A 140998-nucleotide genomic window follows, 5' to 3' on the forward strand; every position below is an offset into this window, starting at 1 on the left:
TATCTAACAATTTCAGATCTTCAATCTGTTTAATTCATAATGCATATATAGAGTAGCAAGTTCATCAGCTCTGTAAGATTCAATTTGGCTAGTTTTAGCTTAAGCAGATAATGTACATATCGATATTTTATCAGGCTATATCTTTCTTGCTTTCATTATGTTTTTATAGGTAGATTGTTTAATAAAGGCAAAGAGCTGCAAATCACATTAAGGCAAATACCGTAAAGCCTCGTCTACAAGCATATGTGGTGTTTTGATGAAAGCTAAATGAATAAGAAACAGCCGTAAATATGACAATACAAGATTGGTCATGCAGAGATACTTGAATGTATACACTGGTATCGGTAATTAATTTTATTTGCACATACTCCCTAACATTTGAATTCTGTCAATGGATGGCGCCTGTATTAATTTAGCTTTCATCAAAAGAATTCTATATGCTTGTAGACGAGGTGTTACGGTATACTGCCATATATGTTTATTGGGGTGTTGCCTCAGTTGATCCAGGGACTGCCACTTCTTATCACTGACGGGACTATAATATTGCAATGACGACTCTTTTCCCTTCCATCCATGCACCCGGACATGCTTATCAACTGCTCTGTGCCAGAACTTGGGTAAGTGCAATTGCTGCCCTGTGAACATTTGGTAATTTACACACAGTTTATGTACTCATCTACACATGGCAGCTATTGCACTTACCCTCGTCTGGCACTGAACAGTCGTTATGCCAATATTTAATTAATTACAATTTTGTTTCATATAATAATAGTTGCACATCTGATAAAATGAAAGAAACACGGACATTTTACAGAATAATGAAAATATATGCAATACTAGTTGGCTACGTACGGACATGGTTTGTTAGAAGTTGTTAGCAACTTCAAGAAACTGCTGATCATAAGGAGAACCGACCCTTCTATCATTTGTTAAGGTAAGTAAAGCGTACCCCCCCCCCTCCCCGGAATCGTAACATATTCTCCAAGTTATAAGAAATACCGAGGTATATTGTCCAAAAGATCATCAAAATAACTTCCCACGGTTGGTCGGTTAGACCTATTTACTATACTCGACAATGTGTGTGTGAAGTGTTACTAACCATCTTGTGGAGATCAGCCTAGGCGTATTCGTTTCTGGAAGTTTCATGAAGTCAAAATTCCATCTGATGATTGGTTAAAAATGATGTCATCGACTACAGTAATCAAAATCAATACAGTAAACACATGAGGTGCTCGGCAGAACAAAATATTTCAAAAAGGTTTGATACGAAAAGATACAAATGACCCATGTATGCGGAACGTGCAGGTAAGCATACTAGTATATAGAGGCGGATCACAGGGGCGTAAAGTGGTTTTCCCTCATTTCTTTCCGTTTCCTTTGTTTTTGCCCACTTTTTTTTGGGGGGGGGGGGGGCATTTGCTTGCAATAAGGTTGTATGCCGGCTATGCCCAGGCTATACGTGTCCAAATATATAAGTAAAGCAATCGGCAGCGAGAAAATAAGCAATGTCATGCATTTGTACTTAACACCAAAAAACTCCATCTGTAAAAAGTTTTATCATTGCTTATTTGAAAAAAAGAGAGTCAATTTCAATTATTGCAATGTTTCAACTACAATGTTTGACTACAGGTCCCCTATGCTTTGTCTAAATATGTATATATAAAATCGTGTCATTATTCATCTTTGCCTCTCCTTCCTCATGTTTGTGAACCTGAATCTTCCCGATTGTCTGCAAATTATTGAAGTTACAACTTGAATTTTCGGCTTGAATTATGGCGCTGGAAATATACATAGTAATACTGATTGTTCTCGGTGCTGCACCTAACTTATATGCTTCGGGACTGGGTAAGTTGAAATTTTTTTTTGTCTTGACGTGACTCAACCCCTGGAGAAGGGGTCAGCTTAGGGGAGGGGTGTACTTTTGAGAAGACACGGTTTGGCTTATTTAACAGTATAGTTATTTGATGATGATGATGCTGTTGCTGCTCCTGCTGCTGATGATGTCGTTGCCGATGTTATGATGATGATGATGATGATGATATCTACTATGATAGGCATAACAATAATGTTTACAATTAGCAGTTAATTCGCCGCAGAAGTATTGATGTAACAGTATTAATTACCATAATGATGGGTCACTACTATAAGCGGGCTGCACTCATCACCTGCCATGTCTGTGTACAACTAATAGATTTAATACAATGCCGCTCTTTTCAAAGACACTAATACCAGTTCAATACCACTAATTCTCTACATTTCAGTTTCAATAAGTAATTTCAAGCACGATTTTCTCACACATGGATCTCTCACAATGAAAAAAAATTATCATTTAAGAATAGAAGGTTTTAATCCCAAATGATGAAAATTGTATGATGATCTGAGACTTTTTTGTTTGTTTCAAACCACTGAAAGTGTACTAGACCATATTACAGTGCGACATCCTTTTTGGGACTAGATAGGATCACACCAGCTAGGTGGGGAAATCGATGTGCAGCGGATGAATTTGGAGGAATTTCATAATTTCAAATAATATCACTTCTGCATGTTACTCTGAAATTAATATTTTTGTTTATACGGCTTGGCATTTTTCAGCGATATTTAAGCACGTTTTTCAGATGCCTTGCAAGAAAATAGTCCCTCTATTTTCGAGCACTGCTCAGCTCTAATTAGCGGTATTTAACCTACATATGCGAGTGAAAGGATAATATTGTTTTTTATAATCTGTCGTGCGATTCAAAGGTGCAGCGTACGTCTAGTGCAGGGCAGTATACATCCAAAAATTGTCTTGACCCATTGCTATTAATTAATACTATACTATTACATTACGTCTAAAGCGAATTGTGGATTATAATATCAAATTTATAAAGGAACTAATAATGGTTTTATTGATACTGTAAAAAAGGTAGAATTTATGTTTTCCATTGCATATAGTATATAGCATAAAACCAAACAAGCGATGTTACTCTGGTACTTTAAAATTTAAAATGAAAATAATTTTCATATGGGTTTCCTGAATTGATCAATAATCCATGTAGGGATTCAATCATGTTTCACCGTTGTTCATCACCGATTAACAACGATGTGTCCGCGTCGTCTGAGTGGTTTACTTCGCGAGGGCAGTTTTAGCTGCCCGAGCGAAGTAAACCACGCAGACGGACCGGACGCAAGCTAAAGATGTCTAATTCACACTGATTCTTTCATTCGGAATGTCCATTTGTCATTGCCACTCAACCTTACAAGAAGATCGCGGTATTCCTCGGTTGATATCGGCAAGAAAACTAAAGAATAAAGCAGTAATATTTAGCTGCTACCGCCAACTACTAACATAAGAGAGTTCATGTTTACGCATACGTTCCAGGCACGACGAATTTTACGCGCTCATGCGTAACGCGTACGCGTAACCGTGCGTTCGCGTATACGCTATTGGACTGTGGATTCATCACGGATTAACAACTGTTGGCTCCTGTACAAAGGTATAGGAAGAGTTGTTGAAATAACTTTCAACAACTCTTCCTATACTTTTGTACAGGAGCCAACCGTTGTTAATCCGTGATGAATCCACACTTTTGCAGTAAGCGCATACGCGAACGCCAGCGCACATCCGCGTTACGCGTGAGCGAGTAAAATTCGTCATGTCTGGAATCTGTGTGCGTATCACGCTTACAAGTTGAATTCAGTATTTTGGAAGTATCGGATAAAGATGGCCGTTTTATTCAGTTTTATTGCTGATATCAATATTCTATCATGTTTCACCGTTGTTCATCACCGATTAACAACGATACGTCCGCGTCGTCTGAGTGGTTTACTTCGTGAGGGCAGCTTTAGCGAAGTAAACCACGCAAACAGTTAAATATTAGTTTCTCCTGTTATCAAATCCAAACTTTTGAATGCTATTAGCTTTGTAGTTTCGCTTTACTCTGTGTGCCCAAGATAATGATTATTTACTGATAAAAATCCTTTAAAAGGAATGGGGCGCCCAATGTGAGCTTGGTCGTGATGTGGTGAATTCCATGGTTGTTAGACTTGGTATTAGAATGATTTTTTTCTAGAATAGAGGGAAGATGATTAAATGCAAAAGATATGTGTTTGAGTAGGGAAGGTGTATGACAGGACCGTTTTGGATTGAATTAAATTGTATTGAAATGAATGGTATGAAGCTTCCGTGTCAATTTGTGATCATGTGGGGTGGGGGAGTTTTGTATTTATTGTAGTGAGGATATTGCATTGGATATTGAATATTGTTGAATTTCGTTAAGCAGGGGTAAGACTGTTATGATTGATAGTATAGAAGACAAGAATAATTAGTTTGCTTTTACAAAGTACCTTTCATTTCATTCATTTAAACAGATGTATTATTGCACTGACAATGTTTATTAAAAAATACATTTATTCTAAGCAACCCAAAATTATTAACATATCCCAATCCGCAAAACGAAACCATGAAAACACACCAAGCGCCTGTTTCCCCTCCCCTCGCTGGCACCAACAGCCAAAGCTGCACAGCGCCATCGGTTTATCTGGTGTTTTTATGAGTCCATTAATTTTGTATTTTAAACAAAGGATAACGGGCCTATGCGCACAAGATTTCATCCGTGCATACTAGTAAACAAGAATGAAATAAAAACCAAGCAAGTTGTGTTTTTATTTCTAAGCTGGGCATACTTTTAAGCAAAACAGTTGCGAAGTAAATCTAGCAAAACCGAAATTAGAAGCTTTTTGCAAAGTCAAGCCAAATAAGGGGTCCGCCGTAGCGGGCCCCCAAACAATGCACAGGAAAATAAATGGGTCCACAGATATTGGAACGTATGGGTCCGATTTACTGAAGTACAGCTGATATTGAAAATATAATATTATTTATATTAAAATTGACTTGCTTGATACCAAATAATTACTATTCACTAAAAATATAATCTCACTTCGTCCCAATACACAGCATCATGTGAAACCGAGTCTTCTCTCCCAGATGGTTACATTATCTCACCCGGATACCCGGATCGTTATCCGGATAACATCGACTGGTGTGTAAACCTAACAGCTCCGTCAGGGTTGCAAGTCAGATTAACATTTCATGATTTTTATTTACAAATATCCGGGTTGTGTGTCAGTGATTCGTTGGTTTTGTATGATGCGCCCAGAGATGATTCAGAATATTATATCGGGACATTCTGCGGGAATTACATATCATCTCAAATGCAATCTACAAGTGGCAACCTATTCTTACGCTTCACGACAAACAGTGATGGTATTGTCGACTATGGTTTCAATGCAAGCTTCGAATTCATTAATGGTAAGTGACTATAAAAATGATTAATAGATTTTTTACACATTTAAAAAAGTTTCGTATAATTGTACACAAGCCTCAATTGTAATTGTTGCATAATATTTTACAATACGCCAAGAGGGCGGCCATTTTCTACAAATGCAGTTGTCAGTTGAAACAAAATAACCAACTATGAGGTTGATAATTCATTTAATTTTTTACACTGCCGGATAATGAATTATTCAAATAGTTTGTTGGCGCTAGAAGCTGTTGTAATTTTCAAGAATATCGGACTTACGGTGTCTTTGTGTACCTTACGCCACATCATCCGTCATTATGTGAAACGGAAGATTTTTTTTTTCGGCTCGTTTGCCCGTTAGTTTGTGAAACGGACTTAGATATTGTATTCTTACGGAATTGTTAACATAGGTCAATTTATTATTAATTAAGTTATTAATTGAATAATTAAGTATAGTTGAGCATTCTTATTTGGTGTACTTGACGAACTTGATGTTTAAAACCGTTGGAACAAATTTCATGAAAATTACCAAAATCACCTTACGCCACTTTGTGTTACGACCGACGATATTGAAGGATTTTTTTGTTATTTCCACAATCTCTCATGATAATCTTTTTATTATGTTCAACACTGACAACAGAAAGTAACATCCCAATAGAATGTGGAATCCAGACTGTCAACTTAGATCCTGAACAACAAATCGTCGGTGGCAAAGAAGCCCAAGAAGGCGAGTGGCCGTGGCAGGCAGCACATCTTGTCTACGATACCACGTTAGAAGATTGGTATTTTAATTGTGGCGCGTCTTCGCTTAGTCCTGATTGGATTATAACTGCTGCTCATTGCATGTAAGGAATAAAGATACATAGTTATAATCACATTAAATACAAAATATAATAGACTTCGACTATGATTCTACTGTTTTTATAGTCTATTATAGTCGAAATATTTATACTAAATCTAAAATGATAATGCTCTTCAAACACGCCATTCTACTCAGTTTAAAATCCATGTTTATACTTACTATGAAAAAACGATTTCCCGTTCTTTGTCAGATCTACCATCAGCGAACCTTTCATTTACAAGTATTTACTGGGTACAAACAATCTACTTGAAATGTCAGGACATGAACAATACGCAGAAGTTGAAAGTGTATACATCCATCCAAACTATTTACAGTCTGAAGATGATTGGGACCTTGCTCTCATGAAGCTGACGCACCCTGTTCTCATAACGGACTATGTAAGAACGGTTTGTATCCCTGGTGCTGATATGAGTTCTTTATTCGATGCTGGAACATTATGCACAATTTCAGGATGGGGAGCCATTTCTGAAGGAGGTATTTATAATCCTTGTAAACTTGAATTTTCAAACACTAACGTAAGCGAACAAAAACATCACCTACAATGGTAGTCAAAAGTGTTGGGACACTTTCAATGTAACTTGTTAGACCCCCTCTCATTTTCCCCAATACAAACAATGTTAAATCATGTAATGTTGCTTAAGTGCGCATAGCAGTGCCCCGGAGCAGTGGCCAACATTTAGCGTTTTCTATTGAAGTAAAAGGCCGGCTTTTATCCGGTTTGGGGGTTATAAATTACCAGTAGAAAATGCCGTCCTCCAGTATTTGGCCGCGAATGCCGGCTAAGTTTTCTCCGCTATTTCGCCGGCATTTATCCTCCAAAAACTAGGATTTTTCCGGATGAGAGAAGAGCCGGCTTTCGTCAATAGAAAACCACATTCCGGTTCGCCACAGTAGAGTATCGAAGCTTTCACTGGTTTAATTGCCTTGTGGGGGGGGGGGGTGGATGACAACCGGCAAATATGCAAATGATATCAGCGGCATCGGGTATTTTACCCGGTATTTAGCGCAGTAGAAAATCACGTTGAGCAGGAATATTCCGGTTTAATCTCTAAGCCGGAATGATTCTTTATTATACCGTATGTTTAATAGAAAAACGCTGAATGACTGGTGGGGAAAGGGGAGGTTTGTGAGGTTAGGAAAGGGTTTAGGCTTTACACGCTAATATACACATTGTTCAATTATATATTGGAAGTGTCTTTTGGTTTTGTTTGCTACATTAGGTCCTACTAGTGATGACTTGTTGGAAGTAGAAGTACCCATCGTAGATAAAGAAACATGCAGTGAGATATATGACCCAGAACCAATCACAGACAATATGTTGTGTGCAGGATTTCCTGAAGGCGGTAAGGACTCATGTCAGGTAGGTGTATATACATAGGTGATATGTATACCACGATTAGAAACCTCGCCTAAGATGATATCACGTCAGAACTTTGGTATTGTTTGAAATTATAGGTGATCTAATTGTTTGCTCTACGATCATAATGTTTCTACCTGTGGTTATGTCAACGTATATAGACGAATCCAGCGAGCCAAGTGATGGTCAGCATTCATTCGACCATACTGGGTTCCATTCGCACCAAACTGGTGTTGTGACTATAAATGGTTGGATATATATATATCTGCCAAGGCTGCTGCATCATTTCATATTTCAGGTGGGATGGGACCCAGCAATGTCTGCCATTAAGGTGTAGGAATCAGTGTGTAAAATCAGTGTCCGAGACGGACTACTTTGTCGTCCTAGCCAGCCCGTCCGACGGACGCCATGAAATCTTGCCACTACTAGTAGTGGCGTACCGACCGCCGAAATACGAGGACAAAATTTACCAAGTAGGGATGTTTATCTTCCGTTTGGCCTTTATTGGCTGCAATTATCCTTAGTTCGTCTCATTTCAGCGGTGAAATCATTTTGGTAGCGGGTCAGCTGGAAGATTTTGAAATTTTGCCCACCTTGAAGATTTTGTCCACTATTGTAACTAGACACTAAAGGTCCGTTCATACTACCACCGCATTTGCGATGCGTTGGTTGGCGATGCCGATATATCGATTACTTTTTGCCGCAACTCAACGCAACTCGTCGCATTTCCAAGTTAAAATGTATTCAACTTTATTGCGATATCGCAATGCAGTAGTTTGCAGTACGATGCAGTGCGGCAATGCACCGCATCGCAAAGCAACGCATCGCAAATGCGGTGGTAGTATGAACGGACCTTAAGACCTTGAGGACCGATACATTAAAAACAAAGTTACACATCAAATATACGGACGGGTTATTTTCAAGCCAGACAGGTTACTTTGATGAGCAGCTTGTCGTACGAACTAGTCGCTTTTTTGCCGAATTTTACACATTATTCTGGTAGGAATGCAGGAAATCGGATTCGTCTATACAAATCTAGTGTACAGTCCCGGTATTGGTAGATAATTTCCCCGGGGGGGGTGGGGTCACTCCCATTGTGGCCTGTACACCATCCGCGATAATCAACTTTTGAAAAGCACCCTAAACAAGGATTTAACCCTTGGCTAAAACGATACCCTAAACAGGGATTTTATTTCTTGCATCAAATTTCATACCCTAAATTTCATTTCCGCGTATTAGCCATTGCAATTTTGCTACCCTTTTTCTGTTTTTTCATGTTTTTGATACCCTAAACACGATACGCGCGTATCGTGCCTACCCACGAAAAAACTACCCTTTTACGCGTTTTCATCATCGCGGATGGTGTACAGGCCACAATTGGACTGACCCCCCCCCGGGCAATTTTCACACACGCTATTACATTGTTGGCAGCAACAGTGTGTGTTGCATTTTAAGCAAACAAAGGCGGAAATAAAATAAATAAATAAGAAAGTAGTAGATCTTAGTAGGCTAGCCCAGACAGTTTGGGTTTTTCGGACATCGTTATTCCAACATTGTGTATTATTTGCAACATAGGGTGATAGTGGCGGTCCAATGGTATCACTGGTTAATAACACGTGGTATTTACCAGGCGTTGTCAGCTGGGGATATGGTTGTGCGAGACCAAATATTCCTGGAGTTTATACAAGAGTTACAGCATTTGAAGACTGGATCAAACCAGTATTTGAAGGCGGTTACCCGGAAGGTAAGATAAAATCTTTTTTCATTAAAAGTTTATCATTTAAAAAAGCTTCCTCAAGAAAATGAGGTGCAATCAATAAGGATGAGGGCAAATACAAAACAAAAACAAAACAAAACAAAAAACAAAAAAACCCACCCTCCAAAAAATACCCAAAGAGAAATATATAATAAATACCTAGTACTCTCTCCCCTATCTCTCTCCAGACATTGCCAGATGAGCTTAAATGGTGCTCAAATAGGCACTGCTGTGGTTCTCGCGAGATGTCACCCTATCTCTTGGCATGAATATGTGGCAGCTGACATAGTTAAATAATCATTTTGTGACCACAGATGGAAACTTCAGAACCTTTCTGTATCTGATGGTGCTCATCAATATCAGATATGATCAAATTTTGTCATAGTCCTTTTGTCTTGCCAGGACAGTCGGAGAAGTCTTTGGTGACAAAATTACTCTCTATATTATATTCACATCGCTCTGGAAACATCATCTGTATTCTGGCATCGGTGTATTATGCCTTCTTGGATGTAACTTTCATTTCCTCCAATCTTTCTCAGTGCATCACATATTTCCTTATGCTCTGAGTCAAATGCCTTTTGGTAGTCCATGAATCCAAGACATAAATCGAGCATTGATCATTGGATTTTTAATCGGTTGATTTGATGCTTGTAGGTGATCTGTGTACGCTCTGAGAAGTCGTCTACAGCACTAAATTTCGAAAGCATCGATGTGCTTGCTATTTTTAGTTAAAACTTAGGACTCAAATATTAGGGTAGGAAGCGGCAATTTAAGCTCTTTGAAATTGTCTGTGACGAAAATGAGGACGGCAAAGAGTAAAGTGTCGTTAAAATGACAAAAATAGAAAAATTGACAAATGGGGACGAAACTTTGGCTTTGCTCCCTTACACTAAAAAGCTACACTTCTGCCATATTATGGGCAGTGTTAATTTCTATAGCCAACCACTGTTTAATTTCAGTGGTGCTATCGCTTCTGTTCCCATCGATCTCAACCTGCTTTTTTGATCTGTTACACTTCCTGGTGATATCATTATCACTCTTGCTTTTACGATGGCAATTATCTTCTTTGCATTCAGAAAAAGATCCTTCTTCACGGTTTGTTACTTGACAAGCTGTCCTTACAGTTCAACCATATCTCTACTTACGCAGACGACGGTGGTGTCGTCGATGCATCGGAGATTAGTAGTTTTGACTTCAACGAAACCTATTCCTCCCCCCTCCAATCCTTCTACGAACCCAGTTTCATAATATCTTCAGAGTGGACATTAAAGATACACGGTGACAGTATGCCACTCTAGCGAAGTCATTTCCATACCCTGAACCAGTCAGATACTTACATAAAATGTAAAAGACAAAATCAAGCCTCAGTACAGTAGTTGATTTAAAACAAGTCACAAGACTTACTATTTGCAGAGCTGTGGTAGCTTGCGACCTGCATCTACAGGTCTTCTTTAGCCACTGAAGAGATTATTCCACTTGACTTGCCTCTTGACTACCAGATATTGATTGGTTTTGGTCAAGTGACAAAATCTTGTTGTAAACAACTGGAAGATCATGGCGCCCCCGGTCTCTGTTGAGGTCGCTGCCAGTTCTCCTTATTTGGATCGCTTCTCTGATCCCTCTCCTGAACCAGTCTTCTTCACGGTCGAGAATGCGTACGCCATCCCAGTCGATGCTATGGTGATCCTTAGTGATGTGCTCACCAACTGGGGACTGATCTGGTAGAGGTCTGCATAAAGGGCATGGTCTAAATATTAATTGGGGGGGGGGCGGAAGATGGTGTAAAATAATTGTTTGCCAGAAAATGTGCTTTCCATTAGTTTACATTATGGCGATCATAATGTAGTGAATTAGCCTAAAATGGCGGATATAAGGAGACTGAATTTGATCTTTGTTGGGGTAAAATTTCGGAATTTGAGCAACATTATTCTGATATTATCAAATTTAGTGAGGTTTGAGGCGATTTTACTGAACCTAAACACCAATAAGTGTTCGTTAGAACTGAAATGCACCTGTCATTTACCGGTTTTGAAAGTGGGAGGAGCTTTAAAAATATGGCTCTTAAAAGTGGTACGCACTCAGAAAATTTGAATGGTCCCCTGGGGCCAGATGTTATAAACTTTCTGTACACAAAGAAACAGTGTGAGTTCATTGGACAACCAGGAATCCGTACAGTTGTTTTGTATCGTAAGTTTATAACATTTGCATTCAAACTTTTTGAGTACGTACAGCTTTTAAGAGCCCTATTTTTAAGCTCCTCTCCTTGGTACGCTGTAAGTGTATTTCAGCTGTGATGAATGCAAGTTGCTGACGAAGTTTAAGAAATGTCACCTCAAACTCCTCTAAATTTGATAATAACAGAATAATGTTGCATAAAGTTCAAAATTGTGTCTCCCACAAAGCTCAAATTCAGACTCCCTAAATCCGCCATTTTAGGCAAATTTTCTACATCATGAGCATCATAATGTAAACGTATGGAAAGCACACTTTCTATCAAACAATTATTTTACACCATCTCCCGACACACCCCAATTAATATTTATCCCGTGCGGTCTATGCAGACTCCGTCCAGACCAGTCTTGGAATTTTGCGAAAAATATTCCATATTAAATGTCAAGTCTGTACGTGTTCTTAATGGTCTGGCACTTTCCCCTACATATGATGAAGAACAGTCTAAACATTTGAGGCCATAGACGGCCCCCGATTTGTCCAGCTTGTCGGTCTTGTCTTTGGGAGCTACAAGAAGGGAACGTATAGTGTTCTGGGGCTTAACATGGGTTACAATGGCATGGGATCTTAATACACGCCTCAGACTTTCCGAAACACCGGAAATCAAGCCTGTGTTTCGAAAACATTTATTATTATTATTATTAATAATAATAATATGTTTGACTGAACATATTAAGTTTTTTATCATCTAAAAATGATGAGAATTTAAGAAGTTGACGAAGACAAAACATAGAGAGAGATAATCACCTTATTAACAATGTATGTAAAGTGCAGTGTCTTATTCCTTTACAGAGTATGTTTGCAGTTACGAAGAATTTAAATGTTTGAATGGATGGTGCACTGATTACGAATTAAAGTGTAACTCGTACCTTGATGGATGTTCTGATGGCTCAGACGAGCTATACTGTGGTAATGAATTGTACTATTGTATCTTGTTTAATGCAGTAGTTCCCAAACTGTGGATCGCGGTCCTTTTGGGGTCGAGGCCTCTTCCAAAAAGGGGTCGTGAGACTTCCAGGAAAAAAAATCAAAAAAATACTCTCCGTGCATTAAAGTGCAGGGTACCATCGTATTGGTAATTTCATTTTTACCCATTTTAGCATTAAAATTGCAAATTGTCGCGTTAAAGTCATTCTAGCAAGCGGTCAGCGGGATAATGACTTGGAAATTGTTCCCCCCCCCCTTTGGAAATAATGTGCCCGGTACACCGCTGATAAGGTTACGAAATTAACAGCATTTGTATTATGCTGTGGATCGCACCAAATTTTCTTATGAAATTTGGTCACAGGAACAAAGGTTTTGGAAGCCCTGTGTTATTGGTTAATAAACTGACATTATTATTCGAGCTTCGTGCCACATTTTTTTTACAAAGTGCTTTTTGGTCTCAATTTCGTCTGTTCGAAAGAATTATTGCATTACTATGGGGAGCTCTGAAGGAACTCTATAAAATTTAAATTACTTATGTGCGAATAGAATATACATCATTATACTTATGGGTGGTTTTGTGCGCATCCATTTATTTCATGTAGCTTCCTCAATCAAAGATTTTAAACAAATGAATATGTCATACAAATGACATATGTCATGCTAGCCCACTAGCCTTCTTCAAAGCTTCGTCTCTAGACGAATTTTGAGAAAACGACCAGTACGGACTTTGCTTTATTAATGAATCTTCTGCTTTTTTAGTTACCCTTTGCGCTGGCAAAATATTTTCATGCTACCAATATTTGTCATTTGCCTACAGACGATATCCTGGCAGTATTTGATCCGTTTCCGTACGTTCGGCTAACACCATCCTCGGTGAATGTCTCGGTACAAGTAGAAGATGAAAATGAATGCGCTACGCTGTGTTTGACGCAGGAGGATGTGACTTGTTTAGCATTTGATTTTCAGTTTGGGGCGCAGACGATGTGTTATTTGGCGGGAAACGATTTTCAACTTGAATCAACGGATGATGTAAATGTCGTAAACTTTCAAATAGAAAAAATGCCTCGTAAGTATTAAGATCATTTAGATGTCATTCCTTTTTAAAGAGTAAGTCAGAGTGAAGGGTTTTTGAATTAAATGCATGGACTACCGTGTGCAAGAATTTTCAAAAGTACAATTTTTCCTTCGTTTTAAACATCGAGATTATTTCAACTTTGACCCCTTTTATAGCACCAGGAAGCACATTAACATCACCGTCTGGAAGATTCGCGACTCCGAAATGGTTGTCAGCGTTTTCTCCTGAATCTATCGCTGAAAGCTTCTACTGGATTATTGGTAGCGAACACACTAATCGAGTTTCTGTAGGATTTCTTACCATTCATAAGAGCGAGGAACCATGTTCACCTAATGCTACTAATGAAGTAGTAGTACGGGCTGGAACGGAGCTAACGTCACCGGTTCGATTCCAACGTTGTCTGAATGACCTCAATCCTGACGACCCAGTGGTTGTTGAGAACTCTTTGGTGAGAGTGGATTTCAATACAATAGACCCAAATAAGTATGGCTTTATTGCAGAATATACATTTGGTAAGCATGATACCCCTTTTCTCTCCCTGAGCTCTTGAAAGCGGGAGGTGGGGATGGGGTTGGAGGTAAACCGCTATCTTGGCGCTAATTCGTCAGCACTATCTAGTAATAGAAACTTCTGTTAATACCTTGATTAGTAGATAACGGTATTTTTATTTCAGCAAGGTCAGATTTTTTACAAACAAATAAATAGAGAAGATTCGAGTGACTTCTTATGAGACCAACAATCAGAAGACCATTAAATGACTCGGGGCTGAGTTGCTTTCACCCAAAATCCGAGTCACCGCTCTTACAATAATGCAGAGAAAAAGTTAACTCCTGTCGCACCACCGTTGCACAAGAGTGCTAAATCGATTGCCGGTGACCCATCATCTCAATCTCTTGATTGTTCTCATCTCACCGTGAAACAAAAAAATGTAATCATATTAGGAGCTTTCTGAATAAATATATCGTGGCTATTAATGGTGTAATGTTATAAATTCAAAGAGTTCAAGATGTTCATTACATATAAGCAGTGGCATAGCTTTCCGAGACCGCCGGCAATTGACAAATGTACCGACGGAGTAAAAGTACGATTTTTGTTGTTGTTGTTGTTGTTGTTGTTGTTGTTGTTGTTGTTGTTGTAAAAGTCAACATTTTTGGAAAGTCTCCTACAAATCAAATTTAACCCGTTCCAAAAAATGGGAAGAAACTTGGTTTTCTGATGTCAAAAATGCTTACTTTTAGAGATTTTGTAGTGAATGTACACCAAAACTATCATTTTATGTGACTTTGTGATCAAAGCTACAAACGTCTGACCAGCATCAGAAATTTCTTTCACTGGCATGTGACGAAATTACAGACAATTTAATTCGCACCTGACATCAAACCTTTTTCTATTTTAAACACCCATTATTTCAGAATCTGCGTGGACTTGTAACCAAGAACTGACAGGACAGGGAACAATAAACTCTCCAAATTATCCCGACGACTACCCTAGTAATGTTGAATGCCAATACCGTATCAAAGCGCCAACCGATATGAGTGTACAACTTGAAATACAAGATTTGGAAATCCAACCAAGTTTGGAATCATTCTCTTCGCATTACTTTGATGATAAGTCATATTATGACTTCCCTGGGTGTCCATTCGATTATTTGAGTGTTTACGACGGGCCGGAAGCTGATGAAAGTCAGTTCATCGACGTGTTCTGTGGATCTTTGGACGATGTCCCTGAGCCGATACGAAGTTCGGGGAGATATCTCTATCTCGAGTTCAAATCCGATGAGCTTTATAATTATAGAGGTTTCCAAGCTTCGTTTACGTTTGTTGGTGATACCAAACCAGGTGAATGTGAAGTGATAAATTTTTCTGCATATCAAATTAATATAAAGTATTTATTATTATTTATTTAAGCTTATTTAAGACTAAAATCGATGACATGGCAATTTCAGTACAAAGCATAGAAGAATAAACACAAATTAAAGGTAGAGTAAGGCTTGACAAAATAGATGGGTCGGTGTTCATTACGGGAAGGGGTATGAACGTTTGGACAGTATGTATTAGCTTGTATTGTGGGACATTAGAGCACATCAATTGCATTCTGAATACGAAGAATGTCCTTCTGATATCAAATAATTTTGATTTTTTGAAATTCTCAATGTAATACACAGTTTATGGCAAATCATTAAAAATTGATATTTTTGATATTTAACAGAACTTGAAGTAAACTTTATAAATCTGATGATTTATACTTAAAGTGTATGTAGGTGGGATGAAAAGCCGACGATCAATTGAAAATTTCGTATTGAAGATATGGATTTTTTTCAAAAAAAAAAAAAAAAAAAACACCCAAAAAATAGGTCTTTTGGGAAAAATCCATATCTTCAATATAAAAGGTCAAAATTTTCAATTGATCGTCGGCTTTTCCTCCCAGCTACATACACTTTAAGAATATATCATTAGATTTATAAAATTTATTTCGAGGACTGTTATATATCAAAAATTTGACAAATATAAAATTTTAATAATTTGTCATAAAATTTGTATTATATCGTGAATTTCAAAAATGAAAATTATTTGATATCAGAAAGACATGCTTCGTATTCAGAATGCAATTCGATACGTCTGAGGTGCTCTCATGTCCCACAAAAATACTGTCGAAACGCCATAAACGCTCATTCTAGATCCCTTAAACCATTCCTGGGTCGGGGTTATTATTAGGTTAGATATGTACATGTATTTCTTTCTTAGTCAACATAATGATTCGTCGTTTTTCCAATTTTTGAAGACCCACTGGAGAGCACCAAAGTAAAATATGAAATATTATTATCAAAGAATATAATCAATAATATATCTGTCTTTGTTCTCAACATAATACAAACTTATATTCATTCACTAATTAGAAGTAATTAATCTGCCAAAATATGCACAATTTGACAACCTATGCATTAATATATGATACGCCATGTATACTGATACGACAGTATGTCCAAACAATAAGAAACTGCACGGTGGCCTATGGCGACGTATCATGATACGACTATGATACGACTGTATGCCAAAACACAGAACGAAGATTTAGGGGGTTACATAAAAACCATGTCGTATCATACTAATTAGTGCCATATCATTAACTAATTACAGTCTCAAAAAGTCTAAAAACTTTGTGAATATATAGAGTTTCATTCATAGATTTTGAAACTCATTTTGCCCAAAAATCGTCATACGACAGTATGCCAAAACAGCGACGATATGATACGAGTTTTTACGAAAGTTTTAATAGTTAGTTGTGAAAGTCTAATAGCACTATATTTTTCACCATTTCAGAATATTTATTTTGGATTTACGTTGGAGCTGGTATCTTGGGTGGCGTTCTTGTGATCTGCATCATCATGGCATGTGTTCTGTGTAAGAAGCATCACACAAAAAGTTCAACTGGCTCTTTTGCTCCATCTAACAAGTAATTAACGTTATTTTGTTTCAATTAGCCTATAACTTTTATGACTTACCGTAAAAACTCGATAGTTAGCATATGTGCTTACTATCGAGCGCTTTTGAAAACCTGAAATTGTACCAAAGTCCGGCGCTTTACCAACTGGGGTTGAGACACACATTTGCAGGTTTACTTGTTCGTATATGATTATGTGTATTGATGATTTGCTCAAAACCCTTTACACTTTTTTGGATGGGGCTCTTCGTGTTTGCATGTTTTGAAACAAGGGCTCGATAGTAAGCACATATGCTAACTATCGAGTTTTTACGGTATAACAGTGCGTACATACTGAATTGGCATTTAAACGAGTCTCCTTATCTATTCTGACTTGCTTATGGTAAAACACTTTTAAATTTCGATTAAAATTGTACATGATCGTAACAGCTGGACGCGTGCGTCATATTAACAGTGATTAAACATAATACATCACTTTTTAAAATAAGTCGAAAAATATTTTACGAAATATAAAAATGTAAAAAGATATGTATAGCCCTATTTGTTTTACCTCTGTGGATCAATTTATAGCGTCACACACCATTGCGTTCAGTCACAATAGTTAACGTGTAAGAAAAGAGGCCGTTTTAAAAGTTGCACCTGAGTCCATAGCAGTCAGGTTTTCTTTAACAAACACATGAATAGACCTGGCCTACTGTATTGTTTGAGAGCTGACTCCTATGGACTCAGGTGCCACTATTAACACTGTTTAAAACGGTCTCTTTGTTACATAATGAACCATTGTGACTGAACGCAATGACGTGTGACGCTATAATTTGGTCCATATGTGTAAAACAAATAAGGTTACTTACTAACAATACCACTCACTCACATTTTTAATTCATGTCTGAATGAGGGTATATTCCCAGGGGTTTGGAAAACTTCGTCAATTACGCCAGTCCCTAAGGTTAAAAATGCCAAGACTCTGGATAAACTGAGGCCTATAAGTCTCACGAAGTTGTTTGGTAGAATTTTTGAAAAATACTTGGCTGACTGGACCTTAGAGGATTTTTCTCCGCATATTGACCCCAAACAATATGGCAATATAGTTCCTCCACGCATTATTTGATTGATCTTGTCGACACAGTCCTTAGAGGAGTTGATAAGCCAGGCCATTATGCGTCATTATGTGCAATCGTCTTTACTAAGGCCTTCGACCGACAGGATCAACCATAATGTAGCAATCACGAAATTGATTGATATTGGTGTTCGTAGATCTATAATACCGGTTATATGCAATTTTCTAACCAATCGTAAACAGACTGTTAGGATACAAGGCAAGTCGTCTACATCTCTCCACGTATGGGGCGGTGTTCCGCAAGGGACCAACTTTGGCCCCATAATTTTCTCTGCTGTGGCAAATGACTCTGCCATTGATGCCCCGCTGCGGTGGAAATATGTGGACGATTTAACCCTTGGGGAAATTGTTTGTGTGAAGTCCAAAGGCAGCTCCCAGTTGCAAAATGATCTTAACCAACTTGGGACTTGGTTCAATGAAAATGACATGGTTCCCAAGCCAGAGAAATGTCACATTATGCATGTTTGCTCTCTAAGAAATGAGCCCCAGTTTCCAGTTTTTACTATCAATGGCAAGAAGGTCGATACCACTAACAGTATGAAACTTCTGGGAGTCACAATTCAAAACAATCTCCAGTGGGATATCCAAGTTGGTCAAATGATTACAAAGGCTTCAAAGAGAATGTACATGCTCTATGTTCTTAAGCGATTCAGAGCTTCTGCTAGTGATCTGACCTCGGTCTACCAAATGTACGTGCGTCCGGTATTAGAATATGCCAGTCCTCTGTGGCACAGTAGTATCACTAAACACCAAGCTGACCAGATGGAACTTATCCAAAAGCGCGCCTGCCGTATAATACTCGGTAACCAGTACAACTCGTATTCAGAGGCTCTGTAGACGCTTGAGCTCTGTTCTCTTGTTGAAAGGCGGGAACATTTCCTTAGAGGTTTTGGCGAGAGCATTTTGAAATCAGAGCGTCACAACAGGATGCTCCCTGCTCCCAAAAGTAAAAGACACGGTAAAAATCTCAGGAATGCTCAACAACTTGACCCGCCTAGATGCAAGAGAACTCGCTACCAAAAATCAACAATTCCTGCAGTTGTGAATTTTTTAAATTCTTGAGTTGTTGTTTGTCAAAATGTTTTTTTGATGTATGCATTGTAAACCAGATGTCTCAGTTTTCTGACTGTATTTCTGGATTTTTATACCGTAATAAATAAAAAAAATTAAAAAAATATCTTTTTACACGTTTGCATTTCGTCGAATATTTTTCGAGTTATTTTAAAAAGTATTTAGGGGGGAACTTATAAGTTGTGGACCCTATACATCTCTGGCTCTGTGAGTGATTCTCATGTACGACGAAGAGAAATCAACGAGCCCAGCTCAGTGACTCGTGATGTAAGTGGCGAAAAACCTGTCATTGGGAAACTTCTGCGGACAGTCTGGTTGCATTGAGTGGAAATAATATAAACATATAAATGATTTATCCTCCTCCCCTTCTACGCGGCGACCAACCAATGGATAAACCGTCTTGTTGTCAAGACCGTTGATCAGCCAATCAGCGTGAATGTTTATCACCTCTGTGTTTTCGCTCGTGTACGCTAGGCGCACAGCACAGACCACGAAAGTAATAATTTAAAAAAAAACCACTTGAATTTGACATCAAATGTGGTGTTGTTTATTTAATATAGCAAGTACAGTGATGAAGTCCATATCAATTATGCGATGGAAGTTGAAGAAACCCCGAGTGAAGTCCATGTCAATCCTGAGATGAAAGATGAAGAAACACCGGAAGAAACCAATTCTGAGATGAAAGATGAAGAAACACCGGAAGAAACCAATAACGACCAGGAAGATGCAGACTTCGTGCCCGACTTCGTGATGCAATCTGAAATGCTATAGCCATGCGATTGGTTATTGTTGCAATAAGCTATTCCATTAAAAAAAAAAACACTATCCCTGTGGAAGATTTTGGAAATATCTTTCACAGGTGGAGTATGAATTTCAAATGGAATGAACACATTAGGCAGCTCTATTTGAAATTCACCCTCCCACTGTGGAAGATTCAGATTGAAAATTTCTCAGAAGGTGTATGAAATTCTAATGGAGCTGCCTAATGTGTTCATTCCATTTGAAATTCATACTCCCCCGTGGAAAATATTTCCAAAATCGTCCACAGGGGTAGTGTGGATTTTAAATGGAATAGCCTAATATTCAGTTTTAGTTACTCTACGTGACGAACATATTCTGACATTAGACGTTCAGTTGCCAACTGATCATAGGTGTTTTTGCCTTCATATTGGATCGGAGTTGCCATTTATTTGGATAAAAGGTTACCATGGTTACAGAATCAGTTCATACACGTTATTGTAATTTTTGTGTTAAAAGTATTCGCTAAATTGTCTCTAAAGACATAATATGTGATTTGCTCCAGAGCGCTCCCTCAATTTTTCAGGATTTTTGTATGATTGTAATGCCCAATGGTGTACTAAAATATGACGTGAAAGACTAAAAATCTGAAGCGCTTTAATTGTAGTAAAATTTAGGTTTTTATATTAAATCCGGTTTTATTCCGAGTTCACCGATTGAATGATTTCTAACACATCTTGTGCGTGTGAGCTCATGTGTACATGTATCATTGAATCAGTGACGTATAAACTGTGCGCAAATCATTATATCGCTTCCCGTCTTATACGAAAATAATTAAGTCAATTCAAGTTAGTGGGCCTTTTCAAGTTTTCAGTTTTGGTTTCTCTATTGTTCAGAAACTGAACTTTTAGCAATGCCTGAAAGCTGGATAAACCCATCGTGGTTGAAATGTTCTGAATAACCTATATAATAATAGTGCATTATTTAAAGACTTCTAATGTCTACTTTGATCAGCTGACTTGTAACCAGGAAGATTCGGCGTCAGATGATTACGTAAGACTCGAAAACTAAAACCGATAATACTTTCTGCAAGTTTTCGGTAAAGAAACAAAGCTATCAATAACAACTTTAGTCAAGCTTAGCTACGATAATGGGAAACCGGGGGGGGGGGCACTTAAGACAATGACCATACGGATATGTTCTCCGGAAAGTCCACTTTTTTGGATTTCACAGCTCCGAAAGACCCTTGATTTTGATCATTTTCAGCTCTTAAAGACCCTAAAATTGCCCATTCCTCACATTTCTGATTTTTTTAATGATAGTTTCAACCAGAAAACCGAGAAAGAAAATTGGATTTTGACTGTTTGCAGCTCCAAAGCACCCCCTTTTAATTGTTCGCAGCTCCAAAAAGACCCTCTTTACCGGTACGCCGTCAGTCCCAAAGACCCACCACCTTAAAATTACGGGGGAACATACCCTCCAAAAATTTATGACGTCCCCTCCTCCGGGAAACCACGGGACCAAAACCAAAAATCCAGAAACTTAAAAAGCCCCCTGTCGTCAAGTAACACAATCGTTGGTTGAAAAAGATACAGCAGGTTTTGTAAAAAAAAAATTCATTCACATTCAGTGAGTTTCACGTGCAGCTATTTTAGCGCCTTTGTAAATAAAATTCCGTTTTTGTATTCAGATAGCTTGTTCGTTATTAGTATGCTTGGGTTAGATTTGGAGTTACGAGTATAGGATAAGGTATTATATTCTTAGAGATACAGTTATTCCATTTTTCTACCTTACACAAATTGTTTGTCACCAAAATAATCTAATTGTTTTGGTATTTATAATTTCATTGCATTTGTATATAGAAACAGAACGTTTTTAAACCATATACATTTTTTCCATAATATTATAACCAACCATACAAGGGACACAGGTTGATAAGTCGACTTCTACGATTCTACGTTAACGCATCAGCTCGTCGATCATCAACCTAATTTCAATCTGATTTTAAAATGTGGTTAAAACTTGTGTCCATCTTTAAAGCTATATTATAACATTTCTGTAAAAATAGATTAGTATTTATTTTCCATAAAATGTTAGCTTTTACTGTCAGATATGTCCCCTTTGAGCCGAATAAGTGACGTAAAGCATAGAAAATTGGAATTTACTACTAGCGCCCATGCATCTTACTCCCGCGGTTGTAATCCCGTGTGCGTACTGTGCATACGTGTTCGACTAATTTTTCCATCGTAATAATAAAACGCCGGTTCCATCGTTTTATTCAAAATATCGGATTTTGACAAAACTACAGCACCTAAAGTCTTGATTTTTTAAGAGTATCTTTATTGACTAAAGTACATTACAATCGTGTAAAAACCAGAATTTAAATTTTTTTTGAGGGCGTTCTCCTCAGCAAATGTTATAATATGGCTTTAACCAAACACCGACCCTCTTTCAACCACATTCCAGCATCAAGTTGATATTGTGTCGAAATTTGGTCGATATCTTGTTGAAAAATGCGGACGCACATCGACATCGATACAACGACGATTGGACGTTGATTTGTTGTTGACGCAAACTTTCAAATCCGACGAACGTCATTTCAACCGTCGGTTCAACGTCAATTTAATGTTGATTTATCAACATGTGCTCACTAGGTATGCAATGTTATAAATAAGATGATTTAGATTTAATCCGGGTCTAATTTCAGAGGAGCTGATGATTGTTTTGAAATAAAATGATAGTGCACAGCAACGAAAGAAAAAAGTTGCTAAATGATTCTAAGGTGTCATCCATGTGAAATCTCGCTTTTGACTCTCGAACTCAAAATTCAAGAAACCTTTGGCGAGCAGATATGAATTAGAGGTTTTGAGTTTGCATCTGACGTATGATGCCTTTGCTGTTTTGCGTCACTTGTCTCACCACACCATGGTGTAATAGTGGGCATCTTGATGGGGAGCTGTTCGAGAAAAATTACAATTTAGTGAGTGCGGCGGGGATTCTGCTATAGTTCCACTCATTTTGAAGCGAAATGATTCTTGCGTATGTCAGTGGCAGCGGCATAACTCAAAACTTTAAGAAAATGTTGGATCGTCCGAAGATTTCTCGACATTTTGGCAGAGTCTGATATTTGAAAAAGTAAAACTGTTATTCATTTATAGTTCATTTATAAGCATATTTGATAGCTAATCTATATACAATCTATATGACTTTCGGGATTCCACTGTCACATCCGCATGAAGGCATATTTCAAAGAAGAAAAACACCTTCTGTAATATCCAAAATTATCCACCAACACTGCATGCGACACTTTCCACGTTATATTAACACTTTGATTGTTTTATTAGTAACTTGTTGGGAGTGTATTTACATAATGAAGCGGACGGAACAAAGTTCGAACCGTGATAGCAGATCCTGGTTTTTATTGCGATGCTGCATTCAATTCTCATTTTTTTCCATTAAGCCGCAAAACACGCGAAAATTAATTAAAAATGAGCATAACTATATAGTTATTTATATGTAATAGTAGAGCTAGAGAATAAGCTGGTGTAATAGTTAATATTGCAGGAGTTGAATCGTTGAAACTCTTCCTTTTTAATACGTGATATCAAAGAGACCGGCTGCTAAGGTGAGTGGTTATTTTTCGAATATTTATTTTAGGTGAATTTCTACATGTAGTTTTATTCTTATGAATCAGGCGAGCTGTCAGTTCCACAGAGATTGTGAATTTTTACCCTCCTACCGAAAGGAAATAACCCAACACATTTATTGATAAAAAAAAGTATTAAAAAAAGAACTAGTATGTTCTCATACTAATGCACACATACAACGGTGGTTTCTCAGCATGCTAGCGCACCAGTGATAAGGCACTGATATCACTACCGAACTTTAGCAGAACCAAAGAATAGTTTGCGCTATCTGCGAAGTTTAGTTACGATATTATGGGCAGAAATGTGTCAAAGATCAACTTACTTTTGGCTGGTGCCAATCTATTGATAGGTTATGATTGTCCAATTACAGTGATTTTGGTGTCTAATTATGTTTATGTTTTCTGACATTTTAAAAATAAAATGGCCTCCTTGATCTTTAAATTTCCCAAATGGCCGCCAAAAATAGAATTATTACTTCATCATACAGTTATTGTTAACTACATGTGTGCTCACAACACAGGGGCACTCACAAGAGGTAATTGACCCGTACTGGTAGCGCTGTGTTGTAGGCATAGGAGATGAACTAGTTATATATCAAAAAGTATAAAAGCTCTGATTTTAGTACTTGCTCTATGTTTCAATTACTTATTCTTTTCAAAATATCTGAATTTTTAACCCAGTACAAGCTTTAATAACGGGGGACCATACATTTGTATGAGAAACTTATCCAAACTCACGTGTTAATCCAATGCACATTTTGCTTCACCGGGCTGCCCTGACTTGGTCGCGTTTGGAAGAGGGGTGCCACGAAACCGTAAAAGGTACAAATTTAGTACTTTCTGTCAATCAAGTATGGTTTATTTTCTACATGGCAATCTTTATATTATTAACATAGTCCTTATAATAACGGGGGACCGCCTTGATGAGTAAATGATAGTAAACCAGTGAAAAATACCCCAAAACTTATTCAGTGGAGCTCCGCCCGTACATGTCAATTGCGTCATTATTGATTGGATTAGTCGACCGTAGCGGGTAATTCGATCGCTCATTGGATTAATATTATCACGTGGTAATAACTTTGCATTGGACAATCGATAACTATAATGGTTTAGTACTGCATATCTCGGTTTAATTTGACTAAGCGGGTTTATGGCTGGAAAGGTCACGGTGAATTTACCATGGATGTAACTGCACTATGTAAATAGGTCAATTATTCTATTTTTGGCCATCAGTATCTCAAGTTTGCAACTAACTTTTTCAAGAATTTTCAAAATAGCCGCCATGGACACTAAGATACAAAGATTTAAAAGATACAAAGATATAAAAGTATTTTGATTCAACGCAACTGTCATAATAAGTGGGGACAACTGCACCGCAGTCCTGCTTCCTGAGGATATTGTGTGAAAGGTGGAAATAGCACCAAGTTTGGAGAAAGCAGCGCAAGGAGTTAAGTTTAGAGAAAGCAGCGCAAGGAGATAACGGCAAGGAGAAAGCAACACCATTTTTGTGTGAGGATTTCATACACAAGGATATTTATAAACTCAAGTGTACACTGGCCTTCGCTGATTTTCGCAGGACAAGTGAATAAGGATACATTACATCAGTCGTCCAGAAAATTGCAAGAACTTTATGATCACCAAGAAGAAGAATGCTGGCTAAGTACTAAATAGTTAAAGAGTGATTATATTTGATTATTGTGTATGTGCATTTGTTGTCATATATTGTACCAATCATATTATAAACGTGCATTCAATTAAAGACTTAGGGTTTGTTAGCTTAATCAAACAATGTATTTGTGTTGTGCATTCGTGTGAGTTCGGGTAAAAGGTGATTTTGGCCTTGAGTCAAGTACGACTCGTAACAGCAGACAAAGACACAGTTGACAAACATTTGGGGAAGGGGGAATACACTTTATAGTTCAGTATGTGACTTTGTTGTCCATTTAAGATTGCCCCTCATATGAACAAAATTTAAAAAAAATGTCTTTAACATGCACGGCTTGCAAGCAACTTATAAGCACGGGGCGCTAATAAAAAAATTTACATCATGCAACCATGCACTAATGTTATTATTAATTTTCTGAAGACTGAATTCCAGAATATTTTAAGCGAACGGATAACAACGTTTGTACAGTATTTTTGTGCGGCATGAGAGCACATCAGACATTCTGAATACGAGGAATGTCCTTCTGACATTTCCCCCCAAAAGATCTAAAATTGGGAAAATACGAAATGTCAACATTTTCAAATGATGGTCGGTTTTTCCCTCCAGCTATACACTTTCAGTACATATCATTAGATTTATTAAGTTTACTTCGAGGACTGTTAAGTTAAATATGCAAATTATTAGAAAAATAGTTTTAATAATTTGCCATAAAATTTGTATTATATCGCGAATTTCAAAAATCAAAATCATTTGATATCAGAAGGACATTCCACATTATCCAGAATGTAATTTGATGTGTCTGATGTGCTCTCATGTCCCACAAAAATACTTTGCAAACGTTGCTATTCGCTCCCTTAAATTCTCAACAGAAAGTAGCGCTCCTGCAGAATGTGGCATTCAGACTGTCCCCTTAGATTCTGAACAACAAATCGTCGGTGGTAAAGAAGCTCAAATAGGAGAGTGGCCGTGGCAGGCAGAGCATCTTGTCTACGATCCTGCTCCAGTGTTTGGAAGGCATTGGGTGTTCAATTGTGGTGCGTCTTTGCTTACTCCAGAGTGGATTATAACGGCTGCTCATTGCATGTAAGAACGAAAGACTGTCATTATACTATAGTATTTCAGTATGGACCTCTTCACCAGTTGATTTTGTTCTATTTAAGGCCCGTGTCACAGGGGAAATTGTCCAAAGTTGTCACAAATTGCCAAAATATTATAAAGTTACTCAAAGTTTCACAAAGTTGCTTGAAACATTCTCAAGCAGAGCCAGAGCATAATTGCTATTAAGTTACTCAAGTTTAAATGACGCGTTTGGGGCTCGAGCAAACTGACATATGTGATGCGATCAAGCAAAATCAGTCGGAACTCGGAAATATTGATTTTGAGATATAGCCTAACAAAGGCAATAGTTTCTTTTGTTTCCTATTGTTTTGGAAACTCTTTAACTGCTCATATCTTTGGAACTGGTTGTTTAATTTCAATGGGGTTTTCTGCAAAAGGCAGCTTTGTAAATGCCGTTTACTATCCTATAAGAAACTGAAAATTTAATATTTCCGAGTTCCGACTGATTTTGCTTGATCGCATCACATATGAAAATTTTGATAGAGAAAAAAAATCACTGGATTATCCGTCCAGAGTCTAACGCTGCAATATCTGAGTTCACAGTCGATACTCGGGCAATCTCAACTTTTAGTCCCCATGATAACTCTCTCATTATGGCACACACTGTCAATCATACTTGTTTTATATCAATACAATTTAACCGCACTCACAAACCCTGTACGTACAAGACGCGCTCATGCACCTAGTACAGAAAGCGCCGCATAGTTGTGTACATTGTTATCAATTGTAATACCTCATGCCCGGAGGATTTAAACCATATCGAGACCTGGGTGACCAATCACAAGCCAGATCCATTTAAAGACGCATTACATCATGGCCAATTTTAGTAGGCCTGAAATCCGAGAATCTCATCCATAGACAACCGTGTTAAACTTGTTAACCGCAATCGAAAGTAAGTATACTCAAATGCAGCAAACCTTTGACGAGCGCGACTACCGTGATGTTGCAAATTCGGCGCTAACAACGCGTACGGCGCACAGTTCATTCATACATTTCCACTCAGCAACAACATATCGCCTTAGCAGCCAATCAGAGACAAGTGCGTGCAACGCAGTAAATACGCGATGTATCCTTACAATACGCGCTCGTCAAAGGTTTACTGCATTTTAGTATAGTCCACTTGGGAAGCCAACAAACAGAGGGAGTACGGTGACTAAAAATATCAGATGTGAAAATCTATCAATTGCGCACAAATTAATTAAATCAGAGTTTGAAGAGTGTGCATATAAACGGGCATATAAATGGGCAAGTGGACTACGGAGAAGTCTAGGCTCGAGCAAACTGACATATGAAAATTTTGAGAGAAAAATCAGGACTCAGCGGGGATTGAACCCCGGTCGCTGGGTTATCGGTCCAGAGTCTAACCACTGCACTACCTGGTTCACAGTCGGTACTCGGGCAATCTCAACTTAAGTCTCCATGATAACTCATTGTGTCTCAGCGGCCAATTATAAATTATGAAGAAGGAGGCGGCCTACTCAAAGTTTTATAAAGTTTCTTAACATTTCTTGAAATTGCCTGAAGTTGCTGAAAACACGCTCAAAAGTTTTCTAAATTACTCAAAATTGTGCCACCCTGCGTGCAACTACTTAAAGTTAGCGCAGGTTGTAACCAATGATGCCTCCTACAAGATGACCGGCATCCATGTTTGTAAGGATGTAGTCAGAAACCTCAACTAAGGTGGTGAGTGTGGAATGTTTGGGTCTGAAGCCAGATTGGTTTGAAAAAAGGAGGTTGTTTTCACTCAAGTAAGAATGATTAGTAAGTAAGTTGATTACGGATCAGTCTCTCAAAAATCTTAATGACATTAATCGATACTATCGCCGACGCAACTTAATTTTTCGTGTTTGGGGTTTATATAAACCACGACGCGTAACTTACTTTCCATGTACGATCGAAAAATTGTCTCAAAACTCGATAAAAAAGACATGTGTACATAGAGGTATATCTCGCAGAAGAAAGACTAAAAAGCGATCTTTTAAACGCCGACGAAATGAATCAGAAGCAAGAAATTGTAATGGACTGGTACTGAGCAGTCGTATTGTCAATGTCTAAAAGTATGGGATAATCAGTCACTCTCAGTCAGAGCTCTCGGAATCTAATCTGTACAACCTTTATACAGCTTTACACCACTGATGGTGGAGATTGGTTTCTCTGAAATATCTATGGATCAAAAGTTAGATCCCAATTAACCAGTTTTAAATTCTCATTGGGAAGTATTACATATCTGGGTCCATTCAATTTCCTGGCTTCTATCGAGATTATAATGCCGTGTTCTTATTGTTAGTTGTGAGTGCGTCTTAGCTACAACAACACTATGACAAATATATTAGGTGACTTCCTCATTTTGCTTCACCTTTACAGAATACGCTTGCAGCTACGAAGAATTCAAATGTTGGGATGGATGGTGCATTGATTACGAATTCAAGTGCAATTCGAACTTTGATGGGTGTTATGATGGCTCAGACGAGTTATACTGTGGTAAAGAATTGTTCTTAAATGTGCATAGATGTATTAGTACGTACATGTGTTTATCAGTTTTATATAATGAAGTTGTGATCTGGGCGCCGGTTGCTGTTGACCAAAGTCGGGAAAGTCAAACCTTGATGTTTTTCTTGCATTCAGCTTATAATTAGATAAACACACGCTATTATGTCTTTGTTTCTTGGGTATGTGGGTGTGTTGGGGTGTTGGGGGTGGGTGTGTCTGCTAGGAAAGACCTATTAGCCTATACCGTAACAGATCATTACCAAATATCATGCCACTTAAGGGGGTACGAAAGGCAAAATCAAGTTGCTCTGATTGAGATTAAAATAGACTTGTTGCAGAGAGATATGCAAAATAATCTTAATTCTAAAATTTGAGCCAAATCGGACAAACGGTTTTGAGATATTGCTGTTGAAAGATTCTTTGTATTCTATTGTTTTTGCCAATATATTGATGAAGTTAATGAGGAAAATTGGCAAAATGTGCTCATTAATATTAATTTTGCCAATATTTTCCCAATATTTTAATGAATAAACCTTCATACTACTTTTACCTTTAAAATTTTGACCTGAAATTTTGTTAATGTGTCTCTATGACCTAAACCTTTAACATGTGATTGTCCCGCTCATCTAATTTGCATATTTGCATAATTAATTAGCCTTTTGTATAATACTAATTAATTATGCAAATATGCAAATTAGATGGGCGGGAAAATCACATTTTAATGTTTTAGGCCATAGAAACACATTGGCAAAGTTTCATGTCAAAATCATATAAAATAAAATTAGTATGAAGGTTTATTCATAAGATATTGGTATAATATTGGCACACATGAATATTCATGAGCACATTTTGCCAATTTTCCTCATTAACTTCATCAATATATTGGCAAAAATGATAAAATACAAAGAAACTAAAAACATGTATATCTTGACAACCGTATGTCCGATTTCCTTCAAACAAAAACTATTTTGCTCAGTGTACTTAGCTTAACTTATTCAATATATTCAAATGGTTCTAAATTCAGTTTCTGTTTTCCAGAAACATCGTTTCGAACCACCTTAACATCGGGTACTTTATGCCTATATTAAATAATTAGCTGTCACAACTCTTAAAAAGTAATCGAAGTTACTCGTTTTATGTAAAATATACTCAGCCAGGACGCTTTAGGCCCTAATTATTTCTGGTAACACGAACTTCTATCAAATTCAACCAAAAGGTCTAATAAACACATATCGATTGAAAATATCAGGGCGAATCACCTATTTATTCACGGTGATTTTAGCAAACTAGTGCATGTATTCAATTACTTCCTTTTAATAGTTTTTGTTTTTCTTTAACATTCCGTTAGACGATATCCTGACTGTATTTGACCCGTTTCCGTATGTTCAGCTAACACCATCCTCGGTGACTGTCTCAGTAGAAGTATATGATGAATATGAATGCGCTACACTGTGTTTGACGCAAGAGGATTTTACTTGTTTAACTTTTGATGTTCAGTTTGGGGCGCAGACGATGTGTAATTTGGCGGGAAACAACTTTCAACTGGAATCAACAGACGACGTAAACGTTATAAATTTCCAGATAGAAAAGCTACCTTGTAAGTTTTACGTTTACCCAAATAGATCTGAAACAAATAGTCACATTTTCTCTTTCCCTTAAAATTATACTGAATCGGCCTAACCCTACATAATATAATAGAAAGAAAGAAAGAGAAAGAAGGAAAGAAAGAAAGAAAATATAAAATAAAAAGAATTAAAGAATACTGTGGGCTCACTGTTTATATTCCATATTTTGGTAACTCTATTTTCAGAAACGACATGTGACCGTTACCTGACAGAACCGGGAACAATAAGCTCTCCCAATTACCCTAACAACTACCCCGATGATGCTGAATGCCAATCCCATCTTACAGCACCAATTGGTTATATTGTGGAACTAGTCATTCAAGATATGGCAATCGAGTACGTAGACTGGGACTACTACTCAATCTCTTCGCATTATTTTGATTCGTACTCTTATTATGACTTCCCTGGATGTCCATTCGATTATTTGAGTGTTTACGACGGGCCTGAAGCTGATGAAAGCCGATTAATCGACGTGTTTTGCGGATCTATGGACGATGTCCCCGAGCCATTAATACGTTCTTCAGGACAACATATCTATCTCGAGTTCAAATCCGATTCGGCAGTCAACTATAGAGGATTTCAAGCTACTTTTACATTTTTTGAAGATACTAAGCATATTAAGCCTACCACCGGGAATCCGAACACCAGTCCGGATAAGAATCCCGACACGGAAGACAGAGGTATGGTAAAACCTGTATAAAAATTAAATAGGCGTAATTATAATAGTTGAAACGATGTTAAAGGCATTTTCTGATGAGCATGCTCAAACCGTTTGTATTTACCTAAATCATGATAGCCAAAAGGGGGCAAAGAAAAATATTGATAACTAGAGCGGTTCTCGGGTTGCGCGGTTTTCGGCATACGCGGTTGGTGTGTAAGGTTGTTGGGTGATGGTATGGTAGTGGTTGTGTTTAAATGTGAGTTTCTTTTCAGAACCCTGTATGGGCGAAGCCTGGATGGTGGATGGGGAGTGTGGGGTGATTAAAGAAGGAAATAATATGGAAATGTAATAGGCCGCACAGCTGTGTAATGTTTATGTTTTACAAGATGCCCAGAGCACGGGTTGGGATATGGGATATCCCTCGTGGTGTCGAGTTCACAACAGGTGTTGGTATTGCTTTACCAAAACAACCGAGCCGTGTGTTGGAAGTTTTTGTATGTATAGACAGTTTTCTAGCAATGTTGACTGTACCCACCAAGTTTCATGCCCATACGACAGATTTTAGTCATTTGACCTCAAATGACCCCTAAGTGACCTTGGATTACCCCCAAATGACCTTCCAAACATTTGACTCTTAATGTTGACTGTACTCACCAAAGTTCATGCTGTTATGTCAGTTTTTAGTAATTTGACATCAGATGACCCCTGGGTGACCTCAGATGACACCGAAATGACCTTCCAATAATTTGACTCTAAATGTTGACTATACCCACCAAGTTTCGTGCCCATACAACAGTTTTTAGTAATTTGACCTCAGATGCCCCTGGGTGACCTCGGATGATCCCGAAATGACCTTCCAAACATTTTACTCTAAGTGTTGACTATACCCACCAAGTTTCGTGCCCATATGACAGTTTTTAGTAATTTGGCCTCGGATGAACCCTGGGTGACCTTGGATGACCCCGAAATCTATTCAGCTCTGTAAGAACATCAACTTCAAATACAACTGACCAAGTTTAGGCGATACACCATGTTGTTAAAACCCATGTAGACCCAATAAGGGAACAAACCAAAAGATCGATGACGTCCTATAAACGTAACTAGTTTCATTTCTCAGCCGACCCCCTCCCTCCCTGCCAGAAACGTAATAATGAAATGTTGAAAATTTGGACATAATAATGACACATTCTTCAGACCGATGTTTTTGTACAAACGTAATCGAGTATTTTTACCCCCTCACCCCTAAACGAAACCGTTTATAGGACGTCATTTGGTTTGTTCCCTAATCATGCGCGTATTTTTTTGGGGGGGGGGGGCTTTGGTGGCGCCAGCCCCCGTGGGGTAAATGAAGGGGGCGGTCAAAATGAAGGGGCGGCGGAAGAAGAAAGGGCGGCAAAAACAGGGGCGGCAAAAAACGAAGGGGCGGCAAAAAGAAATAGTAAATAAAAAAGGGCGGAAAATTTTGATAAAGCATAAATTTTTTTGAAAAAATAATACTATACTTCAAAATGTGCTGCTTTTATTAAATATTTCGCCTTTTTGTCAAAATTCAAAAAGTATGTGATAGCTGATTTATTGCTCAACTGCACCAAGTATTTAGTTTTGTTTTAGTTGTGGCGTTAAAATACCCAAACAATTAAGTTTCTGACGATACAGTTCTTTCAGGGACACCCTGTATATAGCATGTTTGTACTACAGTTTCGATTTTATTGAAGGTCACTGGTAAACAAACACTTGATAGTCTGTGACTCGGGCCAGACTGTATGTGGCTATCACGATGTTTGTTCGGATCGCCCGACACAAATTGGCTGTGCAGGAGACCAGGTCTGTGCAAACAAATGAACGGTTTTATAGCGAGCGCGAGTGTTTCCAAAAAGCAACACAAAAGCAAACAAAAAATACACCCATTGCCCGCTATTTACCACACGAAATGAACGACTCTAATCATGTACCGCACGAAATGAACGACTCTAATCAGCTGCGGCAATTCCCCAATGGTGGATAGGCCTATACTATACACGTATTTCTATTCGTGCATTTGACGGACTTAGGTGTTTTCGTTTTTGTTAAATTTCTCCTCTCTTGAAGACATTTTATTATAGAAAATATATCTACTTCTTCATTCGCATACATACTATATACCCTGCAACTTTTAATCTACACAGTGGCTAGATAACCCGTTAAACGTGCGAACAAATATTGCAAAACAAAATTAAAGTATGGCTCTAGCCTATGGCTAACGCCCATACAAAAAGAAGAGTCCGCAAAAAGGACAAAGTACGTGGAGAGTATAATGGATAGTTTATAAAATTTAGCCGAATCTCTGCAGCTCTGCAAGGCAAAGGTACAAATTTTACATATGGTATAAAATGTTTGTTGTCTTTGGATATTGACAGTATTGTATTTCTGTCGTTACTTTGCTGTCACATCCCAAGATCCAATAACATTACAACAGATAAGAGTCAATGAACTGGGAACTCGATCATTGTGATGTAAAACAGCAGGTCCAATGAGATGCCTTGTTACATACTAAACAGATGGCAATTGTCTCTGCTACATATCCTGGTCTCAATGTACTTTCATGACTGTTAAACCAAGTGAACAAGGGACAGCATGTACCTCTTACCAGTATCTTTCTCACACATATAATTCACGCTACAACTTACAAGCAAGTTTTACAAACAGGATATGCTAAGAACTGGTACTGCGTGTTTTGATCAGTCTGGGCACATAGTTCCTGCGGAACAATAAAAAACGGAATGTAGCATAGTACAGATTAAGACTATAAACGCGTCCATTATCATTTTCAGTTGATCCTCTTTGGATTTACGTTGGAGTTGGCCTCTTAATCGGGCTTCTTGTGATCTGTGGCATCGGTGGTATTGGTTGTGTCGTGTGCAAAAAGCAAAATAAGAGCACTATTGGTCCCGGAGATGAGAACAATAAGTAATTATTCAAATGCCTACATTGTTTCATTTCTGAAATCTGAAATCAGTGCTAAAACTTATACTAAAATACATTGAATTTTCAGTCCTTTGAAAATAAACGTGATATATTTGAGTTTCTGATACACACGCCTACCCTCACTCATTCATTCATTCATTCAACTGTATTTAGTTTTCGTTCAGATTTGTTTCTTGTTTCTTGTTTTGTATTTTCCAATTCCATTGAATGTGCTTTGCAGCTTACGTAAGACCAGATCAACCCTTTTGTGTCTCCCTCCTATTCAGAATTACCTGGTCGAACACATAGTTTGTATATACGTAGACTATGCCATAGCCGAATTTTCATAAATAAAATATTTTATTATTAATTCTGATGAACGCATCCTGTTGTAACTCAAAATTATACTGATGTGTATTATAATTAATAGTAAATGGTCATAACGAGTTTATATAATAAGTGACAGTAAAAGTAAAGTTTTAAGTATACTTATGTTATTGAATGCAACATATCTTGCTTAATGGCTCACTTTAATACTGAACAATTCTGATTTTGGAATCTACCACATGATGCAGTCATGTCTACAGTAGAATTCATCTCGACCTTTGCAGGACTTAACCCCATTAAAAGCTATTAAACCAAGATAACACTCATTGAAACAGCTCAACTGATTAAATCGGATCTTCTCTGGTTGTGCACAAGTGTCTGTTTTCATGTGCGATATCGCAATAAAGCTGGTATTCATAGCTTCAGTTGGGTAACCGATTATAAAGGAAACGAAAGGAAACAATGGTATGTGTGGTTTTGTTCACGAAATGAGACAATGGCGTTCTTTTTGTAAACCAGCATTCTTGAAAATGAGCAACATAATGATTGTTGACTTAACACGGTTTGGAAATAATTTCTTCATATTTTTGGTGTTATCTGTCGTTTACATATCCTTCCTAAAACACAAAAGTGCGACCCTCTCCAAACATCTAAATTAGCTAAAAATTTAGGACATGTTACAAAACTATATTTTCTAGAACCTATTTAGAATAGTTAAAATGTAGCTTGTACCGTTTTTTTTGGCATCCTTCAGAAGTGAGCGGTCCGATACCAATATGTTTGGTCAAATCTCCATTCAATTAACACGGGGAGTTGGCTAGCTATGCCTTGCCCTCACTCATATTTTACAAAAGTGCGACTATTTCTGAACATCTAACGTAGCTGTAATTTTAGGTCATGTTAGAGAAATATATTTGCTAGAAGTTTGGAGAATAGCTAAAATATTTGCTGGTTATTTTTCACACAGTGATGTTAACTAGGCAAGTGCCCATTCTTACAACGTAAATCATTTGTAGGGGTCACGCGTCAATGGTGAGAGCACTGTGTATTGTGTATAGGAAAACGGACAGTAACTGCAGTATGAGTTTATTGATCGCGAAAGCACGAGTAACAAAACCCACTTGGGAAGCTAACAAACAGGGAATACGGTGGCTGAAAAGATCAGATGTGAAAATCTATCAATTGCACACAAATTAATACAAATCAGAGTTTTATGCTTAAATGTAATAGCCACAGTATGCAAAATGGGCAAGTGGATTACGGAGAAGTCTAGTATACATACTGCAGTTACTGTCCATTTTCCTATACATAATACACAGTACTCACACCATTGACGCGTGACCTCTACAAACAGTGTATGTTATAGGTATATAGGCATTGCCTAGTTAACGTCACTGTGTCAAAAATAACCGGCCAATATTTAAAGTACTCTCTGCAATTCTAGAAAATATCGTTTTTAACATGTCCTAAATTTTTAGCTAATTTAGGTGTTTGGAAATATTCGCACTTTGGTGTTTTAGGAAGGATATGTAAACGACAGATAACACCAAAAAATATGAAGAACCGTGTTAAGTCTACAACCATTATGTTTCTCATTTTCAAGAATGCTGTTAACAATATGCAGACTATTGTCTCATTTTGTAAACAAAGGCGCACACAGTATTGTTACCTAGCGTTTGCTTTATAATCGTTCACCCAACTGAAACTATAATACCAGCTCATTGCAAATCACACAGGTAAAACAGAAACATGTGTAGTGTGGATTTGACCAGAGAAGATCTGATTTAACATAGTTGAGCTGTTTTCAATGAGTGTTATCTTGGTTTAATAGCTTTAAATGGGGTTTAAGTCCTGCAAAGGTCGTGGTGAATTCTACTGTAGACATGACTTTCTATCGATTTACTAATCTAGTCAAGGATTTGTACGAGAACCACTCCAAATAATAACCCAGAGTTTTATTATTCATGGATGAAAACTTTAACATTAAGGAATCGGATAACGACGTTTGCACAGCATTTTTGTGGGACCTGAGAGCACATCAGACACATCAAATTGCATTCTAAATACGAGGAATGTCCTTCCGATATCAAATAATTTAGATTTTTTTTCTTGAAATTCGCGATATACCGTAATACAAATTGTATGGCAAATTATTAAAAATTAATATTTTGATATTTAACAGTCCTCGAAGTAAACCTTATAAATCCAATGATTTGTAAAAGTGTACGTAGCTGTGAGGAAAATACTCAAAAACTTAATGTCTTTTGGGGGGGAAAATGCAGAGGGGAAATTGTATATCTTCAATACGAAAGGTCACTTTTTTCAAACGAAAATGATTAGCAATCTCCAACATCGTCGTCATCATAATCATTAACCTATTGTTATTAATTTATTTTCATACAGATCATTCAGTGGTCATGTCAATCCTGGGATGGAACTCAACAATTACCAGTAATCACTGGAGGATACGGACTATCAAGTCATGATATATGCCTACTGTATATAGCCTTTAAACCAAATTTAACCGAAAGTGATCTATGCAATTCTTCTAAAACTCATCAGAGGAACGTTAAATGAACAATTTTCATTATGTATACTGAATAAAATCTATACTACGGACTGGTTCACGCCATTTTGTGTGTCAATGGGATTTACACACTTAACGTTTTGTGCAGCTCAAACATTTCAACAAATTTCTTTGCAATTTAGTCAATGTATATGAAATTGGTACTCACATATCTGAATTCTCAAATCATAGTCATCTTAACTAAGTAAGTTAAACTTAGATCGACGAGTAGGACCTTTTTTTCTTAGTTACTAGACCATGATGCAGTCATGTCTACAGTAGAATTCATCTCGACCTTTGCAGGACTTAAACCCCATTAAAAGCTATTAAACCAAGATAACACTCATTGAAACAGCTCAACTGATTAAATCGGATCTTCTCTGGTTGTGCACATGTGTCTGTTTTATATGTGCGGTATCGCTATGAGGTGCTATAATACAGCTTCAGTTGGGTAACTGATTATAAAGGAAACGCAAGGAAACAATGGTATGTGGACCTTTGTTCACGAAATGAGACAATGGCCTGCTTTTTGTTAACCAGCATTCTTGAAAATGAGCAACATAATGATTGTTGACTTAACACGGTTTGGAAATAATTTCTTCATATTTTTGGTGTTATCTGTCGTTTACATATCCTTCCTAAAACACAAAAGTGCGACTATTTTCAAACACCTAAATTAGCTAAAAATTTAGGACATGTTACAAAACTATATTTTCTAGAATTTCATAGAATAGTTTAAATGTAGCTTGTACCGTTTTTTTGTAGCATCCTTCAGAACGGAGCGGTCCGTTACCAATATAGCTCAATATTTTCGGTCAAATCTCCATTCAATTAACACGGGGAGTTGGCTAGCTATGAGCTAGCTATGCTTTGCCCTCACTCATATTCTACGAAAGTGCGACCCCTTCTGAACATCTAACCTAGCTGTAATTTTAGGTCATGTTAGAGAAATATATTTGCTAGAAGTTTGGAGAATAGTTTAAATATTGGCCGGTTATTTTTCACACAGTGATGTTAACTAGGCAAATGCAATACGGTATACTTCTAACATACACTATTTGTAAAGGTCGCGCGTCAATGGTGAGAGCACTGTGTATTGTGTATAGGAAAACGGACAGTAACTGCAGTATGCTATACTCAGCTCAGACCATGATCACTTTTGGCGCAAGAAAGACGAACCGCGAAAGTCCAGTTCAGGCGGGTGGTTAGTGGATTTTGAGTATAGTTGGTAACTGAGAAAAAACAGGTCCTACTCGTCGGACTAGTTAAACTTAAAAGGTTGGCTGTTAGACCCATATCCCTGTTTTCAGTATGGTTCAAGGGGTGTGATTCATTTGTAGGGGTCAAAGGCTTATTTGGATGGTTGAAACCCCTAAACTTAGCTGCAAAGACTACGCAGTGTGAGATTTCCAAACGGCATGCCAAAATTGCATTGTTTTCCTCCTCTAATCCTTGCCCACCCGTAACATATGGCAATATTTTGGGAACCTAATAGAATATTATCATGCAGGCAATAAAAAGAAAAATACAAAATGATGAAAAAAAAAATTCTTCACAAAATAATAAGAAACACAAGAAATGAAAAATGTCCAAAGTGATTAAAAAAATCTCATTTTTTTCTTCACAAAATAATAAGAAACATAAAAAATGAAAATAATGAAAAAAAAAACGTACCAAAAAGTGAGAAAAAGTGAGGATTTTTTGTTCTCATTTTTTATTTCCAATAAATCGTGCCTAAGCTGGGATTTTGGACTTGATTCAGGAACTATCCAGTATTTTATAATCAACAATGAAGAAGAATACTGCAAAACAAGTATTGTAAATTAGTGAATGACATTGTAAATCATTGAAATTCATTGATTGTATGCATTCATGTCTATATACAAGAAAATTGTCCAATCATAATTATTATACTATTCACTAAAATTCAAATTTTGTTAACTTATAAAATCGGCGTGTTTTGTTGTGCATTCTGAAGTGAAATTGGGTAAAAGGTGTTTTGGCCTTCCGTAACAACAATTTCAGAATATTCAAGATCTCTGGTTCTGTCATCATAATTTTAAAACATTTTGTCGATAATTAGACGAAAGTTCAAAATTTAAAAAAATGGAATCTAACGTATTTTGGCAAAGGTCGGAGGTCAAATATTTGACAAAGTAACATTTATAGTTCATTCATAAGCACATATTTAGTAATATATAAAATAAAACAAACGAAGACGGGAAACAGTTGTACATTAGCAGCAAATTTTCGGTACTGGGCGTACCTTCTTCAGGCTTTATTATAAAATAAAGCCTTTATTTTATAAAATAAAGCCTTTATTTATTATTTATTATAAAGCCTTTATTTATTATTTATTATTTGTTATTTATTATAAAATAAAGCTTTATTTTATAATAAAGCCTGAAGAAGGTACTCCCAGTACCGAAAATTTGCTGCTAATGTACAACTGTTTCCCGTCTTCGTTTGTTTTATTTTATGTTATATATTTCACGGGAGTGCGTCTTTAGAGATCCAGTTTAAGTATGTGTGTTTCGTCAACTTTCTGTCTACAATTTGGTAATATATCTATTCTAATGTATAATCTAAATCTAATATAAATATACGACTTTCAGGATGGTACAAGCACATCCGCACCACTATTCGTTAATGGTGAAAAATTATGGAGGCATTTTTAAAAGAAGGCGACGAAAAAAAAAAGTTCTACAGCTCAACTTACCGTACTTTTCCTGACCAGACAGTCCATGCCAAAATTGTTACTACACCATTACATTTCATCGAATCTCTTTTTGATGTCTGTCATTTTGAACATCACACTTGAAAGATGTATGCTATGTAGAAACTTTATTTTGCAATTTCATAATTTGCATATTATTAGCATATTTGCAAGAAAAAACATGAAAATCAATAAATAGCTATATTTTTCACAATTTCAATATTTTATTAAAAATTAAGCATGTAGGCCGTTTGTTATGACTTGATGAATGAAGCTGTCAAAAAATGATGTCAAAAAATCTGCTAAACAGATTTCCAATAAATTGTTCCATTTTCCATTTTCCATTTTGGGTTAAATACTCAATTTTCATGCGCGGGATATTTGAAACATAAAATGAAAACATGTCCATTGCACTTTTTCCTCGAGATATACTATAATATCAAGGTTACGGATATATTATAATCCTTCTTATCTTTACTGATCCATCAGATACCTATTGTTATGAATGATCAATGTAAAGGTTCAGAACTGGGCTACTAATGTTCTGTCAAGTATCTATAGTTATTTTCATGACTGTGTCAACTCGTCAACTCAAAAATCATGAAAGGTCGAATGTAGGAAAAGTATGATCAGTTGAGCTGTACGGACGGGCGGACCTTTCAAGTAGGGTCGGTCGATCGGGCGTTTTTATTTTATTTGTTGTTATTGTTTGTTTTGCTTTGTTTTGTTTTGTTTTTGTTTTGTTTTTTGTCTTTGTTTTCGTTTTGTTTTTCTGGAGGCTAAAATTACCCTAAAATTTCACAAAAATCTGAAACAAATCTGAAGATTTTTAGCAAACATATTTTCTAAAAATGTTCAGTCAAAATTAATCAATTTTGGCCCAAAACGGATGATTTTTATTTTGCAAAATTTAAAAAACCCGCAAATTCTAGGCTGGTCGGGCCCGTAGAACAGAGTTTTTTCGTCACCTTATCTCCAAAAACCAACACTCCATGCAACATCCTTTCCTTTTGTTATCACATTGCTTGTTTTATTAGTAATTTATTGGGAGTGTATGTACATTATGAAGCGGACGGACAAAGTTCGAACCATAGTCGTGATTTTGATTGTGAGAATAACTAGTTATTTACATGCACATGTATGCGTTAGTAGCATTGGAACATGTCCTGGTTTAATTTCTAATATTGCAGGAGTTGAATCGTTGAAACTCATTTTCCTTCAGTGATATCAAAGAGGCTCTATTTATCATTGTGTCTGTTCAATACTAACTAAGGTAAGTGGGTACTAGTATTTTTCTATACGTTCTCCGAATTATTATTGTTTACGAATTGGGGAAGATGTGCACAGTTTGGGCATTATTACCCTACTTTCGAAAGTTACTAAGGAAATGATCCAAAGCAATTGTTTTTTTAAATGACGCCCTAACTTTTGAATAATTAAAACATACTATCAAATTCAATGAATTTGACCAAAAAGGTTTCATGAAGGGACGGTACATTGGAGAAAACATAAGGTTACCGTTACGATTATGATATACTGAGTTGCATGACAAGCCAGGTATGCTACTCCAAACAGATTCTGAAAAGGCTTTTGATTCCGTTTCTCACAAATTCCTGTTTTTAAACCGTGGATTTTCTCAATGTTCGTGATTTTAGCATCCTCTTCTTTTCAACATTTCGGGTCCGGATTGAAAAATTGAATTGTTTAACACCTTGCTGTTTTGCAAAAGTTCAGCCTACAAATCATGTCCTTCCGGGGGCACTCAACTTTGAAGTGACGGTATGTGCCTGTCAATAGGCCCCTCTTTTGAAGTCGACTATACCCGTTACTGTTGTTAAGGGTAGACGATGATTGTTGGTCGAAGCAGCCAAAAAAATAGATTTTCATTATCTAAATCAATATATTATTGAACACCTTGATATTTTGCAAAAGTTCATTCTACAAACTATATACTTTGAAAACTTGCTTTATTTATTGTTGTTTATAATGAGTTATGTATACGTTTTACAAAAGTGTTATTGTTTTAGCCCTCTTTACAACATAACTCAAGAACCACAGGAACTACAAAAGTATATCTGTGATATTTGAATTCTTCTACACGCTATGAAATGATCAATGCAATTTTTGCCAAAGCTCACTACCATTCGCAACATGCTGTAAACTACCAAATCGCAACAGTTTAAAATAGTTGCTAACCTTAATGAGTTATGTGCGTTTTACAAAGGAGACTACTAGCGCAAAGTTTTGTTTAAAAAAAAAAAGGGGGGTCATTGGGTACAGACAAAATGAAAAAGAGGGTCATTGGGTATAATATGTTGAGGGGTATAAGGGTATAAGGGGGTATAAAATTTCAAAAGGAAAAGGGGTCATCACATAGAAAATTTTGGAAATAAATGGAGCAAAACTATATTTTTTGTTCCAAATTTACAATACAAAATAATTTGTTATTTTGTAGCCTTTTGATGATACAATTATAGGGAAAAAAGGGTTAATTGGGTAGCCGCACCTAAAAAAAGGGGCCATCGGGTGTGACTTTAAATAAAGGGGGTCATCAAGTATATTCGACTTCACAGAAGGGGGCCTGTTGACAGCACATACCGTCACTTCCAACGTTGAGTGCCCCAAGGCGTTCCAGTAATATACAATGGAGGCTGGCGACAGTTGAGCACAAATAGCCATGATATCATTTCCCTAGACAATATCGCCGCGGGAATTTTGAATATCGCGTGTTGAGAGACGACTAATTTTATTCGGGTTTTTATGGTCAATATGGGTTCGTTTTAAATAAAACCATGTGATTCGTTCTTGATAATAATTTCTCTAACACAAAGCATGATGTCGTAATTGCCAGAGACTTCCTTTAAAATGAGATGCAGACTCTATATCATGCCCGCGATTTTGCGATAAGTCGTTGTCTCAGGTTGCACTACATTTTAAGTTTCATCGCGCGATGCTGCGATGTTAAAAAGCATCGCAGCATCGCATCGCGCTGCGATGTCGAGTCTGACGGACGTTTTTAATGTACTCATGTATACAAATAATTGCTGTGAACACAATCCCTGTTGCCAGGAGCTGTATTCAATGGACATTATATACTCCAAGTATTCGTTCAATTCAATCTATTTTTTTCCCTTCTCATTATGAATGGCTGTTCTTCTGCACCATCTGTAAAATGAACAGAATTAACAACTTGGAAGATAGTTTACCAACTCCAGTTTGAGATGGCATTGGCAACATGGACAATAATAATCGTTCTTGCTGCTGCAATTAACTCTGGTGTTTACGGTAAATTACACATACGTTTATCTATCCAATTAGGCTTGTATATTTATTGTTAATCACTTTGTTATCCCACCGTTTGAAATTATAGTTAATATGAACATTAATCGCTTGCAATTCTTCTTAAAATAATGGTGTCGTCCGTGTTTATATATGAAACGATAGTTGCACGGCAGCGGAGGCTAAAACAATACATTTATTCTCTAAATGGAATTAAGTTGCATGGCAGCGGCTATAGCAATACCTTAAGTTTACACTCTAAATGGAACCCAGAACCATTTAAGGACGACACAATTGGAGCATAGTTGAAAATCATAAGATATCGTATCACAGCTTTATGTACAGGCTGCATATACTTGTGATTGTATACATTTACATAAATATAATTAAATTCAATGAATATCCATCATGTATTATGTAGCATACACTCGTATTCATTTACTTTTGTTTCCAAAACAGCATCATGTGAGACTGAATCTACTCTCCCAGATGGTAAGATTTTCTCGCCCGGATACCCGGATCGTTATCCGGATAACATTAATTGGTGCGTAAACCTAACAGCTCCGGCAGGGTTGCAAGTCAGATTAACATTTCATGATTTTGCTCTATCAGCATCCGGGTTGTGCGTGGGTGATTCGTTGACTTTGTATGATGGACCCGATATTGAATCAAATTATTATATCGGATCATTTTGTGGCGGTCATGTATCGTCTCAACTGCAATCGACAAGGGGGCACCTTTTCTTACATTTTACCTCCAACAATGATGGTATTACTAAGAAAGGTTTCAGCGCAATATTTGAATTTGTAGGTAAGTGCATAATAAAGACAAGACATAATTCAACAAACATTTTGGGGCAGGGCAAGTACCTAAGAACTAACGCTTCACTTCCATCCAAGTTGTCCATTTAAGATTGCCCTTCATGTGGCGAAAAGGGGACAAGAAGTATAGTAATATTGAGCAAAATCAAACAAACAAACAAACAAACACACAAACAAACAAACAAACCAACACGAACACAAACACCATCATCAACAAACCAGGACCCGGGACCAAGACGCAAACACCCCGACTTGTCTATAGATATCACTCAACCTACATGTATGTGACGGTGCAAATAACAGGTTATGATGTACGTGCTACTCAAAACTTAATGAGAATCTACATCAACAGCATATGTGGCAGGAACACCCAAAAAATCCGAATAGAGGAATAAATAAAGAAATCTTGCCATTTGCATCTTCCGTTTTAGCGCGAAAAACACCGCGGTTTGGGCCAAAGTATGTCATTGTTAAAATTATATAACTTTGCGCACACTGGCCAATCAACTACCTTCATTTTGGTATTTTATGGACCAGTGCGCGCAAATATCAAAATATACCCTAATTTGGGGCAAAAATAGTGTGAAATTGAAAAATGTTCGCCCGCAATTAATGTCCTCAAATATACCCCCCAAAAAAAAACAAAAAATATTAAAGGAAGTCTCCGGCAATCACAACATGCCTTATATGTAAGAAAATAATATTGAGCACGAATCACATGGTTTTATTTAAAAAAGTCCTATTTACCACAAAAACGAATAAAAACATCCCGTCGCTCAACATGCGATATTCAAAATTCCCGGGCGCCGAAATTGCCTGGTGCAATTACGTCCCAGTATACAATCACGGAATAGGCCTGGAAGCGGCACTAGACATTAGCATGAAGCCGCATTCATATGTAAATAGCGTATTGTTATTTAAATTTGCGCCCAGACGTATTGAGGGCGACAGTCATGTTATCCAGACAGAGAATGTCTTGATGCGCCAGGCATGTCAAATTGCTGAGTGAATGTGTATAAATCCCCTTTCTGTATAGGTAATAAGCTAGTACATTTCGTGTTCCAGTTTGTTATAACAAAAAAATAAGTATTATATTAAATATATTAAGTGTATAAACTTTGAAATTGACGTGAATTTGAAGTGCAGAGCTCCAAATCTAGCTAAATCGTGTAGTGTGAAATTATGCTGTGTGACCCCTCTGCGTGGTAGAATTATATTCATAAAACATTGAATTTAACATATAATATGGGCAGCCAACCACGATTTATCAGCATTTAAAAGATATATTAATTAACAAAGATAAATAATCAACAGTACAAATGACAATTTAACTAGTAAACAAGTCTGAAATCTTAAAATGTTGCCACGTGATTTCCCGAACACATGATATGTCTACCTGTGACCATTATTCAGATTTACCGAAGTATTTGGAGTATGGTGCACGGCTTGCAGGCAACTGTGTATTTCTTTACCTCCGTATAAAATCAATAATTCATGCTGGGAGCCAAGTAACATTCTGTCTGCTTAGTGCATATTGGTATTTTATTTTACTTGAGAGCATATAGAAATACATAAAGACGAATAAGGCGCCATGATGGAAAGCTATGGAAGGTCAGGTCGGGTATCAAAGGTTATTTTAACTTCAAATACTACTTGTGTTTCACACCTTGCCTCTGTCACGTATTTCCTTCATGTTATTGACCTCAAGTCCTAATTTTGACTTTGCTATTGCAAAATGTCATTTCATATCAAATTAGTAGACTTTCTTTGAAACAAACATATCACTGGTGCCTGATGGGAATATCCGTCCGCCATTTCATTAAACTGGATCGTTTTCGCCTGGTTTGCGCCCAGATGTATTGAGGGCGCGCTATACTCTCATTGAACAGGCAAAGTTCGCAAAACTAACAACGTTGTTATTTGCCAATAGCAATTAACATGATCCAAGGGGTCGAACATGAATTATTCATAACGGATCGATAACTGGCCTCACTTTCTAGCTAGTAAACCAGCGAAATTTTTCATAGGTTTTGCGTTGCTAATAGAACAACCGTGAATTTAGTGTCACCCCCTTGATACAATGAAGGCTGACGACAATTATTGAGTACAAATAACAATGACGTCATTGCCCCAGACAGTCGACACCCGGGAATTATGAATATATCGCGTGTTGAGAAACGGCTATTTAATAGTTTTTTATGGTCAATATGACTATGAGTTAGTTTTAAATAAATCATGTAATTCGTGCTTGATAATTATTTTTCTAACCTACATAATTATAAGGCATAATGTTGTGATTGCCGGAGACTTCCTTTAATGCTTCCATCGCCACTGGTCAACAGCTAGTAGCGGAAGCAGTGTCAGCACAACACTATCAATGTAAAAATATTATTTTCTTAAGACTAAATTCCAGAATATTTTCTACTCAACAGAAAGTAACGTTCCATCAGAATGTGGCATTCAGACTGTCCCATTAGATCCTGAGCAAGAAATCGTTGGTGGCAAAGAGGCCCAAGAAGGCGAGTGGCCATGGCAGGCATTACATGTTGTCTACGGTGCTGATTGGTTTTTCAATTGTGGCGCGTCTTTGCTTAGTCCAGGTTGGATTATAACGGCTGCCCATTGCATGTAAGAAATAAAGCAAGTAATTCGCCGTAGAACTTAGTAGTGATGTAACAGGATTAATTACCAAACGACCGGTCCACACTATTTTTCAATGTATTACTATATTATTGTTATTGCAGTATAATCATTCTGTATAAGATACGTTAAAGATTAAAAAAAAAGTCTTGCCCAACACTGAATCGTTTGTTTGGCCATTGTTATACGAGGCTCACTCAATCATTTTATTGAGGCAATACAAACGATCGAATTTGGTGTTGAAATGAGTAAAATTTTGAGTTTACACCCTTTCACTGTAATATTTCTCGGTCAAATGAAAAGCAATAATTTTTTCCATTTTTTCAGTAAATGTCAGGAAAAAAACTATAATGTTTGGTACTGTATATTTTTATCCAAACCCTGGTGTTAAACTTAGGTATAAAATTTAGGCTTCTAGTGTTAGATTTTCGATTTTCACAGGCTTCAACTTGCCCCATGATCTTTTTTTTGGGTCTACGTTTTTGCTTTTCAAAGTAACATAATTCGGTAATGAAAGATAATTCCCAACTTTCTAAAGCACATCATATAGGGCTATATATCATAGTTTTGTCAGAATTTCGGGTTTGATTGCACCAATTTTCAATTCCGACTACCAATTTTTCCAAAATCAACTCGCGAATGTACCCATGGATGGATGATTTTGCAAGCCACAATAGAAATATCGATTATTTCTGCATTATTAGAAAGTGAAAAAAGGTAAAATCAAAACTATAATATATAGACCCTTATAGAGGTAGGAAAAATCTTTCTTTAGCGAACTATATTAGTTTGAAACGATAAAAAGTTAAAAAAAAAAAAAGCTCACGGGCGAAGTTGAGGCCTATAAAAAAAAAAAATCTTTAAAAATAATTATATAATAGGTGAAAACAATTTTTGAATATTACCGCGCTGCATTGGTACGTTCACGCGGTACCTCTGCAAATTGAACGATATCATGCTTATCACTCGCACTTGTAGATTAGTATCTTTGAAAAGACCGGTATTGTATTCAATCTATGATTGCAGACATACACAGGTGATGAGTGCAACCTGCTTATAGTGCAGCGCGGTATATTCAAAATTGTTTTCACATAATTGCTATGGTAGTTATTCCGATTTATTACGTCACTTGGCCAGCGTATATTACTAGCCCATATATCATCATTTTGTTAGCCCTACATGATATAACAAGGGTTACCTCTCCTGTCACTCGTGTCGATTTTTACTTATGCGTTTACATTATGTATAGAAAGTGAATAAATTATTTTATGTTTTTACCTCTCTCCTCAGATATACTATAAGTGAACCTTACACTAACATGTATTTATTGGGTACAAACAATATGAATGTGGATCCATCCGAACTACCAGGACACCGTCAATACGTAGAAGTTGAACGTATATACATCCACCCAAATTATGATCCATCTGAGTCTGATTGGGATCTCGCTCTCATGAAACTTACCCATCCTGTCCTAATAACAGACTATGTCAGAACGGTTTGTATCCCCGACGCTTCTATGGATCCATTATTCGATGCTGGTACATTATGTACAATATCTGGATGGGGAGCCATTTCCGAAGGAGGTATAGCAACACTTATGGTAGAATCTGAACCACCAGCTACCACCGCCACCGTCACAACTGTAAATATCACCACCGCCGCCACCACCGCCGCCGCCACCACCATCACCAACCACCCATCCACCAATATCACTACCATCACCAGCCCTGGCCCACCAGCACTCACAAATACCACCACCACCTGCACCACCACCAACAACACAACCTCCTCCGCCGCCACCGCTACTCCACCCACCGTGACTTACTCATACACCTAATACCCGTGCAGCCCGGGCCGTGCAGTTTTGATGATGATAAGCTATAGGCCTACCTATTTATTGAACATGTTCATATGGCTTTTTAGTATAGACGAATCCAATGTCACACATTCCTACTCCTCAATGGCAGCCATAGCCGCGACGGGGACCCAGCTATCTCACCTAAAATGTAAGATGATGCGGCCTTGAAGGGTATTTTAAACTGCATTCTATCACCCGTGTTACACGTAGACAAAAGAATGATGACAGTTTACAACACAAAAGAATCTAACATCGAATTTTAAGCGGGTTTAATCCACCCAATTGGGCACTCACAACACCTGTTTGGTGCATGCGGGGAACCAAATATGGCCGACCAAATCCTGACCATGACTTGGCTCGTCTATATTGAGCCAATGCATCCGGAAAGCACACGCTTCATTCACGCAGATAAAACAATAGTATCTCTGGGACCAGATTTTTCCAGAAAATTACGGAACTATTTTAATAACTTCTAAATTGAAGGACTTGCAAAGACCTATAATGATGATTGAATATAAATTAATGAAGTTTTTGAGATGATACAAATTAAGGATTTTTAACGGGTTTGCTCATCCATAAGTACCAGACCTGAAACCTGTTTATCAGGGACAGTCTGTGAACTCTATCGTTAGAGCATTGGACTCGCTATCCGAAGATCTGGGGTTCAAGTCCCCGCACAGGCAGGTATGTCCGGATATTTACTCTGGCATATCCGCCTATGCACAATATTTTTCCATTGTAATTTTTTGTTCATTGGCTAGTGTGCGGTTATTTTTCACTTGTATATAGATTTATATTAAAACCAAGACATCTGACAAGAAAATCTGTGTAAAAAGACATATTTTGGCCCTTAATTTCAAAACTGGACATGACTCCAATTTTGTGTCACTTTAGATCCAAGTAAGGGATTAATATTGGAAAACATACATAAAATTAGTTCGGCAATTTTCTACGTATAATTTAAGGTGTCGACAGATTTAGGTTTGAATTAGCAAGTGGATTCTTCTAATTTTGTTTTGTATCTTGATGTAATTGACGTTTGTTCACTGCTACTAGGTCCCATTAGTTTGGACTTGTTGGAAGTAGAAATACCAATTGTAGATGCAGCAACTTGCAGTGATGTATACGATCCTGAGCCAATCACAGACAATATGTTGTGTGCAGGATTTCCCGAAGGTGGAAAGGACTCGTGTCAGGTAAGTGTGAGTTCGTCGATTGCAGGCTTAGCTCTTTTCCAATTCTGGCCTTAAAATATGTTATTTTCAAAATGTTCGTTTGTTATTCACATAGGGTGATAGTGGCGGTCCAATGGTATCACTGGTTAACGACACGTGGTATTTACCAGGTGTTGTCAGCTGGGGAGCTGGTTGTGCGAGACCAAATATTCCTGGAGTTTATGCAAGAGTTACAGCATTTGAGGACTGGATCAAGCCAGTATTTGAAGGTGGTAACCCTGAAGGTAAGTTTACCACGGTTTGTTAAAAAACGTATCATTGAAGTAGTAAAAGACGTGCAATCACAAAGACACTGGACACAAATCGGACATTATGTCCATTGCAGGCAGAAAAGACAAACTACTGCCAAGAGCAATGAGGGATCGAGGACATTCGGTCCTTTCGGTCTCAACTATATTTAGTTTCCACAGCAGCCAGTTTGGTTCCGCTCCCTTTACACAAACAGTCTGCCAATGATACTGAACGATTTTTTTATTGGCTAACACTTTTCCCATGATGTCATCCAGCACGACTTCCAAGAAGGATTTCAATTGGTTAATTAAATCGGCTGCTTGTACAATTTTAACGGACGTTAGCTTGCCTTTATAACTTCATGGCTACATGTATCGTGCAAATTTGCCCAGAAGACCACTCAGCCTGCTGTTTGAGCTTTGCTTTGCCAAGGGAGTTTCCCAAGTCAATGGAAGACTGCATCTGTCATCCCTATCCCCCCCTCTCTCTCTCTCTCTCTCTCTCTCTACTCTGCACCATCAGCAAGGTCATGGAGGCTGTCAAGTTCAGAACCAACATCAGAAGTACCTCCTTAAGCCAACTAATTTCAGATAGACAGTTTGGATTTAGACAACACCACAGCACAGCTGACATCCTCACCATTCTGACTCAAGAGTGGTCCAATTCCCTGGACAGATGCAACGAAGTGCGCTTGATTGTCCTGGATATTAAAGGAGCATTTGACAAGGTCTGGCATAGTGGCCTTTGCTCGAAACTCATGGGCAAAAGGAGTTTCCGGCAAGCTGCTCACCTGGATTAGAAGCTGACAGATCGTTCCATCAAAGTTATCTTATCTGGCCAGTCATTAAGTACTTCCTCCATCAATGCATCAGTTCCCCAGGGGTCAATATTGGGCCCACTTTTATTCTCTGTCTTCATTGATGACCTAGGTGATGAGTGTGAAAACCAGATATACCTCTACGCAGATGACTCCACCTTGTTATATGCGTGTTGTTATTTTTAGTTGTGAGTGCGTTTTAGTTGCAACAAAACTATGACAAATATTTTAGCTGACTACCTCATTTTGTTTCACCTTTCACAGAATACGCTTGCAGCTACGAAGAATTCAAATGTTTGAATGGATGGTGCGTTGATTACGAATTCAAGTGCAATTCGGATTTTGATGGGTGTTCTGATGGCTCAGACGAGTTATATTGTGGTAAAGAATTTTTCATAAAATTGATATGCATAAATGTGCATATATTATATACATTTATTAGTTATGCAGCCTGTTGCTGTTTGCTGATATTGTGTGAAAGCATCAAAAGTAGGCAAAGTCAAACTAATGATGTTTTCCTTGCATACATGGATGATACACACAAGCTTTGTTTCTTGGGTGTGTTGGGGTGGGTGTGTCTGCTCCTGTGAAAGTCCTGTCTGCTAGGAAATACCTAGAGTGTATGCAATAAACCAACCGGAACAGTGTAACAATTGAAATGACAGCCATGTTGGAGGACAGTTCTAAGATAGTTTAAGATGACAGAAGGACAGGTGTCTAGATCGATTCCACAACCATTCACACCTATAACCTGTTTATTGTACACGTATCATCATGCGAATTACCCCGTGTTACCTTATGGAGGACAGAAATTTATTTAAACGATGATGACTCTGTCATTGCATGAGTGACGTATTATTGAATACACTCAATTCAAATTAGACCGTACCAGATTACATGCCACTTAACCTCGAGTACTTAGACACCGCATTTGGCCCTCTATTGACGAAACCACAGTTAAAGAAGAATCTATTTTCACGCATTTTTTTCCTACACCTCAATGGCAGCCATAGCTGGGACCCCCTATGGTCTATTCCACCTAAAATGTGGAATGATGTGGCCTTGGCGGGGATATTAAACTGCATTTCATCACCCGTGTTACACGTAGGCAAAGGAATGCTGGAAGTTTACAACACAACACAATACAATTCAACATCGATTTTTAAGCGGGGTTAATCCACCCAATTGGGCAGTAACAACACCAGTTTGGTACAGACGGGTCCCAGTAATGGCCGACCAAAACCTGACCATGACTTGGCTCCTGAGATTCGTCTATACCAGTGCGGGAAATTTAATTTGTTCAACCAAATTCATTATAATGATCGTGTATTGAAAATCACTGTTGTGTACAATTCTGTATAGACGAATCCAAATTCACGCATTCCTACACCTGACTAGCAGCCTTTAGTTGGGTCCCCGTCGGCTACAATGCACCCAAAATGTGAAATGATTCGGTTGGCGGAAATTTTAAACTGCATTCCATCACCCATTTTACACCTTCCGCGAAAACACAGGTAGACAAAAGAAAGATCAAAGTTTACAAAAAAATACAGTTCCCTTCGGCAAAACACACAGCTTCTACATGGTCTATTCGCTGTTGAAGTGCCATAATAATCGGATTAACTACACGTGGTATCAATGCATTGAACCATATCATTCTGATCACTCGCACCTGTACGATAAGTATCTTTGAAAAAAGCGGTATTGTATTCAATCTATGATTGCAGACATACACAGGTGATGAGTGCAACCTGCTTGTACATGTAGTGCTTGTACCAGAATATCTTGATTATCGGGCTTCAGGAAACCACCGAAAATACAGGAAAAAAAACTAAATAAAAATGATCAATAATCTTCACTTCTCTGAATAAATGCTAACAATCATAAACTTATATGGCCGACCAAATCCTGACCATGACTTGGCTCGTTGGATTCGTCTAAAGCACACTAACAAGTAATTGACGGAACCCCCGACCTTGGGACACCGCAGTAATGGCCTAGTCGGATTGGTGTAAAATAGTTATGTAGCTCTTAAAACAGAAATAGAAGTTACTCGTTTTTATATGAAATATACTCGGCCAGGACGCTTTAGGTCCTACATATTTCTGGTAACCATGGTAACGTGAATTTCTATCAAATTCAACCAAAGGTCTATTGAAAATTCAGTTATTTTCTTTTAAGATTTTTTGTTTTTCTTTTAACTTTCCGTTAGACGATATTCTGACAGTATTTGACCCGTTCCCGTATGTTCAGCTAACACCATCCTCGGTGAATGTCTCAGTAGAAGTATATGATGAATATGAATGCGCTACACTGTGTTTGACGCAAGAGGATTTTACTTGTTTAACTTTTGATGTTCAGTTTGGGGCGCAGACGATGTGTAATTTGGCGGGAAACAACTTTCAACTGGAATCAACCGCCGACGTAAACGTTATAAATTTCCCGATAGAAAAGCTGCCTTGTAAGTTTTACGTTTGCCTATATAGGTCTATAATCGGAAACAAATAGTAACTTTTTTTTTTTTTTTTTTTTCTCTCTCTCTCTCTCTCACTCTTTTCTTGAACAAAAACACTCTCTAAGTCAAATTTTTAAATTAAGCTGAATAACTATTAGAATAATTTGAAGATGAACGTCAATTACTTTGATGAAAATTATGCTCCGCTTCAGGCTCAGCTCGGCGTGTCTTCATTACAATAACGAGATACGATGCCGCGGTTAAACTTGCTAATTATAAACGACCGAAATTAATTTCCACTTAAACTTATTTTTCTCTCTTTATATAGCTCCTGGTAGCACATTGACATTACCTTCTGGAAGATTCGCGACTCCAATTTGGCTACCACCGTTTCTTTTTAAAACTGCAGTTGAAAATTTCTATTGGATTATTGGTAACGAGCACTCAAGTCGTATTTGGATAGGATTCCTTGCAGTACACCAAAGTGACGGACCATGCACACCTGAAAATACTGACGAGGTTGTAGTACGGGCTGGAACCGAGCTAACGTCACCGGTTCGATTCCAAAGTTGTCTGAATGTACTCAGTCCTGTCGACTCAGTGGTTGTTAGTGACTCTGTGGTGAGTAGATTTCAACACAATGAACTCAAAGGAGTATGGTTTTATTGCAGAATATATAATTGGTGAGTGTACCTGTGCGAGATATTTTTGAGTTAGGTCCCGTGTTTTTTTTAACAGAAAAAGAGAACGAAAGAAAACATTATAATAATACATGTACTATAGGCTCACTTAATAGTATATATTGCATATTTTGGCAACTCTATTTTTCAGAAACAACATGTAACCACTACCTGACAGAACCGGGAACAATAAGCTCTCCCAATTACCCTGACAACTATCCCGATGATGCCGAATGCCAATACCGTCTTACAGCACCAACTGGTCTTAATGTTGAACTAGTCATTCAAGATATGGCAATCGAGTACGTAGATTGGGACTACTATTCAATCTCTTCGCATTTTTGGGATTCGTACTCTTATTATGACTTCCCCGGATGTCCTTTCGATTATTTGAGTGTTTACGACGGGCCTGAAGCTGATGAAAGTCGATTAATCGACGTGTTTTGTGGATCTATGGACGATGTCCCCGAGCCGGTAATACGTTCTTCAGGACAACATATCTATCTCGAGTTCAAATCCGATTCCTCTGTCAACTATAGAGGTTTTCAAGCTACTTTTACATTTTTTGAAGATATACCTACCACCAGTCCTGATTATCCTCCCGACCCTCCGGAAGACAGAGGTATCATGGTAAAACCTGTATAAGAAAATAGATCTATATAAATAGTTGAAACGATATTAAAGGCATTTTCTGATGAGCATACTAAAACCGGTTGTATTTACCTAAATCATCATGGCCAAAGAAGGGCAAAGAAAAATATTGATGAAAACATAGAGTGAAATAAACAAATTAAGGTGGTACTATACACCCCTTGATAAATTTGTGACAATTTTTGCATTTTTCTCGAAAACTAATAACACACTGGTAACAAAAGTTATGTATATTATAGGGACAAGGAATCCAGTTACTCAGTGAGATTTCAGTGGCTCGAGTCAAGCGGGACGTTATTTATGATAAGAAAAGAGGTACCCCTAGAATGTACCTCATTTCTTAACATAAATAATGTGTCTTGAATCACTGAAATTTCAGTGAATTAATTGGATTCCTTGCCCCTATAATATACATAGCCTTTGTTACCAGTGAGTTATTTTTTTGATAAAAATGTAAAATTAATCACAAAATTTATCAGGGGTGTAGTCCCACCTTAAGATGAAAATATCAATAAGCAAAATAAAAAAACGGAATGTGGCCTATAGATTATAACATGTCCATTATCATTTTCAGTTGATCCTCTTTGGATTTACGTTGGAGTTGGCCTTGGCGTCCTGCTTCTTGTGATCTGTGGCATTGGTGGTGTCGTGTACAAAAAGCAACAGAAGACTAAGAGCTCTATTGGAACCCGAGATACGAATAATAAGTAATTATTGAAAGGCCTACATTGTTTGATTTCTAAAACCAGTGCTAAAATTTATATATACTAAAATACAGTGAATTTTCAGTCCGCCTTTGGATTTCATGGAGCTCCGAATAGTTTGAGTAAAGTGTATGATTTTAGTGTTCGTTTGTTTTTTAGCCTTTTCGAAATATGGCGGACACAATAGAGGGTGAAGTCTTTTGAATTTGCCGGGTTTTACCCAGATTGAAGACTGCCCTCCTTTTGTGTACGCCATACTTCGAAAAGGCAAATCGAATGTGCTTGCAGCTCGTGCGCGTACTTCCGTAAATCATGTCCTTCTTGATATCGATTGTCAAAGATTTGTAAGAGAACCACTCTTTGCGGATGAAAACTTTCACATTGACTTCAAACCTTGTGCTAGTCTGGGTGTATTTTAAAACCAACAAATTATTCACCCATTGAATTTATCTGGCATAACAAAAGAAATGTACGGCAACGCTGATGACATATGTATTCTAATCGATAGACCCAGATCATATATTATTTATTTATATAAATAGACATAGTGATAGACATAGTGACATCTGGAATGATTGACAGTTGTTTGAGTCTGGTTCGTTAGTATTCATATCACCAAGATCAGTGAATGGAATTACATACAGAATACAAATCCATGAATGCAATTACAACAAAAACCTTACGAAAAATGGCCGATTTTTCTTTATCCGCGAGTTAGGGGCAGTGCAATAACTATGACCCCTGTATGGGGGAGGGTAAAATTGGGGGAACAAAGAATTTTTGGTAAGCCGAGGGGGTGGGTCAATTTTTGGCAGGCCAAGAGGGGAGGGGAAGCAATTTTTGGCATTCATTTACGAGGCACCTTTTAAATACGCTCTATGAAAATACTAAAGAAACGTTCACATATGAAGAGCTTGGTTCTAAATCATGTTAAGTCCACAAACACATGTATCTGTTGTGCAATATTGCAATGGGCTGTGATGCTATAGGCAGGGGGATGACACTCACCTCATTTGCATGGCAAATTACCCGTCTCCTCTGCAGCCAATTTGTTTTCGCTCCATCGAAATCAAGCTGGTCACGGAGGAGACTACCTTCCTTTGTGTTTGTTCATTTGTGTATGGAGAGCCCTTCTTGGAGTCCGTTTGGACTTAGGCTACGCTCTCAGCTAGAGTCCGACGCTGTATTGTACCTTCTCTGTGAATTCGCTAGAGCAAGGAAAATAAAAACTGGTTTCATTACTATCTGTTTTCTCATCCAAAACTTCCTTTAGTGTATTAAGTTAGCTTAGGCCTATTGATCCTAAATTTGCTGGTAGGGTAAAACTCGTTTTAGGGGTGTTTAAAAAGTCATGCGTTTAGGCCTACACTATCATACTTGAGTGCCCCCCCACCCCCGGTGAAATTTGGGACTCATTTGGTCACCGTCCTAAGCGTCCTTGCCCACACGAGTCGCCCAGGAGTAGGCCCTACCCGGCATTATTAATTATTAGTGCTTAGCCCCTAAATACAGTCGCGTATCGTGTTGTCAATTACTTGTGTCCATGGATATGACCCTATATAAGTAGTCTTCATAGAATTCACACAGTCTATGCCATGTCATTTACGGATACAAAGAGGATAATAATGTTGAGGGCGCCCACAAAATCTTACACCGTCTTACACAATGTTCCAAGGCAAAGTTCAGTTTAATATTTACTCATCGTACAAATACAGACGTTTTATTATGTTATGATGTTGTCTGGATGGGTGGACAGTTGTCACACTGTGGAAAAACAACAACCGGGAATCCGCATTCATTTACAAATAGCATTAAATTAGTATCACATAGTGGCCTCCGTGCAGTGGAAAACCTTAATTCTTTCATCAAAAAGAAATGAAAATGACTAAAAAAAACGGATCCACCTGTACGCCTATAAAATGGGCACAGAAATTTGTCTCAAATATGAATGAATTTTAAGAAACATACGGGATATGATGAACCAATGACCTGACGCCATGATAGCAGGATCTATTAGTTGTTTTATATACAATGCATATACCGTGTTGTCATAATACCAATATTTGGCATAATATATAACGACTAATATTTAGTATTGTAAATATGCAGTTCATATGCACAAACGAACACTGATCTTTATGATATTCAGGTTGTTGTACATCTCATATAACATGTCATATAGGAGGTCATATGTGTTGACCTTCTCCTATTGTATTTGTTCATCTGTGTATGGAGAGGATTAGCGCCATTAAACGCCATTAAAACTCCATCAGTATTAGGGCGTAGTTCAGTGAACTCACCAGATTGCTATTCCAAGTACTTTGATAAATACAGATAATATGTATTGATGGGTCGAGGCGATTGCATTGAAAACCTAATACATTATTCATAACAGTTACGTAATCAATCGATAGTGCGGACACTTTTCATTTGCAAACCACCAAAATTCGTGATCTTTTAGCGTTGGAAAAGAAACCACGTGAATAGAGTGCCCTCTCAAGAATATCAACTCTCTGCTATAGGTATAGTAGGCCCCTAATTTCAGTTGAATGCACCATTACAAAGGAAACAGTGGCTGAATGCACATTCACAATACTGTGTGAGGCCTTTGGTTCCCAAATGAGAACAATAGTCTGCATACTACTAAGCAGCATTGTTGTGGTAAATAATGGCGTGTTGATGGTACAACTCATTGTTGCTAATGTCAAACTTGTCAAAGTAATATTATTGTGATTGTATCACGCAAGTAAATGAGAAACATGTGGTTGTGGACTACAAGCTTCGGAAACAAGCTCTTCATGTGGAAAATTTCCTGCTAGCTACGCTCTCATCATAATTAGCCTATATCTAGACCATTTAAAGTTAGCAAATTGGGAACCTGAAAATTTAGTATGTTCAAAGGGCGGATTTTATGGTAGGCCGAGTCAGGGCCGGATTTACCTTTTTGGGGGCCCTGGGCCAGGCAAAAAATTGGAGGCCCCAAACACACTGTGAGGAAGGCATGTGCCAGTTTTTAGATTGTACTAGGACATTTGCGCGCGAAGCGCACGAAAAAATTCAATCATAGGCTATTTTGGCCCAAATTTAAGCTGTATACAGGCCATTTCGCGCGCGCAAAATTTTGCAATTTGTGTACCCTATTTTGACCCAAAAACATGCTAAAATGGAAGATGCACACTGCACAGGGCAATTTTGGGGGCCCCCAAAATCTGGGGGCCCTGGGCCCGGGCCCATCTGGCCCTATGGTAAATCCGGCCCTGGGCCGAGTGACAGGTGGAGTCAAGCAATTTTTGTCACGCCATTTGAAAATTGTACCCCCTGGCTCATAATTATTGCACAGCCCCTTACAAGTATATCAACGACTTGAACCTAAGTATAATGTACAAGTTTGTATACTAGATCGCTTTCCTGCGAATACAATGGAGTAAATGAATCTGGAACCATTAAAGTAAATACATTTGATATGAGAAATACATTTGCCCGGAATCGATCAGGGCACCTGATATGTCTCATCAAGCCACAACGGTACTTTTCAAGAATGAGATGACGTTTTGGCTAACAGAAGCGCAAAGTTTTTTCAATAATGGCAATTCAAGGTCGAGTCCCCCTCCAATTTTTGGCGATTTTTATCCCCCTTTGCATGTATATTGCATTGACTGAAAACAGTTAACAGATTCTGGACATCAGCTGCGGATCCGAGGTGCAGCGGCATGCGCAAAGAGGGGGGGGCAGGGGACCACCCCACTTTTGTTGGTCATTCGGGGGTAATCAGTCATTTCCCCCGAAATGACTGATTTCGCCCGCACCTACACTCCTAATCAGACTCCATTCGGGGAACTGAACAACCTGGCCACACACACACACTTTCGATGTGCTGCGCACGCCACTGCGGAGGGGAGGGCTGGGCGGGGACACGTCCCCCTCTTCTACAAAAAAAGAAAAGAAAAACCGTTAATAATAATTATATAAAATAGCAATCTTCAACATCGTCGTCATCATGATCATTAACCTACTAAATGTCAATTTATTTTATACAGATCCTTCAGTAGTCATGTCAATCCCGGGATGGAACTTGACAACCAGTATTACCAGTGAGCTGTGCAATTCTTCTAAGCTCATCAAAGGAACAAGAACGTGATTAAATGAACAATTTTCATTATGTATGAATAAGAGGCTGTGCAATAATTATGAGCCCTGGGGAGGGTAAAATGGGGGGGGGCAAGAAATATTTGGCGAGCCGAAAGGGGGGGGCAAGCAATTTTTTTTTTGGGGGGGCCCATAATTATTGCCCAGCCCTAAAATCTATACATAGTTTGCAGCCATAAAGGGCCGGTTTCTCGAAGCATGGCTAGTACTAGTACTGTGCTCAGGACACTTGGCCAGTGTTATATCTGAGTACCTTCCCAAGAAAACAAAACATTCGGTCGTTTTAAATAATAAGTTTTGGACTTTTGGTATTGGTTTTGATCCCGTGGTTTCCTATTATCCTGCCTATGCTCTTGATTATCATCATTACCAATACCTTTATCTGTACCTTTTGTTAGAAACTTTAAAGTTGTAGATAGCAGTTTCTGTTTTCATTTCAGTTTGTTACATAATCGTGTGACCGCGGGAAATCAGGTTTGAAGTAAGTTACCTGATCAAAGTATACAAAAGACGTTTTTTAAGTTTCACAGTGCAATATTCACGACCAGAAGTCGAACAAGTCAATCTACATTTTGAAAGCATGATTTAGTTTTTGAAATAAGCCTACAAGCTTATTTCTCTGTAAAAAATATATTACAAATATGTTATGGTCTATAGTATCAAAAGCCTTTGAAAGGTCTAAAAATACTCCAATAGTAGTTTGACTAGTTTCATCTTTTTCTACCGCATTATTAATTTTATCCACTAAATGTATAATGGCCATATAAGTAGAGTGATTGCTGCGGAAGCCAAATTGATTATCATTAAGTATTTTATGACTGTCAATATAAGCAATACATCTATTAAAACCAATCTTTCAAGTATCTTTGAAAAACAAGGCAATACCGATACTGGGCGATAATTCGAAAACACTTCTGCGTCTTCTTTTTTGTAGATTGGTATTACCTTTGCTACTTTTAATTTTTGAGGGACAATACCTGTTGTGATAGAGAGATTAAAAATTGAGGCAAGCGGCTTTACAATTTCGTTTGCTACCCTTTTGATAATGAAGTTTCCAATATTATCGCAACCAGCACTTTTGTTTTGATTGAATTTATCTATGATTTTAATAATTTCAGGTTCTATATATAGGTTTCATATACATGCTACTAGATACGGGATTATCTAGATAATCAAAATAGTCTTTTCCCGATTTATGAATATTTGCTGCAAGTTTCGGACCTATGTTCACAAAATATTTATTAAAATTATCACATATTTCTTGGGGATCAGAAATAGTAGCGGTCATGCCATTATTGTCCGGCTTAAATTTATTTTTAATTTGCTGATTTTACCACGTCCAATAATACTATTAATTGTTTTCCACGTCTGTTTCATATTATTTTTGCCCGTTCAAATTTGGTAAAAAATAGTTTCTTTTCGATTTGCGTATCAAACCATGCAGTTTATTCCTATAGGTTTTAAATTTTTGGAGGCATTCCGTATTTGGATTCTGCAAGTACTGTTTATATAAAGAATTTTTCATATTTATACAACGTAAAAGCCCTTTAGTTATCCACGGTGATCTTGGTTCTTTTTTTCTTTTACTTGAACATTTTTTCAATGGCACACATTCATCATATATGTTGTTAAATATTTCAATAAACTTGTTATAATCATCATCTGCATTAACATTATCAAGACATTCTTTCCATTTAACATTAGCCAATTTGTTCTTTAACTTATTAAGGGGGTACTACACCCCTGTCCATGCAATTTTGTGCCTATTTTTACATTTTGCTCAAAAATTATAGCGCATTGGTGACAAGTAAGATATGTATATTATAGGGGCAAGGACTACAACTACTGCACTGGAAATTTTATTTCGGCACAGACAGCGGTTGTGGAGTTGCAGTCAAAAATGAGGGAAAACCAGTATTTGATCAATAAATCAATAACTACTTGCCTTGAGTTGCTGAATTTTCAGAGCAATAGTTGTAGTCCTTGCCCCTACAACATGCATATCTCAATTGACACCAATGCGCTATAATTTTTGAGAAAAATGCAAAAATAGGCACAAAATTGGCCAGGGGTGTAGTACCCCCTTAATATTGTAGTTATTGTGTACTCTTTTGTGTGTTGCCTTTTTACAAGGAATATCTGATACATCTAGATTTGTAGACAAGATAGTAGGGAAATGGTCACTTATATCAGTAACTAAAATAGCAGTCTTAGCAGATTGTACAATATTTTCATTATTCGTTAATATGTTATCGATTAATGTAGCAGATGTTTCTGTTATTCTGGTCGGTTTGTAAATAGTTGGCATTAAGGAATAAGAGTAAATGAGATCTAAGTAATCATGAATAGGTTTTTCATTTTCCACTTTCAGGAGATCTACAGGGTGTCCTAAAAAAAAGAGGCCCCTCATTGCGCCCTCTTTTTCTCCTATTTCTGAAAAGTTGATCAAATATATTTTGGTATGTAAAGAAACCTTCAGTCGTTAGCTTAAATAAACCAAAACAATTATATCAATCGGCTCACAACTTGTGAAGATATGCTCTTTTAAAGAAATGTACCCGTTTTTCACTCTGTCCACGGAGAAGGTTTCGCTACTTCAAAGATTGAAAAGGAGTACACATACTATGCATGAATAGCAAACATTCCTCAATGATAACTTTATAAAATAACTTTATTTATGGAATGGGCTTTACCGGTGGCTTTATGGGCAATGGATTTTGTAAATAGTGTCATTAATTTGTGGGTAAAATGGATGCCGAATGGGACTTCTTTTGCTTTACTTGCAATTACTTATTTTTTCTTGGTTATTTATGCCTTTTTGTTTTCTTATGTTTCTTACTTTCTTACTTTTTTAATTTACAACGTAAGTCATTTCTCTTTTTAGGATAAAAGGTAGCCCTAAATGGCTGTTTGGTTTGTCTTTAGTTCTTCTGAAGTGAGTTTACTGTGCTGCTCTGCCCTCTACCTGGTTGCCTCCTTGGCGAATACAGGTTTCAGCCCTGGTCCTCATTGCATCAATTGCGTTGCGTACCATCCTTGTGCGCCGGATTCTTGCGAATGCATTCAGTAATACGTTTGCGAAGATCTTGGATTTTGCCACAAAGGACACGAATCAAGTGGTGTGAGGTCTGGTGATCGTGCAAGCCACTCCACAGCATGAGCCATCCCAACCACTCTGTTTGCTATCCGTGGACAGAGTGAAAAACGGGTACTTTTATTCAAAAGGGCATATCTTCAAAAGTTGTGAGCCGATTGAAATAATTGTTTTGGTTTATTAAAGCTAACGATTAAAGGTTTATTTACATACCAAAATATATTTAATTAACTTTTCAGAAATAGAAGAAAAAGAGGGCGCAATGAGGGGCCTCTTTTTTTTGGGACACCCTGTATATTGAAGTCACCCATAACGTAGGCTAACTTTTTTTCAGTGTTTATTTTTTGAAAGACAGGGTCTATATCTAATATAAATTCGTTTATCGCTGTATGAGCTCTGTACACCACACCAACAATAATATTGCGACTTTTTACATTTTTTATTTCAATGAAACATGACTCATAATTTGATGTTGCCTTACTCAAATCTTTACGTAGCTTATAAGTAAGTTGGTCGGAAATGTACATACCTGCGCCACCTTTCTCTTTTCCGATTCTATTAGTATAATTCAAAATTATATCCAGGGATTTTGTAGAAGTCATGTGGTTTATCTTTCAAATGTGTTTCAGAAATGCCTATAATGGGGAAATCATGGTTAACAGATTTAATACATTCATTCATTTTATCGAAATTTTTAGACATGCTTCTAATATTAATGTTCATAAAATTTAATTTGCCCTCCTTAAGAAATGAACATTGACTAGGTGTGGTATAATTACATTCATGATTACAACTAACATTAGCAACATCATCTTTGTCTCTAGAACTACTTCCATTGGTTACTGCTCCAAGCCTGGGCTCATACACCTGTTCGAATTTTGATATGCCATAGGCTTTGTGTTGTGATCATTTCGATCAGTGGTTCGTAACAAAGAAAGTGTGATCCAGTTGGCCTAGCAACGGTCATATTGTAACGTGCACTACGACAGCGAATTCCCGTGTACATGACTGTATTACCGTAGCATGCTCATTTATTTACATGCTTATCTTTAAAGTAAATATGCTTTAACTGCTGAAAGATGTACAGTAGCAACTTAAATGTAATTTTATAGCTTTAAAAAAACTAATTTGTTATTAGTAATGATAATAAAAATTAAAATAACTCACTGTCATAAAATTGAAATCTTTCTCAATTCTTAGCAAACCAACATTTATACATCACATTCACGGCGAACAACTCCTGCATTAGCCTTTTCGAGATATGGCGGACACAATAGGATGGCGCTGTTGGAAGTGGGTAAATGCTTTTCGAGGAGAAAACAAATTAGACCATTTTTAAGTAAATTTGAGCATTATGATGTTGATCCCATATGGATTGTGCAATAATTATGAACCTCCCAGTGGGTAAAATTTCCATACGGCGTGCCATAAACTGTTTGCCCACTCCCCTCTCAGACTGCCAAAAATTGACCCCCCCCCCAATGTTACCCTTCCACGTGCTCATAACTATTGCACAGTGCTGTATGGCATTTGACCTTATAACTTGAGACATTCTTTAAAAGAATCCAAAATGCTAATAAAATATTTTGTTGAACAGACTATGTTCCATACCTCTCATGATTTTTCATTTTCCAATAACAAAACACTGAAAAAATTGACAATTTAATACAACAGATATAGATATGTCTGTATTATGATCACTTTATTACAGCTTATGATTAAACATAGTACTTCTGAGGTATTTTATACAAAGCATTCATGCAGACATATTTCAATATTATTTGGTGTTGACATCATTGGCAACAAAGAAATACTTACTCCTCCCCAAGTTCCACCAAATACCTCAAATGCCTTCCTAGTACTAGTAATGGAACATCCCCATACACTGGTTCGCTACAAGACTTAGTCTTTGCTAAGGGACCGTTCACAAACACTTGTAAGGGGGGCCTGATGCCAAAAAATTTTATCGCGGACATTTTTCGGGGCCCCCTTTACAGACCTCAGAAATTTCAGGGCCCCCCTTTTTGACATGAAAATTATGGGTCAACCCCATAGAAAAGTATATAAACTCAATTTTTCTAGGAAAATTTGTGGTCATTTTTTCAGGACCCCCCCCTTAGGAGGGTCAAAAATTTTCAGGCCCCCCCCCTTTTTGCATCAGACCCCACCTTACAAGTGTTTGTGAACGGTCCCTAATTTACTTCATTCAATAATACAAATTTCCGTAATTTATTCCATTTTCCACTGAGAGCAATGTTCAGGGCTATCGAACAATCTGAATCCACAATAGAGAGCTGTCAATCAATACAGAATTTAAGGCATTACGCCTTATTTGGTCCTATAGCAGTAAGCACTATCGGTGTCCGGTTAGATAACGAGGACTCTCTTTCTATCATACACTGGTGATGTAATAAATTGCATCAAGCATATTAAAATAATTAACATTTGCATAGAGTTATTGTTTTTCATTTCAAAGCACTATGCAAATGTTCATAGTACAATAGAAAGAGCTATCAGTACCTATCGAGGCACCCATAGCGTGGATGTTGGGCATCTTGCCTATTGGGGTCGACACTAAGTTAGGGGTGCATGAGCGACCTCAAAAATAGCGCAAATAGCATGAGCATACACAAAAGAGACTTCACAGATATGATGAGCATTGTCGCCCGGTCTGAACACTGTACCGGCATTGGCTGAATTCAAGTACACTTAGAGAGCACATACATGGAATATTCCAATAATGTGTTATTATAATCTATGGAGGCACCGATAGTGCTATGGGACCAAATTAGATGTTGTGCCCAACAAGAAGAGTCACAAAATATATTAAGCCCAGGCATGCATATTAATACATTCTGTTTTTAGCATTTGAGACGTTTCATGTCCATCAATGTGCCCTGTCTGGCAAATCTGGGACCTAAGAATAAGGGCCAACTACAAAATCTGTTACAAAGTTATTATGCTAATGGAATTTTGTAACTCCTATTGTTAGATTCCAGATTTGCTATACATAATACAGGGCCCATGTTTGGATGCCTGAAACATCGTAACTGCGATGTTCTTATACTTCTTTATTTCTGTTGCTCAAGGATGAATCAGAACACTTTTCAGGCCGTAGAATTTTGAAGACAGAGATAGTACAGGTTCATATGTGACCCCTCGGCACAACTGAGCCCGGATGTCGCCAGTGCCACTATTGAGATATGCTCCATCGAACTTAACAATAAACAATAGGAAACAAAGGATTTATTGACTGTTTTATTGATTTTCACTACTTAAATGTCAAGTACTATAGACATGATATACATCATTTTAAAGCTAATTTCAAGCAGAATATTTTGGTTGAATATCTCAAAATGATGATTGGCAACTTCAAGGCTCAGTTGTGCCGAGGGGTCACATATGACTGGTCAATTTTTGCACTAGCAAATCGAGGGTTGAGAACCAGAAAGTCTTACCTCACAATGCCACAGTGTGAGTTAAGGCTTTCTGATTCTCAAACCTCAAAATGTTTGCCCTCTTCACTTAAGCACTCTACCAACACCACCAGAACTTGCATTTAAATTACCTAACCTTCATGACACATTGTGAGTTGAGGCTTTCTGTTACTCGATCGTTTCTCACAATGGTCCAATTTTTCAAAGATTGGCTCCTGGTCAGGCTTCCTAAGCCAACAAGCTAACCCTACCAAATGGATCCGTTTTATTGATTTATCTTTCTAGGTGATGTACCGTGTGAAATTGTAAGCATCGGTATATATGACTAATTGGGCATAAGCCTGATGGTTTAGGAAGCCTGGCCACTAGACATGCTTCGAGCAACCGGCCCAAAGTATTTATAAAACAAGTCATAATATGAAAACCAATTATAAGATAATGTAACTGCATGTGATTATTGACCTTGTTTGAATTCAGATGTCAAAGATCATGAGTAATGAGGTCCTTAAGTTGTTGCAGCCACATTGAAATATAACATAGCACCATGCTAGAAATGTTCACATGAAGTATAAGTGTCACATGTAAAATATGTCCAATGTCAAACATGTTCAATTTACACATTGTAAGAACAACATTGGCAGAAAACTGAAATTACTATATTTCATTCCATATTACATTGGAGAGTTGGGAAAAGGTTACAGAGCACTGGACTTCAACCACTAATGTGGGCAACAGAATTAAGTATTATTATTGGTCTCTTCCTATCCGCATAGTGTGGAGTCAGAAAGTGAGCCTGTCAATTGATAATAATACATTACCTATACAAATGAACGTGGAACATACATATAACAGTTTCTGTGTGTACTGACCACATCTTAAAATCTGGATGTTGACACCATCCTTCTCATTTTTCCTTATAATTTTTATTGCATCATGTAGACATCTTCATTCAACTACAGTCTGTGGTGAATCCAGATTAGAGAATGGGGGTACATGACCCCTCAAATATGCAAAATCAGCCTATTTTCACCAATTTGAGCCTTTCACCAATTTGAGCCTCTCCACCCACCCACCCACCCTCACCCCCTCAAAAAAAATCAAAATCCGTCATTTGCCTATAAAAGACAGCAGACATTTTTGGAAAGGACTAGGTCATCAAATGGATCATCATATCTGACTCCTATTTCAACCTTTTTTTACTAAAAATTTTATTGCACATTATTTTTTCCCTACATCAGGGCTATAAGATCCACAGTATCCTGCTAATGGGGTTCCCAGAAAAAAGTGAAGAGTCACGGAAAAAAAATCAAGACGGGAGAAAAATAGAAAAAGATCTTCCCATTTTCTGGGAACACCATTACTCTTCAAATACAGGTCTGTCAAAAATACACAAAATGAAGCTAAAAATGCAAATAACAGTGCCTCAGCAAAATGAGCATGCTTATTTTTGCCCATGAAAAAGCATCACTGCATCAAACCCAGGAGATTTCAGGGAGGGGGGTTTTGCCCCTGGACACCAGGGGTCCACCACCACACCTGCTAAGGGATGTAATCTGCCATCACAAAAAATATTCCAAAATAACCAGTAGAGTTCCCAGAAAGAAAAATATTTTTTCACTGACCTGCCATACATACCCACAAACATTGAAATAATATAAAATTATAAAAGACTTAAGACGAATAGATAGGATAAATATTGGATAAGCCCCTATGGGATACTAAGAGTTTGCATAGGTGCTCCTGAAATTTACCAATACTTGAGGCCCTTTTTTTTGTCTTGTTTTGGAGATTTTTGTGCAAAATTGGCTTCACTGGTTGTCCTATGATATTATTGTGTTGGTTCTTAATGGGTAAACAAGTCGTAAGTGCCTCTATTATATGGTTAACTATACTTAGTTTATTTGGCTTATATTCTACAGAAAATAATTTGGTTTTTATTACTGTGTGCATCATTAAAGCCATAATATATGATTTCCTTTAAATTTTAAATTTGTTATTCTATTCTCAAAATGCTGAAATAATACTAGTAATAATTGTCAGGAAGAGTTTCTGTCCATTTTGAGGTGACATAACAAGGTTAAGTGAAAGAAATCCTGGTTATTTTGGCCATTCAACATGCAAATTTATGGGTGGACATAAAGTCATAATTCATGAATTATGATTTTATGTCGAACTTTGCTCCGTTGACCTACAAACACAACTAATTTGGCTGATTCCATTTACGTGCAAGTTAAGGGGACATGTGTAAACATTTCAAATATGCCAAAAAATCAGGTTTAAAATCATTTTTTTAATATAAGATCATACATTATGGCTTTAAATATCCCAATTTACACTCTCATAAATGTGTGCCAGTCATGTACTACGCAACTAGAGTAAGTGCAACGCCCAACTGCGTGCACGCCATTCTATATCACTACACGATGTTATGAGTCTCATTTTTATCACCAATTTACCTTGTCGGTAAATCCCATAAGCCTTTGCGAGTACACCTGAGAACTCGTCATTTGACGTCACGCCGACTTGCAATGCACAGTAACGATGCTCGATAAACGATGTGCACATCGGCGCAGATCGGCGTGATGTCAAATTACGAGGTCTCAGGTGTACTAGTACTCGCAAAGGCTTATGAGATTTCCCGAAAAGGTGAATTATAAATAAGGCGAACAAACTATATAGTACTTCAAAAATATGTCAGTCATACCACATATCAGTATGACTCACCAATGCACACATAATTTGAGAAACCGGTCATCTGTTACCATTTACACAGACAGACCATAGTGCAAAATCTGATAATGATCACATTAGATTATTTTTATACCAAAATTGGAAATTACAAATCGTTCAATAAGTTCCACCTACACTCTTTTATCTTTAGTTTTTTATAAAATTATTGTAATTCAGCTGGAATGTCACCTACAAATGAGGGCAAATGTATATTGATAACTTTTCCAGATTTTTGTAGATAATCTTGGAACCAATTTAAGATTTTAAAATGCTGAAAACGATTTAAAAAAATTGTAAAACGTTTACATGACAGTATAAGTGTATCCCTCCTGTGAGATGATATCCCAAGTGAACCCACTTGTGTGATGGTGGAGGCAGAACTTTTTGAATGACCCTCATATATCTATAAACTATTTCATTAATTTTGTGTATAGAATAAAGAACCAGACATTTCAACCATGTGTTTATCAGTATCAGCTGGTATGGCTTTGCACTCAGATTTTAATTATATTCCCCCGATATAATATTTATTTTGAATATACAATTAATATACATGATCTACACACACAACAAATATATCTAAACAATTCTATATCATAATATTGCGTCGTAGAAACAATTAAAATCCACACTACTCCTGTGGAAGATTTTGGAAATATCTTCTACAGGGGGAGTAAGAATTTCAAATGGAATGAACATATTAGCAGCTCCATTTGAAACTCATCCTCCCTCAGTGGAAAATTCAGGTTGAATCTCTCTCAGAGGGTGTATGAAATTCAAATGGAGCTGCCTAATGTGTTCATTCATTTATAATTCATACTCCCCATGTGGAAGATACTTTTAAAATCTTCCACAGGGGTAGCGTGGATTTTAAATGGAACAGCCCAATGCATCAACAAACTGGTCAACATAACATGGGAAAACAAATTTCAATTTCAACACAATCAGGAATGAAAAGTGTGACACATATTCAAATTTCTACACTTTAAATTATTTATCAAAACATATTAAATTTTTATACTTTCATTAAATTCACTTTGGTTCAAGCAACCAGTTTTCTGTTTACTCGTAATTATACAAATATTACAGACAGATTCTGCTGCCACTGGGCTATTCTGTTAAAAATCCACACTACCCCTGTGGAAGATATTGGAAATATCTTCCACAGAGGGAGTATGAATTTAAAATGGAATTGACACATTAGTAGCTCTATTTGAAACTCTTTCTCCCTCAGGGGATGATTCAGGTTGAATTTTTTTCAGAGGGTGTATGAAATTCAAATGGAACTGCCTAATGTGTCCATTCCATTTGAAATTATACTCCCCTGTGGAAGATATTTCCAAAATCTTCCACAGGGGTAGTGTGGATTTTAATGGAATACCCTATTTCACTGACTAATCTGAGGTATCATTCCTTTCTTGTTGGTCACTACTTGTAATTTTGCACATCATATCCAAACAAGAATTTATTTGACAAAAACAACAAAACAAAGAAAAGATATTCCACAATGACATGTTTTGTGTCAAATTTGTCACAATGGATCAAGTAGCTATGTTATAATATAAAGCATGAAATTAAATCTAATCGACATTCTTCTCATAAGCATGATTCAGCCTTATGCAGTAAATGACATGACATCGATGATCACATAAAACACAAACGTACAATAAAAACTAAACCAAAGTCAATATTTGTGTCTCATGATCAAAATATTGACCTGATTCATTTTTTATTTTATGTGATGATAATCGATGTCAAGGCTATTTACCCATCTACATCAAGCTTATAAAGAAGATTTTGCTACAGGTTAAGAATGGCAAACAATCTTCTTGCCTTCAATCCTATAAATGTTAATAAATGCAATTTGTTAAAAAACTAGAGCGATAACCGCACCATAGCTGAACCATATGGCTTCGGCAGTATTGCATTTAAATTTCAGCTAAATTGAAGCATTTTGAAAACTTGACATTTGACCCTTTATTGCCCCTTAATGACCTTAAATGACTTTTAAAATATTTTAAACATGTTTAGAATGTCATAAGGATCATTGCTCTAAAATTTCAGCTCAATCGGAGCATTTTCGAAAACTTGATGAATCTTAAAATGTTTTTAAAATGTTTAGAATGTCATAAGGATCATTGCATATAAATTTCAGCTCAATTGGAACATTTTGAAAAACTTGACCTTTGACCCCTTTATGACCCCTTAATGACCTTAAATGAATTTTAAAATATTTTTTAAATGTTTACAATGTCATAAGGATCATTGCATTTAAATTTCAGCTCAATTGGAGCATTTTGGAAACCTTGACCTTTGACCCCTTTATGACCCCTTAATGACCTTAAATAACTTTTAAACATGTTTAGAATGTCATAAGGATCATTGCATTTAAATTTAAGCTCAATCAGAGCATTTTCGGTTAAAATGACCTTTTTTGACCCCTATGACCCCTGGATGACCTCTGACGTTTGGAAATATTTTTATTATATTCTTTATGTTTTCCTCTTTCATATGACACCACTCATGGGGTCATACCTTCGTGGCATTTAGAGATATGTCCATTTCAGACCAAATGGTTAGTCAGTTAGTAAGTAAGCTAGTAAGCTAGTAAGCTAGTAAGTAACATTCACTCATATAGGATGATACCATTTCATGGTTCAGCAAAAATTGTTTGCAACATTTAAAACATAGTAAGGAATGTGATTGACAGGTACTGAATACAAACAGAAAACTTGATTAAAAAAGCAGATAAGAAAATTCCGCAAGTCAATGACTTGATAAGGTTGTTAACTGCACGTAGTCACTGTTAGGCAAAAAAAAATTGTTTGCATGTCCTCTACCAACCGACCCTAATCTGGAAAATCTGGAAACAAATTGTTTTTGTTGTTTTACTGTACAAATGAATACCGAACCCCAATTTTGGAAATTCCAGAAAAAGTTTTTTTTTCATTTCAACATTTATGACATTCTGAAAAGTTTTTTTTACAGTTTCTACACACTTCTAAACTGTTTATAAAAAAATGAATGAAGTGGTATACAGTAGAGAAATATCCCAATTCACAACTATTTGGGCTATTTTTTAAGCTAATTAAAGGCATACAGTCATGTTTTGGCTATGACCTTTAAAAAACATTTTTTTTAAAAATCCTGACCACCGACCCAATTCTGAAAAAGTTATGGAGGACAAGCAAACAATCTCTTTTTTTGGCCTAAACAGTAGAGCTGATATTATACTTCTCTTGTGATACAAGCTCTAAATAGGCTAGAATATTTTGGTCATATTTCATTAATTTTCAAAGGGCAGTGAAAGGGGAAACTCTAAAAATATTTATTTTATTTGACTTTGGTGCTGCCCAAGTCATTTTTTGAAACCAATGTGCTGAATAATTTCTTGTTGTGAAATAATCCAGTTCATTAGACAATAACATATTAAGCAAGTATCAGTGCCAACGAAAAGAGGTTAGACTACAATTTCTACCAGGAAAGTTTGGCACTCGCCAACACTAGCAATGTCAATTGCCAATAAAATGCCACACCACAGGTACACTTTTTTGGCTAACTTGCCTGACAATCCAATACGGCTGATTTCCCATTGTGTTACACACAGGCCTATACAAAGTCCTGACTCTACTAGTCTAAACTCTTTGTTGACAACATCAATGTTTCATAACCACAGTTATTTAAAGTGTGGGATAGGCTTTTACAGCAGGAGTTACAAGGGGCAGTCTTCAGTGAACAGCTCTTTTCAGAGCCACCAAACCTTTTACATTAGCAGATAGGCAAGGTCTGCTTGTTATCTGTTGACAAGGGGCAGTCTTCAGTGAATGGCTCTTTTCAGAGCCACCAAACTTTTTACAACAAAGCTTTCATAATGACAGTTATTTTAAGTGTGGGAAAGGCTTTTATGGCGGGAGTTGAAAGGGGCAGTCTTCAGTGAATGACTCTTTTCAGAGCCACCAAACCCTTTACATTAGCAGATAGGCAAGGTCTGCTTGTTATCTGTTGACAAGGGGCAGTTTTCTGTGAATGGCTCTTTTCAGAGCCACCAAACCTTTTACATTAGAAGATAGACAAGGTCTGCTTGTTCTCTCTTGACATGGGACAGTCTTCAGTGAATGGCTCTTTTCTGAGCCACCAAACCCTTAATACAACAAAGCTTTCATAACCACAGTTATTGTGAGTGTGGGAAAGGCTTTTACGGCGGGAGTTACAAGGGGTGGTCTTCAGTGAACGGCTCTTTTCAGAGCCAACAAACCTTTTACATTAGCAGATAGGTGAGGTCTGCTTGTTCTCTGTTGACAAGGGACAGTCTTTAGAGCAATCCCTGCTAAAAACTTACTAATTGGTACAGTTATTTATTTTACAAGGTAGTTTCATAACTGATTTCATTTCTAGCTTCATTAATTTGTACCCTTTCATGATTTGTAGACACATGTACCTCTCTGGAATGTGAAGCTGGTGAAATTCTGTATGGACTTCCCGGACCTGATGACCCTGATGAGACCTCCTTTACGGAATCACCTCCTGCGGTTTCCTCTTCGTCCTCAAGACGATTCATTTCAACAGTTTCTACTTTAGTTGTCCCTGATTTGTCAACGACAGCTACATCCACACTGTCGAGTCCCGTGACTGGTTCTTTGGTTGCTGGACTGTCAGCTCCTTCAACAGTTACTTGGATCATGGCTGCTGGAATTAAAGAAAGGTGTCACAGCGATAGTTTTAGACATCAGCAAAATGACACGTTATTATATAGTTATCTGCTTTGAATAGGAGAAAGAAAACTAGTGTCAAACAGCTTAAAATAACACCAATAAAGTTGGGTGGCAGACATTCAAAATCTAAATGGACATTCTCAGTTTTTATAGCTGCATAATACAGTAGAATTCCATCTACGAGTATAATGCTTTTAAATGAGTGTGGTTTTTTTGACGAAAGGCAGACACCCTCCACAAAAATATTATTTGGTATTTGAGCAACTATGTTACTGATACAGGCAGTTATACAAACATGTATTATTGTAAGACTAATCTAATGTAATATTTTTGTGGATGGTGTCTGCCTTTCATCTCTTTCGTCAAAATAAAAAACCCGCTCATTTAGAAGCATATGCTAGTACATGGAATTCTACAATATTTGATCTTGACATACATGTAGATGCAAACATAAAATTGAAGAACAGTCAACACCCCTTTCATTAATTAAATAAAATGCTGTGAAAGGAGGGGTTGTTTTGCAACAACAATGCATATTGTAAGCAAGTTATAATACAAGAAATGATAAGAGTTTTGATACAGAACAAAGCATATTAAAAGTTGTGTAAAAAAGCAACAACAAATTCTGAAAGACAACTAAAAGATAGATCAGTTTGTCTATCGGAAAGCTTTCTTTTCATTCATTCAAGCTGACTGTATTATTTTTACCAAAACGACATACTGTAAAAGTAGAAATTTTCGCGAATTTCGCGAGTGGACATAAAATGACGAAAATAAAAACTGGCAAAAACAACCTTTTGCATTAGGTTTCTATTGTATCAATATCAAAACCGCGAAATTTAATTCTCGAGCTATTTACTAAATCGTCAAAATCGCGAAAATATCTTCTCTAAAAATATTGACTTTTACAGTAATATGAAGTGCAAGTCAGGTGCAAGTCATTCCTAATAAAATGCTAAAAGAAAAGTGTGATGCATTATTCCATAAAATGGTGGTAATTTCAAAGCTTTAATTTTGTTTTTAAACAAGCTGTCAAGTTAATTTTTCATCCCTACAATATATTTATGAATTTTCAGCATTACTAGATACATATATCAATCAGGCAACCAAATGCATACTGATAAATAAATGAGTTATTGTGACATTTTAGTATAAATTCAATGTACAAAAAATATCTGGCTGATTTAAGCACAAAAGAACAGCAATACATAACACATCCATTATTGTATGTCAATAAATAGATCAGCACACTTATTTACACATTTGTCCCAATGTACACTTGCTCTAACAATTGTGCTGATCCTCAGGATCTGTTTCAGATCTTTATTAAGGAGCTTCATCAGAAATTCAGAAATCAGATTCCAAGAAAGTTTCAAGAAAAACTCACTTGTTTCCATACAGTTTCAGCAATCTTATATGTTGCCTTTCTCAATGGTGAATGCCACTTGATCCTTTGTCTGATTATATCATTCAATCATGACAAAGGATCAATTGGCATTTATCATTGAGAAAGGAAACAGATGGAATTGGCGAGACTGTATGGAAATCAAGTGAGTTTTTTCTTGGAATTTTACTATGAATACTTTTTACTTTGTTTCAGATCATGTTATAGCTTTGCTTATTGTTTTTGACAATTCTAACATTGACCAAATACTTTTCTGTGCTACAAGTATTTGCTCATTTTGTTAAGATCGTCTTTCCAGAACAACAGCTAACAAATATAGCAACTTTTTGTACACCCTAAGGGTGTGTAAGGTCTAAGAAACTTGTATTGCTCTTAGAGCTCCAAAGTCAGGGTCAGTCTGGTCTGTTTACTTTTCTTTCTTTTTCACCACATACAATATCAAGAAATGCACATTCACCACAAATACAATGGTATATAATGATTTATAGGGGTTTTAGGCTTGTTTTTTAATATATCAGAGTTGAGCAGTACGAATTACAAACAGGCAAACCATTTTCACAATATTTTTGTGTATTTTATATCACATATGAAAAGTCAAGTACAAAAAAAGACATGTCCATATTTTCGCTAATAATTAAGACGTATAACACACTGGTAGCAAAAAAGATTTCAGAATAACAGGTAACAATTGAATAATTGGTTTCATGACTAGACCCATTGCTAATAGGTTATATGTATGCAAACTGGGACTTATAGCACACACAGGGTATTATGGTCTGCTATATGCAGCATACACTGTGTGTTGTCGGCATCATAAAAGGTGAGCTATGCTAAATACCAAAATATTTAGCTCTTTTCATGTGTGGGGGTGGAGTAAGTAGGGGTAGGGGTGGGTGTGTATATATCAAAATATTTGAAGAGACACAATTTCTTTTACTATATAGACAATGGGTACAAAAGTTCATAATCCCTCTTAATTTCCCTATTATCAAAATGGAGACTGCTGGGGCTACTAAAGTACTATGGTTTGATTTCACTGTAACAGTTACAATGCATTTTTAAGTCCTTAGATCCATAAAAAGTCCAAACTCATCACAACAGAAACTTATAAAGCCTATGTATACTGCCAGACGCCTATTGTTGCCGACCTCAGAGACACACTGCTGCCCAGTTACTTTGTGGCTACTCTAGAGTACCAGTGCAGTACCAATCCAATACTGTGTGTGTACTTTAGAGTACCTACACAGGTACTCTATAGTACTAATGAAGACGCTGGGCAGCAGTGTACCTCTGGGGCGGCAGCAATAGGAATCTGGTACTGTAAGGGTTCCAATGGGTTTGGGACTTACCATGGGTATACGCTGGCGAAGTTACGTAATTAATTCGGATTAACTACCATAGCAATAGGTCAAAACAATTTTGAACATATCGCACTGCACTACAAGCAGGTTGAACTAATCAACTGTGTATGTCTGCAATCATAGATTGAATACAATACTGGTCTTTTCAAAGATACTAATCTTACAGGTGCAAGTGATGAGCATGATATGGTTCAATGCAGAGGTACCGCGTGAACGTATCAGTGCAGCGCGGTATATTCTAAAATTGTTTTGATCTATTGCTATGGTAGTTAATCCGATTATTACGTAACTTCGCCAGCGTATAGGACTAACAATGCAGTTTAACTCTTTGTGAAATCAATCCCTTGTCAATCAGCATCTATTCCTGATTCTCGAAAAATACGCACTCATTTAAAAAAAAATATTATCATGTTTTGCCCAATCAAACAGCTAAATCCTAATCATGCTCCAGCTATGGTGACACTTCATACTGGAAAAAATCCATTTACTGTCAGAGGAGGTTTGTTTGTGTGAATGCAATTGAGCAAATAAGTCTGTAATTAATACAGCATTGATTTGCTAATAACTGCACAGGTCACTCGTCTCATCAAACCACTCATAATACGTCTTTGAAAGTGACAGAGATGTCATTAAAGCTTAGAACTAATTGGCAATAAAAGTCCCAATTTTAATATTTGGTCATTTTTGGAAATTAGGGCCCAAACATGTGTTTTAGTGTGTTTTTTGTATGCTGTGACAAACGAAGGACTTCAAATTAAGACAAATGTCAGTTTGTGCATTCTAATTTTTAGAAGACATTATTCTCAAAAATTGAATGCTTAGACTTGTGCTTTGAATTTTGAGGAAGTCCTGCAAATGTAAGAAAACATGTAAAATTGCATTTTATGGCCTATTTGCCAAAATAGGATAGTATTTTGTTTTAATCCAAAAATATTAGTGCTGTATTTTTCTGGAATCGGGAGTAGTGTGAACTAAGAGAGATTCTAGCCTTACAAGTACATGTGGGTTAACCTATAGACAAAGAAGTTTGGTTGATTGCACATAACAGTTAGAAAAAAATGAACTAAGTCACTGAAGTTAAATACAGGAGAGATTTTGTAAGATAAATGGTGTGCTTCATGGTAAGATCTTAATGGCTTTTTGCAGTTTTCCTCAAAATCACATCAAATATCTAGCAAAATGCAAAGATGATTGTGATAAGTAGCATGAAATTCACATCAACAATAAGCTCACACATATTAAAACCATTAAGCACCACCATGAAGAGCTACAATTTCAAAATTGTTCATTTGCCAAAGCTGAAGTAGCAGGAGTGGAACTCACAATGTATTTTATCTACTTCTGGACCAATTATTTAGCTGCAAAAAATAAAGTTTACTTGTAAAAAGAAAGAAAAAATATATTTCAACTTCTTTTTACACATCATTAGGACTAGCCAGTGAAGTCTACTGATCCAGAATTTGAACCTGTGGGTTACTGGTCCAATATGAGTCAGTCACGTGAAGCAGATGGTTTGAATCTACCATTTGCCTACACATTATCATTACTTTCCTTAACTCTGTGATTTAGTCATCGACGTCATAAAGATTGTAAAAAAAACCCATCACAACTCATTCACAAGTGGGAAATTCTGTTTTAAACAAGTTTTTAATTAAACACACACACTAACCATGTTTACAAACAAGGCAACAATCAGTCATGTGAAGCAGATGGTTTGAATCTACCATTTGCCTACACATTATCATTACTTTCCTTAACTCTCTGATTTTAGTCATCAACGTTACAAAGATTGTTAAAAAAAACATAACTCATTCACAAGTGGGAAATTCTGTTCTAAAAAAGTTTTTAATTAAACACACACACTAACCATGTTTACAAACAAGGCAGCAATCAATCAATCAATCAATCCATCCATCAATCAATCAACCAAACAAACAGTCACAACAAGCTATGTTTTAGAGTTTGGAATTTATGATCATTTGTAGACATGTAAGAGGAATTATGATTGGTTGATTAAATTAGACTGTATCTGCATTAACCCTAACTGAACACAAGGTTTTTGGCTATCGGAAGGGAAAGAAGAAAAGAAAAAGGAGAGAAGATGAACAAAGAAGTCACATGGTACCCCCGGGATTCCAACCTCGGACCCCTCGCATGCCACGCAAAAGATCGCCGACCTGTAGCCACATGGGTGATGCTTGCCCGGTCAGTGATTCCCTGGGTATATATGGCGTCATCACATCATGTGCAATGCACGCACGAGCAGTGGTTTTAATAGTGAGATTTAATGAGACCTGGTTCAGTTAGGGTTTTACAGTGACAATGGGCTGTTCCATTTAAAATCCATGCTACCCCTGTGGAAGATTTTAAAAGTATCTTCCACAGGGGGAGTATGAATTATAAATGAATGAACACATTAGGCAGCTCCATTTGAATTTCATACACCCTCTGAGAGAGATTCAACCTGAATTTTCCACTGAGGGAGGAAGAGTTTCAAATGGAGCTGCTAATATGTTCATTCCATTTGAAATTCATACTCCCCCTATAGAAGATATTTCCAAAATCTTCCACAGGGGTAGTGTGGATTTTAAATGGAATAGCCCAATACATGTCTGGTCTCAGTCTATTATCTGTCTCACAAAGTGTGAACAGTTTGCAACAGAACTTTTCATGTGAGAGTTCTTGAGTCAAAAATACTTTCCTAACTCCAACCAATCTAAGTATCAAGTTCATTTGTATTATGCAACAATTCTATTTAATAATTTGACAAACAAAATGTTGTGATAGCATCATAGGAGTAGGTGAACCAAGTGGGGGTGAACCTGCATGAATCTGGAATGTAAACTGTTCAAATGACCACTGTCCTCAGGAAGTAATTTTAGTTCCAGCAATAATTTACACAGTCCCCCATGTTGTATATATGACCGTTATTTGATTGCACTTGAACTGTTCAAGTGTATCAATTTTGCCAAAAGCAAGATGTCACATATAATTGTCAGCCTGCTAATTTTGAGAACAAAGTACAAAATATGGTTCAAGAATGCATTTCAACATATTTATTCACATATCTTTGCACAAGAACAAATGATGATGATACAAATGAAAGGGAATAATCCGAAATAATTAGGGTGATTACATGACTTATGCATGCTTGAACCACATTTTTTTTTCTTTGTTCTGAAAATTACAAAAAATGACATGGGTAATTAGCGTAGCAGGCTGACGATATACAACACACACATTTGCAAAGTGGCTACATAGTCTCTATCTTTCAGTCAAGACAACATAGAAGTCATATTGACTGCTCAGTGCCAGAAGTGGGTAAGTCGCCAGTGTATATATGAGTACAATATACTGTGTGTCAACAGGGCAGCTACTGGACTTACCCACTTCTGGCACTGAGCAGTCGATATACAATTACCCACCTTTCTGATGCCTATTGACTTTAAATGAAGCATTAGTGATGAGTGATCTTCTCATTTTTGGTGTAGCAGGTGTGATGGCAACATTGATACCAACAGGGCCATCTCCAGGTCTGCCAGATGGGTTGACGTCCAATGAATGCTTGATTGCATTAGTGGTCTGAAACAAGATTAGTTATAGGAGGAGAGTCAGCAGACATGTTTAATTGCATCTGCATATGGCGTGGTAGGTCAATGGTAGTTCAAACATTTGAGTTTAAGCATTTCATGCTCACAAGTTTAAAATGACATGTAAATTAGTTAAATAACATTTTGGGCCAATTTGATATTAAACAATCAGTGTAATGAAAGATGTTTTCCATGTTACAAGAAACATAAAAGGCTTTCACCTGATACCAAAATTAGCATTTTGATGGGAATAAAGTAGGGGTATATAAGACTGTCAAACATATCACCCACCTTTAATGCATAAATGATACAAGAGGGAAGGACGTAAGAAATGTGCTGTATTCCAAGCAGAATGGTCGACTGCAGATCCGTCGAATAACGCGTTTTCAATGGGAAAAGAACTTTGCTGCTTGGATGATGTCACGATGAGGTTAGCATTTATTCCGTATTGAAAAGAGTGTTCCGACGGATCTGCACTCAACAGTTCTCCAAGTGTTCAAACCAAGGCAGTTAAGCGAATGCCCTGGTGCCGTGTGTCATTACCACTCATGCACTGATCAACCACACGATAAGAGGAAATTCGGGAAGCACTGTAAAAAAACTAGGCAAGTGATGGCAAGAAAGTTTTGAACAACGTACGTCAAAGTTCACTTTTCAAAGGGCGAACTGTTGTTACGAAAACAAAACGGCTGGTAAAAAAGTCTACTAAATGACCTCAAAAGGTCAAGGCTTCTGTATAAAAACAAAATGTCAAAATTGCGACAAGAACTGTCAGTGATTGTCACCCTTGTGAATGAATATACAGCTTATTTAGCCAGTGTCAATGTGGTGTCAATATATTCTTAATATATTGGACTAACTCCACAGCTATGTTTTTTTACCAAATAACAGTAATGGAAAGAAAACTGAAATTGTTCATCATTTTCGGCACAAAATATTTTGGCAAAAAATGATGTCACAGACATAAACAACAATCTCCTAATTAGCATATGGTCGCCATTCCTCCAGCTAGCTCATCCTGTGATTGGTCCTTTAGTTATCTAGTTTTTATTCTATATCGCTGGTTCAAACTGACTCACCAGTAACACCTGTGTGTATAGCTCATAACCAGCTCTGAAGTGAATATCATCCATAGTTCTGATACCTGCTTCAGAATGACCATTGAACCTGTAAAACAAATAAGGTAAAGATAGGCACATGACATGCTATTATTTATTATATACTTCATTAATATATTCTTGTTCATTGATTGGTTAAAAGTGGATCACATGACCAAAAATAGTTCTACCATCATCAGTACTCCTATCCGTAAATAGTACCTCTAAGCCGTAAATAGTATTTTCAATGTCCCGGATGAGCCGTAAATAGTACCTCCAAGCCGTAAATAGTACTTTTGACCATGCCTTCCGCGCGCGCGCAATCGATGCGACGGAACAGTTCACGCACACAAAACTGCCATGTGATTTCGCGTTGCTGTAATTGGTTAGCCCGATTTTAGCCTATTCGATTTTTTGAAGGGAAAAATATAGGTTGTTACTTAAATTGGTCGTGCTGTTCACTCAGGATAGAAGCTGGAGAGTCAAAACATCAAATAATTTTCTTTTAACCAATCAATGAACAAAGAACATATTAATGAAGTACCTGTATATAAAACAAATATAAACTGCCTTTATTCGAAGTTCTGGTTAAAACTATGGTCCCTCGTTGGGATCAATTAATACTATTTTCCTTCGGGGCTGCGCCCCTCAGGAAAATAGTACTATTGATCTCACCTCGGGCCCATAGTTTTAACCAGAACCTCTCATGGCAGTATATATCTGTATACTAACAAGGTTATGTTTTTGTGTACAGTGGAAGTGGGTACCCAGGCCTTGCCGTTTGAGGCGAGCGATTACTCTCGCTCGCCATCACTCGCCCAAACTCAATTTCTAGTGAGCGATTTTTCACTCGCCATAGACACTAAATATCCCTTGCAGCGAATCACCAAAAATTGAACTACATTCAAGTTTCAGCACTTTCAATATATTTGATTTATCGTAATTACCGAAAAACGAAAAAGAGCGTGTCAACAGTGCGCAAGTGTTACATATTGGTATAAATTGTCTTTTAGATCTAGAAAGTATTACGACCACTACATACTAGAGAGTGATTCAGCTCTGAGAGTGATTCGAACACTCGCCTAGCATCATGCTAGCGAGTGATTGACCACTCGCCTTTAAAAATCTAAACGACAAGGCCTGGTGCGGTTTGCATTATGATACACTTATTAATAGAACTGAGGAGAGGTATTTACTACATGGCTATTAAGAACCAACCAATGTAAATGAAAGTTCACTTCAGTAATAATGTAAACCCAACTACTTGATAACTTACATTGCATAGTAAACAGCATTGACCATTTCCAACATAAACTCTGGACAGAGCGGGATCCGTACTGGTGCAGTCTCATTGATGTTTAACTGCATATCACCATGCAATAGATCTCCGTTGGGAATAAGCTTGTGAGGATTGCTTGAGGATGGTGCTATGTTCTCAAAGCCTGTCATACATAATCTGATTGTGAAAAATAGTAAGATTGATCAAAATATTTTACCTCACATTCAAAACAATTTTATATCCTTATCTTATACCTTCTGCTAGTGTAATGTTTGTCTTGATGATTTGAGCCATTCCACTGTCAACTTAAAAAAACATAACTTGTAGGCATATTTTATATTCTTAGTCAGTTGCTCTGGCTTAACTTGTAAGTGCTGAATTTCATTGGTTTCTGCATGCCACCTATCATATAGTAGATGGCAGAACCGTGTTGTCGCGGAAGATGCATGTCGAGACGCGAGTATGTAGCACATTCTAGAGCATCATGTGGAAACGAGATCGCAGTACGCGCAACTAAAACGGTAAACAATTTTCATTCATTTCAGAAAAAGTTTTCATGATACAGTAAAATGAAACTCTTTACCTGAATGGGCTATTCCAGTTGAAATCCATACACCCCTATGGAAAACATGGCCTTAATCTTCTATACAGGGAGTGTGAATTTCAAATAGGAATGATTCACACTCCTTGTGTGGAAGATTAAGGTTATGTCTTCTATATGGGATGTATGGATTTGAACAGGATTTCAACTGCAATAGCCCAATCTGCTATGTTGTATATTTTTGCCTTTTGACATGTGGGGCTTGTTTTTTTTCCATGTGGTATCATAAAATATTAAAACATTTGCACAATTTCGTACACCACAGTGAATTTCCCAGTTACACACAAATGCAATAACATCAAATGCAACATTTCGAGCCAATGTACAACTGTACATCTTCTAGAGGTCAACCCCATATCAGACCCACTGGCCAAAGATCACTTGTGGTTGCCTGTTCCTCAGCTGAAGGATGATGATGAAAGCCTTTCGTATGTAACTGGGAACTGCACAGAATAATTAACAATACTATGCTTCTTTAATGCTCTCAGTGCTAGCCATTGGCTTCAACATAAAAAGTCCCAAGTTTTGAGATATTTTCTCAAAACATCAAGAACTATCTTAAGAACCACTGAACCAATACCAAGTTTGTTTGTACTCATTTTGATGCATTTCTCAAGCTGATTCCAAATATGTTCATGAAAATGGGCAATTCTGAAATTTTGAATTAAAAAAAAATTGAAACTTGTCGTCTGCAGTCGTCACCCGCGTGGAGAGAGTTAAAAACCCATAGCAAGTACTTACCTAGAACAAATATTGCACAGAGACTCATGTGATTCTGAAGACAGATAACTGACATCAGCATTATATTCAGCTAACACATGTGTTAACACATCAAACCTATATGGATAAAAGCAAACCAAAAGATTCACAATTGAGTTTATAATTAAAATAGAAGTATATCGAAAAGACAATTCTTTGTAATAAACGCCCGGGGGCGTTGCAAAAGGGGGGCGTTTATTAGAAGTGAATTGTCAATGAAAAAATTTAAAAATCGGGTTCAATTTCCCGATGGTGCTCCTGTAGAGAGGAAGGATTTACGACTATACTAAATGCCATTTCCATGGCGCGCCCCCACAGAAATCTTCATTTTCATGCCAAATACAACAAAATTACACCCGTAAGTGCATCATTAAGCAAGAATCTGGTGAAAATCTACCATAATTAAGCAATGAAATGGATGAAAGTTTGAGTCATAATAGATTTTGTCCATGCAATTTAGCGATCACTGTATGACTGACATGATTGATGCAAGTTTTAAGCTTACTCAGACATGGATTTTTGTCAATTTTTAAATATTGGAGGGGACGTTTATTAGAGGGGGAGCGTTTATTACAAACAATATGGTATATGTTGAATACTTTGAAATCAATTTGTAGTTCCATCAACAACAGTTTAATTGAGAAGTGACAATAAGAGTCAGCACTCACATTAGGTTTTTGAAAAGGCTGCTAATCCAAGGCAATTTGATAACGATATCTGGGAAATCACATGTTTTTGAATGACTTGAACATAGACAGAAACAAGTAGACCGCCTAACGTATCGTACGCTATTTTGTGCGGTTTGTATTGCAAGGAGATCACTGGCTTGTGCAACGTTATTTTGTGTGGTTTGCATAATTCATTGACCTACAATTTACTCATAGACCAATTTGCAGTCGTTTATAATTTTCTCCAGCCAGGGTCAACAGGATTGCTACTGTTTTTTGTTGTTTTTTAAAGGAATTTTTATTCTATAATGATAACGACACAATGCCATAATATAAAGGATACTAAATTGATTGCAAAAATGATACCCCCTTGCCCCCCTATTTAACATTGCACGTTGTGTGAGAGCATGGTTTTTGGCATTCAGGGAGACCAAAATGTACAGCATATGGGGTCATTGGTTGAGAGAGTAGATCCGTTTGGATCTAAATTATAAGGGGGGGGGGGCATTGGGTGAGAATGACTTTTTAATGGGGTCTTTGTGTGAGAGCCTAAAGAAGCCTCGAAAATTGAATTTCTAGTTCTAAATGACTTCAAATGGCTTTGTCATTTCAAAGTCTTTGGGTGATAGATCTAAAGGAAATATATGGGGTCTTTGGTTTACACAGCATGTACTGGTAATTTTGGTCTTTTGGTGACAGCGATGGTGAAAAAGGGGTCTTAACAGCCCTACACATACGCATCACCTTCACAGTGGGAGTGCCCTCCCCCCCCCCCCTCGGATTTCAGCATCTCACATCAAAGCTCCCATTGGGAGCCCCATTCCTTTTTTAAAGGAATTTTTATTGTATAATGATAACGACACAAAGGATACTAAATTGATTGAAAAAATGATACCCCTTGCCCCCCTCCAATTTGACATTGCATGTATAACATTCTATGTTCATCAACTGTGACAATTTCTCATTGAAGGCAACCCAAATATCTAGATTTTTTTATCAATTTTAATGGCCATTTAATCTAATGATATTAATTTTATGAGTGTAGATTAGTGGCTAGACATGGGATTGATGGCATCATATCCCACAATGCAAATTGATCTAAGTGCCCTTCTGAGTGTAGGTGGTGATTGCATTTGGCAAAATATCATTAAAACTCCCACTGCATGATGGGTAGGTGTATTATATATTACAATTTCCCCAACATATTTGCCTGGCCTAATTGATTGTATTTTATAGCTCTCATTTTATTTACTCACAGTATATTAGTCAAAGACATAACAAAAGGTGCTAATAACAGAGTGTGTACTCAATTGAAAAATCAGGAACAATTATATACAGTGTTTCTAAATCAATGGTATAGTTTTACAGTTTCTCTCTAATAAAAGAAACTTTAACCATTAAAACCAATTAACAAACATAACGTCAAAAGTAAAACATAATCCGATATAATTTTTCTGTTGAACAAACTTTAACAAAAACGTCACACAATGATACCAACTCATTTACATTTATTCCTGTTTATAAATAATAGCGACTACAAACACAATTATTGAGAAATAATTTTTTACAATGAAAGAAGGAAGGAAGGACGGACTGACGGACGGATCTTCAGACGGAAGCGTTCTTATAATCTTTACTCCATTTCATAGCGTACGATAATTAAACACACCATATAGCATCAATTGGGCTACTCTGGTTGAAATTCATACACTCCCTATGGAAAGCATGACCTCACATTCTTCCATACAGGGAGTGTAAATTTAAAATGGAGTCACCTATTCAGGTAGCCCCATTTGAAATTCACACTCCCTGTGTGGAAGATCAAGATTGTATCTTCTATAGGAAGAATATCATTGATTTCAACTGGAATAGTACATTGCCTTCTGCATATTTGCTTATTTTCAGGGCTGAAAACAATACTTGGGGAGGACTTGGCTAGCAGATTAGGAAAATAAGCACCTTTTTGATTGAAATATGATTATAAAGTGTGTTCAAAATAAAGAGTATTTCCACTACTGGACTGTCTATCACCTGTTTTGTCAACCTACAATCTTGGAATAAAGCCATGAAGCACTTTTGTGTCAAGAATGGAAAACCTGATATCCTCTCCCCTCCTGCAATGTTAGGAAATGCCAAGCCAATGTTTTCAGCAGTTTTCCAAAGTGTTCCAACAATGATAGATGGGGAGAGGAAAAAGTTAAATCATTGTTGTAGATGTCCAATTTATTCCTAAACACAGTACAGAGTATTTCAGTGATCATGAAAAACTTGTGCACTGAAGTTCAACAAAGTGTACAGAACGTTGCAAGTACTTTTTTTCCGAGATTATAGTATCAGAGGTATCTGTGCCTCAGCGGTATGGCGGGGAAAAAAATGGTATGTTGCTGCTGAAACGGCATATTTTGATCATACAGATGTACCCATTTTATATAAACCTACCTATTTTGTGAATTTATTGCTTTTAATTGTGGTAGTGGTCCTCTTGTAACAGCCCAATGGTCACTTTGTTGGTATGAAAGAACATTCTCTGTCAGAGCTAATTGACTCATTGGCTAGATGGGTAGAAAGATGGAAAATAAAACAAAACAAAACACAGATTTATATAGCAACACTGTAAATCTTTACTTATTAATCATAATGGCCCAAACCCTCACAAACAATTATGCATTATAGTGGATCACCCTGCATACAGGCACAGTAGCTTACTCAGCTTATACATGTTGAATGAGGTGGAGGTGGTGGGGAGGGAGGGAGGGAGGGGAGGGAGGGAGGGAGGGGGGAGGGAGGGAGGGAGGAAGGAGGAGGAGGAGGAGGAGGATAACTTGAGACAGACAATTAAAATAATTGACTGTGCTCCCCCATCCTGTACAGACGATTTTTCATTTGTTATTTTATTTCAGATAGGGATAGTTACTAATAGCGGGGTGGGGGATGTCCCAAATGCCAATCCAAATAAAGAGGTCCAATTTGTTTCTGTAAAACATTGCAAATCAGCCCTTTTTTAAGGAAAATTCCACAAAATGTAATCTGCCCTTGTTTGAAGTTAAAAATCACAGAATGTCCATTTTTGAGCCCACCACATCCCCCCAATAAATCTTTGCTACGAACCTGGTTTGGTTTACTTTATAAACTATAATTACGAATGACTACTTACCTCATGATAAATTGATGGTTTAGCTAGTGTTGGTAATGTAAATGATTCCACTCTAGATGTCCCATCAGGCTCTATTACTTCCTGTTAAGTACAAAGTTGAGAAAACATGATGATGACAGTAAATGTTATGCACATTAACATTGTTAATTTTTTGTTATGCATATCATGTCTATGGACAATGATTGTTGTTGTTCCTGCAGTAAATTTGATTTACATCAGGGAAAATATCATGCCTGCTAATTATTCTACTGGTGCTTCCTGTTTTATAGAGGCCATCGGGATTTTTCAAGTGTGATTCATGACAATAGTGTTTGTATACATGATTCGTTACCATGAGCTCTTCATTCACTTGCTTGATATGATTGACCTCTATAGATTACCTGACTGCTAGTATTGCTCTATACCTAATTCACCTGTTGTTCATGCACTGAAACTTTGAACAGAATTTACTAGTACCCACAAGATGGCCACCGTGATGTCACACTGACAGCCTCTATTAACGTAAAGGCTATAAAATAAACCCAAATCATAGAAAACTTACCAAATTATAAATTCCCAATAATAAGCTTTCCAGGCGACCACAATTCTATGAAAGAGAAAGAAACACAACAGGTTTGATTTCATCAGCAGGTTTGTCAGTGTCAAGACCCTGCAGACTACATGTACAATATTGTTTCCAAATACATGTACAGTGGCGTACCTTGGGGAGGGGGGCAAGGAAGGGCATGTTGAAATGTGAATACTGGTGTTACATCCTAATTTTAATTGGTAGCATGTGGGTCACAAAAAGAAGGCCAAATAGTCTCTGATATAAAGCAGGGCATAATTAGCCAGGATTTGAAAGTAGGGCGTCCAACCCAGTCTGGGATTCTGGAAGAGCGTTGCCATCGGCTGAAATGAATACATGAAAACATGTGTTTTCAAGAGATGGCGCTATTACCAAACCCGGAAGTAAAGAAGCTTAAACAAAACGGCGTCCACTGATATTCTTACTTGGCGAAAACGCATCATAAAGTGCTTTTTTTGAAAATAGACATTTAGTTAAAGAGGCTCCTAACAGGGGTTTGTAACCTTTTTATAGACATCTAGACGCTCCTAACAGTGGTTTGTAACATTCAACATGATTGTATATTGCAAAACGCTTTGTTTTTGGACGGCCTCACAGACGCCTTGAGCATTTTAAAGGGCATCCATTTTCGCGACAGGGTGTCCAAATGATGGTCGAAACGCCTCTCTAGCTAAAGCCTTGATATAAAGTGTTCCTCTGAAATCAGTCTGACGGCAAGTAGCTTGGATCATACACCCCATGCATACTTTGCTCATATTCCTAGCTGCTACCATGCATTGTAAAGAGCAATAATATACAAATACAACATGTTTTGAGGGGAAGTAGTACTGGGATGTTGGATGATTTGACTACTTCCCGACGCTGACGCGTCGGGAAGTAGTCAAATCATCCAACACCGAGGGACCAGTAGTTTTGACTACTTTCCAGAAATAAAACATGTTGTATTTGTTTTACTATACCTCATAAATATTTTCACTATCACGGTAAAATCGTAAACAAAAGTCAAAACACACACCAGTCCAGTCAACGTCACAGCGGGCCGGCATGGCAAATAAGCTTAATATTTTGCTTACCTGATTTTATTGGAGGATTTCTGTTCAATCAATCTACATTTTGACCTATATTATTCGAATTTTCTTTTTAACATTCCATAAATAACATTTTGTTTCATAAAACGTCAAATTCGTATGTTATTATCCAGTGGTAATCTCGGCAAAATAACTGCAGCAGACGCCATTTTCACGATAAATGAATCTGCAGAATTGCTGTCGTGTAGCATAATGCTACGTCTGAATGAACGGTGGTGCGAGGGGTCGAGACACCGTGTGGTAGTAGGGTGCGGAAGTTTTTACTACTTCCCCGCGTGCGCGTAATTGCGCAAGCGCGGGGAAGTAGTCAAAATACTGTACTCGGACGCTGGCGTTATTAACCAATAAGATGTCTGGATTACCTAATGAATATTTATGAGGTATAGTAAAAGAGTTTGCAATCCCAGCATTATAATCAGTACATATCCTATGCTTACCTCCCTGTGTGAAACTGATGTGAGATATTGCCATATTAATACAGGAGCAAACTGCAGTGTGAACCGCTTCAATTCTAAATGACCGGATCTGTAGAATTCATACAGCTGGCTGAAAATGGGATCTTGATCCTAAAGAGAAAGAAAAAGTGAACAGTTTACCTGTTTTGGGCATTTTTAATTAAATCTTTAATTTTCTTCATTCCTGAGTATGTATAAAATTAAGTGAAACACAGACACAAAATAATTTTCAAAGAAAGCAATAAACTGAATTTAATAGTTTAAGCAAACCACATTTTTTAAGCATGGCACTTTTTGACTTTAGCGGCATTGTCATCATTGTTACAACTGTGGTGGGCCATCCAGGTAAAAGCCTGTGAAAATTTAAGAAAGCCCACAGACTCTCAGACTTTCTGACTTATTTGTAACAGTGCCTATGAATAAGATAGATGCCAAATTCTTTGAATTTGTGCCCATAGGGCCTATAGATGAATCTAGTGGATTTTCATGGAAAACTAATGCCTCATGCCTATAAACATATGGCATTTAGTTAGAGAGAACAAATAATATTGATTTTAATCCTGCAAATCTCCATGTATACCTACCTCTGCCTTAGACTTGAGTATTTGCTGTAGAAGTTCTTGGATAAGTTCTTTATTGCTGTTTATCTTATTGCCAAAATTAGCTATCTCAGAACCCGGCAAAGACTGAAAAATATATAAATGAAAACATCAGAATACTGGTCATGGGAAACCCTGGATTTTTCATATATCTTCTTATTGCATTTAAAAGGCCACTGATATACATACCACTTTCATGGATCAACTTTCATTCTGAAGTGAGAGACCCTTATAATTTTATGCCACATAAAATATAAATCAGTTTCAATTTCTGGTCAGAGAGCATAAGAATTATTATCATAATATACCATCACCATTTGAAAAACAAACAAGCAAAAACACACTGTAATAAAAAAAAAATGCAGTGATTTGTACAAACTTACCATAAAATATGCACACTGTACCAACTTATCATAAAATGTGACCCGTTACAGAGAAAGGTATCTTATGTCGGCTGCTACATGTGTCTCTTTTTCCACATTATTAGCAGAAAATATCAAACAATAATGACAATCTGAAGTAGCGGTCATTTCAAATCATCTCCAAGTCAAAGGGGTTCAGGAATGTCATCTCATTGTTAGTGGGTGGCTATACATACCTAGACAAATACAATACAATGCTTTTGTAACCCACCACTTGAACAGGGATTAGCCATAGCTAATAGAAAGAGACCCTGCATGCTTTTATCGATTGGCTCCAAACAAAGGATTTGAACCGGTGTCCTTCACCGTAATCATGGCGCAGTGCAGTCCATTCAATCAATGGTTGTCATCAACCTGTTTGACGTAGTGCATTTGTTATGTGTGTGAGACACAACTGTCGCGGTAAAATGCAATTAAGCTTTTGTTGAATGCATTTGAGAAGTCCACCATATTTACGGTATGATACGTCATATGCGCAACCTCTATAAAGACTAGAGCTGTATTATCCTCTTCAACAATAGCATTAGCCATTAATGATTGGTTTAGAATGCATTTGGTACTAGCAAAATGAGACATATGTAACACCCGACTTAAGGTACCTTTTGCTGTTACAACATGTCACAAATATGCACACTGTACAAACTTATCATAAAGGGTTGGCTGAACTATGTTTAAACAGTCAAATACAAGCATGGTTCTGTCAGTAAAAATTTAAACAAGACTAAACACAATTGGGGAATGGGAACAAAGAATCAACTTTTATAACCTTTTATATATTTTGTAACTTACCTTGTATTCTGTCAACCATTCTTTAATTACTCTTGAAGTTGCCATTGTAAACACAGCCTCTTTTGATCAGTTAGTTATTACTCATGTAAATTATGCACCTGCAATAGTAGATGAAAAATAGTAAAAAGAATGATTTATAAATAAAAATTAAAGAGGAAACACAGCAGTTTAATAAATCACCATTCTGCCCACCTCTCATTCATAAACACTCATTAAGAGGAGCACGATGAAAATGGGGCTGAAAATATAATGACCTTCAGCAGGGAGACCCTGAAAGCTTAAGCATACAGGTACTGGTTGTCCTGAAAAAAAAAAGAGCAAGGGGGACATGCAGCATGGCCCTTAAGGTTTTCACCCACAGAGTTGCTGATGTATAATTCAGTATTTTGCATTATTCTAAACTTCACATATTTCAGTCCTTTTTCTCCTTTTAATAATCTTCTATAAAAACAAATTTGAAAAACAAGATTGTACTGTCATTTTCATGTGCAAAGATTTTGCATTGCATCTGGATCTTTTTCGCCAGAAAATGTGCTGAAATCGTGGTTACTGGTTTGTAAAGTAGCCAACCTGAACTCCATACAGTACTGTATACTGTTTTCTTTTCATTAGTATACATGTCGCAACTATACCCGGTACTAATATTGACAATAATTGACAACCTGTTTGACCTACATGTACATGTATCCATATATTCATACATTGCTTAATTGTAATTTTAAATTTAATATCATATTTTGTGATGAAAATTTTGTATAAATGTGTAATTTTGCAATCATTTGCAGTGCAGATTTCGTTGCTCCATTGGCTAAATACACTAAACAGCGATGACACATACAGTACACAGCACTTCTTGGAACTCCCGGTTGGAGCCGGGAGTTTCAATTATTATTGGAACTCTTAGCCATCCTCTTTATAGGGACTGAAATGGTGCTACTGAGCATCCTTCTGCACATACATGTACATACAATTTCCCAGATACAAATTTTGGTATGAAAATAAAGGTGAATTCTGGGGTGAATTCTAACATTTTGCTGAGTTTCATTGTCAAAAATGTAACTTTTAACTTAAAGATATTTAAATGTTAAGTGATGATGAGCATGCAAAAAAATATGTGAAAGCACCTTCCGTCTAATGTCAACAAGAGCCAGAAGTTCAAATTACCAATTTGAAGTGCAGTGGTCTTGGTATGAAGGAATCTCAATGAATCTATTATTACAGATGGAAAGAACATGGCACACCGTCATCATCCCTATATCTTCGTGTTAAAAATTGCCGTGATAGTACGATGAATCCTCACGTTTTTCAACAACTACGCATGGTGATTTTGTTCGAGATAGGCCGTGCGACTCAGGCTAAGCATACAATTTGAGATTTTGAGAGCCTGCCACACTGTTTCTATTCTATGTTTTACGATTTTCGCATGATCAATATATGGCTGGCCGACTTTCGCCGTAACCGCCTAACGTGGAGCTGCTACGCAGTAGCTTACTTTTTCGCTTCATGGAGCTAAATTGACCAATCATGTTAGATCTTTTCATTACGCTGGAGCCAGTGGATGCATCCTCGTCAGAGAGAGAAAACTCTTGCCAAAATTAATGTTTACTATGGGGATTTTAAATGAATCGATTGTAAATAAACCACGACCAGTTGTACAGGATCAATACCATTGTTTGATTAGTGTATAGTCAATGTTACCTTGCATGCATTGCATGTGTGTGGCGTGTTTGTTTGTTTGTTTGTCTACTGTGTCAGGCCAGGATCACTGACACCCACGGTACTGATACTCTCATACTATCACGGTGATCATATTGTTGAATGTTGTTGACTTTAAAATAATCATGATGCAGTCATGTCTACAGTAGAACTCACCACGACCTTTGAAGGACTTAAACCCTATTAAAAGCTATTAAACCAAGATAACACTCAATGAAAACAGCTCAACTATGTTACATCAGATCTTCTCTGGTTAAATACACACTGCTCTTGTGTCTGTTTTACCTGTGCAATGAGCAATGAGCTGGTATTATAGTTTCAGTTGGGTGAACGATTATAAAGCTTAACGCAAAGGTAACAATACTGTGGGCTTTTGTTTACGAAATGAGACAATAGTCTGCTTATTGTTAACCAGCGTTCTTGAAAATGAGAAGCTTAATGACTTAACACGGTTTAGAAATAATTTCTTCATATTTTTTGGTGTTATCTGTCGTTTACATATCCTTCCTAAAACACTAAAGTACCAATATTTCCAAACACCTAAATTAGCTAAAAATTTAGGACATGTTACAAAACTATATTTTCTAGAATTTCAGAGAATACTTTAAATATTGGCCGGTTATTTTTTACACAGTGACGTCAACTAGGCAATGGCCTATGCTTCTAACATACACTATTTGTAGAGGTCACGCGTCAATGGTGAGCGCACTGAGTATTGTGTATAGGAAAACGGACAGTAACTACTACAGTATGTATGGCCTACTACTAGTATATAAAGTAAATCCGAACTGGTTTGCAGTTTGCTGAAGGTCGAATTCCGCAGGGACACCGCGCAAGTTATACAAATTAGCTCCCGGCGATACACTGCAGATCGCAGAACTGTGTGCATAGTTTACCACCACTCTGCCTAGCTATATAGTTATGTACAATACTGTATTCTGAGTTTCTTATGAGTGCATGTCCATCTTAATAATAAGTCAGTTCGTACTTTTCATAAACTACTTTTTGAATCATAACTTTCGTGACCGAGGATATCTTGCAACTATGTGATGCTCGCCTGGCAAATTCTTAATGAATAAATTTGCTTCACGAATGAGTAAGTCGACTTAATTAGTCAGTTTTACCTCCGAGTAATGAAAAACTCTAACATGATCATGATTGGTCAATTTGGCTCCACGGAGCAAAAAGTCAGCTACGCAGTAGCAGCTCCATCGTTGTGGTGGTTGCGCCTACCATACATGTATCAGTATCCCATATTATATTTTCTATTGCAAGAAAATTTTATTTGTTGTCAGGTTTTATCTTAAATATACTAACTGGAAATTAAATACACTAATTAGTGAGGACCGGTATTTTGCTGTGGATATGTTTAACCAGTGCTGTACGGTGCGACCATTTTAGGCGCATTGGCGACTAGATTTTTGCTGATGGCTACTAAATATTCAATCCCTGGCGCCAATGGCGACCAACTGCTGAAGCTTTTAATCGCCAAAAACAAAACATGTACCGGTATATAATGTATCATTCAAGAGTACGAATGTATGCTATGAATATGCATTTAAATTTTAATATCATGGTGTCTCAATAGGGACTTCCTGGAAAACATATAGGCCTACACTGTTCATGCTGCGTAGTGCGTATGAAGTATGTAGCGTTCAATGGCAGAGTACAGCAGCTATGAACATTCAACGCACATGGCTGTTCAGTTGGCACCTCAGATTTTTACCTGGGAGTAAAATTTGGGCGCCTAAATTTATAAAGTTAGGAGCCATTGGCTCCTCAATCAGTTTTTGCACCGTACAGCACTGTGTTTAACTGCAATTTGCGGGTAAAAAATTTGAAATCCTGAGTAAAAATTGTGATCATATTCAACTCTTTGAGAAAAAATTTATATAAAAGAATGCATGTAAAATCCAGCTGCAATACAATGTACATTATTGACACACTATCACTCTCTTTATCTACGTCAATAATAGAATATTCAATCGAATTGAATACGATGCTCAGTTTTGAGTTTGTAGTTGACTACTGCGACCTAAGCGATCGATTGCTAGCCAATCAGATAGAACTCCTTTTCTTGCGCTCGTGAAATACCAGTCGCCGTCGCTCACCAACGGAGTATTAAATTTATATTTATCGTATAGGAAGTCGACACTGTGCATGGTTTATTTACTCAGAAAATGTTTTTGAATTGTGAAAATTGGTTAGCTCATGCCAGCGCAATTGGATTTTATATAATGGGTCAAGTGAAGTATAGACAACATATTTATGTAGGTTTCCTTGACCTACCTGTTCTTTTAAATTTCCATGTAAATATGTATCTTTGTGTTCTAGGTGAATTTGTTTTGGAGAATTTTTAATTTCCCATGCGTTTGAATGGAAATTATTTTGCCTAGTCGCCACAAGTTTAGGGAGCACATTTCTTCAATATTTTGACAAGTTGACAAAAAATGTTCTATTCTATATTGTTTGGCAATGTCTTTTGCCAATAGTACGTCCAAAGTTGTAATTTTGTGTTTTTGATCGCAAAGATCGGATATTTTTATTCTCAATTCCAATTCTGCACCCTTCGCAAGGGTGGAGAATTCGGCAGAACTTTGATGATAATTTTGCCTTTTTGGACACTAAAATGCATTCGATCCTTCATTTTGTTTCAACCAAGTCTTAAATTAGCAAGCACAATAAGGTGGGTATTAATTTTATATACCTTAGGACCTAGCAAAATACATGTACCTGACATTGAAGACACTGAGATTACAACTGAGGGCGTTTTCAAATTGCTCAACAACCTCAAAGTAAATAAAGCCCCAGGACCGGATGGAATAACAGCCAGAGTCCTAAAGGCATGTTCCAGTAGTATTGCTCCTATTCTACAAAAACTTTTTCAAAAATCAGTGTCATCTGGATCACTACCAAGGGATTGGCTCAATGCCAATATTTCCCCCATTTTTAAAAAAAGTGATAGATCAGCGCCTGAAAACTACCGGCCCGTATCTCTGACGTCGATCATCTGTAAGTTGTTAGAACATATCATTCACGGACATGTCATGAAACATTTTGAGAAGTTTGAAATCCTTGACGATCAACAACATGGCTTTCGCAAAGGTAGATCGTGCGAAACTCAACTTTCTGCTCTTGTGGATGACTTACAGAAGATTTTAGACAGAAGAAGCCAGGCAGACCTCATAATTATGGACTTTAGCAAGGCGTTCGACACCGTCCCCCACCAACGTCTTTTTGTGAAGCTACACCATGTCGGTATCCGCAAAAACATCTTGAACTGGATCGACTGTTTCCTCACTAAACGTCATCAGAGAGTGGTGGTCGACGGCGCAGTCCTCCGAAAAAATCAACTGTGGCTTCCGGAGTACCCCAGGGGACGGTGTTGGCCCCTTGCTATTTCTCATCTATATAAACGATCTGCCGGCAAATCTTTCGTCTAGCATAAGGTTGTTTGCGGATGACTGTAAACCCCGATGACAGTAGGATTCTCCAAACAGATGTTGACAACCTTTGTACATGGGAGTCCAAGTGGCAGATGGGTTTTAACAAAGCTAAATGTTTCAGCATGAGAGTTACACACAAAATCAAACCACTCATTCATCAATACTGTATGGGTAACCATACCCTGGAGCAGGTTGATCATCATTACTTGGGCGTGGAATTGACATCTGACATGTCATGGAGAAAGCATATTATTCAAGTTGCCGTTAAAGCAAACAGAATGTTAGGTCTTCTTAGAAGAAATCTCTCGTGTTGCGATAAGGCAACAAAATCAACTGCCTATGGTGCCTTAGTCCGTCCATTACTGGAGTATTGCCACACCATCTGGGACCCTTATCAACAAACAAATAAAGATACCATTGACAAAGTTCAAAGACGAGCAGCCAGGTTCGTGTTTAATGACTACAGTCGCCACTCAAGTGTCTCAAATATGCTTGGTAAACTTGACTGAGATATAGCCTTGAAACTCGGCGCACCAGAGCCCGTCTTCAGCTTGTGTATAAAGAAACTCATGGACTTGTACCAAAAACATTAGTCACCTCCTCAAAACCCAAGACCAGACATCCAGACCGAAGACTTGACAAAGTGCTGGAAATTTCATCTACACCCATGTTTCTGCAAACAAGAACTGCTACCTTAGATCACTATACCCAAGAACTATACCCACCTGGAATGTTTTACCCGACCACCTAAGATGCGCCCCAACACTACAAAACTTCAAGGACCAGCTACAGACCATCGACGTCGACAAACTGCACAAACGACCGAGTAGCAAAAATTAGCCCTCCGACTCCTTGACGCGCTAAATTCTGTGTGAGATAACCTACCAGGTGTTTACGCAGTAGCAACCAGATGCAGTTGAAATTTTGAAGAAATTTTTCGAATATCTGACCTGCGCAAATATTTTCCATAGACAGATAAAATGGCGTGAGCCAGTCCTTAGTAGGTACGGTATGTATCGTAGGACTGGCCAGCGTGGAGAATTCGGCAGAACTTTGATGATAATTTTGCCTTTTTGGACACTAAAATGCATTTGATCCTTCATTTTGTTTCAACCGAGTCTTAAATTAGCAAGCACAATAAGGTGGGTATTAATTTTATATACCTTTGATGAAATTTTGAAGAAATTTGTCGAATATCTGACCTGCGCAAATATTTTCCATAGACAGACAAAATGGCATGAGCCAGTCCTTGGGGACCATTCACAAACACTTGTAAGGGGGGGGGCCTGATGCAAAAAAATTCCATCGCGAAAATTTTTCGGGGCCCCCCTTTACAGACCTCAAAAATTTCAGGGCCCCCCTTTTTGACATGAAAATTATGGGTCAACCCCATAGAAAAGCATATCAACTCAATTTTTCCAGGAAAATTTGTGGTCATTTTTTTCAGGGCCCCCCTTAAGCGCCCATCATACTTTCCTGCCGCTTGCCGCTGCGGCAGGGCGTTTCAACCAATGACAAGCCTTTATAATTTGTGTCCGTTTGTCTGCAATGCGCGTGCGCCACGCCGCTCAGAGGCAAGCGGTAGGGTAGTATGAAACCAGCATAAGGAGGGTCAAAATTTTTCAGGGCCCCCCCCCTTTTGCATTGATCAGGCCCCCCCTTTACAAGTCAAGTGTTTGTGAACGGTCCCGCCTTAGCTTAGACGTAGTATACATGTAGTAGGTACCGGTACAGTATGTATCGTAGGACTGGCGAGCGAGTCTAGAGTTGGACAGTATCCCATTCAAGACTTAAGAATTTTTTATTATTTTTGACACGTTTTTATAACAACTAATAAGCTTACATGTATATCATGTCATGTGTCAAATTAGTTCAGTGAGTTGTTGTCAATGTGATGTCAGTAAGCTTAAAAATCAAACTATTATACTGTACTGAACTAAAAAAACCGAGACTTTCTTGCACAAAAACGATGACTAATGGTCATACTTACATCTCTGCCACTTCATATTGGGAACCAATACCTTATAATGGTTAAAAATTCATGAAAATTCATCACTAGTCTCATGAAAAAGTGGGTATGAAAATATTGAATCAGGGCTCACTGCACAAATAAATTGACATTTGAGGCTGGGCGTTTTGATATAATTGTTTTGTTTAGGGTCAACGAACTTTTATTTACCGACCAAAACAAAACAGCAGCATTCACCATTCACGTGTGTGTGCATGTATGATGGCTGCAGAACAACGTCATGATGAAATCGTTCGGAAATTGGAAGAAGAACTTCAAAGTACAAAGCGAGAACTTCAGATGGTGAAGAAAAAGTTGCACAAATACGAGGTGAATTTATTTTAACGGAAAATCAATGACAATGTGAATGTCAATGAATGACAAAGTCAAGTTTAAGCTTATTGAATCATCACATGCAAGCCTATGCTGCCTAACTGGCCTGTATCTCGTTTCGGCCAAAGTACGTCTGTAATACATACCTGTTTTTAATGACTTTGCAACAATGTTTCTATTGTCAGCAATAACAGCTTGCATTCACACTTTTGAGTTTATATGGTGAATTTTCATGTACCAATACATCATAAATAAGTGTACAAATCAGAATATCCTGCAAAGGAATTTGGTCGCAATTCAACGACACTTTTCAAAACAGCTAACATTTACACCAAAACAGCGTCATTAATGGTAGCCTACTTTTTAGCGTATCCTAACTAACAGTTTATCAAAGTTGAAAAATGCGAAACCTCAACCTTTTGCCTACATTGACGAATTCACTCATTTTCCTACACCACCAGTTGAAAAAATGTCCGAAACATGCCTGTGTTATTCCTCAAAACTACATACCTTCATTAATAAAAATTGGAAATCCTAGTAGAAATCCGTTATCGAAAATTGTTTGATAAAAGCGTCACCAAAAGTAATTTTTCTGAAGATAGATCTCGTACACAAAATGGCGGCCTGATGATCGCATCCTAAAACTGAGGACAGCGTGAGTGTACCCAGGTCAAAGTATGTCTCGTGACAAAGTCAATAAGATGATTGACAGCGCAACGCTCAGCTGCGGAGGCATTATATTAATGGCTGACAGCTGACAGGCGGCGCTGTCAATCATCCTTGACTGTTTGTCACGAGACATAGACCTGGGTACACACGCATAAAGCTGGGGGATGCTCACGCGTCCGCCATTTTGACACGCGTCAGGTATCTACAATCTTCAGAAAAATTATTCGTGACGCTTTTATATGGAACCATTGGATAACGGATTTCTACTAGGATTTCAATTTTTATTAATGAAGGCCATGTAGTTTTGAGGAATAACACGGGATGTTTCGGTTTTATTTCAACTGGTGGTGTATAGAAGGTGAGTGAATTCGTGAAGGTGAAGCAAGGGATTGAGGTTTCGCATGTTTCAACGATCTGATAGTAGGATACGCTAAACGTAGGCTGTAATGTCTAATGACGTTTGAAAATGTTTACATGAAAACATTAGCTGTTGCGAAGGTCAGTGTCGTTGAATTTGTTACCTACAAATTTGGTTTCAGGATATTCTGATTTCACTTATTTATGATGTGTACGTAAATTCACCATATAAACTCAAAAGTGTGAATGCAAGCTGTTATTGCTGACAATAGAAACATTGTTGCAAAGTCATTAAAAACAGGTATGTATTACAGACGTACTTTGGCCGAAACGAGATACAGGCCAGTTAGGCAGTCTAATGCAAGCCAATGCAATGGCATGCATTCATTCATGATCATTATCATGATTATTTAAAAGCTGCACCATATTATTAGCTATAACCAAATTAGGTAATTCTTGGCCAAACTGGAACACTGTGAACGCTATACCGCGATAAACACACGCGAATATAGCGCGGTACAGAAGAAAGTATACACGCGCCTTACACTGCGTACACGCTTGCGGCTTAGTACACTACATGGACGCAACGCGCATATTCCAATTTGGCCAAGAATTACTTAATTTGATTATAATTACTATTTAAATCCATGAATCTTTATGCAAAATCAAGCACACTCACGCTGTGATTTGTTAAAACATGTGTCATGTGACAGCAAAGAAAGTTATGATAAATTGAAAATTCACAATCATGCAATAATTAGGGGCTGTGCAATAATAACGAGTTCCCGGGGGGTGGGGTGGTAAAATTTCCAAACGGCTCGCCAAAAATCATGCACTTGCCCCCCCTTGCAGCCCACCAAAAAGTCTTTGCTCCCCCTTGCACATGCCAAATTTTTAGGATCCCAATTTGCAAACCTTTAATGTTCTATATACATGTTGGGAAAGCAGCGAGCAGGAAAATTTGCATTTAAGCGTTTCCGTACGGTTTTCCTAAGCCTTTTCAGAGCGCTTTATTTAAAAGGCGCCCCAAGAATGTGTGCCAAAATTCAATTGCCTCAGCTTGCCAAAAATTGCTTCCCCCCTTTCGGCTCACCAAATATTTTTTGCCCCCCCCAGCTCATAATTATTGCACAGCCCCTTATGGATCAAGCGCCGTAACACATTCTACACATAGCATTTACTCCTCATGACCTTGGTTACACATACCGTACAATATAGTTTCACGATATGCGCTGTCACTTACACACATGTACGTTATCCACCTGGAAGTAAATAACCTGGAATTATTAGACTCGCTCACCAGTCCTATATACACCGTACCTATGTACATTAAAGACTGGCTCGCGCCATTTTGTCTGTCTATGGGAAATACACACTTAATGAGTTGCGCAGGTCATGCAGATATTTGAAAAATTTCTTCAAAATTTGGTCAACGGCAGGGTTCGAATTCAACGGTATATAAAATTAATACCCACCTTATTGTGCTTGCTAATTTAAACACCAAGCCCCGCTTGGCCAGTTCACCACAGAAGAACTTTCTTACACCTGTTACTTTGATGACAGACAGAACAGAATTTACATGGATAAATTTTAACCTTCACTAATTCCCTAAGGAACTTGAACCAAAAGTGCATGGGCTTCCACTTTAAGACTCAGTTGAAACAAAATTAAGGATCGAATGCATTTTAGTGTACAAAAAGGCAAAATTATCGTCAAAGTTCTGCCGAATCTGCACCCTTGTGAAGGGTTCAGAATTTGAATCGGGAATAAAAATATCTTTTCTTTGCGATCAAAAACACAAAAGTACAAGTTTGGACGTATACTAGTGGCAAAATACATTATTACCAAACAATATAGAATAGAACATTTGATGTCAATTTGTCAAAATATTGAAGAAATAGCCCCCAAACAGGTGGAAAGTAGGCAAAAAATATTCCCATTCAAACGCGTGGGAAACTGAAGTTATGGAGGTTGAACATCTTGACTATGACAGTGTGGGTTTATTGATGATGGCTAGTGATAGTTTGTTCCATGCTGTAAGGGTTCTTGGGTATAAAAAGCTTTACTTCTACAGGGACAAATAACTTTATAATTAAACATTTTGCTAGGCAAATCCAATAAAAAGTACCGGGGTAACTCACTACTTTAGCTTTCACCATCTGGGCTGATGGCTTGATCACAAGTGTCTTGGTCCATCTGGGCTGATGGCTTGGTCACAAGTGTCTGCTCAAATCAAAAACAACATCACTTCCGGGAAATGTCAACAAGCCGTTTCGTGGGAAAAGCAGTGGACCAAGACACTTGTGATCAAGCCATCAGCCCAGATGGCGAAAGCTAAAGTAGTGAGTTTCTTTTTATTGGATTTGCCTAGCAAAATGTTTAATTATTTAATCTACAATCCTACAAAATGCATCTATTTTCTACAGGGACTGTCTTTTGTAAGAGCATTAAATAGCTCTTGTGGAGCCTTCAAGGAGAGCTGTTTAGAGCATTTGCAATAAAATGTAAGGAGAGAATGGTCAACTAAGGAGAGCTAAATATCACTCTCCTATATCAGATTTAAGGGGGTACTACATCCCTGCCTAATTTTGTGCATATTTTGCATTTTTCTCAAAAATTATAGAGCATTGATGACAAGTAAGGTATATTATAGGGGCAAGGACTACAACTACTGCATTGAAATTTTTTATTTCAGCACAGACAACAGTTGTGGAGTTACAGTAAAAAATGAGGGAAAACCAATATTTGATCAATAAATCAATAACTACTTGGCTTGAGTTCCTGAATTTTCAGTGCAGTAGTTGTAGTCCGTGCCCCTATAACATATCTTACTTGTCACCAATGTGCTATAATTTTTGAGAAAAATGCAAAAATAGGCACAAAATTGGCCAGGGGTGTAGTACACCCTTAAGGAGAGCAGTAGATAGCCATTGCTCTCGCTCTCCTCAAAAGGCATGAAAGGCAGTCCCTGCTTCTATGAATCTTTTGTGTGATGATGTTATAGTATACTGTGCTACAGGCTAGTTTCTTCTCCCACACATTACGTTTCACTACCTGGAAAGAATTGATCAAAAATTGAATTCCCTCCTGAGGTTCATATCTGTCAATGAGTTGACCAGATCACAAGGATGTCATTATAGCTAGAGGCAGTATATAACACAAATGGGTCAATGAGTTACATAAAAATGACCTTGTGTGGTATTTAGTTCCCAGGAAGTGAGTTTTGCCTGAAGCAATTTGTGGTTAAACGTTGATCCCTCACTACAAGTGATCCCTCACTACAAGAGTTATTACCATCGATTTGGTTGAAAAAGATGAGACATGATTAAATCTCTCCAGGTAACAAAACGTAATGCAAACAAACAAAATTGTGTAGCTGTTTTGCTATTAAATTCTAGTTACAAGACAATGGAGAGAAGAGTGAGACTACTCACCTGAATCCAATGAAGGTTACATCCAAGCTGACAAACAAAGATATCGCAAGATACAGCAGACAGCTTATACTACCTGAAATTGGGGTCAAAGGTAAGATTTGTGTGCATGTACAGGTGCATTCATGTCAGACGATCCAAGACAAACAACAGACCGGCCAACTTTGCCTTCCACCATTACTCTGGCCATTTGCGCCAATCCGCTTGAAATGGGGGGGGGCAAGCGGCCTGAATTGTCAAAAAGTGGCTGAAAAGAACAAAAAATGGGCCATTTTGGCAAATTGTGGGGGATGGTGGGGACACAGGGAGTATGGAACAGATAAATTAAAGCTCTGAATGGTTTGGACATGTAGCGAGAATGGGGAATGATTTTTTGAAAACTATTTCTGAAACAGATCTGATGGAAGACAAGATATGGTATATATCATGGACATCAAGGAATGAACAGGCCTGAATTGAGAATAGGCCTACCTGCTGCAGGAGAGCAGTAAAACATCATGAAAACAATTTATACAGCAAATATAATGAACAGGGAAAAATGCAATGGAACAAAGATGATTGCTTTAAGAGTCAAGAAGAAAAAGGCACTGGTTACTAAACAAAGGTTAGAGACTTGCATTGATATCAAAAAGGTAACTGTGAAACTATTCTACTATTTCTAATTTGATTGCAGGCCAGCTGAATCTCTCTAATAGCTCAGTGCTGATTGTAGGAGCAGGAGGACTTGGGTGTCCATCTGCCATCTATCTCGCTGCAGCTGGCATAGGTAAGAATATTAAAACAATAAGCTATCAAATTGATCAGAAAACGGAACTTAAAAAATTGTTCAGCTTTTCATGCTATTGCACTTTTTAACATACATGTAAGGCCATTAAGTGAGTTTTGGAACAGGAATTTTGTTATTCTGATCAGTCGTCATTTTGTAGATCAACAAAGAGTTTAAAAAACACCTGCACTGTCTACTTCCTGAATTTTAGTTGAAGAGGCTACATATTTGTTAGAGATTGTTTGGAATAGGCTATACATGCAGTCATCTGTTGTCTTGTATAGGTTTTCATACATGTAGAATGTACACCTGGTGCTTACTTAGTAAAACAAACAGCTTATTAAATTTCAGGTGACATCAATTTTTCCAAATTACTTAAGGGGGTACTACACCCCTCGATAAATTTGTGTCTATTTTTGCATTTTTCTCAAAAACTAATAACACAGTGGTAATGAAAGTTATACATATTATAGGGGCAAGGAATCCAGTTACTACACTGTAATTTCAGTGACCCAAGACAAGCGGTTCGTTATTTATGATAAAAAATAAGGTACCGTTAGGATGTACCTCATTTCCTATCATATATACTGAACCGCTTGACGTGAGTCACTGAAATTTCAGTGTAGTAATTGGATTCCTTGCCCCAATAATATAAATAACTTTTGCTACCATTGTGTTATTATTTTTTGAGAAAAATACAAAAGTAGTTCACAAATTTACCACAGGGGTGTAGTACCCCCTTAATATACATGTAATTACTGTGCTATCTTCAGTAGATAGCAGATATTTGCACCCTGATTATTCCCCTTCAAGTAAATTGTACCAGGTTTATTTCTCATATGTGACCAGCTCCAACAAACCCGGAAAAAGTCACCAGGCATGTTTTTGAGTTATATGCCTTTAAAGATGACATTCCCATAAAAAAATTAAATTTTGGAATTCTCAATTTCATGGTATATTTTGACCTTGCTACTGAGTGGACTTTCAAATCCTTGAAAGTACTTATTAAAAAGAGGTTTATCTAATCAATAATTGACAGTTGAACTATGATAATCCCTATTCAATCCTGTGTAAGGCAGGAAAGTAATTAGCTCATAACTCATACTAGCAATTTTGCAAATATACCAAGGTATCATTTACAATATTATCCATATCTTGAAAAGTATTGATGCTATGTATATAAATTTGGTATCATATTTTAGCTTATTGTTCCGTGCTTACATTGTTATTCAAATCATGAAATGTTAAAAATGCGAAATGAATTATACAGATATGAAATTATAAGTGTATAGGGTTTATTTCTTCCTGTTGTGATATGAATCTTAGGGATTCATTCACCGCGCGTACTCATACCCAATCAGGACCTAATCACCCACTCAGCCAATAAACGAACATGCTGTGAGGCTATCGTAGTAGAATAAATGATTCAGCTACACAAATCGATATTCGTCAGTCTATTTCTTCACTTCCATTCACTGATTTTCAAGAGATATGTACTTTTGCAATTTGCCATGATTTTACATGTTTTTCAATGGACATTGGACAAGTGCCTTGAACTTCAATAACTATGGGCTTTTATTTCACACCCACAAAGTAGAAAATTTTCAAGTTTCTATACATCTCCTTGCACATACAGTGATGTGTTACATACCTCTGTAGAGGTGTTTATGATTAAGAAATATGGAAATATATGAAAAATTTTGATTTCTTTTCAGAAGAAATATGGAAATATATGAAAAATGTTGATTTCTTTTCAGGAAGGATTGGTATAGTAGATTATGACAGTGTAGAAGTGGACAATCTACACCGACAGATTCTTCACACAGAACAGACCATTGGACAACATAAATCGGATTCTATGTCTGTGGGAATACAAAGGTATGAGGTAACCTTGTGTATGGAAGATAGATGATTGACTGGCTCATTTTTGTTGTTTGGTTATTTTGTTTCATACATAACCAATTATTGTGTTTGCTTGAGCTTGAATTGTGATTTTCATCTCTGTATGTAAACGACTTTTACAGAGTATTTGAGATATGAGTTAAAAATTAGATTTAAAGTGCATTTAATTAAAAAAATAACTCTATTTTTCAAATTTAAGTACATTTTACTTCAAATATAAGTACATTTTATTGCAAATATAAGTACAATTTACTGCAAATATACGAGGGGGTATCAAAAAGTTTTAGAAATCGCCCAGAAGTGAAAGAGCTATATCAATGAAATTTTGTCAGTGCAATCACTGGTCCTTATGTACACTATGATGCAAAAATGGTCTCATAAGAATGTTTACTTTTTTTACAGGCGCTAGATGTCAGTACCTGCCTATGTAACCGCATAACCAGCAAAATGGAGAAAATTGAGGCATGTAGCATGATTAAGTTCCATTTTAAAGGTTACAGTGCCCAAAAAATCTGTGATGAAATAAAAATTCATTTTCCAAAAAGCAACAGTGACAATATCACAATCACCACCGAATTAAGATAACTTTCATTTCATCATCGATTGTCTAGGCACTGCAACCCTTCAAATGCAGGATCTTAATAACGCTGCTTGCCTCAATTTTCTCAATCTTGCAGTTTATGCGCAGTAACTGGGGCAGCAGGTTATTAGCATCTAGCGTCGCCTGTAAAAAAAGTAAATATAGTTATGAGACCATTTTTGCACCATAGTGTACATAAGGACCAGTGATTGCACTGACAAAATTTCATTGATATAGCTCTTTCACTTCTGGGCGATTTCTAAAACTTTTTGATACCCCCTCGTATAAGTACATTTTACTTCAAATATAAGCACACTTTACTTCAAATTTAAGTCCATTTTATTTCAAATTTAAGGACATTTTACATTCACATGGACAGCACCATTTTATTATATGATTAATATAACAAAGTACCATACTTAAAGGAAATGTCCGGCAATCACAACATTATGTTTTATATGTTAGAAAAAAAATTATCAAGCACGAATCACATGGTTTTATTTAAAACAAACTCATATTAACCATAAAAATGAATAAAAACAGCCGTCTCTCAACACGCGATATTCAAAATTCCCGCGCCGAAATTTTCTAGAGCCATGACATCATGGTTATTTGTGCTCATTTGTCGTCAAGCTTCATTGAATTACTGGGACGTCATTGCTCTAGACAATTTCGGCGTGTGAATTTTGAACATCGCGTGTTGAGAGATGGCTGTTTTTATGGTTAAAATGAGTTTGTTTTAAATAAAACCATGTGATTCGTGCTTGATAATTATTTTTTTAACATATAAGACAATGTTGTGATCGCCGGACATTTCCTTTAAGAATAGAGTTTTCTCTCTCAAATTTACTGCAATTGATAAGTTTTATTAGTAACCTTTTCTTTGTCCGTTTATCTTACATAGGTTGAACTCAACAGTGGAGTGTATTCCTTATCATATGCAACTCACTAGGGACAATGCCTTGGACATCATAAGCAAATATCCTTACATTTATTTCTTGTCCGTATAGGCAGCGGCGTAGCTGGGATTTTTGTCCAGAGGGGGGCAAGCCTGTATGGGGCGGGGGCCCAAATCCACCAAATTTCCCTGCACTTGGGGGGGCAGGGGCACAAATAGACAATTTTTGCCAGGCTTATTGATAATAATCGTATGGTATTGCATATCGTATGGATTTCCCATCTCTCTGCCCCTCTCCCTCTCTCTCCTCTCTTTTTCCTCTTTCTCCTCCTTTTCCTCTTTTTTCCTTGCACTAGGGGCGGGGTCCAAATAGGCAATTTTGCCAGGGGGACAATTGCCTCCCTGCCCCCCCCCCCCCCGGCAGCTAAGCCACTGCGTATAGGGTAAGGAAGAATTCCTGAAGGCACTGCATGTGAAAGGGATTTTAAGAGATTTTCCGTACAAAATATTTCCTCTTACAAATCTTGACTGCACCAACAAACTTACAAGAATTATGTGTAAGCTGATTTTATCATAATATTGTATTTCTAGTTCATAAAGCATGTAAATAACCCACTCCATAAAATAATGCAAACTGCTATCCACTGCGTCTACTAGTATATCCCTTTTGAATCATACTGAATTATACTGCCTCACTCCCACAATGAGAAAAATACGTAATTAACTGGTATAAACCATTGCTAGGCAGGAATACATCCTATGTATATTTTCACTGTTGCTTACAAAATGTAGTTGGCAAAACAGGGAACATTACAAAATTATGTAGAAAATTAAACTATTAATCAAAGCAGAAATAAGCTGAATTTGAAGGTATTTTCATTTTGCAGGGACATCAAACACACTTTGAACTATAATAACATATTTGAACAGTCAGGCAGTTTTTGTGTCCTCTGCAATTGACAATTTGTACTGTTCGCTATTTTGCCAAGTGAGTAACAGTGAAACTTTACATAGGAAGTTTTTCCTGCCCATTGAGGAAACATACTTTGATTCCAACTTCATTTTGATGTCAGATTTTATCTTTTATCAGATTACTTTCACGTCTATCATTTGTCTGCTTCAGTAGCAAATCTATGCTTTTTGCCAGAAAGCAAAAATCAGCATTTTTGTGAATTTTAGGCTGTTCTTCTGTTCTGCAGATCACTGATAATCCTGTAATACCTCACCTGATACTGCTTATACAACATATTGTTCCTTAACCTATATAATACATATGATATAGTGTTGGACTGCACAGATAATGTAGCTACCCGATATCTACTCAATGATGCCTGCATTTTATCAGGCAAACCATTGGTGTCTGGAAGTGCCTTGAGATTTGAAGGGCAGGTAGGTATATGAATGAATACGGCAAAACTCTTAAGGCACCAGTGGCAACTTTCCCTGGTTCTTATTATAATTAAATGGGTAATAATCACAATCATCCAATCTCAAATATGTTGCTCTGTTTCTGATTCAATGAGTCATTAATGATGCATGGGCTCAGCACTGAACAAAAAAGTTAGTTGTAGGGCCTAGATGATGAGTTACAAGTCTATTTTTGAAAGCTACCGGTAACTTGGATTTGACGACGTGCAATATCAGCATTAATAGCTTGTTCCAGTCATTGATGGTTGACAGAAGTTTAATTGAATATGTGAACGGCACCCTAAAACCCTTGTGTTCTTTATATGTTGCAGTTAACTGTATATAATTATGAAGGCGGTCCTTGCTACAGATGTCTCTATCCTAAACCACCACCAGCAGAGACAGTGACAAACTGTTCTGAAGGAGGCGTGCTTGGTGTCAGTAAGTATATATGCTGTTATTACTGAATATATATTAGCTATTTAAGGATGGGACTATAAAAGTCACCGTAATCAAGAAATTTAATTCTCACTCATGACAGCTCGTACATATACTGCGTACACTCAGGCGCACTTTTTAATTGCTATCTACCTTTGACCTAGCCTAGTGATGGGTGTATTTGAAGACTGTGATTGGTCAGTTCTCAAATGGTAACGTTTATTTCATAGCATATGCTCATTTCGTTGTACATTTTAATACAAATATCTGTGCATACTGAGTGGGCTCAGATGAGTGAGAATTAGATAATTATAGTAGTGAAGCAGTGGTATGACATTTTTATAGAGTTTTTTTTTTATAAATGGCCACTTCCAGCTGTTGATAGTGTTTTGGCTCGGCTAACTCCAATCAGGCCGGAATTAGCAAAGCCAGGCTACATAATCATCCTCGCTTTCAGTTTTCAGGCTACACAGTCATCATTGCATTTAGGTTTTCTCTTCACTAATTCTGAGGGAGATCAGCGATATAGAATAAAACTAGATAACTAAAGGACCAATCACAGGACGAGCTAGCTGGAGGAATGGCGACCATATGCTAATTAGGAGATTGTTGTTTATGTCTGTGACGTCATTTGTTGCCAAAAAATTTTGTGCTGAAAAAAAGTTTTCTCTCCATTACTGTTATATTGTAAAAAACCATATAGCTGTGAAGTTAGTCCAATATGTTTTCGACATTTTGTTTTTAAACAGAAGACTTGACCTTTAGAGGTCATTTAGTAGACTTTTTACCAGCCGTTTTGTTTTCGTAACAACAGTTCGCCCTTTGAAAAGTGAACTTTGACGTACATGGTGCGAAACTTTCTTGCCATCACTTGCCAAGTTTTTTTACAGTGCTTCCCGATTCCTCTTATTGTGTGGTTGATCAGTGCATGAGCGGTAATGACACACGGCACCAGGGCATTCGCTTAACTGCCTTGAAGGAGATGTGCTTGGTTAAAAGCTATTTAAGGACGGTGGACTATTGAGTGTGTGCCCCCAACCCCAACACACACACACACAAATTAATGTTAAAATTTCAAATTTTCAACTGAAAAAGGCTAAGGCTACATTATTTTCAGTCTTAATTGAATCTCATGTTAATGAACTCTGTTTTCTGCATAATAGTTCATCGAACTACAGAAGTTGCAATAATTAAGCATTTTCCACACAATGTTAATCCATTAATTGCAACTATTCTTTTCTTTCAGTTCCTGGAATCATTGGCTGTATGCAAGCTTTAGAGGCATTAAAAATAGCAGCTGGTTTAGGTTGTATCCTTATCGTCATGGTAACTAAAAATAAATTTGTTGAAAGCACAAAATTTGGAAATAAAGGAATACTATAATGACTAGAATACAATTGCATAAGGCCCAAGTAAAGATGGACTTGTTTGTGGGTCATCAATTGATACAGGTGTCCGAAACTGAATACCTAAGTCCATTACCCAAGGGAACATTTTTCAAATACACATTGCTTTGTTGGTCCAGTTGCTGACTATAAATCAAATTTATGGGCCCTGAAGTGCCCAAATCGCAATAAAGCAGTGGCATATGCAAAGGTGGGAGGGGCCGGGTGACATGCCCTCAACTTTTGTCAGTCAGTTGGGGTAAATGCACCCAGTTGGAGGAAAAATTTGGGGGTTACCAATATTTTTTTTTGAATACTCTTGGGAACTGAGACCTGTGCACCCCCGCCCCACTTTGAAAACCTGTGGACACCACTGCAATAAATCATGGGACATTCTATAACAAACAAAAAAATACTTGCTACATATGACAAATTAGTGTTTTCCTTAATGATATAATATAGCCTCATACAGTCAAAAGCTGTTGGTGTTTGATGGTCTGGATGGGACATTTCGTACCATAAAGCTACGAGGACGGCAAACTAAGTGTGCAGCGTGCGGTAACAACCCAACAGTTACGTCACTCATTAATTATGTGGAGTTCTGTGGGGCAGGTGCCAGTGACAAGGTAAAGTGATATCTTTGAACAAGTTCATCTGGATTGTTTTGAAACATGATTTGGAAACAGTTTCATTAAATCAAATGCAGTTGTAAAAGATTCTATATTCGTAACCAGATTTGATCCAATCAGGCTATAGTCGACAATAATGAAACTGAGATATAGGCAAAAAATATATGTAAATGTCACAATATCAGTGTACTGAGCAAGATGGTAGTAACTCATTTTCAAAATTTCTGACTTTGGCCTGAGTGGATCAGATTGGGTCACATTTACTCATGTTTTGTTTTCAGTGATGTTTCTATAATAATCTGTCATACCACTACTCACTGTCAGTGGCGTAGGAAGTTGTGATTTGTTGACCCAATTCTTTTCTTGCATGGTTTGAAAAAGTGAAGAGCAAAAAAAAAATAATAATAGGCGGTACTGACATAAAACACAACAAATTTTAGGTATAATTCACTATTTTTCATCATTTTTTCAATTCTCCCCTTTTTTTCTGTCACCCTGGGTAAAAAATTGTCTATTGTTAACTCAATTTTTTTTTCACAAACGTCTTCCGTCTACCGATGGCTTAAAATGAACCGACGGCCATGAAGGGGGGGGGGGGAAACTGCCTTATTGGGTGTGGTGACTGCCTTATTGGGTGTGGTGATGAGTTGATCAAAGATGTTATGTAATTTGTAGCCCCCCCCCCTTTTTTTTATTCATTGAGAATATTGTCTCTTCTCCTGCTAATCCAGATAGCTTCCTTAACCCTAACCGCCTAAGGGCTTTTTGGCGACGGGAAGGGAATAAAGAGAGAAAACAAAGAAAGAAGTTGTTTGCTCTGAGTGGGATGCACACACGAACAGCGCATATATCAAGTAGTAGTAATTTGTAGTACCTGGTCCTGTTAGGGTTAAGCCACCTGGTAGTTTTGGCCCAATCTCATTCAATGTTGTGGTATATTCCAAATCCTCCATCTCATTCATGTTGAAGTTTGTATGAAATCCTCGCAAATCCTCATTCATTGTTGTGGTTTGTACCAAATCCTGCTTTTCAATTCCTTCATGTTGACCAACTCATCACTCCACTCCACTAATTTCATGAAATATTCTTATTCAATGGGTGCGTCTTGTAAAGAATTCACGTAATTTGATTGGTTTTCTGGTGTATAATATCTCACAATAGTTGATAGTGATATTAGTCAGGACGCGCGCCGCCATGCAACGGCGGCACGCTTGTTGCTCCTCAATGATCGCACGATAATGCGTTCGCGTAATACACATGAGAGAACTAAGAACGCAATTCGGCGGGTTAGATGTTCGTGATGGTTTTGTTCATTTAAAACAACGGGGATGTCCTCACAAAAGTAACTTTATTTTTTTTCTGAAAAAAGGCAAAAATTACATTAAAACTGAATAAGAATGAGAATAAAAGATAGGATTTTGTCTTTTGCCTATCCAATATCGTGTCATAATGGATGGGGTGGCCAATATTTTTATCGTAGTGGATACCGGCTGCGCCGGCATCCACTACTCAAAAGACAAAATCCTATCTTTTATTCTCTAAATCAATTTACACTTTATTCCAATGACTTTTCTATTGACAGTGTATGAATCTAAACATCCTAGGTGCAGAAGATAGAATCAGTGTACAGGAGCTGTCACAAGTAATAGAACATGATGCTGAGAAGTGTGTACTGCTGGATGTCAGGTTACCTGTAGAATTTGACATCTGTCGATTACCAAAGTTTATAAGTATCCTTTATATTAGCCAGTGAAGTAGACCGGTATTATTATCTCAGAGGCTTACTGTTATCTATTATATGTTTTGTTACATAAACTCAACCCAGAAAGTATCGAAATGATTATAGATGGTCAGATATATCGGGAACTGAAATATATAGCAAAAATTTATTTAATGTATATAAAGCGCAGCTTTCTCCTGCGTATTTTGATACCTCTTTTGTCGCTCTACGATATCATTTGGTCGAGTTATGGGCGCTTGAGTGGCTTCAAGTCAGATTTTGATTCCAAAAATGTATAGTTTGTTATGTGTCATTCCTTTCAGGAGGGCGCTATGACGAAAAATGTTCATAGGTCAACTACCTTGAATTCTTGACCATAGTTAACAACGTCTGATTTTGGTAATTTTGGTGTAAATTATATGTTTTCTTGCGTGAGAAATACAACTAAGCAAATTAAAAAACTATACAAGGAACCGATGACCCTCTTTTGCAACATGGCTGCCAAAAGCATCCATATTGTAATAAGGAGGTCATCGGTTCCTTGTACAGTTTTTAAGGTGCGAGTTATATTTCTCATGCAAGAAAAAACATATAATTATAGACACCAAAATCGGACGTTGTTAACTATGGTCAGAATTCAAAAGGTTGTTGACCTATGAACATTTTTTCGCCTATAGCGCCTCCTGAAAGGTCTGACACATAACAAACTATACATTTTTGGAATCCTCATGACCATACAAGAGTAATTTGATATATTACTTGACATAATTGGAGCATTCTGAAAATTTGACCCCCATGTGACCTTGATTGACCTCTCCCCTGAATGCCCAGAAGTTTCAGGAGGTGAGCCCAAGCTAAATTTATTCAGAATCAATCAAAGATCCCAAAATGACTCTCAAACTTTTGTTCTATGATTTGGTCACGGATTCTACAGGCTGGTCCTGTACTAAATGCGATGAAGCGATCTATTGCGATTGACATCATGCCGACTGACCGAATACTATTGGATAAGCCACTTGTTTGCCCAAGAGAAATCAGTCGCTGAATTTGTGAATGTCTTCTGGACAGACAAGTAGACAATGCTGGACTTGAATGTATTAGTGGTATAAATTTGCCTATATGTGTACATGTACACCGATTTGAAACTAAAAAGTCATAGCAACTCTCAATCAAAATTATGGGACAAGTCTGTGCCACTATTGACACAGTACACAAGTATTTTTACCTTTAGATGCACACATATTATAGGCTAAAAATCTCTCAGTTGCCAATGAAAGTGACTTTATCGGTTGCACAGGGCAGTTGGTATATATCGAGTGTCACCATAGACAAACAAGTATCTAGACCATCAACTGTCCATCCCTAACCATGGCTTTTTAGGTGAAGCCACGTATCCGTGGTGATTTTTACCAGATTACAGGAGTTGCCCTGTTTGGTGAAATAGAAGCCCGTCAACGAATACATGTCTAAAAAGAAAGACTGTCTCGTTTGCATCTTTGCCAAAGTTGTTGCTATGCAGTTTCAACTTCACTAGGTGTACCAAATTTGGTGGTCTGGACCCCTGTCCAGTAGAAATAATCAATTTGATTTATTTGTTCCTTAACACAATGATACTATCACAGATATACCAATAAAAGAACTTGAGAGTGAAATTTCATTGGACAAACTACAACATGTGATAAGCCAAAGGTCATCAGGGGATAAAACACAAGGTGAGATATTATTTACAGAGTTTCTATTTAAGAGTCCTAGACCGGATCAACAGCCTCATCCCCCATTTTTTCATCATCAAAACTGAGTGGTATCAAAAGAAAGTTCATATTTTTCTCATTACCCCAGTAAAAGTTTAATGCCCGAGATATACTTCTTTTAGATAGTGTGAACAAAAATGTGGTGAATTGTGGTAACCACACCGGAAGAGAATGTACTGTCATATGGGGCATTGTTATACACATTTATATCAAAACTGCTGGAGCAATACAACCCAAAATTTGGAACCATATTGTTTTAATGATAGGTATGAATGTACAGAACAGAACAAGAAAAAAGTGGACCACGCCCCTTTAAGAGATTATCTGGTTCTTGTGAATCTTGTTGTCTTTGTCAAAGTTTTCAAAAGATCTTGAGTTGGTATATTATTCATGTATTTATCCAATTATACTGATAGAAAAATGGACTTTGGAATAAATTTGGCGTTTCATTTGAATACAAATTGAAAATCATTTATATGTGGAAACATCTTCAAATCAATTAATAGAGTAACATCTTTAATGCTATGCTATATTTCTGTTGTAAGTAATTCCTTTTGAATTTTTTTGTATTGCAGTATTTGTAGTTTGCCGGCGAGGAAATGACTCCCAGAATGCTGTGGTGCTTCTTAAAGATAAATTAGCTGCTCTATCAGTGAGGATACGAGATGTAAAAGGTGGACTTTATGCATGGACCAAACACATTGATTCAGATTTCCCAAAATATTAATGTGGTTTCAGCAAACATACTTTTTAATATGTTGTGAAGCAACTCTACTTCCAATTCAGGAAAATACAGCACTAATTTTTGTGATTAAAAATATTATCCTGTTTTGCCATTATATATAAAACTTAGCCCAATATGCACCTTTAGCCTTTCTCAACCAGATGTTGATCTGTACCTAAATTCCTTCCCACAATACCATATGCGTATTGGATAACAAAAGAGATGGATTAACCTCTGAACTGCATCTATTGTTATGCAATATGCCTAGTATCACCTTGTGGGAAGGAATTTAGGTACAAATCGACATCCGGTAGAGAAACCCTAAAGGCGCGTAAACTTTGTCCAAGACATAGGTTTCCTCCCAGACGTCGATTTGTATCTAAATTCCTTCCCACAATACCATATGCGTATTGGATAACAAAAGAGATGGATTAACCCCTGAACTGCATCTATTGTTATGCAATATGCCTAGTATCACCTTGTGGGAAGGAATTTAGGTACAAATCGACATCCGGTTGAGAAACTCTAAAGGCGCGTAAACTTAGTCTAATACATGGGTTTCCTCCCAAATGTCGATTTGTACCTAAATTCCTTCCCACAATACCATATGCGTATTGGATAACAAAAGAGATGGATTAACATATGAACTGTATCTATTGTTATGCAATACCTCGTGGGAAGGAATTTAGGTACAAATTGACATCCGGTCGAGAAACCTTAAAGGCGCATAAACTTAGTCCAATACATGGGTTTCCTCCCAGATGTCGATTTTTACCTAAATTCCTTCCCACAATACCATATGCGTATTGGATAACAAAAGAGATGGATTAACATATGAACTGCATCTATTGTTACATGCAATATGCCTAGTATCACCTTGTGGAATGAATTTAGGTACAAATCGACATCCGGGTGAGAAACCTTAAAGATGTCGATTTGTATCTAAATTGAATACCTGAGTGGAAGGGCCAAACTCCATTTCACAAAAATGAGTTGATCATATTTTAAAAGACCTGTACCGTTGCCATGGCAACATATGTTATAATGTATGTTCATGTACCAGTACTAAAGGTCCCTCAAGATGAAAACAGTCTGTCACTTAAAACTTTTCCAAATATTGTGTTTTTTGTTAATATCTCAAAAAAAGTGTTGATGGAGTTGGGCCCTTCTTCCACTCAGGTATTCAATTCCTTCCCACAATACCATATGCGTATTGGATAACAAAAGAGATGGATTAACATATGAACTGTATCTATTGTTATGCAATACCTCGTGGGAAGGAATTTAGGTACAAATTGACATCCGGTAGAGAAACCCTAAAGGCGCGTAAACTTTGTCCAATACATGGGGTTTCCTCCCAGATGTCGATTTGTATCTAAATTCCTTCCCACAATACCATATGCGTATTGGATAACAAAAGAGATGGATTAACATATGAACTGCATCTATTGTTATGCAATATGCCTAGTATCACCTTGTGGGAAGGAATTTAGGTACAAATCGACATCCGGTAGAGAAACCCTAAAGGCGCGTAAACTTTGTCCAATACATGGGGTTTCCTCCCAGATGTCGATTTGTATCTAAATTCCTTCCCACAATACCATATGCGTATTGGATAACAAAAGAGATGGATTAACATATGAACTGTATCTATTGTTATGCAATATGCCTAGTATCACCTAGTGGGAAGGAATTTAGGTACAAATCGACATCCGGTAGAGAAACCCTAAAGGCGCGTAAACGTTTGTCCAAGACATAGGTTTCCTCCCAGACGTCGATTTGTATCTAAATTCCTTCCCACAATACCATATGCGTATTGGATAACAAAAGAGATGGATTAACATATGAACTGCATCTATTGTTATGCAATATACCTTGTGGGAAGGAATTTAGGTACAAATCGACATCCGGTCGAGAAACCCTAAAGGCGCGTAAACTTATTATGCAATATGCTACCTTGTGGGAAGGAATTTAGTTACAAATTGACATCCAGTAGAGAAACCATAAAGGCGCATATTGAGATGTCAGTTGTCAGTTAGTTCCAATTAGAGAATTGGGATATGTTTCATTTGGCTAAACAGGATTTTTTTTTTGTTCAATTTTAATATTTGGACAATTTTTGGAAATAAAGGCCAAAAACATGCATTTTTAGGATGTTATTTATATGCTGTGACAATCACGCCTATAACGGCTTATATGGCTAATATCAGTCGATACAAAGTATTCTACTTTGGCCTATACACTCTTATTTTTAGCAAACACATTTTCTATTTTATTTTTGAAATAACCAATTACTTACTAAAAATTAACATAAAACATTAATTTTTAAGAGTACTATCTTAGTCTAATCTTAAGATACTTATGTCAAGTGATGGGAATTGGAAGAAAATGTTTCCAACAATTTCCAAAAAAATTAAAACTTTTTTTGTCAGTTAGTTCCAATTAAAGAATTGAGATATGTTTCATTTGGCAAAACAGGATAATTTTTTAAAGTTGTGGAATCAAGAATAATTTCATTCTTTCAATGAATAGTCTTGCCAGACTTACAGCTTGCAATGTGGCTACACTTAACGTAACTTTGTGGTGCCTTATCTACACAATATAATATTTTTATTAACCAGAAACATAAGTATGGAAGATTGCATTATTTCAATGGGTTTTTCTGCAAAATGTAGCTTTGCAAATGCTTTATACAATCATGTAAAAAACTGAAAATTGAATATGCCCGACTGAGACTGATTTTGCTTGATCACATCACAAATAGATCCATGTACTCTACTCATCACTTTGTGTGACGGTTCTGGGAAATGATGAATTTCATTTTGAAGAACTATGGCTTGTTGCAGAACTTGCATTGCAGTACAGGTAAAATACATGGAATTGAATATATAGCTAAATTTGACTCTTGCAAGTAACTTTAATTTTGATCATGGTATTGCAAAAATGCTGTTTTCTATGTTTTCTAATTAAAAGTTATTATATACTAAATGCCTCTCACTTGATCTTGACACTAGGATCAGTACTATGTTTAAGAAATATCTAAATATTGCAGCTCAAAATAAAAAATGTCTTTAGAAATCAAGTGAGATTTGTGTGCATTTTATATGTAAGTACATGTTGTAATTGGAATCACTTTAATTAGCTTCTCTCGTAATGCTTCCATGGACTTGTATTGTCATTAAAATGTGATTATTTTTACAGGCAAGTTCAACCATTTAACCCCTTTATTTCACTAAATCAAATTTGTTTACAAGATTTTCAGGAAATTGTTGGAATTCTATTAGCAATTTCCTTTAAAGGCTCTCCCCTAAACTCAAACTTCAATATTCATAAAATTCTAAAATTCATTATACCTCGCCATGTAACCGAACCAATATATTTTCATATATGACCGTCCACCACAAATGAGCTCAGAAGCCAGTCGTTCGTAAAGTTGAGATTTTTACAGATTTTGAAAGATCATACCTGAAGCTTCAAAATAACACTCCAAAAATTACATTTCATCAAAATTTGCCTTACAACAGAGCACAACACTTGAAACCAGCTCCATAAAATGTAAATTTTGAATTATTGTTAGTGTTTTGTTTAGCTGTGTAACTTTGTAGCTGTGTAAGAGAAGTATGAAATATTCTAAATCTGTGAAAATCTTAATTTTTCTCAAAATATGAAATTTTTGGACATTTTGCACTGTAAATCATATTTGCCGACTTCTGGGATGGCCACATATATGTAGTGTCTTTCAGAAATATGGCTCACGAAATTCAGCCATGGTGTTAAACTTAAGGTAATACACTATTTTAAAGTGTTGTGATTTGGTAGTTCACAATATCTTGCGAATGGTAGCGAGCTTTGGCAAAAATTGTATTGCTCATTTCCTTGCGAGCGTGTAGAAGAATTCAAATATCACAGAAATATTTTATAGGTCCTGTGGTTCTTGAGGTATGTTGTAAAGAGGGCTGAAACAACACTTTTGTAAAATGTACATTTATAACTTATTAACAACAATCTATTTTAAGATCAAACGCAGCAAAATATGAGAATAACTAAAATTGATTGAATTAATTTGATCACATGTATAAATCGAAATGCATCCTACAATAGCTTCCAATGATGAATGAGTTTCTTAAAATATTTAAATTAAAGAAAATCTTGTGTCTATTCGATACTCATGATAATTCATTTTTAGGAATCATAGGCCGATATTCATGATATTTATTTTTAAGAATCAAGTAGGCCGACCCGAGTAGATTTTTTTTTACACAAAACCACATAGGCCTATTTGGCCTCCGTGTTTTGCAAAAATATTGACATACTTTTTTGTATTCAATCAGGTGAGATAAAAGCTATCCTTGTCATGTTTCTCTAAAAAGTTCTAATTGTTTGATAACTAAACCGCTAGGCTAGGTTACTTTTATAGGCCTATGACTATGTTATTGTGTAAACACAATTTTCTGAGACAAATATTTTGTTTTTGTACTTGGCCCGAATCTGATCATACCCCTGTATTTCAAAGACTTTATAGTACTAGCTAGTAGCTTACCTGTTTGTCATTTTTACATGGCCAACGATCAGTCCCACAAGTGCAAGATCTTTTGCACGGCTGGTCAGCTCCTCTACATGGACAACGTGTACGCGACAGACACGAGCTTTTACAGCTACAAACAACTGCATCTTCATCTCTACTTTCGATGAAAGAATTTAGCAAATCCGCAAATGAAACATCCATATTATATTAGAATTATCTTCAATACTATGCAATGTACATGTATACTGTATTATGGCTATAATATAAAAAGTCCCTGTTTAATTGACCCGTGCAAGTTTCATCTTTCAAAATACATAAATTTATTCCAGTAAGTTTTTGGAAGTTCCATCTAACAAATAATATGATTGGTTAAAAACTTTAGTTCCCGCCCACAAACATAAAACAGTCCCAGACCTGGCAGAAATTGGCAGTTTGACAAGTTGACATTGCTGGTACTGGGGTCAATGCACCAAATGTGGGCGGTTTGATAAGTTGACAGCAGTGGTACTACTGTCAGATAAAACTACAGAGGGGGCTGTTATATTGTATGCTTGACAGACTCCCTTTAAGTAAGTTTTTAAAGTATATGATTTGTATAATGAACTTTTGCAAAACATCAAAGTGTTATTTTTCAATAATATATTGATTTAGACAATAAAAATCAAGAATCAAGAATACCGTATCTACCCTTAAAGCCACACTTTGAAAAAATAGATGTGAAAATGAGAGTATAAACTACCAGTAGTCCTGGCATATTGGATGGCCTAGGGGAAAGTTGACCTATATTTGCAAGATTGTCCATGCCTTGAAGGTGAAATAAACCTGTTCATGTTACTATCTGGCCATAGTCTGACCCCAGGGGGTACTTACTACAAATGACCATACAGGGATGTGCCGCAAATATGGGTAGCATTTGCGCCCTTCTGGTATACCAATGACCCCCTTTTTCTAAGCCAATTTTGGTATATGAATGGGTCCTTTTTTCAAAAGTTTTTCAATTTTTCACGAAAAATAGCCCAATTTTGCCTCAATCTACCCAAAATTTTGAAATTGTCCACAAAAATTTGGAAAATTTGGAATTTTGGTATATCAATGGCTCCAAATTTCTTGAAAATTTGGTATATTTATGGGTCCACTTTCAAATTCTCAGCGGCATTACCCCTTACCAAAATTAAACTTGATCAGCCCCCCCGGAGTTTGACCTACTGTCTGGGGCTTTAAAACTTGTTACGGAACAAGTTTACAATTTACACTGAGTACTTTGTACAAGGTTGGCACTCTGCCAGCCCATGAACCCTATTGGGTCCTTTTTTCAAAAGTTTTTCAATTTTTCACGAAAAATAGCCCAATTTTGCCTCAATCTACCCAAAATTTTGAAATTGTCCACAAAAATTTGGAAAATTTGGAATTTTGGTATATCAATGGCTCCAAATTTCTTGAAAATTTGGTATATTTATGGGTCCACTTTCAAATTCTCAGCGGCATTACCCCTTACCAAAATTAAACTTGATCAGCCCCGGAGTTTGACCTACTGTCTGGGGCTTTAAAACTTGTTAACGGAACAAGTTTACAATTTACACTGAGTACTTTGTACAAGGTTGGCACTCTGCCAGCCCATGAACCCTATTGAATAGCGTCCCAATTTCAATGTGCACATTTCCATGAAAATAATTTGCGGCATTTCAGCAGTGTGATATGCAATCAAGCAATGTCAGTCTGATCAACTTTGAGATGCATTCAAATTAAATGCAAGTTTCTTTTGTCTTGTTAAAGGGAAACTAGACTACAGTGTTTACAATAAATGTGACGTACTGTCAAAAGGGGACACTTTTTGGCAGGTTATCAATTTTGAGGTTTTTACATATCTTAAATATCGAGATATTTTGCTCCACAACACCATTTTCCCCAAAGAAATCGGACATTCCTTTATTGATTTTGTATGTTATGGTATTATAAAATTGGAAATTGAGATATCGGCCTTTAAAAATATTGTTGACAATGTTGAGAGTAGGAATTACCTTGAAAATGTCTCAAATAAATGTCTCAAAAAATACAAGACAAGATGCCAGTTATATTCTGGTCTGAAACTATCAGGCAAAATTTTTAACATTAATAACATCACAAATTCGCAACAAACCCAAATTGGGAAAAAAATTAGCCCAGGCAGATTTAGGGTTATTTCTCCATTTATGATCCTGCCCAAAAGTGTCTCCTTTTGACATGACATGTCACAAATATATGCAGAGCTGTAGCCAGGGGGTGTACTGTAGGGGTGCGATGCACCCCACTAAAATATAAATTCGAATAAAAAGGTCTGCCTTTTTCTGTAAAAATTTTGAAAATTATCCCACTTTTTCATATTTGTAAAGGAAAAATTCCTTAAACGTCTGCTAAAAGGTCCACCCCCATACAAAGGTATGCTTTTTAAACCACCCCCAGTCCCCCACACCCCAAATAAATCTTCGCTACAGGCCTGGATTTATAATGTATGAACGTGCATGGGGATATCAAAAGTGAACACGGTTGACATCGGACTCCCATTACTCGATTGCATCTGCCAGGCATTCATTGCATAGAGTAAAACCTGAAAACTATAAAGCTACGTGCAGAACAAGAAATTGTAATGATGGCTATACAGTTACAGGAAGTTCCTATATGTGGTGGGCTAGGAAGTCACTACATGTAATTTACATAGGACATGCCATAGAAATTCAGGAAAATAAACAAAAATTAGTTCAAGGTCAATTTTCGTATATATGGTCTCAAGTTGCAAATTTGTTTTCGATTTGTTATGATGATTGAAATTTCAGTGTGCCCTATGGTTAATTTTTCACCTTCAAACATACAAACCGTCTCAAAAGTTAGAGGTCATAGTAAGAAACTTTCTTTCCTGAAGGCACAATGTCAACCAAAACAAAGTTGTTTTTCGCCTTGTAAAACTACAGAATTTTTTGCCATTTTCTGCGATTCATGGCGTGCGCACCCCACTTTTGTTGGTCATTCGCCACTGTGTTCTCCGATTAAGACACCAGATGAAGGCACCTTCCTTTTACGCTCTAATCACAGGCTGTGGGGAGCTGATTGTCAGACACTAACTAGTGTTAAATTCAGTCTCTTTGTATAGCTGTACTCATAGTGTGTCGTTCAAGTTACATTCATTCCCTTTGCCAACATGATCACAGACACAGAATGCTACAAATAAAATACATACACAGCAAAATTCTTCATTTTATTTTTGAAAGTTTTTAATAGTCATAATTCATGTACAATCTTATGTATAATATATATGTCCACATATTTATACTATTTAATACAAAGATTTCATACAGACATCTTCACAATATATGGCGTAAACATAAATACAATAACTTAAAACTTTGGCACAAAACAATAAAAGATTAAAGCTAAAAGATACACCACCATGTGAGATATATGATATCAGCTGATGCATATGTACATATTACCCAAGTACTATGATATGAAAAATGTGGAATAAAAACAAAACAAATTCTTTCCAGCGAGTTATTTAACATGACAACATTTTTAGGTTGTCATGTATTTTGTGCCAAATATGGACATTGAGTATGTCTGTACAAAAATTGTAAGTAAAATTCAACTTCAAATTAAAAGGGGCATTTCGTGATCCAGTCTCAGCCCATACATGTACTTTCCTCAAAAAAAATATAAGTTTTTATACCACTGGAATTCTCTGGCTACACAATGTTTGTATGCAAAAAAATTCTTGCCGATAGATCATTCACCTCGCAAAAATGTCATCAAATTTGTACTTGTTAAGGGCTGGGGTATGAGCGTTTGGACAGTATTTATTGTGGGACATTAGAGCACATCAGACATATCGAATTGCATTCTGAATCGAAGAATGTCATTCTGATATCAAATAATTTTGATTTTTGAAATTGCAATTTAATACACATTTTATGGCAAATCATTAAAATTGATATTTTTGATATTTAACAGTACTTGAAGTAAACTTTATAAATCTGATGATTTATACTTCAAGTGTATGTAGGTGGGATGAAAAGCCGACGATCAATTGAAAATTTTGACCTTTCAGTATTGAAGATATGGATTTTTTTCCCAAAACACCAAAAAATAGGTCTTTTGGGAAAAAATCCATATCTTCAATATGAAAGGTCAAAATTTTCAATTGACCGTCGGACTTTCCTCCTACTACATACACTTTAAGAATATGTCATTAGATTTATATAATTTACTTCGAGGACTGTTATATATCAAAAATTTGAAAAATATCAAATTTTTATAATTTGTCATAAATTTGTATTATATTGTGATTTTCAAAAAATGAAAATTATTTGATATCAGAAAGACATGCTTCAGTATTCAGAATGCAATTCGATAGGTCTGAGGTGCTCTCATGTCCCACAAAAATACTGTTGAAACATAATAAATGCTCATTTTAGGTCCCTTAAAAGTACAAAATTACAGCTCAGTATAGAGCAATGTAATAATTATACATAATCATGCATAACTTTTTTCATAGATATACTTAATCCAACATAGCAAAGCATAAAAAGAGGATGCTAGAATCACAAAATACTCTTTTAATTGAGCTGATTATCAACTGAAAATTTCCAAGTGAGCTTGGAATAATTAAATGTACAAGTGCATTGCCAAGGGGCGCTTAGACACATACAGGGGCGCTTATTATGGGAAGGCGCTAATTAGGTCAAATACGGTACATAATTGGCCTATTTCAATCTGTGGCGGGGGCATGGGGGAAAATTCCCCCCAGTCAGAACTCATGCCCCCCTGTTGCCCCCCCCCCCAGTAAAAACTCAAAAGAATAGTCACAAAGTCAATATGTCACCATTGTGTTGGGCATTTTTCTGGTGGACTGGACTGAGGTCAACATCATGGTTCATTGAAACATGATAATAACATGCAGACACAAATTTTACGTCCTTAATTACTACATAATCATTCTATTAGCATTATGATAAAAACTTTGATATGACCGTAAGCTGTGGATCGCAATATACCCACATCGATGGTGGAGGGCACCTATCTTGTATGACTCCCAATCTTGGTAAAATCAGGGCCCTCAAGTTCATAATATCCATTAACTGACCCTATCTTATACATGAAGTAGCTGCCATGTATGTTAAGCCATACTGGGCTATTCCAGTTGAAATCCATGATCCCCCTATGGAAGATATTACCTTAATCGTCCACACAGGGAGTGTGAATTTTAAATGGGGTTACCTGAATGGGTGACTCCATTTGAAATCTACACCCCTGTGTGAGAGATTAAGGTCATGTCTTCCATAGGGGGTGTATGGATTTCAACTGGAATAGCTTATTGCAGATACTGCAATATGATATGGTGGTCCACGCTGGTATCTTTGTTGCCATCTCGTAACATCTTGATACACTGACAATAGTTCCCATCAATATTATATATAATCCTATACTACTAATGGTTTTGCTACGGCGTGGACCAGAGAGGATATGTGCAAATATATTTGGTCTACAATTTCCTTCTCTTTGCATGTCCAGTAACCTAAATAAATACATTCAATTTTTTACGGTTAAGTATTTTTATGGTTTTGCTTCCTTTTGTGCAAGCAAATCTATTTCCTGAAAATGAGGGGAATTTTGCTTGTGTGGAAAGCCTATAATTCTCCCCATATCAGTTGCAATATCCTACATGTTTTTATTTTATTTCTTCTTTGAATTAGTGGAAATCTATGTTGGACCCAGCAAGAGTTGTCTTGCCAACATTTTGGTCCTTGTGCTTAAATTTATTGTGATGATGCCACACTGAATTTCAGCACAGACAAGTATAGACCACTTGACATCACTGTTTATCAACAAAGGCGAGGGACTCATCTGTCGATATGCTTGAACAAGCCGCTACACTGTTCAATGGCTTTCTTGTACTATACATGTATGAAATGTGGCGGGCGATTTAAAATACATGTGCCCTTAGCAAACTACGACGATGCGCACGCACACTGCAGGGCAAAAGAACAATGGAAATGGCCATAATTCGCGCGCATACTGCCGGGCAATGACGTCACATGCCAAGTGGTCTATAACTTTAACCATGTTAGTCTGTTGAGTGCATTTTATGGTAAATATATTTACAGATATATGGAAATAATATAATTAGTATGAAACGAAAGCTATGAAATTTGTAATAATAATGAATGTAATAAATAATGATATCACATTGTCATTGTTTTGTACAAAGCAAATAATTATAATAATATTATGACCAGTCTTTTTTGCCCTTTTTAAAATGTTCAATCTATATATAGTACACAATATATATGTACTTGAAATTACGAGTTGTTTAGTATGTATAGGGACTAAAACCTGAAATTCCAAAACTTAAATACCAAAAAAAAAGCACAAATCGTCAGCCATATCACATACTGACGATTTGCAAAATACGCATTTCGAGAAAATCGAACTTGAAAATCTAGCGATTTCCATTTGCTGCATAATCTTGATTAAAATATTATTGTCGATTAAAACCAGGTTAACAGTAATGCAAATATACCATATTTTCAATATAATTCACCTATCAGAGCATAACTTATTCTGCAACAAATCAATATTAAATAGAATACGTCACTATATGTGAAAAGGACAATTTTGTGAAAAGAACGGCGAAATGTCAATTTCGCCGTTCAAATGATAACTACGTCGCGCAAATACGCCAGTATGTGAAACAGTTGCGCAAATACGTCAGTATGTGAAAAGGACAAAACAGTAATTTTACCGTGCAATGACAGAGTCGCGCAAATATGTAGCGCAAATACGTCAGTACGTGAAACGGCAAATTCTTCAAATTGCAGATACGATATACTGGGCTTGCGCAGTATAGGTGATTGGCAAATACGTCGTTATGTGATGCAGACATTTCAAGGTTTTGTAAATACGACATAATTAAATTAATTAATATCTTACTAATTACGCCACTTTGAGGCATGGTTTTTTGGTGAATATATAGAGTAGAACATATCAAACTAATGTATGTGATACGGCCGACGAAATATTGAGTAGCCGTGAAACCATAAAAGCATAGCAGTTACATGGCAGAAGACCTATTTTAAAATGGATGCATGTTAAGGTTCACTATTCCCAAGTCAATGTGCTATTCCAGTTGAAATCCATACACCCCCTGTAAAATATGACATTAATCCCCCACACAGAGGGTGTAGAGTCGCCATTCGGGTAAACCCATTTAAAATTCACACTCCTTGTGTGGGAGATTAAGGTCAGGTCTTCCATAGGGGGGTGTATGTACTTCAAATTGAATAGCCTGTTTTGGTTCCCTTGTATGAATCACCAGTTCCAAAGGTCTAGTTTTCTATTCCCAAAATCCAATAAATCTGCAGTAATCACTATGGACCACAATGGCCTCATCCCAATGACATAGTTCAATAACCTCAATTAAACACTCATAGTGCAAAATTTGACCTCAAGTTTCAGAGTATGAGTTTTGGTACCCAAATTTTCAAAGGTCATTCAATGAATGTACAAATGTATTGGGGTTAATGAATTGTGCCCTGATAGATGAGCATGTTGCGGATCCTAGTGAGTTGGTCTTCACAACATCAGCCTTATTGAATATTTAGACAAGTGGTCCCTTATGATGTGTTTGGAGTAGACCTTCAGTTTATATATGGAGTTGTTCCCACCCATGTTGCATTGCAGATCTTGGAACACTGATTTATATACATTGTAGCATGGACTACATTCAACATGAGCGCAGTGATGGTGTTAGGAAAAAAGAAGCTGAAACATACGAAACTTACAATCAGTGAAAAATGTGTGCTAGTATTTGTAATTAAGAGTTCAGTGATATACGATATGTATTGATTGAGTTACTGCAGTATCTACCAAAATGGCATAAAGATTGCTAGACTCACAACACTATGATCTTATGCGGCATGTGCAGAACACAGAAAATATCTTAAGACTTCCCACAATGCATTCCTTCCTTGTAATGACTTGCTATTCAGTGCAACATGGGTCAATAGTGACCAAAATACCTCAAATAACAGAGCTCATCCAGATCTTGCAACTGAGCTATTTCTTATCATTATCAACCCACAGTCACACATTGGGCTATTCCATTTAAAATCCATACTCCCCCTGTGGAAGATTTTGGAAATATCTGTCACAGGGGCACACCGACTACCACAGGTAATAAATTACAGTGAAACGATCTGTCTATAAATGCTCCGCCAGCAGCCGAAGTCACAAAAATTACTCTACACGCAGCAAGCGATTGGTATTGGTATCTCATTGGCTAAAAGCCCGGCTAAAAACTAATCGCTGTAGCTCAGCGATTATGTATGAGTTGTCTTTCAAAATATCAAGACCGTTATTGATTATTCTAGTATTGCTGAATGTCGGACAATAAAACTTCTATTGACACAGTTTCTATAGAATCGATCGCATTCCTTTGAATTGAAATGAATGTGACCAACTAATATACTTCCACGCTAGATATAGGCCTACATGTATGGCGGTGTATATAATAAAATCTCTATTCCTTGAAAATATAACATTATAATTTTTATTTGAATAAACCATATTTTTAGGCTTGCACATGAATATGTGTGTTGAAAGAGTGTACAACCTTAACTCTGCGTATTGAACCGCTTTTTCCAAGTCTTGAAAACAAAAGCGGACCAAAATAAAATCAATTTCCATGAGTTAAAAGCGTTAAACAGGGTTATAAGCATGCCCGGAGCATGCGTGGAATAGAAAGCGTTACGGATATATCGTACACAGGTGGTGTTCGTAAAGGTACAGGTGGAGTGTTATACTTTGCCTGAAGTGCTTGGCCTTTATCTCGAAACCATAATATCACGGCGGAACAAATCGCTATACCGTGCTGTTGATTCGCCCTACTATCATGGCAATTTCTGACACCAAGATATAGGGATGATGACGCTGTGAGGGGGAGTATGAATTTCAAATGGAATGAGCACATTAAGCAGCTCCATTTGAATTTCATACACCCTCTGAGAAAGATTCAGTCTAAATCTTCCACAGAGGGAGGGTGAGTTTCAAATGGAGCTGCCTAATGTGTTCATTCCATTTGAAATTCATACTCCCCCTGTGGCAAATATTTCTAAAATCTTCCGCAGGGGTAGTGTGGATTTTAAATGGAATAGCCCACTGAATAGCAAATCAGTGCAGGGAAGAAATGCATTGTGGGAAGTGTCAGATATCTTCTCTGGATGCAGGGGAGACATTAAAAGTTTGTCGAATCCATTTAACCCAAACCTGCCATGAAAACAACTCTAATATTAATAGGATATTACTACACTTCAAAAGAATTTAAAAAAAAACTAAACTAAACTAAACTAAACTACAATCTTTCCACCACTTGACCGTAAGGCCAAATAAAAAAATAAACATGTTTCACGTCCCCTCCCGCTTCCTTTTTTGAGGTTTCCTGAAATATATTTTTATTTTTTGAAATTCACTTATAACTTTTCAAAAAATATGTCTAGGAAGTTGGGATGCTTTCTGTAGCCTTGTTAAGATACAAGAAACATTCCATTCATCATCACAGTATTTTTAGATCACTGTATTATATAAGTGACAGAGTTACATCATCCAATGCAATGTACAAAATGAAATTTGTTTTCCCTTCAATTTGCTGATTTGAAATACCACACCTTAAAACCACAATATTTCACAATTTAACTTCTGATGAGTTGGTTTGAAATAACAAGATTACCTATTTAGGTAACTATTTATAATATACAGTGTAAAAACCTCAATGTCCATGTGATACAATGTTTTTGAGAAATTCAATAATATTTCCATGAGGAAATGACACAATATCCATTGGTTACTTTCCTGTTGCATCCTGTACTACTACAGTAGACCTACATACAGAACTTGTCAACAAAAGTAACCAACACAACATCCTACCGTAAAAGTGGACATTTTTATGCTACATTTATTTTCACACTTTTCATGTTGCAAGCACCCACCACAGAAATAACACAGGAATATATTCCTTAACCCCATGAGAACTACCTGCCGATTGGCCACAAAGAAGTTTTCATTATCAATTGGCCCAATCAGCAACATTGTTAGAATAATTTTACCACGCAAAAAATAATTGAGGTGAATTATTTGCAAAGCTCCATTCTGATTGGTGATTAAAGTGAAAATATCATGTAATTGACCAATCAGAGGCAATATTAGATCGGCAGGTAGTGCTCTGGGGGTTACTTGTGTATAGTTCAGTGAATGGAAATTTGGAATCGCAAATTTAAAATTTTGGGAAGTGCAAAAGTTTACATGCAAAAATGTCCATATTTACAGTATATTAAATACCACAGATATGTGACATACCCTCAATAGTTAAGTTAGTTTCATCATTTTGGTAACCAACAACATAATAAGTAACTTTGGTGCACTGTTACGCATGTAAATTTGGTACAAAATAGTTTTCCAAATCAAAGGAGACTCATCTTGACATTAAGTTTAATGATTGTGGCATTGATACATTTCTTTTTGACATCAATTACTGTCATTTACAACAACATTGTCCAGAGATGCCACTCAGTTTCACTCAAAAAACCTGAAATTGGTGAGAAAAACTTGAAAAAGCATGTGAATGCAGGCCAAAAAGCCCCAAAACGGGCTGAAAAAGTGGCATCTCTCATTTTTAACATAGAAGATGTCCATCTTGACTTCTGTATCAGTAAAATATTAAACTCCTCCTTGAAATGACTTTGTTAAAAACACCTCAGAGGGCAAATATGATACTGCTTAGAAAACATTCAATACAAAATGTAGGTACCCTTTCAAAAGAGTGCCCCATACTACACCTATGCCTGTAGCATTGTCCGTGCGATACGATAACATACAGGCGTCATGCTCCAGTTACAATATACCTCAACATCATAGGTAACATAACCAGCATGTATGGATTTCAAATGAAATTATCATTGTACTGTAACCCTCGTATTGATCACTTTTCTAGCATTTATCCAATCATTATTACGTAGTGAAATGGTGTCAGTGTTAAGCTTCATGTCTCAATTTAAGTGGAAGCATGCATGGTATGAAAAATCATTCATAAATCCAGAACTCGGGGAGGGGGGAGGGAGGTTACTCAGGTATACATATAAGGTATACTGGGATGTGCTGCTCTTAAATGAGTTGCTTTTTTGCAAAAATCCCTAAACATTGGTCCCGATTTGAAAAAATTGGTCAAACTGTCAAATCAGCCGTCTTTTAAGTTAAAAAAAAATCAAACATGGGTCGATCCCAATTTGAGAAATAAAATTGGTCAAAAACTATCAAATCAGCCATTTATTAGGTAAAAAATCCCTAAATATGGGTAATAATTTCAGAGTTCCAGTGGCACACCCCTGTCAAAATGTAATTCAAGTACCCTTCCCCCCGCCACAACTTTGAAATCATTTATGGAACAAGTTTGTAGAAAAAAAATGGTGGGGGACATTTTTTAAATGGGGGGCTTTAATCATAGAGAATATGATATGTATTTCAGATATTCAAGGTGTTTAAATAAAGAATGCCCATTTAGAGTTAAATTGAGTACTGTATTTGACATAATAAGCACTGGCCCCTGCAGATACTGTCTGCATTGTAGGCACCCCCTTTTTAAATACAACTGTATCATTGAAAATGTGTCAAAATCTAAATAAAAATTGCCATGAAAACTTTGTAATGTACAAATTGTATATGTAAGCAATGCCAAGAACATCTTATTTGGTTTCATTGATTTATGGAAACATTGATAATTTGGAGTTGTATTGCTCCAGCAGTTTTAATATGAAAAAGCAAAATAGTGCATAACAATGCCCCCCATGGGGTAGTAATAGTATATGTTCACTTCCGGCGTGGTTACCACAATTCACCACCTTTTTGTTCACATCATCTTAACGAAACACAAATCTGACTTGACACATTCCTACACCTCACTGGCGGCCATAGTTGGGGGCCTTCCATCCATTTTATGTGACACCAGTATCACAGGCATGCAGCGTTTCCCGCTCCCATGACGCGGCGCAAGTGCTACTCGCTCCAATGCGCTCATGATAGTGGGCCGTCTTGGATCGCAATCCAAACGAACTAAGCTAGTTTGGCGCGGATGGCCCCAGCTATGGCCGACTCATGACCATCACTTGGCTCGTCGGATTTGTCTAGATACTGGGGTTACACCCCTTTAAAGTGCACTCTATTGAAATTGAACAACTGTTTGAAATATGAAATTCATAATATATTTTTGATTAACATCCCCTCCAAGATAAATAAAAAAATTAATAAAAAAAACATCCCCTCCATACAATGATTTCCTTAAATGCCCAGGGTGCTAATTAGTTCAAATACAATGACAACTTCCGTTAATAAGTTCATAATTATTATCACAGGAGTACTGGTTATACATCACAGTTCCCACTTGACCACTTTTAAAATATTAGTTCTATATTGAACAAGAATTATCAAAATAATTTGTTGTTGGTTTCAATATCACTATAAATATTGGCTATTTTAAGTACTGGACATACAAATGATCACAATCCCACAAAAACTAATGATAAATGGTACATCACAAGCAGGAATTAGCATAAAATGATCACATTGGTTTCTCACAGGTTATACACACAGAAAAGATATCTTACACTTCCCACAATGCACTTCAATTTTCTGTACTGATTTGCTATCTAGTGCAACATGTGTTGATAGTGACAAAAAGTACCTAAATGAACAGAGTACATGTACATGCAGATCTTGCAAAAGATGTGTATTTCTTCACTATCTGCCCATATTTAGTCGGTCGATTCTCAACATCAAAACAAAAGGAACCTGTACAGTGTACAAAGTAATAGAAGTGTCATTTGCTATATGAGGTGCAAAGGATTCTGGGAAGGTGAGATATCTTTTCTGAGTTACACTCAATTGTAGGCATCTGTAGACACACCATTTTGTTGTTGTTGTAAAAATGTTTATAATATAACTATGCATACAAGATATATTGAACCACACTAATAAAAATACTGATTTACAATGAGAGTATGGGCTATTCCATTTAAAATCCACACTACCCCTGTGAAATTTTTGAATGATTTTTTTAAAACTCATCATCTGCAGTCGATACATGTACCAGCGTGGAGAGTTCAGGAACAAAAATGCATTGTTGGGCTTTTTTTTTCAATAAAACGAACATCCAACAAAATACATGTAATACAAAATGAGGCAAGCTACTAATAATTATCAAATTTCTCTGATTTTCTACCCAATATCAAATCAATATATAAAACATAATTAAAAGTTAATGAAAACCCCATAAGGTGTAGCCATAAAACAAAGTATTTGCATTTGCATAATTCTATACAAAATACAAGTCTGCAAAACAAAGTTATCTACTAATGCTAACCATTATCTAATTTTACCAAAAGCAAGGTGTAAGTTCCATCATAAATGTAGAAGGAAATGTATATAAAAAGTACTAACAGCTACAACTTTATTTGTGCTCTGACATTTTCTTCACATCTGTGATGTACCAAAATGTGTATTTTTGAGCTGCATCAAGAATAGATAATTGGAAAAACATCGCATACACTCGAGGTGGGAGTTGATTTTTAGTCCTGTGCTGTGCTGTGGAATAACATAAAATCTACAAGTACTTATCTTCGGTTAAGATATATTTACCTAAATGTACACAATAACAGACTAACAGTAAGTAATAGTGAGAAAAAATTGTTCTGAACAAAACCAAAACTTTTACTCACTATTGACAGTTTCCCCTATCATATAATCGATAGGCAAATGGATCAGAAGATGACGACCCCACATTATGAACAGAGACGAGGGAACCCACTAACTAAGCCACATGTATGATCCTCTCCCTACACCCTCTACAATCAAGATATGTCCAACCAGAACTATGGATCAATATCTATCATAATCGATAGGCAAATGGATCAGACGATGAGAGCCCCACAAAATAAACAGAGACGAGGGAACCCACTACCTAAGCCACATGTATGATCCTCTCCCTACACCCTCTACAGTCAGGATATGTCCAACCAGAACTATGGATCAATATCTATCATTATTCTGATGATGCCTATTGACCATGATAGGCAAAACTGTCAATAGTGACTACAATTTGTTGGTTTCATTAAAAAGAAAGTTTGTATATCAACATATCTTATGAATCTATTTAGTAATAAGAGTGAGGTTGAAATTTCCTTATTCCTGTTACTAAAATCAAACATTTTTGTTTCAATATAATCCAAATTATGAACAATATTTGGGGTGATTTCTTATATTTTAAACAAGTGTGCAAATCACACTCTAAGAACTAATACTTTCACACCATCATGCACCAATGGTGCACTGGATTTTAGGGCCCATACCTAAATACCAGTGTGCAGCTTTACCCAGCTTGGCTGAGGTCCCTCATTTAATGGGAGCTTTTAGCATTGTGGCAGCAGCAAGCTACATGTACAACTTGGCTGGGGAAGACTGCGCACTGGTAAATGGGTATGGGCCCTTAATATTTTGAATTAAAGTTTATATGAAAGTACTGAAAGAGACATGGCATATACAATTTACTAGTATTAAGTCACATATTAGCTTTACTAATTACATACATACATGTGTAATACCATTTTCGTGTCTTGTGGCACAACAAAACAACAGAACCAATCAGCGTTGTTACTAAGGGATGCAAACCCACAAAGATGCATATACCCTATTAGCCCTTATACAAGTATGTACAATTGTATGTACACTTTTAATGAGATACAAAGCGAGACCATGATCAGCAGCCCAACCATCACAACCAGTGTAGTATACATGTAGTTATCAAGTGGATCTCATTCTACAAAATGTACACAGCCACCTTAAGCATCATGAATTGGATCTTACAAAGTGAATAATGTTGGAGTGTTTCTATGTTCCAGTGTACAGACGTATCAACTGGGGCAGGGAGGGCAAGTTGTCCCCGTCTCTAGCATTGAATGCTTCACACGCATTTGTCCCGGTAAAGTCATTTTAGTAGCATGTCAGCTTGAAAATTTTGCCCCTCTCTGGCTTGGTGGCCCCAGTACGCTCTGTGTACAATATGTAAGCCTCTAACTTCCCTTGTTTATTAAGTCATACCTTGATTCTCTTCTAAAATACGCTGTACTTCAAACTTCCCAAAGCCATTTAAATCTACCAAATTAAGCTATTAATGTGTGGCTAGTTAAACTTAATTGCACCTTAATATAAGTGACATAAATATATAGGTCAAATCTTGATAGCAGTCCTTCTACTCTTGTATTTACAAATTACAATAGAAAAAAATGAGTTAACAAGTTTTAGTTGAGTTATTTGCATTTTCTTACATTTAAATACATACTTGTGAAAAGGAAATAACCTAATTTATTTACTTTAAATGTTTCTAGTATTAAGACTTATTTCAGTAGTCAATAGTCATGCAGCACTTGATCCAGTTCCCTACTGACTAAACTCTTATTTTAATTAACTTTAAACTCAAATACAAGCAGCACAACGTTAGGTCCTTGGTATGATGCAAATGCTGATAATCATGATAATACCTGTTATGTACTCAAATTGTTATACCTTTTTTTAAACAAATTTTCTTCCTATGGTAACTAAAAATGCTGTCAAAACAGGCATAGCCTTAATTGCGCACTATAACTATGAAACTATGGGTGTAAACTGTCACTGTACTCTTTTTTTGTTAAATGTTGAACTCCAAATTCAAAGACTACTTCATAGTAGGCATGTCCACTAAAAATTGAAGTACTTTTAAATTGATTCAGACCTAACTTATTGGATGGGAATTGATGAAAGAAACATTTTGGCGTTTAAATAATCTTAATCGGACGTTTCATTCCAGAGATATGGCCTTTCGAGTGTCACGGTTTTATATAGGGCTGCTAGAACATGTTAAAAAGTTAAAGTCCAAAAAGGAATACTATTACTAACAGAAAGTGCAACTTTAAGGTACTTTTTCTTAATGTATTTATTAACTATCTGATCTGGAACATTATATTTGCTTATAACAACATGAAAATAAGATCATCCTGAAAATTTTATCGATTTTGTTGACATACAACAAAAAATATAAGACCTCAAAACCCATGGTTTGTTTGGTGAAACCTCAAGCATGATCATAGATGGCCGCCATGGAAAATATCTCCATAGAGGAGATGAACAATAAGTGCATTATTTCAAATGAAAAGCGGTAGTCTTAAACATTGTTCAATCTTTTAAGGTCAGCACATTTTATCTTCAAAAATTATTATATTTCATCATGGCATAAGTTTGGTAACATTAATCACTACCAATTTTGAGAAATTTGCTCCAACTCAAAGGTTATCTTTACTACATTGAGCAATACTGTGTGTGCATGGAAGACATGATGGTCCCCGGTTTTATACTCCCTATGAAATGGACATGGTAGTGAGAAGTGCACGGGAAGTGCATGATTTGAGATGGGCAGCATGTAGGCTTAAACATTCTTAAATTTCTTAACATCCTACACATTTTGTCTTCATAAATAGTTAAATTTTATGAGTATGTAAGTTTGCTTGTCTTATTCACTCCAAATTCGGAGATAATTGCGTTTGAACACCTGATGCACGGAATGGTGTCACTTCAACCTGTTGTAGTTCTCATCTCATTAAATTTTTCATTAAAAAAGTTGATCTCTTCATGCAGGAAGGTCCTCTCTATTTACTGACCAAACAGGAAAAAGTTTGGTTAATGTTTTCTGGTGGAATCAGGAATTTCTTGAAACACCCTGATATAGGCCTACATTTGGATCAAAACAAGTATGTACGCCATTTAACAGGCCTGGGATTTCTTGTATCGATCAGTTTCTCCATAGACAATACGTGTGTGAGAGCACGCACACAGTAAATGAAAAATCATTCTAGTGGAAACTGTATTGAGAGTGGGCATCCCTATTCATAGCCCCTTTACCCAATCCTTCTGTTTCACATTCCCAGTTTTGATGTACCATGACTAAAACCAAACTCAGTTTCATGGTATTTTGGCATGCACACATTCAAATTAGCACTACATGTACATGTACATTAATTGGACAATCATAATAATTTAGCATGCTAGAGGGTACTAAGTTTCCCGACCTGGATCAAGTGGAGGGTTTAAATACAAATGACCATACGGCTATCTCCCCTCCCCTGATTTTGGACTGCAGCTCTGAAAGACCCCTGAATTTACCAAAGTTGAGCTTAGAAAGACCCTGTTTCTGTATAATCTAAGCTCTGTAAAGAGTTGACATTTTCAGTTTGCAGCTTCCGAAGACTCCCTTGCACCTATCTTTAGCTCCTATAGAAGACCCACCATTTCCAGGAGCATACCCACTAAAAATTATGATGTACACCCCTCCCTCCAGGTCCTGGTCTAGGTTAATGAAGTAGTCTATGAACTTGGTAATAGTTAAAGCCATAATGTACGATCTTATAATATAAAATTGGTTAATTTTTTTCAAACCTGATTTTTTTTTTTTTTTTTTTGTAATGTTTACACATGTCCCAACCTGCACCTAAATGGAATTGGCCAAATTTGTTGTCTTTGTAGGTCGACAGAGCAAAGTTCGACATATTATCATAATTTAAAAACTATGATATTAAATATGTCCTCCCATAGAACTGCATGTTAAATGGCCAAAATAACCAGTGGGGTTTCTTTCACTTTACCTTGTTATTTCAACTTAAAATAGACAGCAACCCTTCCCGCAGTTATTACTAATATAATTTCAACATTTTGAATAAAGAATAACAAAATTATAATTTGATGGAAATCGTACATTAAGGCTTTAATGTTGTAATACTTTCAGCAGCATAATTGTATTTTGTACAATAAAGGGCTTAAATCTATACAACAAGGCAACACCTAGAACTGGGCGGTATTCAGATAATTGATGGATTTATCAACGCATGCAGCAAATATATATACATCGGTCGGCACAATGACAAAACGAGCTGCTATAACGAATGGAATGCTTTAAAACAACTATACTAATTACATACGCATGTATTTATTTTAAATACAATTATGCGATATGAAAGTATACATACCAGTCAATCAAATGGGCTGGTAACTATATCTATATAAGTATATATGATTTTCTTAATACATTTGTACATCAAACTCTCCGTAACCCAGTACAAAATAGTCCTTTGTTGTATATTTTATTTATATATTGCTAGCCTTCCCTGATAATACAAACGTTTGATACTTAACAGTTTGTTAAGTCTGTGTTAAGTATGCACAATTTTTTTTTTGCTATGCAACTACCGAATGATTCCACAGTTGTCACGGTTATTGGATAACGCAAGCTTGTGATACGTCGCCACGGTGACTTGCTGCCTTGGCAAAGCAGATGGCCTGCATCCATTCCTGTTGGTCATTCTCGTTTTCGGCATGTACAAAAAAGTTCCGACTACTTCCTTTAGGTTTCAGTCTGAAGGCGTAGCGTTTTTTGTCAATGTCTGTTTCAGAGATTTCCGCACCATCGAGGGCTATGCACTTTGTTAATGTCTGCAACATGAGAAGGAAAAGAAAATAGAAGAGAAATTACTTGCATGAGTTTCTGCATGTTACCACCATGTGCTATTACATTCGAGAAGATGTCTTACCCTTCCCAGAATCCTTTGCAATATGATGCATCATATCACTATATCAAATAGCAGTCCTATTACTTTGTACAGGTTCCCTTGCTTTTAATGTTGAGAATAGACTGGCTAAACTTGGGTCGATAGTCAAGAAATAAACATAATTTGCAAGCTCTGTTCATTGAGGTACTTTTTGTCACTGGATAAGTACAGAAAATTGAAATGAAAGAAATGCATTGTGGGAAATGTAAGGTATCTTCTCTGGTACTACATGTACATCACAGCATAGTATTGCAAAGCATGAAACGTTCATTTGGATGAAAGTATCGCAAACTTTAAGAGTGACATGAATTCGAGAATTTTCATACTCGCAAATATTTCTTTTTCCTATAGGCTATTAAGAAAATGTATCAATTTCACAAATGCCACAAAACTGATGGTTCTTTTAAATTGTGAACATTTTGTACCACAAAAATATTGTTTAAATTACAGTATGTACAGCTGCTTTGGGAATCCTCTTTCATTTTAACATGCTGATCTTAATTACTTTCAAGAGACTTCAAGATTCATACCAAATGAATTTAAACTCAAAATTAATATATTAATGTTGAGTTAATTCTACCTCCATGATTGAATTATCCTGTAATGTACAAATGTATCTTGCAAAGATGCTTGTTGCCCAAGCCCTTTATCACATCAATGTAGAGTGGCACCTTATATTATTAACACAAAATCAGGGCCTCTAGAGAGTTTTCTCTCTATTCCAGATAATACAGCAAATGAAACATAGTTATTCCTAATCCTTTACTTAGTTCGAACTGGCAATAAAAGGTAAATTCTAATATTTTTGAAATTTAAGGGAAAATGGGTCAAAAACATGCAATTTTGTATGTTTTCTTACCATTGTCACAAAAGCATTCAAAATCTTGAGTATAGGCCAAGAGTTTGCTCATAATTGTAGTATTTTATATTCTCTTTGATAATTGGTTATGAAAAAGATTAGAAAATCTATGTGTTTTGTAAAAATTAGAAGGCATGACTTGAAATTAGTCATTGTACATTTATGTACAAGTTTTTGGGCTTGATTATCACAGCATACAAAAACTGCCCTAAAAACACATATCTTGGGCCCTTATTTCCAAAAATTGACCAAAAATTAAAATAGGACTTTCATTTCCAGTTAGGACAAACTGAAGCATTATGATTTAGGTATGTTTCATTCGGTAAAATAGGATAATATCTTTTAATCCAAAAAAATTATTGTTGTATGGAATGGGGAGTATTGTGTTAACAAGAATTGGTGTTATAAATGAAAATATGGTAATGTATTTTGTGTTAGCAGGAATTCTCAGTTATTTTCACACATTCAAAATTGCTATCACTATCAATATCCGATAGTCTAAATTCTGAAGTGTTACATGGTTTAATTAGTTCATCGTATTAATTACATTAGTTATTCGCATCACCCATATATACACATCACTAGCAACTGATATTGGACACTCTTATCCCTACAAATTAATCTGAATTTTTAATCAGACATCAAATAATTTAGTATGCAAATTATATCTACAGCAAGATGGTGTTGAATTACAAGCATGCATATTTTAATTTTCATTCATAAATTTATTATATAACTCGCTCTTCGGATCATTACACCCAATATGTACCCTTGGAAGGCATTTTGCAAAAAACACGGATGGATGGTTTGAAAAATTATTAAATACAAAATGATGAATTGAGAAAATTAAACATTTACAGAAATTATAAATACCTTTTATTTTACAAGCAGTAAAAAACTGTTAGTTTTCAATCCAATCGGGAACTATCAAATAGTAAATACAGAATGTCATTGTAAAGCTAGCAAAAAGTGCCTTGCGGCCAAGATTTTATATGTTAACCAATTTTGGTCTCTCAAAAGCATAAACTGTAAATTATTGATGATAATAAAAAAAAGATTGCCAATTCAATTATTCTATTAGATTGTTATAATTTAAAACCTCACTGTATATTTCCGCAGGGATGCTTGGCAAAATTATGCTTGTTGTATGAGAGAAAGGATATCTTTTCGAATTGCAGATGAGTTGACATGTACATGGAAAGAACAGAAATAGTTCATAAAAATTTAACTTCTATCGCTAAGCTCAATAAAATGTAGAGCTTCAGACTTGGAAATTATTTTAACACATAAAAACAATGATAAAATGACAAAAAAACAACAACCTATGTTCTATGGGCCCACTGACCTAGATTTTAAGAAATCGGGGAAAATTTCCTGTACAAATGAATGGTGACCCCGGATGGTGACCCAAATTTCAAAAATTTTAGGATTTTTTTTTGTATTTCAAATTCAAACTAGTGGCAAATGGTGGTCATAGACCACAAACCTAGCTGGGGCATGTTGGTGTTTTAGAGGTATCTGACCCCTGCAAAATGTTCCCCTGGTCATGAGGTTTTGTTGTCACTGAGTTTGAGCCCCATACCCCATACAAATATCCAGATAATTAAATTATATGATTTGACCCCAGTTAACCTTTGACATGACCCCTGCAAAGTGTTCCAAAATATTCCCCTGGTCAGTAAGTTTCTTGTCACAAGAGTTTGAGCCTGTACCCCTTACAGATGTCCAGAAAATGCATTTCAAAAATTTGACCTCTGCATGACCTTTCTCCTGACCCCTGCAAACTGTTCCCCTGTTCATGAGATTTGTTGTCACTG

General features: G+C 36.8%; 5 protein-coding genes across 8 annotated transcripts in view; 3 read left to right on the forward strand and 2 right to left on the reverse strand.

The window, feature by feature from the left end:
- The first annotated feature begins 1772 nt into the window (after window positions 1-1772).
- Window positions 1773-19885, forward strand: LOC140152400 (ovochymase-like). The gene is made up of 12 exons (XM_072174706.1): window positions 1773-1845; window positions 4934-5287; window positions 5920-6049; window positions 6332-6615; window positions 7362-7501; window positions 9074-9242; window positions 12276-12427; window positions 13170-13476; window positions 13641-13997; window positions 14898-15323; window positions 16806-16938; window positions 19675-19885. Exons 1-12 carry the CDS (start codon window positions 1773-1775, stop codon window positions 19883-19885), a joined length of 2736 nt encoding a protein of 911 aa, XP_072030807.1.
- Window positions 19886-53284: 33399 nt separating this feature from the next.
- On the forward strand, window positions 53285-59113 carry LOC140151974 (tolloid-like protein 2). The gene is made up of 4 exons (XM_072174275.1): window positions 53285-53633; window positions 53782-54252; window positions 54856-54988; window positions 59023-59113. Exons 1-4 carry the CDS (start codon window positions 53591-53593, stop codon window positions 59078-59080), a joined length of 705 nt encoding a protein of 234 aa, XP_072030376.1. The 5' UTR covers window positions 53285-53590; the 3' UTR covers window positions 59081-59113.
- Window positions 59114-71611: 12498 nt separating this feature from the next.
- On the reverse strand, window positions 71612-98193 carry LOC140153734 (hyccin-like). Of its 4 annotated transcripts, none has more exons than XR_011859137.1 (13): window positions 98092-98193; window positions 90940-91037; window positions 89714-89815; window positions 89112-89240; window positions 87560-87604; window positions 87019-87099; window positions 86304-86416; window positions 83179-83274; window positions 81834-82013; window positions 80540-80627; window positions 79296-79452; window positions 72533-73078; window positions 71612-72443 (listed from the first exon to the last, which is right to left on the reverse strand). XR_011859137.1 is itself a non-coding variant. In XM_072176565.1 (13 exons), exons 2-12 carry the CDS (start codon window positions 90982-90984, stop codon window positions 77221-77223), a joined length of 1044 nt encoding a protein of 347 aa, XP_072032666.1. In that variant the 5' UTR covers window positions 90985-91037; window positions 98092-98193; the 3' UTR covers window positions 73015-73078; window positions 77194-77220. The 4 variants fall into 4 exon arrangements, 3 of the variants coding, with proteins under 3 accessions (XP_072032665.1, XP_072032664.1, XP_072032666.1); XM_072176565.1 differs by lacking the exon at window positions 71612-72443 and adding an exon at window positions 77194-77228 and having other exon boundaries at window positions 73015-73078; XM_072176564.1 differs by having other exon boundaries at window positions 71612-73075.
- Window positions 98194-98310: 117 nt separating this feature from the next.
- On the forward strand, window positions 98311-115191 carry LOC140153740 (adenylyltransferase and sulfurtransferase MOCS3-like). The gene is made up of 12 exons (XM_072176571.1): window positions 98311-98439; window positions 102867-102993; window positions 103573-103665; window positions 105423-105543; window positions 107052-107126; window positions 108317-108434; window positions 108785-108893; window positions 110137-110199; window positions 110738-110901; window positions 112487-112634; window positions 114247-114336; window positions 114951-115191. Exons 1-12 carry the CDS (start codon window positions 98329-98331, stop codon window positions 115100-115102), a joined length of 1371 nt encoding a protein of 456 aa, XP_072032672.1. The 5' UTR covers window positions 98311-98328; the 3' UTR covers window positions 115103-115191.
- Window positions 115192-136862: 21671 nt separating this feature from the next.
- Window positions 136863-140998, reverse strand: part of LOC140153735 (uncharacterized) — a 26824-nt gene continuing 22688 nt past the window's right edge. Inside the window, exon 2 of the mRNA XM_072176566.1 lies at window positions 136863-138206. Within this exon, the coding sequence (XP_072032667.1) occupies window positions 137988-138206 (219 nt within the window). The 3' untranslated portion in view covers window positions 136863-137987. The remainder of the gene's footprint in view (window positions 138207-140998) is intronic.

Source organism: Amphiura filiformis, chromosome 5 (assembly GCF_039555335.1).
Source record: "Amphiura filiformis chromosome 5, Afil_fr2py, whole genome shotgun sequence".
Lineage (NCBI taxonomy): Eukaryota > Metazoa > Echinodermata > Ophiuroidea > Amphilepidida > Amphiuridae > Amphiura > Amphiura filiformis.

Coding starts and splice junctions, on each gene's coding strand:
- LOC140152400 (XM_072174706.1), top strand. CDS start 1,773: ATGGCGCTGGAAATATACATAGTAATACTGATTGTTCTCGGTGCTGCA. Junction 6,616..7,361: donor GGGAGCCATTTCTGAAGGAG/GTATTTATAATC, acceptor TTGCTACATTAG/GTCCTACTAGTGATGACTTG. Junction 15,324..16,805: donor TGTTGGTGATACCAAACCAG/GTGAATGTGAAG, acceptor TCACCATTTCAG/AATATTTATTTTGGATTTAC.
- LOC140151974 (XM_072174275.1), top strand. CDS start 53,591: ATGAACTCAAAGGAGTATGGTTTTATTGCAGAATATATAATTG. Junction 54,253..54,855: donor CGACCCTCCGGAAGACAGAG/GTATCATGGTAA, acceptor TATCATTTTCAG/TTGATCCTCTTTGGATTTAC. Junction 54,989..59,022: donor ACCCGAGATACGAATAATAA/GTAATTATTGAA, acceptor TATTTTATACAG/ATCCTTCAGTAGTCATGTCA.
- LOC140153734 (XM_072176563.1), bottom strand. CDS start 90,984: ATGGCAACTTCAAGAGTAATTAAAGAATGGTTGACAGAATACAAG. Junction 83,275..86,303: donor GCAATAAATTCACAAAATAG/GTAGGTTTATAT, acceptor TTATCCATATAG/GTTTGATGTGTTAACACATG. Junction 80,628..81,833: donor AATGCTGTTTACTATGCAAT/GTAAGTTATCAA, acceptor TTTGTTTTACAG/GTTCAATGGTCATTCTGAAG.
- LOC140153740 (XM_072176571.1), top strand. CDS start 98,329: ATGATGGCTGCAGAACAACGTCATGATGAAATCGTTCGGAAATTGGAA. Junction 105,544..107,051: donor ATGTCTGTGGGAATACAAAG/GTATGAGGTAAC, acceptor TATCTTACATAG/GTTGAACTCAACAGTGGAGT. Junction 110,902..112,486: donor GGGCAGGTGCCAGTGACAAG/GTAAAGTGATAT, acceptor TTCTATTGACAG/TGTATGAATCTAAACATCCT.